The 144,179-nt window shown below is 31.9% G+C and overlaps 2 protein-coding genes across 2 annotated transcripts; both read right to left on the reverse strand.

The window, feature by feature from the left end:
- Positions 1–51,601: 51,601 nt before the first annotated feature.
- On the reverse strand, positions 51,602–91,143 carry LOC127710119 (delphilin-like). Its single transcript, XM_052215863.1, has 26 exons — positions 91,058–91,143; positions 89,294–89,427; positions 87,483–87,553; positions 85,890–86,038; positions 85,259–85,351; positions 83,752–83,914; positions 82,688–82,833; positions 82,251–82,361; positions 80,881–80,927; positions 79,517–79,640; positions 78,929–79,048; positions 77,933–78,421; positions 77,207–77,337; positions 74,345–74,423; positions 72,958–72,987; positions 71,808–71,867; positions 70,971–71,098; positions 70,316–70,384; positions 69,403–69,489; positions 66,292–66,360; positions 62,350–62,436; positions 60,188–60,317; positions 58,572–58,624; positions 57,074–57,154; positions 56,091–56,255; positions 51,602–54,798 (listed from the first exon to the last, which is right to left on the reverse strand). Exons 1-26 carry the CDS (start codon positions 91,080–91,082, stop codon positions 54,760–54,762), a joined length of 2,880 nt encoding a protein of 959 aa, XP_052071823.1. The 5' UTR covers positions 91,083–91,143; the 3' UTR covers positions 51,602–54,759.
- A 6,387-nt stretch (positions 91,144–97,530) lies between these two features.
- LOC127709515 (rhophilin-1-like) lies at positions 97,531–106,551 on the reverse strand. Its single transcript, XM_052215119.1, has 3 exons — positions 106,407–106,551; positions 99,043–99,162; positions 97,531–97,696 (listed from the first exon to the last, which is right to left on the reverse strand). Exons 1-3 carry the CDS (start codon positions 106,523–106,525, stop codon positions 97,531–97,533), a joined length of 405 nt encoding a protein of 134 aa, XP_052071079.1. The 5' UTR covers positions 106,526–106,551.
- Between the last annotated feature and the right edge of the window lie 37,628 nt (positions 106,552–144,179).

Consider the following 144,179-nt stretch of genomic DNA (forward strand, 5'->3'; position numbering starts at 1 on the left):
AATCCACCATTTTCTACATAAAGAAATGCCTTTACCAAGTCAGGAATATGACCGTTGTTTTCCATTCGTTTGGTGTGTTTGATCTTTCAAGCTTGCCATTTGAAAAGGGACTTTCCGTTTTGAATTTTCTTGGAGTTCGGTATTTTTGTTTTTTTCTACCATTACAAATGTAGGTAGATACTGCTTTTTTTGGAGTATGGGTTTCCAAAGATATCACTTGCTGCTCAGGGGTATTTAATTTGATTTTCTGTTTTATTCAGCACTTTTAGCTCCTAACCATTTCATATTTTCTATTTCTAATTTTTTTGGACTAGAGCGCTTACCCTTGGAATGAGGAATACTTGTGTAAAGTTAAAAGAGGCCAAATGTTTCTTTACTTTTGGAAAAAAGAAGTATTGTATATCAATTACCTGTTTGTAGCCGTTTGTAAGTATCCTCATCTGATTCACAGTTCCCTAAAGTAGTTAGTTTTACAGAAACAGTCATTTGCCAGATAAATAATTTTACGTAGTTTGTTCGGACACTTAAATAATTTGTGTATCCAGTTGAGTGAACGAAGATCGAGTTCTTCATCTTTAATTCTTTGGCATTCTCATGGAACATTAAGCAAACTTATTTTTATTATGATTGTACGGAATTCAACATTTGTAAGTGTCAAGAAAGTATATACTGAGATTCCAAATAACTCATCAATTACTTATCCCCTCACTAAACAGTTTATAATTATGTGATTTATACAAAAATACATTACTGTTTTTGGTCAATGTCTTCAGGGACAAGAACATATTTGAATTTACTGCTTTTAAGCTAGAAGTAGCAAGAGTTCTCATAGCCCAATCAAGTTTTGTAATTCTGATGAACGACCACACAGTCTTAACTAATTCTGAAAGAGCACCCACGTCTTCGTTTTTCCCGCTTTGTTAATCATCTGACATAATCTAATTGTAATATATCAGACGTGCATCTAGACAATTTATATTCCTTTTAAATGATACATCAGGCAAACATATTTGAAGATCAAAAACCTAATAAAAACGTTCACACGTTGTTTTGTAATGGGTAATTGTTATTCTAGATTAAATTCCGTATACGAGTGAAATTATATTCATCCATGCACGTGATGTTAAACTTTAAACTATAGTAATAAACTAGCATGCGTACTAAAATATTCTGGCTTCGAATATGCATATGCGTTCACACGTATGTTTATTCTAGAATCTGTTCAGATTCAATGATAGTTGAAATCAGATGCCAAACTACCTACCTCAACTGGTTTGTCTCCTGATTCAAAAATACGCATTTAATCCTGAATATGCGTGAACGCAAACCAATACTGGTGTGTCTTGTGACCTTCTTTCTTGAATGCATTACTTAAGCTCAAAACCGAAATCTGCAAGAGGATGTTACACCTTCATTAATTTAAATAAATGTTGACTCGGACTTCTTTTGAACTGAGTTTTACTGTGCGTATTCCTATGTGTGTCTTTATTATACATTGGCTAGAGGTTTAGGGGGAGGGTTGAGATCTCACAAAACATGTTTAACCCCGCCGCATTATTGCACCTGTCCCGAGGCATGAGCCTCTGGCCTTTGTTAGTCTTGTATGTTTTTTAATTTTAGTTCATTTATATGTTTTGGAGTTTAGTGTGACGTCCATTTTCACTGAACTAGTACACTATATTATTTAGGGGCCAGCTGAGGACCACCTCCGGGTGCGGGATTTTCTCGCTGCGTTGAAGACCCATTGGTGGCCTTCGGCTGTTGTCTGTTCTTTGGTCGGGTTGTTGTCTCTTTGACATATTCCCCATTTCCATTCTCAATTTCATACTACTGACCTATCAATCAGTCATAAACAATTTTGTTTTACCTTTAAGGCTTACAGAAATGAACTGTCAGCAGGCCGAGGTATTATTTGACAATACTGATATAGAAGCTATGACTTTAAAGGTATTAAAAGTATTATACATAAAGATGGTACAACTTAAATCCGTTTGAACAGAAAAGCAAATGGTTGAAAAATCTTAAGTTGGCTAATTTTGTCATTATTCTGATTTAAAAGCATTATAAACGTATCAGTGAAATTAATGTATGGCTTTCTGTCATACTGCTAGCTAATGCATGTATGTACTGACGTCGGATGATTCTTTATTGTAAATTATAACTTGATTTAAAACTTTCAAAAGAAATTCGAATTACGATGATACCGGAGTTCCTTTTATTATTGTCCAGTAGCAACACTCGTTTTATTATAAACTAATATATCTTATATTTTAGTTCATTCTTGTATTGGGTTGTACTTCTTGTTTGAGGAACTGAATTTCCAACTTTGTCAATATTTTAAAGATAAGGATATAAGTTTAAAAAATATAATTCAAAACATTGGAGAATCAGCTTTTTTTAAAAACTTAAAATAACATTTGCTGTCTAAGCTTTTGAACGAGTATGGCTTTCCTAGTATTTTTATTAGTAACATTGAATAATGTTTCCAACACAATATTGAAAAACAAAAACTGTAGGATATTGTAAAATATGATTGTTCTTTAATGTTCAACAGAGGAAAACCATGTTACTCACTATAGTATCATAATTTTACCCGACTGTATACCATAAAGTATCGTTATCTTTCTTTACTGTTAGTAAAGTAAAGTAAAGTTTACATTACCACCAATAGTCATTAGTGACACAGGCATATGTGTAAATACAATTGTTTACTATTATGTATCATCCATTAAGAGAAATTATAATATACATTACAGCAGTTCCGTGTTCCAATATTCTTACAATGGCTGTTCCAAAAAGAGGGACAAAGGATTACTTTCGTTATAAATACAAGGAAGATCCAAGACCACCTACCAATTGGAGTCATTTCACGTGTGATAAAACAATTAAGGACTGGAATTTAATGCAGGGGAACAATTATTCTAAGCTCGTTCAATCAGACCAAAAAGTTTCAAACGACATCGAACATCTATTCCTGAGCATAATTCAACTTGACGGTGCTGAAGTAGTCTCTGTTATGAGGAATGAAAGTTTAAAACTATATGAGGAAAACTTTCAAGAGTGTCAAAGACTGTATATTAGAGCAATTGCAACTGGCCCATGTAAATCCTTAGCCAACACATCGGGATCTCGGGGACCATCTCTGACAATGCAGTATGCCAACCGACAAATTGCAAACCTATTAGACTCGGATTTTAACGAGGTATAACTTTTCCATGGAACAAAGAAGGATAGAGTAGACGTTCTTCTACACAATGGTTTCGATCTAAGACTGGCTGCTTTGAATTTTAAATCTCTCTGGCTTGGAGCTGGTGTTTACGCAGCGGAAGAGGCTAACTTATCTGCCCAGTATACAGGTATTAAACTGTTGAATATTTCTTAAAAACAGAGAGGGAAGATACCATAGTGACAATCAAAACTCGACAAGAGACCGACAAAACGATGAAAAAAAACGAAAAACAATATAAACGACAATCTGAAAAACACCATATAGAAAACTAAAGACTGAGTGACACGAACCAAATAAAAATACGGGGTGATCGCAGGTGCTTTATAAGGGGAATCCTATCCTGCTCTACATAATGCATCCGTAGAGTTGCTTATGGTAAGTTAAAATTCTCATTCAGTGCTGTCACAATCTGGGAAAATATGACGGGATGGTTGCGACAATTGGAACTTAGCCTTGGTCGTTTGTGACACAGATTTAATTTAGCATTCTACATGTAACAACACATAATGGCGGTCGTAAAACATCAAAGAAGTGAGATCAACTTTACCACTAGAAACCTTTGGGTTCAATAGCTTCCTTGAAGCAGCAACCTTCTGTCAAGGAAAACGAGATTTCCAAACTGACTGTATTCTACTTATAAATTTTACGACATCCTTGCTGAAACTTACACTGTAATTTACTCCCTTACATGTTAATGTTATTGTCTGAATCTGACAATCTCAGTGTTTTCTAAGTTTTTCTTTCCTTCCGGCTGTGTAAAATCTATGATTATTTGATAAATTAATTTACAACTCGTCTCGACGCAATGCGATTTTGGAGAATGTCAAATGGTTTAGAAACGTAACTTTTATTGACCACTGTACATTAACATTTGGTCTATTCAATTATTGATTAGCTGTCTCATGAAGTATACTTTACATCTCCTTTATATTCATGTATATATTGGCTTTTAACTAGCTGTCAGTAACTGCGAGTACTTTCTAATCGTACTTCTTGTTTCTGACCTGTTGATACTAATTGTAATGCTTTTTTGTTATTTAATGTTATTCAGGGTTATATCTGGTCTATATACCAGCTTTGATAAGTGTTTGGTATTACTATAAATTTTCACTTCTTCGTACTATGAACATCAAAATTGTTTATTTTGATAAAATATTTCCTTTCTCTATCTGAACTGTACACGTATACCTAACAACAAAATTATATGGAAGTTTTTAACGACCTTGACTGGCTATAAAGCCCTTGCACGGTCGTAAACTAAAGCTCCGACGCCGGAAATCGAACCCGGGCCGTATGGGTGAAAACCAGAAATCCTCTTATTAATATTATTTACATTAGTGAAATACATATCTTATAAATTTAAACATTGAATAGAAGTATAGTTCTATTAAATGATTTTCAAAATATAATTATATTTTTTGTCCTAGGTCTTCAAAATCATTAAATTACCATTCTTTTATGATTCTTTGTTCAATTTGTATTTAATTTATATTCTTTAACCAATTAACATTATTTTAAGTAGGGGAACTTAAAACAGGATTAAACAGGGGAAGTAACCCGAAATTTCTTTGAAGTGTTTTCAAATATACAAAGCTTGAGGTATAAGTCGTTAATGATCGTTAATTAGTATTATGTTTGACACCCAAGCTGTCATGAGAAGCCATTTAATTTCACATGGACTGATTTACATGTAAAAAATACCCTCATCCGGGACACAAAAACGTTATTAATGTTGACTGGTCAATATATTCAACTTTATACTTGTTTGGTTTTCTAAACTTTTGATCTGAGCGTCACTAATGAGTCTTATGTAGACGAAACGCGCGTCTGGCGTATCAAATTATAAGCCTGGTACCTTGGATAACTATTTATACCACTGGGTCGATGTCACTGCTGGTGGACGTTTTGTCCCCGAAGGTATCACCAGCCTAGTAGTCAGCACTTCGGTGTTGACATGAATATCTATTATATGGTCATTTTTATAAATTAACTGTTTGCAAAAGTATGAATTATTCGAAATACTAAGGATTTTCTGATCCCAGGCATAGATGACCTTAGCCGTATTTTGCACAACTTTTTGAAATTTTTGATCCTCAATGCTCTTCAACTTTATACTTGTTTCGCTTTCAAACTATTTGATCTGAGCGTCACTGATGAGTCTTATGTAGACGAAACGCTCGTCTGGCGTATCAAATTACAAGCCTGGTACCTTTGATTACTATAGTAAATACTCGTAGCAAAAGACAATTCCCGCCTAAAATATCAATCTTAACATTCTTTAAATGAAGTCTTGTTCAGTTGTTGTTGTTTGTTGATGTGGTTCATAAGTGTTTCTCGTTTTTTATATAGATCAGACCGTTGGTTTTCCCGTTTGAATGGTTTTACACTAGTAATTTTTGGGGCCCTTTATAGCTTGCTGTTCGGTGTCAGCCAAGGCTCCGTGTTGAAGACCGTACTTTGACGTATATTGGTTTACTTTTATAAATTTTGACTTGGATGGAGAGTTGTTTCATTGGCACTCATACCACATCTTCTTATATCTAATTAAAACTGCACTAGAATTTGCACTCTCTTCTAACAATTATTTCTGCTCACATTTAATAGATTCTAAAGTCAGACAAGTTTTTTGGAAAGATATGCCTTATAGAATTTACTTTCGACTATAGCATAATAGTTCTAAACTTGATTAAATTAATATCAAACTATAGAACGTATCTTTGCATGTTTCATGTACAATTAAACTTGTCTAAAATCAGGCATGTCTGTATATATCCTGACTTTGAAAAGCTTGGTTCTGAAAAAGTTTACTTGAGGAAAGCGATTCCATTGTAGCTAATACTGTAGATTTGTTTAAAAAAAAATGATTCACGAAGTTGTATAAAGTTTTACGTTCATATCAAAGTTCAAACCATTGTATTTCCTCATTTACTTCCTCAATACATATGTCTTCAGTTAGATAACACAGACAGTTATGTTACGCATATATACGTCTGATAAAAAAAGTCTAAAGGTCAGTTTTTATAATTATTTTTCTCTTGGGAAATATTACTTTGTGATCAATCTCCGGCGCAGAGTTCATATCCGTTCCTTACATGCTCAGCAATACTACACTTAATATATTGAGTGTAGGGAAAACGGTACTATTTATTCTGCCATAGCCGACAATACTAACATTTTCAAAATTTACCACTTTTTATAATAAAAACCTGGATAAAACAGTTATGTGTGGTGTTAGTACTTTTTTATTCTGTTTTAAAAATTGAAGCCAAATAGTATCATGACCAACTTCCAACGGAGCTTGTTTATGTTATCCATGCCCACCGTCCTTTTACGCCAAATTTATGAAATTTTGGAAGTCTTTTCGAATAATTCTCTAGAAAATATTTCAATAGGTTTCACAATTTATATTGTAAATATACATACTGCAGTTATTCATAGATAAATAAAAAAAATATATTGTACCCTTACATCCAATCACAGCGCTCCCAAGTTGACTTCCTTCACCTGCCTTGGGTACACAAAAGGCCAACCTAATGCTGAGAAAATGTAATAGTACCGTTTTCCCTATACTGTGACATAAAGATATAAAGAATTCTTATGACACCATTAATGCAATACTGGGTTATTGTGAAAACCTTGGCTATAATAAATACTTGTATGTCCCCTTACTTAAAGAAACATGGATCATTTTATGTCCCCACCCCTACATGCTGGTTTACCTCTTTCTCTGCTTCTTTCAGATAAGGCTTAATAAACAACCTGTATCAAATCATATCTTATCTTATTTAAAAAGAATAATAAACAGTTCCATTTAAACAGATAAAAATGACGGTTCCATTTAATTTGTATTCATTTTATCCAAAATTTACAACATAAGCACAAATTCAAGATTGTTCATACTAATCGCCATTCCATGCTTTAGTATATGCCATATGGTGGTTCAAAATTTCAGAGCTTGTTATAAAATCCATTATTCTGTCTTGAGATGATAAAACAAAGATATTAGACACTTAAAACATTAAATATGCAAAATACTCAGCTGTGAAGTTGCGTTTGTTGCCTGTATTAATCTATGAAAAAGCTGAATTATGTCCCTTGGGAGTATTAATTTCCCACAAAAGTCCTTTCAAACAGTAGAAAATGAAAGATTATATATGCCTGATATAATAAAAGATAGAAACTACAAAATGAAGCACTATTGAAATATTTGCTGCATGAATTGCCAAGATTGTGAACAATTCTTTACACAGGAGAGTATAAATTCTATCTAAATTTAGCCTCAAGTGGGCCTCTTTTTTTTCTTAGATGGACAATTATAACACTGAAAATGCTTCTAGTATGACCAAATATTGTCTTACTCCATAAACAGTACAAACTTAACCAGACAATTTCCCATTTTAATAGATTATGTCTAGAGAAATACCCAAGTGATACATTTAGGGAATTACACAGCAAAAAAAGGCAAATATTTCAGTTAAAAATATTTGTCGCGACTTGAATTCTGGTGTTTCCAATTGAATTAATCATTGCAAAAGGTGAAAACAAATACAAAAGAACTATAGTTTGGTGCATTTTATACAATATAGTTAATATTGAAATCCTAGAATAAAGTTTTATATCAGTACCCATCAATTTGACTTATTATGATGACTCAGCACTTTTCTCAACACAGTATTGTTCTCAGGGAAAAATTTCTATTCTTTGTGATAAAAATCAAATGTTCTAATCAAAAGCTTCAAAATAGTATAATATAACTGAAATCTGATTGATTTTGAATTCCCTTGCTATCTTCAGTATAGGGAAAATGGTACTATTTATTCTGCCATAGCCGACAATACTAACATTTTCAAAATTTACCACTTTTTATAATAAAAACCTGGATAAAACAGTTATGTGTGGTGTTAGTACTTTTTTATTCTGTTTTAAAAATTGAAGCCAAATAGTATCATGACCAACTTCCAACGGAGCTTGTTTATGTTATCCATGCCCACCGTCCTTTTACGCCAAATTTATGAAATTTTGGAAGTCTTTTCGAATAATTCTCTAGAAAATATTTCAATAGGTTTCACAATTTATATTGTAAATATACATACTGCAGTTATTCATAGATAAATAAAAAAAATATATTGTACCCTTACATCCAATCACAGCGCTCCCAAGTTGACTTCCTTCACCTGCCTTGGGTACACAAAAGGCCAACCTAATGCTGAGAAAATGTAATAGTACCGTTTTCCCTATACTGTGACATAAAGATATAAAGAATTCTTATGACACCATTAATGCAATACTGGGTTATTGTGAAAACCTTGGCTATAATAAATACTTGTATGTCCCCATTACTTAAAGAAACATGGATCATTTTATGTCCCCACCCCTACATGCTGGTTTACCTCTTTCTCTGCTTCTTTCAGATAAGGCTTAATAAACAACCTGTATCAAATCATATCTTATCTTATTTAAAAAGAATAATAAACAGTTCCATTTAAACAGATAAAAATGACGGTTCCATTTAATTTGTATTCATTTTATCCAAAATTTACAACATAAGCACAAATTCAAGATTGTTCATACTAATCGCCATTCCATGCTTTAGTATATGCCATATGGTGGTTCAAAATTTCAGAGCTTGTTATAAAATCCATTATTCTGTCTTGAGATGATAAAACAAAGATATTAGACACTTAAAACATTAAATATGCAAAATACTCAGCTGTGAAGTTGCGTTTGTTGCCTGTATTAATCTATGAAAAAGCTGAATTATGTCCCTTGGGAGTATTAATTTCCCACAAAAGTCCTTTCAAACAGTAGAAAATGAAAGATTATATATGCCTGATATAATAAAAGATAGAAACTACAAAATGAAGCACTATTGAAATATTTGCTGCATGAATTGCCAAGATTGTGAACAATTCTTTACACAGGAGAGTATAAATTCTATCTAAATTTAGCCTCAAGTGGGCCTCTTTTTTTTCTTAGATGGACAATTATAACACTGAAAATGCTTCTAGTATGACCAAATATTGTCTTACTCCATAAACAGTACAAACTTAACCAGACAATTTCCCATTTTAATAGATTATGTCTAGAGAAATACCCAAGTGATACATTTAGGGAATTACACAGCAAAAAAAGGCAAATATTTCAGTTAAAAATATTTGTCGCGACTTGAATTCTGGTGTTTCCAATTGAATTAATCATTGCAAAAGGTGAAAACAAATACAAAAGAACTATAGTTTGGTGCATTTTATACAATATAGTTAATATTGAAATCCTAGAATAAAGCTTAAGTTTTATATCAGTACCCATCAATTTGACTTATTATGATGACTCAGCACTTTTCTCAACACAGTATTGTTCTCAGGGAAAAATTTCTATTCTTTGTGATAAAAATCAAATGTTCTAATCAAAAGCTTCAAAATAGTATAATATAACTGAAATCTGATTGATTTTGAATTCCCTTGCTATCTTCAGTATAGGGAAAACGGTACTATTTATTCTGCCATAGCCGACAATACTAACATTTTCAAAATTTACCACTTTTTATAATAAAAACCTGGATAAAACAGTTATGTGTGGTGTTAGTACTTTTTTATTCTGTTTTAAAAATTGAAGCCAAATAGTATCATGACCAACTTCCAACGGAGCTTGTTTATGTTATCCATGCCCACCGTCCTTTTACGCCAAATTTATGAAATTTTGGAAGTCTTTTCGAATAATTCTCTAGAAAATATTTCAATAGGTTTCACAATTTATATTGTAAATATACATACTGCAGTTATTCATAGATAAATAAAAAAATATATTGTACCCTTACATCCAATCACAGCGCTCCCAAGTTGACTTCCTTCACCTGCCTTGGGTACACAAAAGGCCAACCTAATGCTGAGAAAATGTAATAGTACCGTTTTCCCTATACTGTGACATAAAGATATAAAGAATTCTTATGACACCATTAATGCAATACTGGGTTATTGTGAAAACCTTGGCTATAATAAATACTTGTATGTCCCCATTACTTAAAGAAACATGGATCATTTTATGTCCCCACCCCTACATGCTGGTTTACCTCTTTCTCTGCTTCTTTCAGATAAGGCTTAATAAACAACCTGTATCAAATCATATCTTATCTTATTTAAAAAGAATAATAAACAGTTCCATTTAAACAGATAAAAATGACGGTTCCATTTAATTTGTATTCATTTTATCCAAAATTTACAACATAAGCACAAATTCAAGATTGTTCATACTAATCGCCATTCCATGCTTTAGTATATGCCATATGGTGGTTCAAAATTTCAGAGCTTGTTATAAAATCCATTATTCTGTCTTGAGATGATAAAACAAAGATATTAGACACTTAAAACATTAAATATGCAAAATACTCAGCTGTGAAGTTGCGTTTGTTGCCTGTATTAATCTATGAAAAAGCTGAATTATGTCCCTTGGGAGTATTAATTTCCCACAAAAGTCCTTTCAAACAGTAGAAAATGAAAGATTATATATGCCTGATATAATAAAAGATAGAAACTACAAAATGAAGCACTATTGAAATATTTGCTGCATGAATTGCCAAGATTGTGAACAATTCTTTACACAGGAGAGTATAAATTCTATCTAAATTTAGCCTCAAGTGGGCCTCTTTTTTTTCTTAGATGGACAATTATAACACTGAAAATGCTTCTAGTATGACCAAATATTGTCTTACTCCATAAACAGTACAAACTTAACCAGACAATTTCCCATTTTAATAGATTATGTCTAGAGAAATACCCAAGTGATACATTTAGGGAATTACACAGCAAAAAAAGGCAAATATTTCAGTTAAAAATATTTGTCGCGACTTGAATTCTGGTGTTTCCAATTGAATTAATCATTGCAAAAGGTGAAAACAAATACAAAAGAACTATAGTTTGGTGCATTTTATACAATATAGTTAATATTGAAATCCTAGAATAAAGTTTTATATCAGTACCCATCAATTTGACTTATTATGATGACTCAGCACTTTTCTCAACACAGTATTGTTCTCAGGGAAAAATTTCTATTCTTTGTGATAAAAATCAAATGTTCTAATCAAAAGCTTCAAAATAGTATAATATAACTGAAATCTGATTGATTTTGAATTCCCTTGCTATCTTCAGTATACTGTGACATAAAGATATAAAGAATTCTTATGACACCATTAATGCAATACTGGGTTATTGTGAAAACCTTGGCTATAATAAATACTTGTATGTCCCCATTACTTAAAGAAACATGGATCATTTTATGTCCCCACCCCTACATGCTGGTTTACCTCTTTCTCTGCTTCTTTCAGATAAGGCTTAATAAACAACCTGTATCAAATCATATCTTATCTTATTTAAAAAGAATAATAAACAGTTCCATTTAAACAGATAAAAATGACGGTTCCATTTAATTTGTATTCATTTTATCCAAAATTTACAACATAAGCACAAATTCAAAATTGTTCATACTAATCGCCATTCCATGCTTTAGTATATGCCATATGGTGGTTCAAAATTTCAGAGCTTGTTATAAAATCCATTATTCTGTCTTGAGATGATAAAACAAAGATATTAGACACTTAAAACATTAAATATGCAAAATACTCAGCTGTGAAGTTGCGTTTGTTGCCTGTATTAATCTATGAAAAAGCTGAATTATGTCCCTTGGGAGTATTAATTTCCCACAAAAGTCCTTTCAAACAGTAGAAAATGAAAGATTATATATGCCTGATATAATAAAAGATAGAAACTACAAAATGAAGCACTATTGAAATATTTGCTGCATGAATTGCCAAGATTGTGAACAATTCTTTACACAGGAGAGTATAAATTCTATCTAAATTTAGCCTCAAGTGGGCCTCTTTTTTTTCTTAGATGGACAATTATAACACTGAAAATGCTTCTAGTATGACCAAATATTGTCTTACTCCATAAACAGTACAAACTTAACCAGACAATTTCCCATTTTAATAGATTATGTCTAGAGAAATACCCAAGTGATACATTTAGGGAATTACACAGCAAAAAAAGGCAAATATTTCAGTTAAAAATATTTGTCGCGACTTGAATTCTGGTGTTTCCAATTGAATTAATCATTGCAAAAGGTGAAAACAAATACAAAAGAACTATAGTTTGGTGCATTTTATACAATATAGTTAATATTGAAATCCTAGAATAAAGTTTTATATCAGTACCCATCAATTTGACTTATTATGATGACTCAGCACTTTTCTCAACACAGTATTGTTCTCAGGGAAAAATTTCTATTCTTTGTGATAAAAATCAAATGTTCTAATCAAAAGCTTCAAAATAGTATAATATAACTGAAATCTGATTGATTTTGAATTCCCTTGCTATCTTCAGTATAGGGAAAACGGTACTATTTATTCTGCCATAGCCGACAATACTAACATTTTCAAAATTTACCACTTTTTATAATAAAAACCTGGATAAAACAGTTATGTGTGGTGTTAGTACTTTTTTATTCTGTTTTAAAAATTGAAGCCAAATAGTATCATGACCAACTTCCAACGGAGCTTGTTTATGTTATCCATGCCCACCGTCCTTTTACGCCAAATTTATGAAATTTTGGAAGTCTTTTCGAATAATTCTCTAGAAAATATTTCAATAGGTTTCACAATTTATATTGTAAATATACATACTGCAGTTATTCATAGATAAATAAAAAAAATATATTGTACCCTTACATCCAATCACAGCGCTCCCAAGTTGACTTCCTTCACCTGCCTTGGGTACACAAAAGGCCAACCTAATGCTGAGAAAATGTAATAGTACCGTTTTCCCTATACTGTGACATAAAGATATAAAGAATTCTTATGACACCATTAATGCAATACTGGGTTATTGTGAAAACCTTGGCTATAATAAATACTTGTATGTCCCCATTACTTAAAGAAACATGGATCATTTTATGTCCCCACCCCTACATGCTGGTTTACCTCTTTCTCTGCTTCTTTCAGATAAGGCTTAATAAACAACCTGTATCAAATCATATCTTATCTTATTTAAAAAGAATAATAAACAGTTCCATTTAAACAGATAAAAATGACGGTTCCATTTAATTTGTATTCATTTTATCCAAAATTTACAACATAAGCACAAATTCAAGATTGTTCATACTAATCGCCATTCCATGCTTTAGTATATGCCATATGGTGGTTCAAAATTTCAGAGCTTGTTATAAAATCCATTATTCTGTCTTGAGATGATAAAACAAAGATATTAGACACTTAAAACATTAAATATGCAAAATACTCAGCTGTGAAGTTGCGTTTGTTGCCTGTATTAATCTATGAAAAAGCTGAATTATGTCCCTTGGGAGTATTAATTTCCCACAAAAGTCCTTTCAAACAGTAGAAAATGAAAGATTATATATGCCTGATATAATAAAAGATAGAAACTACAAAATGAAGCACTATTGAAATATTTGCTGCATGAATTGCCAAGATTGTGAACAATTCTTTACACAGGAGAGTATAAATTCTATCTAAATTTAGCCTCAAGTGGGCCTCTTTTTTTTCTTAGATGGACAATTATAACACTGAAAATGCTTCTAGTATGACCAAATATTGTCTTACTCCATAAACAGTACAAACTTAACCAGACAATTTCCCATTTTAATAGATTATGTCTAGAGAAATACCCAAGTGATACATTTAGGGAATTACACAGCAAAAAAAGGCAAATATTTCAGTTAAAAATATTTGTCGCGACTTGAATTCTGGTGTTTCCAATTGAATTAATCATTGCAAAAGGTGAAAACAAATACAAAAGAACTATAGTTTGGTGCATTTTATACAATATAGTTAATATTGAAATCCTAGAATAAAGTTTTATATCAGTACCCATCAATTTGACTTATTATGATGACTCAGCACTTTTCTCAACACAGTATTGTTCTCAGGGAAAAATTTCTATTCTTTGTGATAAAAATCAAATGTTCTAATCAAAAGCTTCAAAATAGTATAATATAACTGAAATCTGATTGATTTTGAATTCCCTTGCTATCTTCAGTATAGGGAAAACGGTACTATTTATTCTGCCATAGCCGACAATACTAACATTTTCAAAATTTACCACTTTTTATAATAAAAACCTGGATAAAACAGTTATGTGTGGTGTTAGTACTTTTTTATTCTGTTTTAAAAATTGAAGCCAAATAGTATCATGACCAACTTCCAACGGAGCTTGTTTATGTTATCCATGCCCACCGTCCTTTTACGCCAAATTTATGAAATTTTGGAAGTCTTTTCGAATAATTCTCTAGAAAATATTTCAATAGGTTTCACAATTTATATTGTAAATATACATACTGCAGTTATTCATAGATAAATAAAAAAAATATATTGTACCCTTACATCCAATCACAGCGCTCCCAAGTTGACTTCCTTCACCTGCCTTGGGTACACAAAAGGCCAACCTAATGCTGAGAAAATGTAATAGTACCGTTTTCCCTATACTGTGACATAAAGATATAAAGAATTCTTATGACACCATTAATGCAATACTGGGTTATTGTGAAAACCTTGGCTATAATAAATACTTGTATGTCCCCATTACTTAAAGAAACATGGATCATTTTATGTCCCCACCCCTACATGCTGGTTTACCTCTTTCTCTGCTTCTTTCAGATAAGGCTTAATAAACAACCTGTATCAAATCATATCTTATCTTATTTAAAAAGAATAATAAACAGTTCCATTTAAACAGATAAAAATGACAGTTCCATTTAATTTGTATTCATTTTATCCAAAATTTACAACATAAGCACAAATTCAAGATTGTTCATACTAATCGCCATTCCATGCTTTAGTATATGCCATATGGTGGTTCAAAATTTCAGAGCTTGTTATAAAATCCATTATTCTGTCTTGAGATGATAAAACAAAGATATTAGACACTTAAAACATTAAATATGCAAAATACTCAGCTGTGAAGTTGCGTTTGTTGCCTGTATTAATCTATGAAAAAGCTGAATTATGTCCCTTGGGAGTATTAATTTCCCACAAAAGTCCTTTCAAACAGTAGAAAATGAAAGATTATATATGCCTGATATAATAAAAGATAGAAACTACAAAATGAAGCACTATTGAAATATTTGCTGCATGAATTGCCAAGATTGTGAACAATTCTTTACACAGGAGAGTATAAATTCTATCTAAATTTAGCCTCAAGTGGGCCTCTTTTTTTTCTTAGATGGACAATTATAACACTGAAAATGCTTCTAGTATGACCAAATATTGTCTTACTCCATAAACAGTACAAACTTAACCAGACAATTTCCCATTTTAATAGATTATGTCTAGAGAAATACCCAAGTGATACATTTAGGGAATTACACAGCAAAAAAAGGCAAATATTTCAGTTAAAAATATTTGTCGCGACTTGAATTCTGGTGTTTCCAATTGAATTAATCATTGCAAAAGGTGAAAACAAATACAAAAGAACTATAGTTTGGTGCATTTTATACAATATAGTTAATATTGAAATCCTAGAATAAAGTTTTATATCAGTACCCATCAATTTGACTTATTATGATGACTCAGCACTTTTCTCAACACAGTATTGTTCTCAGGGAAAAATTTCTATTCTTTGTGATAAAAATCAAATGTTCTAATCAAAAGCTTCAAAATAGTATAATATAACTGAAATCTGATTGATTTTGAATTCCCTTGCTATCTTCAGTATAGGGAAAACGGTACTATTTATTCTGCCATAGCCGACAATACTAACATTTTCAAAATTTACCACTTTTTATAATAAAAACCTGGATAAAACAGTTATGTGTGGTGTTAGTACTTTTTTATTCTGTTTTAAAAATTGAAGCCAAATAGTATCATGACCAACTTCCAACGGAGCTTGTTTATGTTATCCATGCCCACCGTCCTTTTACGCCAAATTTATGAAATTTTGGAAGTCTTTTCGAATAATTCTCTAGAAAATATTTCAATAGGTTTCACAATTTATATTGTAAATATACATACTGCAGTTATTCATAGATAAATAAAAAAAATATATTGTACCCTTACATCCAATCACAGCGCTCCCAAGTTGACTTCCTTCACCTGCCTTGGGTACACAAAAGGCCAACCTAATGCTGAGAAAATGTAATAGTACCGTTTTCCCTATACTGTGACATAAAGATATAAAGAATTCTTATGACACCATTAATGCAATACTGGGTTATTGTGAAAACCTTGGCTATAATAAATACTTGTATGTCCCCATTACTTAAAGAAACATGGATCATTTTATGTCCCCACCCCTACATGCTGGTTTACCTCTTTCTCTGCTTCTTTCAGATAAGGCTTAATAAACAACCTGTATCAAATCATATCTTATCTTATTTAAAAAGAATAATAAACAGTTCCATTTAAACAGATAAAAATGACGGTTCCATTTAATTTGTATTCATTTTATCCAAAATTTACAACATAAGCACAAATTCAAGATTGTTCATACTAATCGCCATTCCATGCTTTAGTATATGCCATATGGTGGTTCAAAATTTCAGAGCTTGTTATAAAATCCATTATTCTGTCTTGAGATGATAAAACAAAGATATTAGACACTTAAAACATTAAATATGCAAAATACTCAGCTGTGAAGTTGCGTTTGTTGCCTGTATTAATCTATGAAAAAGCTGAATTATGTCCCTTGGGAGTATTAATTTCCCACAAAAGTCCTTTCAAACAGTAGAAAATGAAAGATTATATATGCCTGATATAATAAAAGATAGAAACTACAAAATGAAGCACTATTGAAATATTTGCTGCATGAATTGCCAAGATTGTGAACAATTCTTTACACAGGAGAGTATAAATTCTATCTAAATTTAGCCTCAAGTGGGCCTCTTTTTTTTCTTAGATGGACAATTATAACACTGAAAATGCTTCTAGTATGACCAAATATTGTCTTACTCCATAAACAGTACAAACTTAACCAGACAATTTCCCATTTTAATAGATTATGTCTAGAGAAATACCCAAGTGATACATTTAGGGAATTACACAGCAAAAAAAGGCAAATATTTCAGTTAAAAATATTTGTCGCGACTTGAATTCTGGTGTTTCCAATTGAATTAATCATTGCAAAAGGTGAAAACAAATACAAAAGAACTATAGTTTGGTGCATTTTATACAATATAGTTAATATTGAAATCCTAGAATAAAGTTTTATATCAGTACCCATCAATTTGACTTATTATGATGACTCAGCACTTTTCTCAACACAGTATTGTTCTCAGGGAAAAATTTCTATTCTTTGTGATAAAAATCAAATGTTCTAATCAAAAGCTTCAAAATAGTATAATATAACTGAAATCTGATTGATTTTGAATTCCCTTGCTATCTTCAGTATAGGGAAAACGGTACTATTTATTCTGCCATAGCCGACAATACTAACATTTTCAAAATTTACCACTTTTTATAATAAAAACCTGGATAAAACAGTTATGTGTGGTGTTAGTACTTTTTTATTCTGTTTTAAAAATTGAAGCCAAATAGTATCATGACCAACTTCCAACGGAGCTTGTTTATGTTATCCATGCCCACCGTCCTTTTACGCCAAATTTATGAAATTTTGGAAGTCTTTTCGAATAATTCTCTAGAAAATATTTCAATAGGTTTCACAATTTATATTGTAAATATACATACTGCAGTTATTCATAGATAAATAAAAAAAATATATTGTACCCTTACATCCAATCACAGCGCTCCCAAGTTGACTTCCTTCACCTGCCTTGGGTACACAAAAGGCCAACCTAATGCTGAGAAAATGTAATAGTACCGTTTTCCCTATACTGTGACATAAAGATATAAGGAATTCTTATGACACCATTAATGCAATACTGGGTTATTGTGAAAACCTTGGCTATAATAAATACTTGTATGTCCCCATTACTTAAAGAAACATGGATCATTTTATGTCCCCACCCCTACATGCTGGTTTACCTCTTTCTCTGCTTCTTTCAGATAAGGCTTAATAAACAACCTGTATCAAATCATATCTTATCTTATTTAAAAAGAATAATAAACAGTTCCATTTAAACAGATAAAAATGACGGTTCCATTTAATTTGTATTCATTTTATCCAAAATTTACAACATAAGCACAAATTCAAGATTGTTCATACTAATCGCCATTCCATGCTTTAGTATATGCCATATGGTGGTTCAAAATTTCAGAGCTTGTTATAAAATCCATTATTCTGTCTTGAGATGATAAAACAAAGATATTAGACACTTAAAACATTAAATATGCAAAATACTCAGCTGTGAAGTTGCGTTTGTTGCCTGTATTAATCTATGAAAAAGCTGAATTATGTCCCTTGGGAGTATTAATTTCCCACAAAAGTCCTTTCAAACAGTAGAAAATGAAAGATTATATATGCCTGATATAATAAAAGATAGAAACTACAAAATGAAGCACTATTGAAATATTTGCTGCATGAATTGCCAAGATTGTGAACAATTCTTTACACAGGAGAGTATAAATTCTATCTAAATTTAGCCTCAAGTGGGCCTCTTTTTTTTCTTAGATGGACAATTATAACACTGAAAATGCTTCTAGTATGACCAAATATTGTCTTACTCCATAAACAGTACAAACTTAACCAGACAATTTCCCATTTTAATAGATTATGTCTAGAGAAATACCCAAGTGATACATTTAGGGAATTACACAGCAAAAAAAGGCAAATATTTCAGTTAAAAATATTTGTCGCGACTTGAATTCTGGTGTTTCCAATTGAATTAATCATTGCAAAAGGTGAAAACAAATACAAAAGAACTATAGTTTGGTGCATTTTATACAATATAGTTAATATTGAAATCCTAGAATAAAGTTTTATATCAGTACCCATCAATTTGACTTATTATGATGACTCAGCACTTTTCTCAACACAGTATTGTTCTCAGGGAAAAATTTCTATTCTTTGTGATAAAAATCAAATGTTCTAATCAAAAGCTTCAAAATAGTATAATATAACTGAAATCTGATTGATTTTGAATTCCCTTGCTATCTTCAGTATAGGGAAAACGGTACTATTTATTCTGCCATAGCCGACAATACTAACATTTTCAAAATTTACCACTTTTTATAATAAAAACCTGGATAAAACAGTTATGTGTGGTGTTAGTACTTTTTTATTCTGTTTTAAAAATTGAAGCCAAATAGTATCATGACCAACTTCCAACGGAGCTTGTTTATGTTATCCATGCCCACCGTCCTTTTACGCCAAATTTATGAAATTTTGGAAGTCTTTTCGAATAATTCTCTAGAAAATATTTCAATAGGTTTCACAATTTATATTGTAAATATACATACTGCAGTTATTCATAGATAAATAAAAAAAATATATTGTACCCTTACATCCAATCACAGCGCTCCCAAGTTGACTTCCTTCACCTGCCTTGGGTACACAAAAGGCCAACCTAATGCTGAGAAAATGTAATAGTACCGTTTTCCCTATACTGTGACATAAAGATATAAAGAATTCTTATGACACCATTAATGCAATACTGGGTTATTGTGAAAACCTTGGCTATAATAAATACTTGTATGTCCCCATTACTTAAAGAAACATGGATCATTTTATGTCCCCACCCCTACATGCTGGTTTACCTCTTTCTCTGCTTCTTTCAGATAAGGCTTAATAAACAACCTGTATCAAATCATATCTTATCTTATTTAAAAAGAATAATAAACAGTTCCATTTAAACAGATAAAAATGACGGTTCCATTTAATTTGTATTCATTTTATCCAAAATTTACAACATAAGCACAAATTCAAGATTGTTCATACTAATCGCCATTCCATGCTTTAGTATATGCCATATGGTGGTTCAAAATTTCAGAGCTTGTTATAAAATCCATTATTCTGTCTTGAGATGATAAAACAAAGATATTAGACACTTAAAACATTAAATATGCAAAATACTCAGCTGTGAAGTTGCGTTTGTTGCCTGTATTAATCTATGAAAAAGCTGAATTATGTCCCTTGGGAGTATTAATTTCCCACAAAAGTCCTTTCAAACAGTAGAAAATGAAAGATTATATATGCCTGATATAATAAAAGATAGAAACTACAAAATGAAGCACTATTGAAATATTTGCTGCATGAATTGCCAAGATTGTGAACAATTCTTTACACAGGAGAGTATAAATTCTATCTAAATTTAGCCTCAAGTGGGCCTCTTTTTTTTCTTAGATGGACAATTATAACACTGAAAATGCTTCTAGTATGACCAAATATTGTCTTACTCCATAAACAGTACAAACTTAACCAGACAATTTCCCATTTTAATAGATTATGTCTAGAGAAATACCCAAGTGATACATTTAGGGAATTACACAGCAAAAAAAGGCAAATATTTCAGTTAAAAATATTTGTCGCGACTTGAATTCTGGTGTTTCCAATTGAATTAATCATTGCAAAAGGTGAAAACAAATACAAAAGAACTATAGTTTGGTGCATTTTATACAATATAGTTAATATTGAAATCCTAGAATAAAGTTTTATATCAGTACCCATCAATTTGACTTATTATGATGACTCAGCACTTTTCTCAACACAGTATTGTTCTCAGGGAAAAATTTCTATTCTTTGTGATAAAAATCAAATGTTCTAATCAAAAGCTTCAAAATAGTATAATATAACTGAAATCTGATTGATTTTGAATTCCCTTGCTATCTTCAGTATAGGGAAAACGGTACTATTTATTCTGCCATAGCCGACAATACTAACATTTTCAAAATTTACCACTTTTTATAATAAAAACCTGGATAAAACAGTTATGTGTGGTGTTAGTACTTTTTTATTCTGTTTTAAAAATTGAAGCCAAATAGTATCATGACCAACTTCCAACGGAGCTTGTTTATGTTATCCATGCCCACCGTCCTTTTACGCCAAATTTATGAAATTTTGGAAGTCTTTTCGAATAATTCTCTAGAAAATATTTCAATAGGTTTCACAATTTATATTGTAAATATACATACTGCAGTTATTCATAGATAAATAAAAAAAATATATTGTACCCTTACATCCAATCACAGCGCTCCCAAGTTGACTTCCTTCACCTGCCTTGGGTACACAAAAGGCCAACCTAATGCTGAGAAAATGTAATAGTACCGTTTTCCCTATACTGTGACATAAAGATATAAAGAATTCTTATGACACCATTAATGCAATACTGGGTTATTGTGAAAACCTTGGCTATAATAAATACTTGTATGTCCCCATTACTTAAAGAAACATGGATCATTTTATGTCCCCACCCCTACATGCTGGTTTACCTCTTTCTCTGCTTCTTTCAGATAAGGCTTAATAAACAACCTGTATCAAATCATATCTTATCTTATTTAAAAAGAATAATAAACAGTTCCATTTAAACAGATAAAAATGACGGTTCCATTTAATTTGTATTCATTTTATCCAAAATTTACAACATAAGCACAAATTCAAGATTGTTCATACTAATCGCCATTCCATGCTTTAGTATATGCCATATGGTGGTTCAAAATTTCAGAGCTTGTTATAAAATCCATTATTCTGTCTTGAGATGATAAAACAAAGATATTAGACACTTAAAACATTAAATATGCAAAATACTCAGCTGTGAAGTTGCGTTTGTTGCCTGTATTAATCTATGAAAAAGCTGAATTATGTCCCTTGGGAGTATTAATTTCCCACAAAAGTCCTTTCAAACAGTAGAAAATGAAAGATTATATATGCCTGATATAATAAAAGATAGAAACTACAAAATGAAGCACTATTGAAATATTTGCTGCATGAATTGCCAAGATTGTGAACAATTCTTTACACAGGAGAGTATAAATTCTATCTAAATTTAGCCTCAAGTGGGCCTCTTTTTTTTCTTAGATGGACAATTATAACACTGAAAATGCTTCTAGTATGACCAAATATTGTCTTACTCCATAAACAGTACAAACTTAACCAGACAATTTCCCATTTTAATAGATTATGTCTAGAGAAATACCCAAGTGATACATTTAGGGAATTACACAGCAAAAAAAGGCAAATATTTCAGTTAAAAATATTTGTCGCGACTTGAATTCTGGTGTTTCCAATTGAATTAATCATTGCAAAAGGTGAAAACAAATACAAAAGAACTATAGTTTGGTGCATTTTATACAATATAGTTAATATTGAAATCCTAGAATAAAGTTTTATATCAGTACCCATCAATTTGACTTATTATGATGACTCAGCACTTTTCTCAACACAGTATTGTTCTCAGGGAAAAATTTCTATTCTTTGTGATAAAAATCAAATGTTCTAATCAAAAGCTTCAAAATAGTATAATATAACTGAAATCTGATTGATTTTGAATTCCCTTGCTATCTTCAGTATACTGTGACATAAAGATATAAAGAATTCTTATGACACCATTAATGCAATACTGGGTTATTGTGAAAACCTTGGCTATAATAAATACTTGTATGTCCCCATTACTTAAAGAAACATGGATCATTTTATGTCCCCACCCCTACATGCTGGTTTACCTCTTTCTCTGCTTCTTTCAGATAAGGCTTAATAAACAACCTGTATCAAATCATATCTTATCTTATTTAAAAAGAATAATAAACAGTTCCATTTAAACAGATAAAAATGACGGTTCCATTTAATTTGTATTCATTTTATCCAAAATTTACAACATAAGCACAAATTCAAGATTGTTCATACTAATCGCCATTCCATGCTTTAGTATATGCCATATGGTGGTTCAAAATTTCAGAGCTTGTTATAAAATCCATTATTCTGTCTTGAGATGATAAAACAAAGATATTAGACACTTAAAACATTAAATATGCAAAATACTCAGCTGTGAAGTTGCGTTTGTTGCCTGTATTAATCTATGAAAAAGCTGAATTATGTCCCTTGGGAGTATTAATTTCCCACAAAAGTCCTTTCAAACAGTAGAAAATGAAAGATTATATATGCCTGATATAATAAAAGATAGAAACTACAAAATGAAGCACTATTGAAATATTTGCTGCATGAATTGCCAAGATTGTGAACAATTCTTTACACAGGAGAGTATAAATTCTATCTAAATTTAGCCTCAAGTGGGCCTCTTTTTTTTCTTAGATGGACAATTATAACACTGAAAATGCTTCTAGTATGACCAAATATTGTCTTACTCCATAAACAGTACAAACTTAACCAGACAATTTCCCATTTTAATAGATTATGTCTAGAGAAATACCCAAGTGATACATTTAGGGAATTACACAGCAAAAAAAGGCAAATATTTCAGTTAAAAATATTTGTCGCGACTTGAATTCTGGTGTTTCCAATTGAATTAATCATTGCAAAAGGTGAAAACAAATACAAAAGAACTATAGTTTGGTGCATTTTATACAATATAGTTAATATTGAAATCCTAGAATAAAGTTTTATATCAGTACCCATCAATTTGACTTATTATGATGACTCAGCACTTTTCTCAACACAGTATTGTTCTCAGGGAAAAATTTCTATTCTTTGTGATAAAAATCAAATGTTCTAATCAAAAGCTTCAAAATAGTATAATATAACTGAAATCTGATTGATTTTGAATTCCCTTGCTATCTTCAGTATACTGTGACATAAAGATATAAAGAATTCTTATGACACCATTAATGCAATACTGGGTTATTGTGAAAACCTTGGCTATAATAAATACTTGTATGTCCCCATTACTTAAAGAAACATGGATCATTTTATGTCCCCACCCCTACATGCTGGTTTACCTCTTTCTCTGCTTCTTTCAGATAAGGCTTAATAAACAACCTGTATCAAATCATATCTTATCTTATTTAAAAAGAATAATAAACAGTTCCATTTAAACAGATAAAAATGACGGTTCCATTTAATTTGTATTCATTTTATCCAAAATTTACAACATAAGCACAAATTCAAGATTGTTCATACTAATCGCCATTCCATGCTTTAGTATATGCCATATGGTGGTTCAAAATTTCAGAGCTTGTTATAAAATCCATTATTCTGTCTTGAGATGATAAAACAAAGATATTAGACACTTAAAACATTAAATATGCAAAATACTCAGCTGTGAAGTTGCGTTTGTTGCCTGTATTAATCTATGAAAAAGCTGAATTATGTCCCTTGGGAGTATTAATTTCCCACAAAAGTCCTTTCAAACAGTAGAAAATGAAAGATTATATATGCCTGATATAATAAAAGATAGAAACTACAAAATGAAGCACTATTGAAATATTTGCTGCATGAATTGCCAAGATTGTGAACAATTCTTTACACAGGAGAGTATAAATTCTATCTAAATTTAGCCTCAAGTGGGCCTCTTTTTTTTCTTAGATGGACAATTATAACACTGAAAATGCTTCTAGTATGACCAAATATTGTCTTACTCCATAAACAGTACAAACTTAACCAGACAATTTCCCATTTTAATAGATTATGTCTAGAGAAATACCCAAGTGATACATTTAGGGAATTACACAGCAAAAAAAGGCAAATATTTCAGTTAAAAATATTTGTCGCGACTTGAATTCTGGTGTTTCCAATTGAATTAATCATTGCAAAAGGTGAAAACAAATACAAAAGAACTATAGTTTGGTGCATTTTATACAATATAGTTAATATTGAAATCCTAGAATAAAGTTTTATATCAGTACCCATCAATTTGACTTATTATGATGACTCAGCACTTTTCTCAACACAGTATTGTTCTCAGGGAAAAATTTCTATTCTTTGTGATAAAAATCAAATGTTCTAATCAAAAGCTTCAAAATAGTATAATATAACTGAAATCTGATTGATTTTGAATTCCCTTGCTATCTTCAGTATACTGTGACATAAAGATATAAAGAATTCTTATGACACCATTAATGCAATACTGGGTTATTGTGAAAACCTTGGCTATAATAAATACTTGTATGTCCCCATTACTTAAAGAAACATGGATCATTTTATGTCCCCACCCCTACATGCTGGTTTACCTCTTTCTCTGCTTCTTTCAGATAAGGCTTAATAAACAACCTGTATCAAATCATATCTTATCTTATTTAAAAAGAATAATAAACAGTTCCATTTAAACAGATAAAAATGACGGTTCCATTTAATTTGTATTCATTTTATCCAAAATTTACAACATAAGCACAAATTCAAGATTGTTCATACTAATCGCCATTCCATGCTTTAGTATATGCCATATGGTGGTTCAAAATTTCAGAGCTTGTTATAAAATCCATTATTCTGTCTTGAGATGATAAAACAAAGATATTAGACACTTAAAACATTAAATATGCAAAATACTCAGCTATGAAGTTGCGTTTGTTGCCTGTATTAATCTATGAAAAAGCTGAATTATGTCCCTTGGGAGTATTAATTTCCCACAAAAGTCCTTTCAAACAGTAGAAAATGAAAGATTATATATGCCTGATATAATAAAAGATAGAAACTACAAAATGAAGCACTATTGAAATATTTGCTGCATGAATTGCCAAGATTGTGAACAATTCTTTACACAGGAGAGTATAAATTCTATCTAAATTTAGCCTCAAGTGGGCCTCTTTTTTTTCTTAGATGGACAATTATAACACTGAAAATGCTTCTAGTATGACCAAATATTGTCTTACTCCATAAACAGTACAAACTTAACCAGACAATTTCCCATTTTAATAGATTATGTCTAGAGAAATACCCAAGTGATACATTTAGGGAATTACACAGCAAAAAAAGGCAAATATTTCAGTTAAAAATATTTGTCGCGACTTGAATTCTGGTGTTTCCAATTGAATTAATCATTGCAAAAGGTGAAAACAAATACAAAAGAACTATAGTTTGGTGCATTTTATACAATATAGTTAATATTGAAATCCTAGAATAAAGTTTTATATCAGTACCCATCAATTTGACTTATTATGATGACTCAGCACTTTTCTCAACACAGTATTGTTCTCAGGGAAAAATTTCTATTCTTTGTGATAAAAATCAAATGTTCTAATCAAAAGCTTCAAAATAGTATAATATAACTGAAATCTGATTGATTTTGAATTCCCTTGCTATCTTCAGTATAGGGAAAACGGTACTATTTATTCTGCCATAGCCGACAATACTAACATTTTCAAAATTTACCACTTTTTATAATAAAAACCTGGATAAAACAGTTATGTGTGGTGTTAGTACTTTTTTATTCTGTTTTAAAAATTGAAGCCAAATAGTATCATGACCAACTTCCAACGGAGCTTGTTTATGTTATCCATGCCCACCGTCCTTTTACGCCAAATTTATGAAATTTTGGAAGTCTTTTCGAATAATTCTCTAGAAAATATTTCAATAGGTTTCACAATTTATATTGTAAATATACATACTGCAGTTATTCATAGATAAATAAAAAAATATATTGTACCCTTACATCCAATCACAGCGCTCCCAAGTTGACTTCCTTCACCTGCCTTGGGTACACAAAAGGCCAACCTAATGCTGAGAAAATGTAATAGTACCGTTTTCCCTATACTGTGACATAAAGATATAAAGAATTCTTATGACACCATTAATGCAATACTGGGTTATTGTGAAAACCTTGGCTATAATAAATACTTGTATGTCCCCATTACTTAAAGAAACATGGATCATTTTATGTCCCCACCCCTACATGCTGGTTTACCTCTTTCTCTGCTTCTTTCAGATAAGGCTTAATAAACAACCTGTATCAAATCATATCTTATCTTATTTAAAAAGAATAATAAACAGTTCCATTTAAACAGATAAAAATGACGGTTCCATTTAATTTGTATTCATTTTATCCAAAATTTACAACATAAGCACAAATTCAAGATTGTTCATACTAATCGCCATTCCATGCTTTAGTATATGCCATATGGTGGTTCAAAATTTCAGAGCTTGTTATAAAATCCATTATTCTGTCTTGAGATGATAAAACAAAGATATTAGACACTTAAAACATTAAATATGCAAAATACTCAGCTGTGAAGTTGCGTTTGTTGCCTGTATTAATCTATGAAAAAGCTGAATTATGTCCCTTGGGAGTATTAATTTCCCACAAAAGTCCTTTCAAACAGTAGAAAATGAAAGATTATATATGCCTGATATAATAAAAGATAGAAACTACAAAATGAAGCACTATTGAAATATTTGCTGCATGAATTGCCAAGATTGTGAACAATTCTTTACACAGGAGAGTATAAATTCTATCTAAATTTAGCCTCAAGTGGGCCTCTTTTTTTTCTTAGATGGACAATTATAACACTGAAAATGCTTCTAGTATGACCAAATATTGTCTTACTCCATAAACAGTACAAACTTAACCAGACAATTTCCCATTTTAATAGATTATGTCTAGAGAAATACCCAAGTGATACATTTAGGGAATTACACAGCAAAAAAAGGCAAATATTTCAGTTAAAAATATTTGTCGCGACTTGAATTCTGGTGTTTCCAATTGAATTAATCATTGCAAAAGGTGAAAACAAATACAAAAGAACTATAGTTTGGTGCATTTTATACAATATAGTTAATATTGAAATCCTAGAATAAAGTTTTATATCAGTACCCATCAATTTGACTTATTATGATGACTCAGCACTTTTCTCAACACAGTATTGTTCTCAGGGAAAAATTTCTATTCTTTGTGATAAAAATCAAATGTTCTAATCAAAAGCTTCAAAATAGTATAATATAACTGAAATCTGATTGATTTTGAATTCCCTTGCTATCTTCAGTATACTGTGACATAAAGATATAAAGAATTCTTATGACACCATTAATGCAATACTGGGTTATTGTGAAAACCTTGGCTATAATAAATACTTGTATGTCCCCATTACTTAAAGAAACATGGATCATTTTATGTCCCCACCCCTACATGCTGGTTTACCTCTTTCTCTGCTTCTTTCAGATAAGGCTTAATAAACAACCTGTATCAAATCATATCTTATCTTATTTAAAAAGAATAATAAACAGTTCCATTTAAACAGATAAAAATGACGGTTCCATTTAATTTGTATTCATTTTATCCAAAATTTACAACATAAGCACAAATTCAAGATTGTTCATACTAATCGCCATTCCATGCTTTAGTATATGCCATATGGTGGTTCAAAATTTCAGAGCTTGTTATAAAATCCATTATTCTGTCTTGAGATGATAAAACAAAGATATTAGACACTTAAAACATTAAATATGCAAAATACTCAGCTGTGAAGTTGCGTTTGTTGCCTGTATTAATCTATGAAAAAGCTGAATTATGTCCCTTGGGAGTATTAATTTCCCACAAAAGTCCTTTCAAACAGTAGAAAATGAAAGATTATATATGCCTGATATAATAAAAGATAGAAACTACAAAATGAAGCACTATTGAAATATTTGCTGCATGAATTGCCAAGATTGTGAACAATTCTTTACACAGGAGAGTATAAATTCTATCTAAATTTAGCCTCAAGTGGGCCTCTTTTTTTTCTTAGATGGACAATTATAACACTGAAAATGCTTCTAGTATGACCAAATATTGTCTTACTCCATAAACAGTACAAACTTAACCAGACAATTTCCCATTTTAATAGATTATGTCTAGAGAAATACCCAAGTGATACATTTAGGGAATTACACAGCAAAAAAAGGCAAATATTTCAGTTAAAAATATTTGTCGCGACTTGAATTCTGGTGTTTCCAATTGAATTAATCATTGCAAAAGGTGAAAACAAATACAAAAGAACTATAGTTTGGTGCATTTTATACAATATAGTTAATATTGAAATCCTAGAATAAAGTTTTATATCAGTACCCATCAATTTGACTTATTATGATGACTCAGCACTTTTCTCAACACAGTATTGTTCTCAGGGAAAAATTTCTATTCTTTGTGATAAAAATCAAATGTTCTAATCAAAAGCTTCAAAATAGTATAATATAACTGAAATCTGATTGATTTTGAATTCCCTTGCTATCTTCAGTATACTGTGACATAAAGATATAAAGAATTCTTATGACACCATTAATGCAATACTGGGTTATTGTGAAAACCTTGGCTATAATAAATACTTGTATGTCCCCATTACTTAAAGAAACATGGATCATTTTATGTCCCCACCCCTACATGCTGGTTTACCTCTTTCTCTGCTTCTTTCAGATAAGGCTTAATAAACAACCTGTATCAAATCATATCTTATCTTATTTAAAAAGAATAATAAACAGTTCCATTTAAACAGATAAAAATGACGGTTCCATTTAATTTGTATTCATTTTATCCAAAATTTACAACATAAGCACAAATTCAAGATTGTTCATACTAATCGCCATTCCATGCTTTAGTATATGCCATATGGTGGTTCAAAATTTCAGAGCTTGTTATAAAATCCATTATTCTGTCTTGAGATGATAAAACAAAGATATTAGACACTTAAAACATTAAATATGCAAAATACTCAGCTGTGAAGTTGCGTTTGTTGCCTGTATTAATCTATGAAAAAGCTGAATTATGTCCCTTGGGAGTATTAATTTCCCACAAAAGTCCTTTCAAACAGTAGAAAATGAAAGATTATATATGCCTGATATAATAAAAGATAGAAACTACAAAATGAAGCACTATTGAAATATTTGCTGCATGAATTGCCAAGATTGTGAACAATTCTTTACACAGGAGAGTATAAATTCTATCTAAATTTAGCCTCAAGTGGGCCTCTTTTTTTTCTTAGATGGACAATTATAACACTGAAAATGCTTCTAGTATGACCAAATATTGTCTTACTCCATAAACAGTACAAACTTAACCAGACAATTTCCCATTTTAATAGATTATGTCTAGAGAAATACCCAAGTGATACATTTAGGGAATTACACAGCAAAAAAAGGCAAATATTTCAGTTAAAAATATTTGTCGCGACTTGAATTCTGGTGTTTCCAATTGAATTAATCATTGCAAAAGGTGAAAACAAATACAAAAGAACTATAGTTTGGTGCATTTTATACAATATAGTTAATATTGAAATCCTAGAATAAAGTTTTATATCAGTACCCATCAATTTGACTTATTATGATGACTCAGCACTTTTCTCAACACAGTATTGTTCTCAGGGAAAAATTTCTATTCTTTGTGATAAAAATCAAATGTTCTAATCAAAAGCTTCAAAATAGTATAATATAACTGAAATCTGATTGATTTTGAATTCCCTTGCTATCTTCAGTATATATACTGTGACATAAAGATATAAAGAATTCTTATGACACCATTAATGCAATACTGGGTTATTGTGAAAACCTTGGCTATAATAAATACTTGTATGTCCCCATTACTTAAAGAAACATGGATCATTTTATGTCCCCACCCCTACATGCTGGTTTACCTCTTTCTCTGCTTCTTTCAGATAAGGCTTAATAAACAACCTGTATCAAATCATATCTTATCTTATTTAAAAAGAATAATAAACAGTTCCATTTAAACAGATAAAAATGACGGTTCCATTTAATTTGTATTCATTTTATCCAAAATTTACAACATAAGCACAAATTCAAGATTGTTCATACTAATCGCCATTCCATGCTTTAGTATATGCCATATGGTGGTTCAAAATTTCAGAGCTTGTTATAAAATCCATTATTCTGTCTTGAGATGATAAAACAAAGATATTAGACACTTAAAACATTAAATATGCAAAATACTCAGCTGTGAAGTTGCGTTTGTTGCCTGTATTAATCTATGAAAAAGCTGAATTATGTCCCTTGGGAGTATTAATTTCCCACAAAAGTCCTTTCAAACAGTAGAAAATGAAAGATTATATATGCCTGATATAATAAAAGATAGAAACTACAAAATGAAGCACTATTGAAATATTTGCTGCATGAATTGCCAAGATTGTGAACAATTCTTTACACAGGAGAGTATAAATTCTATCTAAATTTAGCCTCAAGTGGGCCTCTTTTTTTTCTTAGATGGACAATTATAACACTGAAAATGCTTCTAGTATGACCAAATATTGTCTTACTCCATAAACAGTACAAACTTAACCAGACAATTTCCCATTTTAATAGATTATGTCTAGAGAAATACCCAAGTGATACATTTAGGGAATTACACAGCAAAAAAAGGCAAATATTTCAGTTAAAAATATTTGTCGCGACTTGAATTCTGGTGTTTCCAATTGAATTAATCATTGCAAAAGGTGAAAACAAATACAAAAGAACTATAGTTTGGTGCATTTTATACAATATAGTTAATATTGAAATCCTAGAATAAAGTTTTATATCAGTACCCATCAATTTGACTTATTATGATGACTCAGCACTTTTCTCAACACAGTATTGTTCTCAGGGAAAAATTTCTATTCTTTGTGATAAAAATCAAATGTTCTAATCAAAAGCTTCAAAATAGTATAATATAACTGAAATCTGATTGATTTTGAATTCCCTTGCTATCTTCAGTATATATAGGGAAAACGGTACTATTTATTCTGCCATAGCCGACAATACTAACATTTTCAAAATTTACCACTTTTTATAATAAAAACCTGGATAAAACAGTTATGTGTGGTGTTAGTACTTTTTTATTCTGTTTTAAAAATTGAAGCCAAATAGTATCATGACCAACTTCCAACGGAGCTTGTTTATGTTATCCATGCCCACCGTCCTTTTACGCCAAATTTATGAAATTTTGGAAGTCTTTTCGAATAATTCTCTAGAAAATATTTCAATAGGTTTCACAATTTATATTGTAAATATACATACTGCAGTTATTCATAGATAAATAAAAAAATATATTGTACCCTTACATCCAATCACAGCGCTCCCAAGTTGACTTCCTTCACCTGCCTTGGGTACACAAAAGGCCAACCTAATGCTGAGAAAATGTAATAGTACCGTTTTCCCTATACTGTGACATAAAGATATAAAGAATTCTTATGACACCATTAATGCAATACTGGGTTATTGTGAAAACCTTGGCTATAATAAATACTTGTATGTCCCCATTACTTAAAGAAACATGGATCATTTTATGTCCCCACCCCTACATGCTGGTTTACCTCTTTCTCTGCTTCTTTCAGATAAGGCTTAATAAACAACCTGTATCAAATCATATCTTATCTTATTTAAAAAGAATAATAAACAGTTCCATTTAAACAGATAAAAATGACGGTTCCATTTAATTTGTATTCATTTTATCCAAAATTTACAACATAAGCACAAATTCAAGATTGTTCATACTAATCGCCATTCCATGCTTTAGTATATGCCATATGGTGGTTCAAAATTTCAGAGCTTGTTATAAAATCCATTATTCTGTCTTGAGATGATAAAACAAAGATATTAGACACTTAAAACATTAAATATGCAAAATACTCAGCTGTGAAGTTGCGTTTGTTGCCTGTATTAATCTATGAAAAAGCTGAATTATGTCCCTTGGGAGTATTAATTTCCCACAAAAGTCCTTTCAAACAGTAGAAAATGAAAGATTATATATGCCTGATATAATAAAAGATAGAAACTACAAAATGAAGCACTATTGAAATATTTGCTGCATGAATTGCCAAGATTGTGAACAATTCTTTACACAGGAGAGTATAAATTCTATCTAAATTTAGCCTCAAGTGGGCCTCTTTTTTTTCTTAGATGGACAATTATAACACTGAAAATGCTTCTAGTATGACCAAATATTGTCTTACTCCATAAACAGTACAAACTTAACCAGACAATTTCCCATTTTAATAGATTATGTCTAGAGAAATACCCAAGTGATACATTTAGGGAATTACACAGCAAAAAAAGGCAAATATTTCAGTTAAAAATATTTGTCGCGACTTGAATTCTGGTGTTTCCAATTGAATTAATCATTGCAAAAGGTGAAAACAAATACAAAAGAACTATAGTTTGGTGCATTTTATACAATATAGTTAATATTGAAATCCTAGAATAAAGTTTTATATCAGTACCCATCAATTTGACTTATTATGATGACTCAGCACTTTTCTCAACACAGTATTGTTCTCAGGGAAAAATTTCTATTCTTTGTGATAAAAATCAAATGTTCTAATCAAAAGCTTCAAAATAGTATAATATAACTGAAATCTGATTGATTTTGAATTCCCTTGCTATCTTCAGTATATATAGGGAAAACGGTACTATTTATTCTGCCATAGCCGACAATACTAACATTTTCAAAATTTACCACTTTTTATAATAAAAACCTGGATAAAACAGTTATGTGTGGTGTTAGTACTTTTTTATTCTGTTTTAAAAATTGAAGCCAAATAGTATCATGACCAACTTCCAACGGAGCTTGTTTATGTTATCCATGCCCACCGTCCTTTTACGCCAAATTTATGAAATTTTGGAAGTCTTTTCGAATAATTCTCTAGAAAATATTTCAATAGGTTTCACAATTTATATTGTAAATATACATACTGCAGTTATTCATAGATAAATAAAAAAATATATTGTACCCTTACATCCAATCACAGCGCTCCCAAGTTGACTTCCTTCACCTGCCTTGGGTACACAAAAGGCCAACCTAATGCTGAGAAAATGTAATAGTACCGTTTTCCCTATACTGTGACATAAAGATATAAAGAATTCTTATGACACCATTAATGCAATACTGGGTTATTGTGAAAACCTTGGCTATAATAAATACTTGTATGTCCCCATTACTTAAAGAAACATGGATCATTTTATGTCCCCACCCCTACATGCTGGTTTACCTCTTTCTCTGCTTCTTTCAGATAAGGCTTAATAAACAACCTGTATCAAATCATATCTTATCTTATTTAAAAAGAATAATAAACAGTTCCATTTAAACAGATAAAAATGACGGTTCCATTTAATTTGTATTCATTTTATCCAAAATTTACAACATAAGCACAAATTCAAGATTGTTCATACTAATCGCCATTCCATGCTTTAGTATATGCCATATGGTGGTTCAAAATTTCAGAGCTTGTTATAAAATCCATTATTCTGTCTTGAGATGATAAAACAAAGATATTAGACACTTAAAACATTAAATATGCAAAATACTCAGCTGTGAAGTTGCGTTTGTTGCCTGTATTAATCTATGAAAAAGCTGAATTATGTCCCTTGGGAGTATTAATTTCCCACAAAAGTCCTTTCAAACAGTAGAAAATGAAAGATTATATATGCCTGATATAATAAAAGATAGAAACTACAAAATGAAGCACTATTGAAATATTTGCTGCATGAATTGCCAAGATTGTGAACAATTCTTTACACAGGAGAGTATAAATTCTATCTAAATTTAGCCTCAAGTGGGCCTCTTTTTTTTCTTAGATGGACAATTATAACACTGAAAATGCTTCTAGTATGACCAAATATTGTCTTACTCCATAAACAGTACAAACTTAACCAGACAATTTCCCATTTTAATAGATTATGTCTAGAGAAATACCCAAGTGATACATTTAGGGAATTACACAGCAAAAAAAGGCAAATATTTCAGTTAAAAATATTTGTCGCGACTTGAATTCTGGTGTTTCCAATTGAATTAATCATTGCAAAAGGTGAAAACAAATACAAAAGAACTATAGTTTGGTGCATTTTATACAATATAGTTAATATTGAAATCCTAGAATAAAGTTTTATATCAGTACCCATCAATTTGACTTATTATGATGACTCAGCACTTTTCTCAACACAGTATTGTTCTCAGGGAAAAATTTCTATTCTTTGTGATAAAAATCAAATGTTCTAATCAAAAGCTTCAAAATAGTATAATATAACTGAAATCTGATTGATTTTGAATTCCCTTGCTATCTTCAGTATACTGTGACATAAAGATATAAAGAATTCTTATGACACCATTAATGCAATACTGGGTTATTGTGAAAACCTTGGCTATAATAAATACTTGTATGTCCCCATTACTTAAAGAAACATGGATCATTTTATGTCCCCACCCCTACATGCTGGTTTACCTCTTTCTCTGCTTCTTTCAGATAAGGCTTAATAAACAACCTGTATCAAATCATATCTTATCTTATTTAAAAAGAATAATAAACAGTTCCATTTAAACAGATAAAAATGACGGTTCCATTTAATTTGTATTCATTTTATCCAAAATTTACAACATAAGCACAAATTCAAGATTGTTCATACTAATCGCCATTCCATGCTTTAGTATATGCCATATGGTGGTTCAAAATTTCAGAGCTTGTTATAAAATCCATTATTCTGTCTTGAGATGATAAAACAAAGATATTAGACACTTAAAACATTAAATATGCAAAATACTCAGCTGTGAAGTTGCGTTTGTTGCCTGTATTAATCTATGAAAAAGCTGAATTATGTCCCTTGGGAGTATTAATTTCCCACAAAAGTCCTTTCAAACAGTAGAAAATGAAAGATTATATATGCCTGATATAATAAAAGATAGAAACTACAAAATGAAGCACTATTGAAATATTTGCTGCATGAATTGCCAAGATTGTGAACAATTCTTTACACAGGAGAGTATAAATTCTATCTAAATTTAGCCTCAAGTGGGCCTCTTTTTTTTCTTAGATGGACAATTATAACACTGAAAATGCTTCTAGTATGACCAAATATTGTCTTACTCCATAAACAGTACAAACTTAACCAGACAATTTCCCATTTTAATAGATTATGTCTAGAGAAATACCCAAGTGATACATTTAGGGAATTACACAGCAAAAAAAGGCAAATATTTCAGTTAAAAATATTTGTCGCGACTTGAATTCTGGTGTTTCCAATTGAATTAATCATTGCAAAAGGTGAAAACAAATACAAAAGAACTATAGTTTGGTGCATTTTATACAATATAGTTAATATTGAAATCCTAGAATAAAGTTTTATATCAGTACCCATCAATTTGACTTATTATGATGACTCAGCACTTTTCTCAACACAGTATTGTTCTCAGGGAAAAATTTCTATTCTTTGTGATAAAAATCAAATGTTCTAATCAAAAGCTTCAAAATAGTATAATATAACTGAAATCTGATTGATTTTGAATTCCCTTGCTATCTTCAGTATACTGTGACATAAAGATATAAAGAATTCTTATGACACCATTAATGCAATACTGGGTTATTGTGAAAACCTTGGCTATAATAAATACTTGTATGTCCCCATTACTTAAAGAAACATGGATCATTTTATGTCCCCACCCCTACATGCTGGTTTACCTCTTTCTCTGCTTCTTTCAGATAAGGCTTAATAAACAACCTGTATCAAATCATATCTTATCTTATTTAAAAAGAATAATAAACAGTTCCATTTAAACAGATAAAAATGACGGTTCCATTTAATTTGTATTCATTTTATCCAAAATTTACAACATAAGCACAAATTCAAGATTGTTCATACTAATCGCCATTCCATGCTTTAGTATATGCCATATGGTGGTTCAAAATTTCAGAGCTTGTTATAAAATCCATTATTCTGTCTTGAGATGATAAAACAAAGATATTAGACACTTAAAACATTAAATATGCAAAATACTCAGCTGTGAAGTTGCGTTTGTTGCCTGTATTAATCTATGAAAAAGCTGAATTATGTCCCTTGGGAGTATTAATTTCCCACAAAAGTCCTTTCAAACAGTAGAAAATGAAAGATTATATATGCCTGATATAATAAAAGATAGAAACTACAAAATGAAGCACTATTGAAATATTTGCTGCATGAATTGCCAAGATTGTGAACAATTCTTTACACAGGAGAGTATAAATTCTATCTAAATTTAGCCTCAAGTGGGCCTCTTTTTTTTCTTAGATGGACAATTATAACACTGAAAATGCTTCTAGTATGACCAAATATTGTCTTACTCCATAAACAGTACAAACTTAACCAGACAATTTCCCATTTTAATAGATTATGTCTAGAGAAATACCCAAGTGATACATTTAGGGAATTACACAGCAAAAAAAGGCAAATATTTCAGTTAAAAATATTTGTCGCGACTTGAATTCTGGTGTTTCCAATTGAATTAATCATTGCAAAAGGTGAAAACAAATACAAAAGAACTATAGTTTGGTGCATTTTATACAATATAGTTAATATTGAAATCCTAGAATAAAGTTTTATATCAGTACCCATCAATTTGACTTATTATGATGACTCAGCACTTTTCTCAACACAGTATTGTTCTCAGGGAAAAATTTCTATTCTTTGTGATAAAAATCAAATGTTCTAATCAAAAGCTTCAAAATAGTATAATATAACTGAAATCTGATTGATTTTGAATTCCCTTGCTATCTTCAGTATACTGTGACATAAAGATATAAAGAATTCTTATGACACCATTAATGCAATACTGGGTTATTGTGAAAACCTTGGCTATAATAAATACTTGTATGTCCCCATTACTTAAAGAAACATGGATCATTTTATGTCCCCACCCCTACATGCTGGTTTACCTCTTTCTCTGCTTCTTTCAGATAAGGCTTAATAAACAACCTGTATCAAATCATATCTTATCTTATTTAAAAAGAATAATAAACAGTTCCATTTAAACAGATAAAAATGACGGTTCCATTTAATTTGTATTCATTTTATCCAAAATTTACAACATAAGCACAAATTCAAGATTGTTCATACTAATCGCCATTCCATGCTTTAGTATATGCCATATGGTGGTTCAAAATTTCAGAGCTTGTTATAAAATCCATTATTCTGTCTTGAGATGATAAAACAAAGATATTAGACACTTAAAACATTAAATATGCAAAATACTCAGCTGTGAAGTTGCGTTTGTTGCCTGTATTAATCTATGAAAAAGCTGAATTATGTCCCTTGGGAGTATTAATTTCCCACAAAAGTCCTTTCAAACAGTAGAAAATGAAAGATTATATATGCCTGATATAATAAAAGATAGAAACTACAAAATGAAGCACTATTGAAATATTTGCTGCATGAATTGCCAAGATTGTGAACAATTCTTTACACAGGAGAGTATAAATTCTATCTAAATTTAGCCTCAAGTGGGCCTCTTTTTTTTCTTAGATGGACAATTATAACACTGAAAATGCTTCTAGTATGACCAAATATTGTCTTACTCCATAAACAGTACAAACTTAACCAGACAATTTCCCATTTTAATAGATTATGTCTAGAGAAATACCCAAGTGATACATTTAGGGAATTACACAGCAAAAAAAGGCAAATATTTCAGTTAAAAATATTTGTCGCGACTTGAATTCTGGTGTTTCCAATTGAATTAATCATTGCAAAAGGTGAAAACAAATACAAAAGAACTATAGTTTGGTGCATTTTATACAATATAGTTAATATTGAAATCCTAGAATAAAGTTTTATATCAGTACCCATCAATTTGACTTATTATGATGACTCAGCACTTTTCTCAACACAGTATTGTTCTCAGGGAAAAATTTCTATTCTTTGTGATAAAAATCAAATGTTCTAATCAAAAGCTTCAAAATAGTATAATATAACTGAAATCTGATTGATTTTGAATTCCCTTGCTATCTTCAGTATAGGGAAAACGGTACTATTTATTCTGCCATAGCCGACAATACTAACATTTTCAAAATTTACCACTTTTTATAATAAAAACCTGGATAAAACAGTTATGTGTGGTGTTAGTACTTTTTTATTCTGTTTTAAAAATTGAAGCCAAATAGTATCATGACCAACTTCCAACGGAGCTTGTTTATGTTATCCATGCCCACCGTCCTTTTACGCCAAATTTATGAAATTTTGGAAGTCTTTTCGAATAATTCTCTAGAAAATATTTCAATAGGTTTCACAATTTATATTGTAAATATACATACTGCAGTTATTCATAGATAAATAAAAAAATATATTGTACCCTTACATCCAATCACAGCGCTCCCAAGTTGACTTCCTTCACCTGCCTTGGGTACACAAAAGGCCAACCTAATGCTGAGAAAATGTAATAGTACCGTTTTCCCTGTAGTGTTACGTAGTATTGAACGGAACGGATATGATCTCTGCGCCGGAGATTGCTTTGGGGTCTCCATTCTTTCTTTGAGATTTTTCTTTATGTCAGGATTCCCATCAGTCCTGTGTTTTGCGTTATGACATGTCTGATTCATAACGAAACAGTGTATAGATAACATTTTTGTTTTCTCAAATAGAATAGATCTGCAATTATCTACTTAAAAAACAAAAATATTTATGAAATAATAGAATAATATTGATCATGATTACTCATGTCACAGTGAACCGGACACACACCAAATTATCGTGATGGCTAATATCAGACAGTGACTTTGATTCCACGTTTATTGACTGCAAATACATATTTATTTCAACATATACAAATCTTTCAACAAATTCGGAAAACAATTACATTCATTCATAACCTAAATATAAAACCACAAACTAAATAGAGACAAGAACTGACGGACAAATGAATTCAACAAAACACTTCAAAATTACGCCATGAATTAATACTGCAAATAAGACAATTTATAGCTGCAATTCAGTAATTTTGAACTTACTATAAAACTATGTAAAAAGTACGGAAAAGCCGTATAGTATCTTATTGTAGATTTTTATGATAAAACTATCATAATATTTCCATATAACTTTTAATGAATGAAATTCTATCGAGAAACTGTATATAAAACTTTTCAAATAACAAAATTAACTAACCTGCAAATATTGCTTTAGCATTTAAGCATCCACACAGAAAGGCAGTTATTCAGTTAATGAAATACTAAATATCTATATATATAAGGCGTACATTTATTTTCCCGCGTGCGTGCAACTATATTTTATTCTATTTAAATCGTTCAGGTGTGTAGTGACGTGTATATGAAATTGTGCAGTGACGTGTATTAGAAATGTCGTCAGTCTCAGTCAAACGTCATAATGAGTATGATGAAACAGAAAATGGAATGAATGAAATAAATGAACTGATGAATGACAAATCAACATTTAATTATACACATAAATACGACGGTGACATATTCCCCCACCAAAAAAAAAATTCATCCCTGAATTATCGCAGAATGTATATCGGCAAATACCCTATACAGAATATTTATAAATTCCGCTCATTTTTATCCATCGTGGCTTCCATATGACGTGCCCATGAGGCACTCAATGCCTGAGTAGGATGTACTCCATCAACTAACATTGAATAAATATAACGAATTTTACTTTTACACCTCTTATGAACAAAAGCGTGTAAGAAAGGGGTTACAACACCATTTTCTAAGTTCTTCTGTACAATATATGTATTCACTGAGTGTAAAATTATATTTAATTGTTCCTGCATTCTCTCGTAATCAGACTCATATTTCAGGCGGACAGTTTTACCAATGAATTTCCTGTGAGTGTTCCATTTCTGGAAACTCATTGTTGTTATAGTTGCGAAAACAACTTTACATCCTATATTTTTCATCCGTTTCTCAACATCTGACATAGCTTCTTGTATAAGTGCAACATGATCCTTCTCTAAATAAAGATATGATTCTTCTTATTTTTCGTTCTTGATACGCACCAAAGAACATATATCTGGAATCCCGGCAACAAAATATACTATCTTAGGATGAACGATATTATGAAGTCGCTGTTCAGCCAGACTACACAACCTATCATAAGTACCACCAGGAATAATGTTAACCTGCTTACAATCTACCTGACTCATGCTACTACCACGACTTTACGCAAAAATGTAAGAACTACTATACATACCTGGAATGTAAAACAATACTATGTACTAACACTGTTAAAATATCAAACTTTCCGATCGACCTCTCAATATGCTCAGGTGGCCACCGCCTCTCTGTGCAAACCAAGATTATCGAGCAAAAAATTTCAAAGAAAACAGCAATATACAAGGAAATTTTAAAAACAAAAATAAACAAAACTAAGTACTTTGAATTTCCCTAAAAATACAAATAATCACCATAGCGATCTGGCTTCCTAGACTGTCTAGATGTGCGACGTAAAACCGGTTCATTGAACTGTTCCACAGGTACATGTGTACTTTCTGGAACGCTACTTACCTCGTTGGAAATATCTGAATTCGGAGTAATTAATGAGGATTGCTCATGCGTTAATCTACTACTAGTATTAAGTGTCTCATCAATATGTCGACTCGAGAGACCCGTATGTGTTCCATATGTAGAACTTGCATTACCTGTTCCATTACTCAAATTTTGAATATCTGAGTCATGAGTTTGATTCCTTTGGGATCCCGAAGCTATTGGACTCAATGGACTAAACTCTTCAGCCGAGGGATTTAGAGAACTACTTGGTATAGCCTTGTACTGACCTGGTTGTACAAAAGGCAATGAAGCATAATCAGAATCGGACTCATCTGAATACTCATGAATACTTCCTGTACATTCCGTATCTTTTACAGATTCTACAATCTGTGACTCATCGTCGACTCTATTGGATTCACTTGTGCACTTACTATTTCTTTCTTTCTTACTATGATGTACCAACTCTTCGGTTGGCAAAGAATAAATGGGTAACAGTAGATTCCTATGCACTGTCTTAGTCTTCGACTTACTTTTTCCATACTCAGGTTTTATCACATAAACGGGGATATTTGTATCAGGTTGAGATACTACAATGAAAGGCTCTCTATTCCAACGGTTTGCTAGCTTTTGTCTACCTTTTATATGTATGTTCTTGAGAAGAACTCTATCTCCCTTCTTCAAAACTGAATTTCTCACCTTTAAATCATACCTGGTTTTATGTCTCCTGCTAGCTTTCTCTGCAACTTTTGCCGCTGTCTTGTAAGCATACTGCAATCTCTTTTCTAACTGACTAGCATACGATTCATGACTCTTACCTTGAGATACGTCTCTATCAACGCCTAAGAAAAGCGTCGATCGGGAGACGAGGATGCCACCCGAACATTAAAAAATGAGGGCTGTATCCCGTACTCTCGTGCTTTGTAGCATTATAGGCATGTACTAAAGGTGGGACGTAACTCTTCCAATCTGACTTTTGTTCGTCGTTCAAGGTTCCAAGCATGCTTAAAAGTGTGGAGTTAAACCTTTCGCACTGACCGTTTCCACTTGGGTGAGCTGGGGTTGTCCTTGATTTCTTTATACCGGCAATTTTACATAGCTCACTAATGACTCTGGACTCAAAGTTTCTGCCTTGGTCGCTATGTATACGTGCGGGAAAGGAATAATGTTGAATGAAGAACTCCCAAAGGCATCTAGCCGTAGTCTGGGCTGTCTGATTCCGTGTAGGAATTGCCTGGGCATACCTTGTAAAATGATCAGTTATCACGAGTATATTTTCATAACCTCCCTTTGATTGTTCTAAACAGAGAAAATCTATACAAATCATCTCCAATGGTTGACTTGTCTCTATACTTACTAGTTCAGCAAATCTACTACTCTTAGTTTTCCTTAGTATGCAGTTGGGACAAGTCGCCACCTTACCTTCTACGTCCTTATTCATTCCAGGCCAATAAAATCTGGAATTGACAAGATATAGAGTACGATCTCTGCCTTGGTGACCAGCATCGTCATGTAAACCTCTCAAAGCAATATCCCTGTAAGCAGCTGGTAAAATAAGCTGATATATAGTCTCATTGTTAAGTTTACTTACCCTATAGAGGACTTCTTTCTTAATTACTAATTTATCCCAGTCGTAAAGTAACTTGCGTGTACCTAAAGGTTGCTTACCAATTTCTCTCTTCGTAGGTTTATGTCCTGCTCTTTTTAATTCAAGTGCCCTCGCTATATCTTCGTCTTTCTTCTGCTCTACAATCCAAGAAATGTCTGAAAAGGTATCTAGCTCGGGGTCATCCTTATCGACTATACCTTCTATAGTTTGAGACATACAAATGCTCTCAGCGGGTGGACAGCTGGACGAAACTAAAATAGCCTCGCATATAGCTTTAACAGCATCGCTAAATAATTCCTGATGGTCATAATCAATCCTTGACAAACTGTCGGCGTCAACGTTCGACTTACCACTCCTATATACCAAACTAAAATCATAATCTGCTAACTCTGCTATCCATCTCTGTGATGTAGCGTCTAATTTGGCTTTACCCAAGACATAAGTAAGCGGATTATTATCCGTGCGGACTTCAAACTTATTTCCATAAAGATAGTCTCGAAATTTATCAGTAACCGCCCATTTCAAAGTGAGAAACTCTCGTTTATGGGCCGGATACAACTTCTCCGCAGCACGCAGCGCTCTACTAGCATATGCTATTACCCTTTCGATACCATTCTGGCGTTGATAAAGTATGGTGCCTAATCCATCACCACTGGCGTCTATATTCAAAATAAATGGTAGACTATAATCGGCAAAAGCCAGAATAGGTGGACTAGTCAATACCTCTATCAGCTTTTCTCTGGCAGCTTGCTGTTCATCGCCCCATTTCCACTTCGTTGGCTTGGGTTTATTCTTCTTCTTAGATTTCTGTTTCTTGTTTGTTTGGTGTCCTACCAGAAGATCATTTAGTGGTCTTACTATTTTAGCATAATCTCGTACGAACTTCCTGTAATAGGATGTGAATCCTAAAAATCGTCTGAGACCTCTGACATTCTTTATTTCTGGCCAGTTTCGTACCGCTTTTACCTTTTCTTGGTCTGTTTTAATTCCCTCTTCAGAGACAATAAATCCCAGGAATTTAATTTCTCTCCTAAAGAACTCGCACTTACTTCCTTTTAGTTTTAGGCCATGCTTCTTTGATCTACTGAATACAGACTCTAGTCTTTTCATATGCTCTTCAGCTGTCTAAGAAAAAATCACTATATCATCCAGATATATTAGGCATTCTCTCAGGTGTAACTCACCCATGCATCTCTCCATGAGACGCTGAAATGTCGCACAAGCATTGGTTAACCCAAAAGCTAGCCTGTTACACTCATAAAAACCTAGAGGACCGAGACTAAATGCAGTCTTATAACGATCAGACTCTTTAAGGTTACACTGCCAATAGGCCGACCTAAGGTCAATTTTACTAAAATACTTACTTCCGGTCAGACAATCTAGTGTCTCATCTATGCGTGGAAGACTTTGGGCATCACGAATAGTCTTCTTGTTCAATTTCCTAAAATCAAGACAGAATCGAAGACTTCCATCTGGTTTCCTCACAACATTGGAAGAGTAGGGACTAGAAGATTCTCTTATGGCCCCTGCTTCCAACATTTCCTTCAAATGTTCACGGACCTCTTCATACAATGACGGTGGTATGCGTCGATATTGTTCCTTAAAAGGAATGTTGTCTGTTAATTTAATCTCATGTTCCACTAATGTAGTGAACCCTAGATCCGTTGGTCCTGTAGAAAAGATCGACTTCCACTTAGTTAACAAACCTTTTAATTGTACTTTTGTACTGTCAGGCAAGTCCTCTCTGACGTTAATACCAAGTTCTTCAAGACTCTCCTTACCTCCATTAATTGTCTCACTATCTGACAATGTATGTTCATCAAAACCATCACGTACAACAGTAACTCCACTTAACTCACAAAGGACTGTTTTAGGTTTGATAACAACAGGCTTTGCTGTTATATTACAAATCCTAACAGGTACCCTCTGTTTACCGCTACCTTTGACTGATACTACTCTGGGACAGACAACCACCTGATCTGAAAACTCACTCAAAAAAGAGCGGTTCTCGGTTACTAAAGTCTCAGTATTTGCGTCACTTTTTAGCTTCACTATTCCAGATATGGTCATTACTGATGAAGGAAACAGTTTAAACGGGCGTTTATTGGAAGAACGCACCACTCCTGAACTGTTATCCTGTATAGACGAAAAGGCAACATCCCACTGTTTTGGTATCGAAATATCATCATCAAGACAGTGTACTAACTCCATACCTAACCGTAAAATGTTTGTACCAACTATAACCGGTACTTTATCTGTATAATCAGACCTAGGTACAACCAACATAGGAACATAGAAAGACTCGCCTTGAAGAAAAGGTATCTGGACCTCGACCTCAACATAACCAATATACGGCAGTTTCGAACCACCAGCAACACTGACTGATAACTCAAATTCATCCAAATCTTTAACTACGGGGACAGGTTTCATCAACTTCAAAACATGATCAGAAACTGTTGAAATCATCGAACCACTATCTATCAAAGCTTTACATTTCATCGAATTAGCCTGTATAATTGAATGATTCTCAATACCTACCATTCTATCCAACAAAGATTTAGTCTTACTTAAGTCTGATTTAAAAATAGGGCTATACTTACTTTCTAAGTCTCTAGTCTGCCCTGCGACAGAGACTAGCCGAAGTTTAAATTCTGATTTTGATTCTGAAATTTGTTATCTGTTCCTGACTGTCCTCTGTTACCTCCTCTATAATTATTACGGCCCCTTCCATTACCTCTATAATTATTATTATATCTACCTCTCTGTGTACCTCTATTATTCCAATAATTACCTGAACCTTGTGGTTTATTGTTTTGTCTATTCTGTTGATCATTACCTTGAGAATCTTTAACTTTCTTCAACTCACCTTCGAAATTATCTAGCCTTTTATTAAATGCATCTAATTTCTGTATAAGTACATTCATATCTGATGCAGCAGTAACTGGTTGATGTGTGACAGTAGCTGTAGGCTTAGAAGCAACCGAAATTTGAAGCTCTAGTTCAATTGCTCTTACCTCTTTTCTTAATTCATCAAAGTTCTTGATAGTGTCATATTTGTATCTAGTAGCATTTTTCAATGCAGAATCCCTGATACCTGACCAAAACTTTGTTCTCAACATATCATCTCTAACTTCTGAAGTTAATTTACCTTTGTCATATGCTTTCTGTAATATACCCTCTAATTTCATACCGTAATCGGCCACTGATTGACCCTCTTCCTGCTTCTCAGTATAAAATGACTGTAAAAGTGTCTCATTTGAATAGACATTTCCGTAAATACCTTCTAATTTTTCTAGAATATTATGTGGAGTAGCAGACTCGGGAAGAGTAAGCAGGGTATTACGGGCTTGATTTTTCAAAGAATTTCTCATACACTGTACTATGATTAACTCAGGGTACAAGTTTTCTCGGAGCAAACATTTAACTTCAAATTTCCACACGTCAAATGAAGCTTCACTCTTTGCATCCCCAGAGAAAATCGGTAACCGTGGTCTTTGGTACGTTGGTGTATTACCAGTAACGTCATGGGTGTGATTTCCCAAATTAAAACTAACTTTCGGTTTCACCTGATCATTTAGACCTGAAAAATCGTGATAGTATTTTCTGAAAGGGGGAGGGGGTGGTGGTCTTGACGGAAGCTTATCAGTAGGTGGCTTCGGAGTACTAGTAGTATACCCTGTCGGTATGCTTCCTTCTTTCTTAATCAACGGTTTACCATAAGATATTAAGTCATACTCCTCATTAGTAAGCACTTTATATTTACCATGTTTAGACAAAAACGCTATCATTTTTGCAATATCAGTCTCTGTCATATTAGGTTCATGACCTTTAATGTTACCCTCGGGTTCGGTAACAGATGTGTTTCCATCAGCCATAATCAAAGCAGAATACTCAATGTATAAAACGGAACACAATACAAAACGTAAACAGACACATATGATAGACAAGACAAATAATGAAAATGATGATGATGAAAATGTCAACTTACCGTCAAATGATCTAACGTGCATGTGAAATCTGATAGTGCAAGGACCAGGTGTTCATGCAACAATGCACACACAAATGCAAACTGAAAAATATAAGTAATAAGATAAACTATGACATCTTAAAAATATATATATATGTAATACTCAACAAGATAAAGAATATATAATACTTGTAATCAAATATTTCTAGTAATTAATGTTAACTATTATGATTGTTATTTTTAAACTATTTAAATATCAATTCCAATTTAATAAAATACTGTCTGAGTTCAATACACTATTGTTTACTTCGTTGATATCAAAACCAGTCGAATCCACCGCGGAATGTGTAATGAAATTGACATCTGTGATGATTATAAACACACAACGAAAATATGTACTATGTAGCTACTCAACTGGAACGTTATCGACACAACACAATAAATAAATGAATGAATCTATTTCCTTTTGTTATCGGTGTAAAATTAAACATTCACCAAATTAATACAATTCGTTGGTTTGCGCAAAATATGAATATTTTCTTAACATTCATTACCAATATGCCTTTACATGTTTTCAATCCAACTCCGGGAATTGTTTACAACTTTTTCACTATATACCTCAACAGCGCTGTATACTTTTGGATTATCGTGCCGCCGAGTAGATATCTAGATGAACTGTTATCCAAATAAATTCAAGTACGGACAGATTCTCCGACAACTCTAAACTAATAAAAACCGTGGCACCAAAACTAGGTCATCTCTCTCTCTGAAGGCTCCATTTGTCACAGTGAACCGGACATACACCAAATTATCGTGATGGCTAATATCAGACAGTGACTTTGATTCCACGTTTATTAACTGCAAATACATATTTATTTCAACATAATTTTTATACAAATCTTTCAACAAATTCGGAAAACAATTACATTCATTCATAACCTAAATATAAAACCACAAACTAAATAGAGACAAGAACTGACGGACAAATGAATTCAACAAAACACTTCAAAATTACGCCATGAATTAATACTGCAAATAAGACAATTTATAGCTGCAATTCAGTAATTTTGAACTTACAATAAAACTATGTAAAAAGTACGGAAAAGCCGTATAGTATCTTATTGTAGATTTTTATGATAAAACTATCATAATATTTCCATATAACTTTTAATGAATGAAATTCTATCGAGAAACTGTAAATAAAACTTTTCAAATAACAAAATTAACTAACCTGCAAATATTGCTTTAGCATTTAAGCATCCACACAGAAAGGCAGTTATTCAGTTAATGAAATACTAAATATCTATATATATAAGGCGTACATTTATTTTCCCGCGTGCGTGCAACTATATTTTATTCTATTTAAATCGTTCAGGTGTGTAGTGACGTGTATATGAAATTGTGCAGTGACGTGTATTAGAAATGTCGTCAGTCTCAGTCAAACGTCATAATGAGTATGATGAAACAGAAAATGGAATGAATGAAATAAATGAACTGATGAATGACAAATCAACATTAAATTATACACATAAATACGACGGTGACACTCATGTAATATAAGTTCTCCTGTAGACTACTTTTAACGTATTTGCAAAATTAAGCGCTTCTTGATTGTTGATACATTGCAATATTAGAACCGATTTCAGGGCGTATCTCTTTCAACTTAAAACTCTAGGTTGATTCCGTTAGGTGCCGATTTAAAACGTTCAAGAATTCGCATAAATAAACACTTGTTGTGTAAATGGGATCCATGAAATATTTTTGTCTCTTTTCTCTTAGTAATGGCGTTGTTTGTTATTCCTTTTTTATTTGTTATTGGTCTCTAGGTAACGTCTTATTTTTCTTAAGACTGACTAAAACATTTCAATAAATATTTGTTACTTTAATCTTTTCTGTAATAGGCAAAATTATAATCTTCATGAAAAATTTCTGGTCTGTTGGTTAGACCAAACGGCATCTTGATGTACTCAAAGAATCCCAACGGACCGACAGTGAAGGCTGTTTGTTCTGTGTGTGGTTCGTTGATCTCGATCTGATGGTAATCTGGCTACATGTCTACAACGGAATAAAAGGTTCGTCTATTCGGGGAAGAGAATAGCTGTCTTCTTTGTTGCCTTGTTAAGTTTTCTGTTATCCACACACAGGCGTTGGCTTGAGTTTTCTCCCTTATTATACCACATTATAGGCAAAAGGACTTTGTGTCAGCCAGATTATCCCTGTATCTAATAGTTTTCTTAAATGTGCGATGTTTTCAGCATATGCTGTTGGTGGTATGTGAAGTATCTCATATGGTTCTTCTAGAAGGTCGATCCTGTGTTGTTCTGTGTCAGTGTGACCCGTATCTTCACCCCTCTTGGAAAAGATGTCCATATAAGAACGGACAGGTGCACGTCCGTCGTCAAACTGTTCATTAGTAAGATCAATCTGAGTGAATTCCAATTTATCCATTACAGTTTGTGTTTCCTCATCAGAAGTTGTCGGCTGTGGTGATTATATGGTGACTGGTTGAATTTCACAAACAATTGCTCTTGGTGGTATCCTATGGTTCACGTTGGAAATTCTGATATTCACTGTTCAATTGTTTCTGTGTTTCTAGCTGATAAGTGTCGGTTCCATATCTAAATCGCTGAATTTTTTAGTTACAAGAAGTGATGACTGTACTATAGCTAGTGAACCATTGTATGGTATTTCTTTTTCTAAGTACCCGGTTACTATGACATATGAGTTTGGCGGTACAGTAATTGACTTGATCTCTCCACTTCGAATTACTTCTAGACGGTTGCTGTTTTCTCTGAGTATAATATATCTGAGTACTAGGTACCATGGAGTGGTCAAGCTGCATTCCTGTAGAAATCTACATCCAATACAATTCTTTAGTGTTTCTATAATGGTGGAAAATGTGTTTGTTCCCAATAGCAGTGGTATCTGTTGGTTGGATCTACTGTCTGGTTTCAAGCAGTACACATGGGTTTTCTTGATGCTGACTTGGTATCTGTATGTAAGTCTTGGTGTTACCAAGGTGTGGTAATTGCTGCCCAATTGCAAACTTAAGATCAATCAAGGTTTCGATTTCCCATTTTGTCTTGTAGTGTTCATCTGACCTTGACCTCATTTTCATGGTTCATTGTTGAGTTGTGTGGTTATGTCAGTTTCTTAGATAAATAAGTTATATAAAGAAAGGTCAACTATATTCGATGCATGGAATGATTGTATGATGCATTTTCACCTGGCAGGGTTCATTTGACCTTGGCCTCATTTTTATTGTTAATTGGTCAACGCTTAGTTTTCGTAGTTATATGTGTTTCACAGATACCATATTTATATATAAGCAATAGGTTAAAATATTCAATGTATGGAATGATTATAAGGTGAACATGTCTTATAAAAGGACCCAATTCAACCAAGTTAACATTAAATTGATAACAGATCCATGAAAAAATGCCAAGGTCAAGTAAACCATCAACTGCCTGATAGACATGTATACCTTGCAATGATTCTATCTACTAAATAAAGTAGTTCTATTTTTCATAAAAAGTGAGATCATATAATAAAAATAACAAGACTATCGTAATCCTTTTAACCAGCTGCTGAACATTGAAAACGAGGTCAAGGACCACAGATATATGCCAGATGGAAATTTTCAGAACATAAACTTTATAAAAGATGTGAAGTATCTAGGTCTTCTACCTACTAAATTATGAGAGTTATACAAATAGTTTACAAAGTAACTGCTTCCCAATTAGCATCCCAGATAATTAACTTTTTGACACTCTTACATTTTTTCTTGTGCATGTTCGAAGTCAGGAACCTCCTCGGTGTGAATAATTGGGAGATTTGGGATATACAATGTACATCAATTAGACAACAACCGAACCACATAGGTGTCATCTGTTTCAAACCAAAATGATACATTGTAATTTGGAAAAGTTTGTTGATGACAGTTCTTTGATAGTCTCTGTTTAATTAGACCCTAATTTTGTAGACCCAGACTCATTAAGGGCTTTACATAATGTATTTACTCTAGTCTCTTGTTAAAAACTTGATATTGACCTTAGTATGTATTATGTCTGGTTGGAGTAATCCTTTCATAACTTTATTCATATGTGAAATGTAATATGTTTTTTTTTCCTAAGGATTGAAGTTGTTAAACCTATTCTTTTTTTGTCAAAAACAATCTCTGCGAAACATTGTAACTGTGTTCACATGTAAACTGTGTGACATCATGAGTCCGCTCCCGTTGTCAAACATTAACATCACATGTTTTCCAGTTTTTTGTTCAAAATAAAATCAAACTTGACATTAGGAATTTTTTCAGGTGTAACATGCAAGTTTTTTGTATATTATTGAAGAAATCACAAATCTCTGTTGCCAAGGGGGAAAGGTTGTCCATTGTGTTCTTGAAAGTCATCATTGCCCTTCTGAGTAGACAATGGAAATGTCTCAATTTCATACCACTTGCAGGATAGGCCAACCAATTTAATCATTTTTTGTATCACTTATTTATATCACACTTCATATAGTGTGTTACCAGAAACATCACTTTAAGTAGGAAATTATAGATAACAGGCCACAACCATAAGGGAATGTCATATGGATAGATACAAAGAATAAGGAAACAAAATAGAATAACTATGCATCGAATTATTGCAATAGTTCCTTTCCATTCAAATAAGACTGAAATACCAAGTTGGACAAACTTATTTCTATAGATAGCTATGAACAACCAAATCTTAAGCAATCTAACCTTAATAATCATTTTTTTTTCTAAAAATAGTGTGCACACAAGGGAAAACAGTAATACAATTTAAATCAAATAAAGAATGACTTGACATATTTATTTTTATCACATTTATAACTATAACAAAACACAAAAATCAAACATGGTGGTAAATATAGAGACATTAAAACAAACATGATTGTAAATATAGCGATTTGTACAAAATACTATATTACTACATTTATCACATATGATAGCTTATGTTATTGCACTTTTAAATGACTAGAAATTGAAACAATGTTGAGTAGAATCATTATAATAACTGTAATTCTATAACAACTGTTTTTTTTTATAACAACTGTATTTCAATAACACATTTTTAATACACTAAAACCTTTTTACAAATTCTCTAATAAAAACGCAACATAGCCTAAAAAACTAGGTGGCACTAGTGCAGCATGACCTGCTTACCCTTCTATGGCACCTGATTTAACCCCTGGTTTTTGTTTGTGATCGTGTTGCTAGGCCTTCAGTTTTCTGTGTAGTGTTTTATTATTGTTGTCTGCGTTTTCATTGATTTTCTGTTTAACCATGATTGTTGTCTGTTTATATTGGACTAATGAGGGGCGGTAGGAGGGGGTGTCATCCTGAATTCCCGAAAAAAATAAAGTATTCTTTCCTAGATCCTATAAAATTAATCATTATTTCCAAAGTCCCTACAGGTGTAAATCCTGACTTCCTGCGAAATAAAGGCCCGATCCGGAATTCCCGCAAAAATAAAGGCCCAATCCTGACGCCCCTCACTAATGATTTTTGATGCCTCTTTGGTATCTTCTTCATCTTTCACCCCATCAAAACTTTCACAGATGTTAATTTTCTTGGAATTAATCAACACAAATGAGCTTAAAATATAGCTATTTAAACACTATTTAGTAATGAAATCAAGGGAAAATTACATTTATGGACATTAGGGGATATACATATTTTTGAATAGTGATCAAGATTTTATTAAAGTATTTGTACATATTCAATTTAATTATAACACAGGTAACACAACAATAATGCATGATAAGTATGTAAAAAACTTTCAAAAAAACGAACAAAATGCAAATAATGTTCAATTTTTTTCGTATTTGAAGTTACAAGTCTAGATTAAATAAATCCCAATCATTAGACCAATTACATAAGCAATGTATAATGCATTCATTAGTGTATTTTCATATATAAGAATAAAATGCTGTGGATTTGACTGTTGCTTGAGGTGGTGGCAGAAAATTTAGAAACTTGGACTGAGCTCTGAATATTAAAACAGGGAGTCAAAATATCAGCAGAGGTCAGATGCATTACAAATACCAACAGTCCTTGATCATTTATAACTAAGAGGTTGTAACGCACCAGTAGCTACATTAAGAAATAAGAGAAAGAAATGGGGGAAAATAAGGCAAGGGAAATTTTTAAAATGTAACTTCATATATATTTTGATGTACAAATGTATTACAACCTTTTTTTTGGTACTTAATATATAAAACATAACAATGAATTTATCAAAATTATGCAAATACCTTTTACTATCATACTTTATACATTAAATTAAGAAATATGTTTTTACAGCAATGTTTTATATAAATCTAACTACAGGAATGCAGAATTTAAGGATCACAAGTAATGACAAAAATCTATGAAAAGGAACAAAAAAGTGAGATCAAAGTCCATTTATAACATTAAATTTCAGAGTTATGATAAGTAAGGGTGTTATCTCAATGAAATACTTCACTGTTGTTAGCATTTTGCATTTGATAATATTTCTAAATTTTAAGCATTTTGAATTGCATTCAAATAAAAATCTAACATATTACTTTTTTTAACAATTTTACAACTGTATATAAAAATAAGAAGGTGTGGTATGATTGCCAATGAGACAACTATCCAGCAGAAAGTTGAATTCCTTGCACCAAACGTGTTTTGAAATATTTACGATTTTCAGCAATAACTTAGTTTTTACCCCAAATTGGAACAGCATATTATAAACATATAGCAATTTTTATTGAAATCCTAGCACAAAAAGATGTCTCATAAAACTTGAGTTTTTTCCTGGTCAAAATTAAAAAATAAACAAAAACAATAGAGATCTTCCTTGTATAGGTATAAACACTATGCATAACAATTATGGAAATTGGTTATGCAATCTTAACTTATGGTACAATATAGAAGTGATGTTGGACAGACAAACAGACAGAGTGATTACTATAGAGCACCCTAATAAAATGGCCTAAAGCTAAATGTCTATTAAGCATGGCCTAAACTACCAAAGGTTTATGGACTAATTGATCATTACAAATGGATGTAGTTAAATTTATGTAGTTTGTAGATTAAAAAATAAGTAAAAAACACAGTAAATGAATTGTAATTTCCTGATGTAAAATTACATAGTTAGTAAGTTACCAAACAAATAAACAAAAGTATATCTAATTTAATCAAAAAGAGATCATTGCTGTCTCATTCTCAAATGGACAAAAAAATATCATCAATAATAACAATAATATAGGCATATCAACTAAGGGAAATAACTCAAAAATTCTTGGTAAAAAGATAATGGTGTAAGTTTTATGAAAATTGTTTCTTCAGTATGAGGTGATATTGAAAAGAATGTTATGTGCAATGATAAGGTAAGGTAAAATGTTAACTAGACCTGTATTCATTATTAAAACAAAAATAGTGAAAAGTATAATCAGTTTTAAATTGTGAATTATCTCCCTTTGGTAACAAATTTGGATTGTAATACAAAATTTAGGCTTGAATAATTTGACATTTTCTTGTGTACCAAAAAACTGAAAGTTTAACATAACTTTATTGATGAAGAAAGCTATTGAAATATACCAAAACTAGCAATTATTAGAAAATTTGAATATTTAGTTGATGTGCCTACATTCTATACACAAATACATGTGAGGAATGAATGTGATTTTCATGTAGTGTACTCTTAATGAAATAAAGGTACATTTTAACTGTTAAATATCTTATGTACAATATATCAAATACAATTTTTTATGATCTTTATTAACTAAATCAAGTAAAAATCAAATCATTATCACCAAAGAGCAAGTAACTGTGGATAATCATACAGAAGTCAAATTCTTGTTTCTAAGATTTTTTGTTATCTTATTAAACCATAGTAAAAAATTTGGTAGTTCATTTTAAATTGTTTTCTTCTGCTTCCATCATTTATTGGAGATGCTGCCTTTAAATACCCAAGTATTTTCTGTCAATGTCTTTTGTACATCAAATTATATCTATGTGCTTTCTGGAAGAAAATAAATATTACGCCATTATTTATTTCTACATTTGGGAAGGGGGATTTTTTTTTACAATTATTTAAAGAACCTTAGTGAGCGCGCTCACATACCCCACGTCCCCACATTGTCACTGGAGAAATAAAATAACTGTAAGAAAAAAAATTGAATCATAATTTCCTGTCGATATGCACATCTACATAGTATGTCCTTATTATCTACAAAGTTTCATGAAATTCTGTTGTGTGGTTTCAGGGGAGTTGCGATGACAAACTGTTGCAAAGGTATATTGAAGCAAATAAGTTCAAAGGGGCGTAACTCCTAGAAAAAAAATTGAATCATAATTTCCTGTCGATATGCACATCTACCTAGTATGTCCTTATTATCTACAAAGTTTCATGAATTTCTGTTGTGTGGTTTCAGAGGAGTTGCGATGACAAACTGTTGCAGAGGTATATTGAAGCAAATAAGTTCAAAGGGGCGTAACTCCTAGAAAAAAAATTGAATCGTAATTTCCTGTCGATATGCACATCTATGTAGTATGTCCTTATTATCTGAAAAGGTTTCATGAAATTCTGTTGTGTGGTTTGAGAGGAGTTGTGATGACAAAAGGTTGCAGTAGTATATTAGGCAAATAAGTTCAAAGGGGCGTAACTCCTGGAAAAAAAATTGAATCGTAATTTTCTGTCGATATGCACATCTACGTAGTATGTCCTAATTATCTACAAAGTTTCATGAAATTTTGTTGTGTGGTTTCAGAGGAGTTGAGATGACAAACTGTTGCAGTAGTACATTAAAGTAAATAAGTTCAAAGGGGCGTATCTCCTAGAAAAAAAATTGAATCGTAATTTCCTGTCAATATGCACAACTACATAGTAAGTCCTTATTATCTAAAAAGGTTTCGTGAAATTCTGTTGTGTGGTTTGAGAGGAGTTGTGATGACAAGACACAGGACTGACGGACTGACGGACTAATGGACTGACGGACGGACAGACGGATGGACGGGTCAAAAACATTATAACCTCTGCAACTCTTTGCGTGGGGTATAATAAGTTTGAATGACACTGAGAGAATGATATAAATTTGCTAGATTGCAGTTCCAATATTGTTGGGCTAAATTTAAAAAAAGTATATAGTTGAATGCCCTATATTTATTATAAAAGATATTGAATCTTTATTTGAATAAGAGCATTAACAAACTTTTTGAATGAAATGTTGAAATGTGATTATGATATTACATCAAAAGTCTATTGAATCTAAATAATTCAGCATTCTCTTTTTATATAAACTATAAAAAACTTACCTCAAATTTTATTATAAAATCTGCAAAAATACCAAAGAATTCTGTTGTAGTAATATTCTTGGGATCTTCCCCAAAGTATTGAACAACATGGTGGAAATCTTCCATTGCATTAGCCTGAAGTCTGAACAGAGCTTGGACCTCATCTGATGCTTCTGATATAAAATGCTGGAACCTGAGTCAAGGAAATTATTATATGTTTTATGGTAAAAAGATAAACAAGGGGGGCCCAGGTTACTTATTTTAGGCTAAGCCCTACATTTGAACTGAAAATGTTCATAGCGCTTATTCTAATCTTTCATATTTTACCAGGTTGGGCCTCTAAATGGAAAATGTTCATCATTTTACCTTGTTTGAATTGCTAAGCCATGTGAATCAAGAAATGTCTTAAACTGGGTCTAATAATTTCTGTATAATGTGAAGAATTTTTTTGAAGAAAATTATATTTTTAACAATAATACATAAATTTTATATAAAACGTGAGAGTCTATCTAATCTGTGATGAATCATTTTGCCCTATTTTTCTGTACTCATAATTTGTTCATTGCATTTTTCTTAATTCTTAAATTTTGGGTTTTATTATTACCTTTAAGTAATTATTTGGGGTCATTATTCTCTTGTTTATAAATTTATAGCAATAAAACCCCAATCAAAACCAATCTTACATGGTTCATCCTGAACCTGAAGTTAAACATGAGGTTTTTACTCATATCTATTAGCAGTAGAACAACAATATGTAAATCAAATAAGTAAATAAAAATATAAGAAGATGTGGCATGATTGCCAATGAGACAACTCTCCACCAGAGACCAAATGATGCTATAAAAAAAAAAATGTTGAGGGATTTAGCCCTTTTTGCATTATTTTCTGTGATGATTATCTCATACAAATCTTTTCAGAATTTCTCTTTTATATAGATGTGATCTAAGTCACAATACAGGACAATATAAATCCAAGCTCAATAACAATACTATAATAAAGGATACACCCATTACATCCTGGAATCTGTCATTTACACCAATTCTTGTCTTTTGAGAACCATACTTCTCCAATGTATTGGATATTTCCTGTAGATAAAGGTATTGAGTAAAAAAGAAAAATACTAACTAATTTATCTCTTATAGGTCAAATTGAAGTAAATAAAGCTAGTTTTTACACCCGATGATAGCTAGAAGTAAGTTAAGGGCATACGATACAGTTTTGATCCCATAATGAAAATTTGATGAAAATTTGCAAATAGGCTATTTTTTACCTGATTAAATCAAATATGTAATAAAAAATGTACCTTCATGTGCTACTTTTTGAGTAAAATGAGTTCGAAATTTCTGATATTTGCTCAAAATTCGGATTTGTGGACGTATTTTTCCTTCCGACAGAAATGCATAACTTTTTTGTTTTTAAAGATAAACACAAGCTGTTTTTTGTTAAATTATTTGTAATTTCTGTTTTATATAAGTATCCTATAAAGTTAAGAAATCTTTTGTTTAGAAATAACTCAAATTCATCAAATGTTCATGAATGTAGAAAAAAAGCGTCAGTTTTTGCTGTATATTTATCAAATTTTAAAAAATTGCATTATTGACTTTTTCATGAAAATTGGTACAAAAAATCTTCATACGTAATCAAACCGAATGTCATTTTAAAAAAGAGGGGTCCATGAACTCGTTTTCAAGTTAAATCAGTTTGAATGATAAAAATCAGTCGAAAAATACATCTTTTCCCGATATGTCACAGTTTGACGTCGCCAAAATAACATTTTACGTTAGCAACGTCATTACCTCCCCTGTAACTGTATCGTATGCCCTTAATTTTTTGCTGCCCTGTTAATTGGAAAAGAAAATTAAAATAGTGAGAAATGAATGTTGGCTATTGCTGTAGAAATAGCGAGAAATTAGCGAGGAAACGGTTTGTGATGAGCAAAATTTTATGTGCAAAACTAAGCAAGGAGTGTTCTTCATTCATTCTACTTCAAAAATTCTGGAACCATAGAGTACCCTTAAAAAATGCCATTTTTCTATAAAAAAGTTATAACACCATATATATTTTGCTGATTTCTTCACACCCAAAGGTGTTGAAAATTCAGATTTTGACATATTGTCCCAATGGAATGTTTATAATGAAAACCCAGAACCCAAAAATGCTACCATTGTCGCTGATGCAAATCATTACTTCATTATAAACTAAAACCACAATGGAAGACATATCTATACCACTAAAGCTTTTTTATGGAGCGACTAATTATTTATGAAAACTTGAATTATCCACAAAAAAAATGTATGCAACATAAATCAGAAAATGTGTGTTAAAGCAACTGTGTGATAAGAGATTAATTTTCAACTTGATGAAAAAAGATATAGCATGAAAATTTCTCAGTGCAAAGTCAACATCAATACATGTTGCATATTCCCTCCCCCCTAAAAAACAAATTGTGCACCTATATTTTATGGCATACATTCGTCTGATCTACAAAACTGTTTTACTAACCTGTAACACTTTTCTTAGTTCTTGGATTTCCTGATTTACCATTATATCAGATACTACAATGAACATAACAAAAACAGGGAATTTTTATTTGAAAGCTATTATTATACAAATTTGCATATTGTCACATTTTCTGAAAGACAGAGGCACAGCACTTTTTACATAACTTTCGTAATTTTTCTTCCTTTTTTCATCTTACTAATTTGGTTTTTTTTATAACTAGATTGCTTCATAAATGAAGTTTTTTAGAATTTGTATGTTTGTGGATTTTTTTTTAGTAGGAGGGGGGATAGTAAACATATATACCAATACCAACTAATCACTCATCTAACTTTCGTATTTCCTGCTTTTGAAATATTTTAATAAAAATAGATTTTTTTCTTACCTGAAGCATACAAATTAGTAGTTGTCTCATTGGCAAACATACCACATCTCCTTATTTTCATAAGTATCATTACCTAATAATTTTACCAATAATCGTTTGATATTCAATAAGTAGAAATCAGATATTTGGTAAGAAAACCTTATTATCCATATAAATTTCATCTTGTAATATTGAATATCTTTTAAAAAAATGCCAGTTTTGACAGAATCTCTATGAAAAAGGTGATAGCCAAAAATAATAATCAGCTGCGCCATGAGCGCATGATACGCCCGTCGTCTTGTGTGAATTTTTATGCAATAAGCATAAATAGTTTCTGACATACCGCGTGACATGCGAAAACCCCTCCTTTTTTTTTACAAAAAACTCAATATCTGTAAAATAAAATTTTGAATCAAAACCAAAAAGTATACAGATCTTTAGATTAATATAACTAAGAAGTGTGTAAAATTTTAAGCAATAATCATAAATCGTTTTTGAGATACGGCGCGACATGTGAAAACCCCCTTTTAAAAAAAAAAAATCAATATCTCAAAAATAAAATTTTGAATCAAAACCAAAAAGTATACAGATCTTTAGATTAAAATAACTAAGAAGTGTGTAAAATTTTAAGCAATAATCATAAATCGTTTTTGAGATACGGCGCGACATGTGAAAAATCCCTCCCCCTTTTTTTACAAAATACTCAATAACTCAAAAATAAAATTTTGAATCATCACCAAAAAGTATACAGATCTTAAAGTTAATATAACTAAGAAGTGTGTCAAGTTTTAAGCAATAATCATAAATAGTTTTTGAGATACGGCGCGACATGTGAAAAACCCCTCCCCCTTTTTTAACAAAATACTCAATATCTCTAAAATAAAATTTTGAATCATCACCAAAAAGTATACAGATCTTAAGATTAATATAACTAAGAAGTGTGTAAAGTTTTAAGCAATAATCATAAATAGAGATACGGCGCGACATGTGAAAAAAAACACACACCTGTTTTAGTTACTAAGTCCCGTAACTCAAAAAGTTTTAATCTTATTTTCACCAAAAAGTATACAGATCGTTCGACCATCATAAGAAACAACTATCTTAAGTTTCATGAAATTTGGATAAGTCATTCTCAAGTTACGGTGCGACATGTTTACGCCGGACAGACAGACAGACAGACAGACAGACAGAGGGACAGACAGACGGACGGACATAAAAAATTTGACGGGCGTATAAAAACCATTTAAAACCTTACCTTTAGCAGCTTCAGGTATACTACTCAGTTCTTCTCCAACAGCTAAAACTTCAGGAAACTTTACATACACAGCATTAGCAAGGACATGTAAAAATGTTGTCTTATTATCACTTGTCTTGGTTACTTCTAACTGTAAAATATAAAGTGTCTATATACATAACAGTTCATTGTGCTTTTATAAGTCAACTTTTCTAAAGGAACTTATTAACATGTACTGTAAATTCAGAAAGTTTTGCAAGGTTTTTATTAATGCAAATAATGCGGCTGAGTGAGTATCGGAATACTAAGAACTCACATTTTTATATCTGATACATATATCTGTATCCAGATTTTCCTGGAATTGCAATAATTAATCTCACAATTTAGTCCATTCTTCAAACATCTCGATAATAAATGGACGCAATAATGACTGAATTTACAGTATATAGAAATTATCAAAGGCTTTTAATATCAGATATACAGACTTATCATGAAAGTAGAGCATTTTTCTGAGACCATGAAAAGAAGGATAAACAAAAAAAATTATTTCAACAGTTCACTCAGTATAATGTTAATATCCTGTTGCAAACGATTCTTCTTTTAAAACAACAGATTCATGTGAGGTAAATAACAGAATCAAAGATATCAGTAGATTCATAAAGCATTAATGTATTAAGACAAAAGACATTTACTGAAAGCATAATTAGTTTATTTAACTTTAGGAATCATCATCAAAGTTTAGGGAGTTTTTATTTACCACATCTATATATTTCAAAAATGGAATATACATGGATATAAATAAAACTTTTCAATAACTCTGATGAGTAACAATTATTCATCGAATCCATAACCTGAAAACTGAAATATAGTCAGTATGAACTAGAGGCTCTCAAGAGCATGTGTCGCTCACCTGTATCTACTGTGGTTTTGGAAATCATGTAAAATAAGGTTAAAATCATAATAAATAGTATTAGATACCCTAATAATGATTGAGACCAAGTATGGTTTAATTTGGCCCAGTAGTTAAATTTAAAGCAGGTCATCCCATTGTTATCTTACAATAGTTAATTAGCTTTCAAGTTGTGACCATTTGAAAATGAAATTGTTTTTTTAACAATTTTCCCATAGACTTCTATAGTAAACCCCTATGTTCTATTTTTAGCCATGGTGGCCATGTTGGTTGGATGACAGGGTAATCGGATACATTTTTTAAAACTAGATACCATAAGGATGATTTAGGCTAAGTTTGGTTTAATTTGGCCAAGTAGTTTCAGAGGAGAAGATTTTTGTAAAAAATTACAAAAATTTACGAAAAAATTGTGAAAAATTGACTTTAAAGGGCAATAACTCCTTATGGGGTCAATTGACAATTTTGGTCATGTTGACTTATTTGTAGGTCTTACTTTGCTGAACAATTTTGTTGTTTACAGTTTATCTCTATCTATTATAATATTCAAGATAATAACCAAAAACTGCAAAATTTCCTTTAAATTACCAATTCAGGGGCAGCAACCCAACAACAGGTTGTCTGATGCGTCTGAAAATTTGAGGGCAGATAGATCTTGACCTAATGAACATTTTACCCCAATGTCAGATTTGCTCTTAATGCTTTAGTTTTAGAGATATAAGCCAAAAAGTGCTTTTTACCCCCATGTTCTATTTTTAGTCATGGCAGCCATCTTTGTTGATGGGCAGGGTCATCAGATACATTAAGGATGATTTAGGCCAAGTTTGGTTTTATTTGGCCCAGTAGTTTCAGAGGAGAAGATTTTTGAAAAAGTTAACGGATGACGACGATGACAGACGATGGATGCCAAGTAATGAGAAAAGCTCACTTGGCCCTTTTGGGCCAGGAGAGCTAAAAAGCATGGATATCATATATTCCTACAAACAAGTGATTGCAGTAATATACTTATCTCCCCCTGAATACCAAACATTTGTCTAAATTATCTCCCCTTGCAAAATCATGGATTTTTTTGTTGATATAAATCTGCAAATCTGATGTATTTCTTAAAATACCTTTTTAGAAATTGCAAACTCGGATAATATTCATGAATTCTTTGTTTGACAAAACAACATTTGATAAACACAAATAAAGTAAGTAAAATATCCAAGATGGCCATATTTCCAACAATACTCAGTTTACCAGTGTCTATTTACCTGAAATAATATTTTTGACTAACCTGAGATATAAATGAGATCTTGAATCCTGCAGCTTCACCAACTCGTTGATTTCCTTTGTTCATATAATTACCCATGGCAAGTATCATCTAGAAATTAAAGCATAATTACCATACTCAATGATGAGCAAATAATTTTTATAAAAAAAAATCAGAAAACTATTTGATCCTTTCTAAAATATCATACATTAAATTTACATGTCTGATAATTATCATTCCAAAGTAGTGTTAATGTTTCTTTTCTCTCTGAATTCCCAAGAGAAAATGAAAACGGGATCTATCGGGATCCCAGTCAAATCCCGGTAAAATTAGCGGGATAAGCCGGGATGGGCCTCAGAAGTCGGGATTCCATTCGGGATAAATATCTGAAACTGGGATCCCATTCGGGATATATGTCTGAAACTGGGATCCCATTGGGATATCTGTCTCAAGCTGGGATCCAATCCCAGTTGAAGCAAGATAAATATACGAAACTGGGATCCCATTGGGATAACTGTCTGAAACCGGGATCCCATCTTACTTTAAACAGGGAAACATAAACCAGAATTTTGTGTGGAATTTAAAAAAAATTATCCTGGAAATGTAAAATATATCCTGGTTATAGATTTCTGTGAAAAACCTAAATTTTGTAAATTTTCCTTTTTAAATCAATATATTTTGAATGACCCCACTTAAAACTGGTGCTTTGAAAATTTGGATGCCCTTTTTTAAATGCCTCTCCCCCACTAATTGCTTCTAAAAATAAAAGTTGTCCTCTTTCAATGAAAATTTGAATTATTATTTGAATGCACTTGATAGATCAATTAATGGAAGTAAAGATGAAAAAAATAATTTTCAAAATATTTATATTTGAAGTGTTTTCAGGTTAAAAATAATTAAAAGTAATATTCTGATATGCATTTGCATTCAATTTGTTTTATTTTTTTTTTTTTAGAAAAAAAACCAATAAATTTAAGGAATATATTGTGAAAAGGTGATAAAAAAGGGGAAGTAACTGAAACATTTTTGAAATACACAAATTATTTATGACATAAAGCAAAGGTTATTTGTGTTAATTAACAATGTGTTTGACACCAAAGCTGTCAGGTGAAGCCCTGCACTTAATGGGTCACTTAATTTGACAGTTTACACAGCTAGCTGAACTTCTGTTGATGGAAGAATTACAAATTTTAGTTTGACAGTATTTCAAAGTCAGAAAAATGCCGAGATTTTCGCGATAAAAACGAAAGGGCGCCCGAGAAACGCCAACGGCTGTTTTGCCAGACAAGCTGGATCGTTTCTGATTTTCTACCTGTTGTCCGGCATTTAAATAACATAGAAAAATTATCAGATCAACGATAGGCCAACGATCGACATCGTAAAACCTTGGTTCTCAACTTATGTAAACAAGTCATGACCACGTGGTTTTTAGTAATTGTACTGAACAGTCCGACCCTAGAAAATACCGTCCTAGATAATGCGGCCACTAGTTCATCCGCATGCACCCTGTGCCGATTAAATTAAAGGTTTTTTTTTCCTATTTTTAAAAACTGGCCAGTAATAAATACTTTTATACGACACCCTTGATTTATTTTTATAATACCGTTACGGGGACGGATCAACTTCTGGCCGATATAATATGGGGCGAGATTGTCACCTCGACGTTAGAGTACTCAATAAAAACGTCATCAAAATGTGATTACGCTGTAGCAAAATAGAAGATTCCATGTGATGGTGAAGATGTTTTCAGATAAGTGCATTAAAAATTTAATTTAACATGTGTATATAATGAGATTATAAAATATAATTTATTGAGGAACTATGATTTTTTTATGGTTTTTTTTTTAGCAAATCAACATCAGAAAATCTGAAAGCATAAACCTGGGAACATGCAGATATATCTAATATATATATGTTCCTGCATAAACTGAAAAATATATTTATTTTTAACAACATTGAATAATCTTGTTGTCACATAACAGGCATAACTGGTAGATATGTAAAAATTTAATTGAATTGTGTGAATGGTTATTTGGTGAAAATAATAAGTCGCTAGTTTTTTATCTTCAGGGGATAAAAAAAGAGGGAGGGTAATTAATTTGATTCCAACTGGCTTCCAATGTATACTGTATAAACATGCAATAATATTTCTATTGAATTTATTGCTTCAAAATGTCTAGAACAATTGATTCTTTGTGGATTTTTTTGATACTTTTAGGGGATTAAATGATTAAATGGAGCTGCCAATTTTGAAAGTAAACGGATTGCATGCAGATTCCAGTTACCTTTACTCAGCAATACTAGTTGGAAGTACAGAGACAGCAAATTTAATTACAGAAAGGAGGAGAGGAGAACTTCACATGTATCCTTTATATCTGACACACATTTTTAATATTATAATATTTGAAACTGAACAGCGAGCATCATTAAGCCATGGTGAAAACTGCGTATCTAAATACAATTAAGACAATGAAATGCTTGAAGGTGTTAGTGAACATGGGGAGGAGGGGTGGGGTGAGTACCATATTTAATTAATGGGTAATTTAACAATATAAGCAGCCATTAAAAATGGCAAACAAGTTTGCTAGTAGTACTAGTATCTATAATTTTGATGGAAGTTTAAGGATCTCAGGACATTAAATACAAGTACATTTTTTTTGAATGGGAACTTGACAGCCATTGAAATAAGATATTAAACATGGCCAATACAATGTAATTCATGCCGCAATGTTTATATATACGTGACAGATTTGATACAAGGGCAATATTCATCTACCTTATAATGAGTAATAAATGTGTATATTCCCTCAGAAAATGCAAAATCGTAGCATTTCGGGAATCCCGCCAAAAGTCCGGGATTCCCGATGTAAATCCCAGTGGAAATATACTGGGATCCCAGTATATTTCCACTGGGATAAAATTTCGGGAATCCCGCCAAAAGTCCGGGATTCCCGATGTACGGGATTCCCGCTAAAAGAGCGGGATCCCAATCAGAATCCCAGTATATTCCAATCAAAATCCCACAATATCCCAGTGGGATCCCAGTATATTTCAACCGGGATTTACATCGGAATTCCCGGACTTTTGGCGGGATTCCCGAAATTTTATCCCGGTGGAATTAGGTGGGATCCCACTTGGAATCCCATCAAAATTCCAGCTGGGATTTCAGTGGGATTCCAGATTTATTTTCTCTTGGGAAATATATAAGACTTCAGATCTATGACACTAAAGATACTTTTTCTGAAGGATATGGGAATTAATGTATTTAATAGTCTATAAGGTTTAATGAAGTTGAGGAAAAAATAAGTTGCCCTTTTCAGAATTTGTCATATCTTAAAATGTAATGTTCTCTTTATCCATGCTTGATAAACAGAGGTCAATGGTACTGACATGAGTAGAAGGGGGAAAGTTCTATAAGTAATTTCACACTTACAATTTAGAAAGGAAAAAGAGACTCTTTATTTCATAAAATACTTAATAGATTCTACATGTAAAGTTATTTCCATTGCATGTTATAGTTTGTTCTTTGATAAGATCTATGCCACTTGACTTTGACATTTGTTATTTGTTTCTTTGATGGAATTTAATGCAACTTTCTATTTTTTTATGGTGGCTATTTTCATAGAAACATGATAGAACATGGAACATGGAATAATCAAAAGGAAAACTACCAAACTTTGACATATAGTCTTTCAATCACTATAGATCAATAGATCAATAGCCATTATTCACTAATTCTGATGTCAGATCTCAGTTGCTGTGTTATAGTGTCATCTATATAATTGTAGATTACAACTACATAAACCACTTAAACAGAAAGCCTTGCATGTTTCATTATTAGAGATTTTGAGAAGATAATCTTAGAATTTGTTTTAAAAATCATGTCTTCCTATATGAATAGGAATTATAAATGTATTAAATTTCAAGCTATATTGTATAACCTCTTTCCTTTTTTTAAGTATTTACCTCTAATATTTTAGTCAATCTTTTACTGTTTCTCAGCTGTAATGATGCTTTCCTTATACAAAGTAAACTCTGAAATGTAAGAAATATATTAGAACCATAAACATTCTGTGAAGTTTTCTTTTACAAACAAATATTGTTTACTGCTAATAAATGATTAAAATAGCAGTATAAACATTTAGAATTGTAAACTTTAATAGACTCTGAATGATTTAGAGGTTGACATATTGTTTTGACACTTGTCTATTGTTGAAGGCTGTATGATGTTATCCTCTAGCTACTGTGGATTCATTTATTTTTGTGGGTACCAATTATCGTGGATTGAGGAAAACTTGCATTTTCGTGGATATTTGATTTTGTGGTATTGCGAAAATGAGCAGAGATTTCTATAGAAAATTTACAATTCGTTGAACATTTAAATTCGTGGTTCCCCTGTACCCACGAAATCCACAAAAAATGGTTTCCAACGTAAAATAATGAATCCACAGTATCAATTGGACAGTTTTTTGTTGGATCGCTGTCACATTGACATATACACAAGATCTTCTATTTTAATCAATAGCATAAATAAGAAGGTAAGGTATGATTGCCAATAAGACAACTATCCACAAGAGACCAACAGATGTGGATGTAAACCACTATATGGCACTACATGGCCTTCAACAATGAACACACCCACAGTATAATATTAAAGGCCCAGGTAAGTCAAAATGTGAAACAAATCAAAAGAATAAACCAAGGGCAAGTAGGTTTGTCAAGTTGATACACTGTATAACATATTTTATTTCAGTCATTTTGAACTAATCTGAGCAAACATTTAAGTCTCAAATGAATTAACTCAATTGTTAGAACCCTGTACCATGTCAAGCATGCAGTATCAATAATTATTGTTGTTGGAAATTCATTGGAAAAATAGTTACATGTTTCCTTGTAACATCTTAGTGTGGAAAAGATAGGATTGTAAGAGGTCATATAGGAATATCAGGATAAATCAGGAATCACCAAAATACTAGACATTACAGAAAAAATATAAATATACATCTAATATTTTATAGTTCTATTTAGTAATACATGCTTTTAAATCTACCTAAGAAAGAAAGTAAAAATTCTACATTGCAAAATGAATATATAGGAACAAATCAAGCAAGATAAAAATGAGCTTTCAGTTAGTATATAACCTACTATACAGTTCACCTCTATTAAGCATCTGGTTTTTCTTTACAAATTTTGCAGTCTCTTAATTTGTCAGTTACTGGTATAACCAAAACCATACATGTGTCAACAAATTTCCTTCCTTGCAAATTGTAAATTCTTTTTTTGAATTTTATCAAGAGTAATTATTCAAAATATCAAGTGTCAACACTGAGGTTGTACATTCAAATCCTTTCTAGATTGAATAGGATTGCAAGTAGTCCTGCTAAAGGATGGTGGTTCTCTCCAGTTTCCTCCACCAATAAAAAATATATAGTCAAGAGTGCCGAAAGGTGTGTTTTAAAAAAAAATCAATCAATCAAAATATCAGGCACTGAAACCATCTTTCATCAAATGGAATCGATGTCAATCGAGAGAACAAATGGTCAATCATATGAAGCAAGCTGTTCAACATCAGAAATCAAGATTTCAAAATAAAACAAGTTATTCAATTAATTAACACTGAAAAAAAATAAAACTGAACTAACCAGTTTCAAGAAAATTGCTAAACATGCATCATTTTGGTTATAATAGAAACATATGTAATATGCTATTACCTGTCTGTATTGAAAAAAATACAGCTCAGTATCTTTTTAATACTTTATTTGTCATAATGCAATTTTGTTTCTCATCCCAAGTAAATATATTTTTAAAATAAAACATCCCACATCACTCTTCTACAACACCTATGTTAGTTTGGTTTGAAGAAGTTATACATACCCTTTGAACCTTTTTGGATATTTAATGAAAATGATAACATAAAATGGAACAAGATTGCTTATATCAGATGTCAAGGAGATATGATTAACTACACAAATTCACAAATTGAACATAAAAAATCCACTAAGTTTTATAAAGTATACAGGCATTCAAAGAGATCCTTGGTTAACACATCCAACACTTTGGTTATGTTTAATATTTTTGTTGATCTTATTTTTCACTTTACAGTTAAATCTTAGCTTTTATAGTGTTCAAGATAATAGCAAAAATAAAAGAAGAATGTGTCTGAGGACACAAACCCCCGCTCAAGCTTTGCAATTGTGTCCAAGTGAAAAAGGGGCATAACTCTAGAACAGTAAATGACTCATAACCCAAAATCGAAATCTGTCTGCATGTTGTAGTTTTTAGCATTGTGTAGGAGTTTCATAAAATTTGGATGAGACAAACTTAAGTTAGAGAGTTGAAACGAAAACAATTGATATTTTTCAAGTTATAAAGGAACATGACTCTAGAAGGGTTGATGACTCACTGCCCTAATTCAAACTCTGTCTGTTAGTTTTAGTTCTTACCATTGTGTATGAGTTTCATAAAATTCGCATGAGGCAAACTTAAGTTAGAGTGTTGACATGAAAATGGGACAGACAGAAAGACTGAAGGACGGAAGGATAGAAATACAGATGGTCAAGGGTAACACTTAATGCCCCCGTTGCCTACAGCGGGGGCATTAAAATGAAAAAAAAAAAAGAAGGTAAAATCATCATTTATTTAAGGGCAATAACCCCATAGGGGATCAACAGACAATATCTAAAATACAGAAACATTGATAGCTAGACGATTGCATTTTGATGTTTTTGATGTGACAGTTTTTACTCTATCTCTTACAATTTTCAAGATGTAAACCTGGGAACATATGATGACCACTCTGTTCTTTTTTAAGAAACAGTGTCCATTGGAGTTGATGGACCTAGTAGTTCAAGAGGAAAATATTTTTTATAAAGTTAATGGCATAATGCTGGACTACATAACAGTGATTAATGGACACTATTAAAGTGATCGTCCAGGGGACATCAAAAGAAATTTGTACTTGACAATTGAGCAAATATTTCTACAGACATATCATATGCTTTTGCAGTATATATAGAGAGGGCTTATAACCAAATCCTACATAATGAACTCTCAAATTTAAGTATATTTGAATATTACCTCTTTCATGTCATCTATTTTCTCCTGGAAATTTGCTTTAAATAAAATGGATTTCAACCTTTGTTCATAGCCAGGAACACGACTCATCTGAAAAGAGATCAAGAAAAGCAGCAGTTGAGAATAAGTTCATTCTATTGTTGTTTTACTTCTATCCCAAATATTTCAATCCAAAAAAGAATTGAAAAAGTACATAGATGTATAACCTCACTCAATCAATCAGGTCAGTTATTTATTACTATCTAAAAAGTATGATCTGGCCAAAATTTTTGTTATCTTCTTTTTTTCTGAATCTGAATGCAAAACTTGTCAAAATGTAAGTCAATGTCACACATTTTGTATGGACATTTTACTTTTAAAAGATGTTTAACATGCTGGTTACATGCTTACACTGTCCACTGGCAGACATGTCATCCTAGATGATCAGTGCTAAGAGGATGATTGACCAAGTGCTGGTTGCTTTATATCCAGTGGTAAATATTTCATGCATATTTCAGGATCAAGCTAAGTTAACAAATCAATGCATCAATAATAAGAATTGATAAGGAATGGACCTGTAAAAGTGGCAGACATTTAAAACTGCAACTGGATAACATTAGGCCTCGTTTGAAAGGGTCATTGCTTAAAACTGATCATCTAGTGATCTAAAGATATGCTGTTGAGGTTCTCCTTTTTTTGGGGCAGCAATCATAGAATCTCCCAAATGAATATCTAAGAACATCCAATAGAAGAGTGTTAGACTTTTAAATTTTATGCATCGAAAGCACTTTTCTGAAAAAACCTCCATCAGTAATGCTCAAATGCAAACATTGGAAAGAGAGGAATGTATAAGTACATAGAAATGCTAGGGGCTAAATGACTAAAAAGGAACATAAAAAGAAGGGCCAAATTCAGCAAAGGCCGTCTATAACAGTACCTCATAAGCAAATCTATCTGGTAAACTTAATTCCTCAATATCGCCATTGAAAGTATCATATTTCTCCATCTATAAATAGAAATAAATCAAATAAATTAGAGTTAGCAATGATAATTCTATAGGTTGGTTAACTGCTTGAATGATTATTACAGGTTTGAGAAAATTATGAAAATATGTAAACATATGATTACGATATGATAGCTATTCCTTGGGAGTTTGGCATTAAAGGCAAAAACTACTTTTTAAAAATAGCAGGTGTAGTGCTTCATGTCTTATAGAAATATTTTTGCAAGTTTGTTTGAATTCTGCTGAGCAATTTACTAGGAGTTGCAGATTAACATAAAGTGTAACCTTAACAACGCAAGATCTAAGAATTTATCCCTATGTGTTGCTACAGCTTTTCTGTCAGGCAAAAAAATATCAAACATTAATCTGTTGACTCAATAATTGGTGGCAGTTAATAAATAATAAAGAGTTTGCCAACCCATAATATAAATTTTATTATGCAGATGATTCAAGATATAGTTCCTTCAAACTTTTTTTTAGCATTGTAAACTCAAATGGTATCCAGAAGTTAGTCTTATGTGAAGCTGTGAGTATCTATTCACAAATCAAGGGTAAAGATTGAGTAAATCTTTGAGTAAAGTTTTCTTACCTCTTGTTTATTTGGAGTAAAAGTGAGTAACTGTTTGAGTAAATCTGGAGTAAGAATTTCCTCATCCATCAGATATAAAGCTTGTTTCATCTGATCTATTGACATCCGTAGATGTCCTAATAATATTGCTACAAAATATTGCATACATTAATAAAAACTTCGGGGATTTTGTTTGTTTACTGTGGATTCATTATTATTTGTTGGATTCCAATTTTCGTGGATTTTGTTGGTACAGGTGAACCATGAATTTAAATGTTCAACGAATTGCTAATTTTATATAGGGTTGTATGCAGACTTTGGCAAAAAAAAAAAACGAAATCATATATCCACGAAAATGCAGGTTTTACTCAATCCACGAAAATTGGTACCCACGAAATAAATGAATCCACAGTAGGTGAACTACAAATCTAAATGTTCAACAAAGTATAAATTTTCTATTGGTTTTTATGCAGACTTTGTCGAAACCAAGAAATCAAAAATCAATGAAATTACAAATTTCCCTTTAATACCAAAAATTGGTGTCCAAAAAAATAAATAAACCACAGTAATCATTATATTTTTTTCTAAAATAGGTTGATTGCAAATATAATATCTATATAAAAAGTGTTTCTAAATTCTTCCATATATTCATGTCAGGGACCTTTTAATTGTTTGTCATTGTATCTTATGTATCAGTTTTGTCTACTAAACATTTCAGTGTTTATAGCAGAGTTTTAGTGGTAAATAAACCATCATATCTTGTGCTTCCATAATAGTTCTGACAATAGTAAGTCTATATACAAATATGCATAATTAGTAAACATTATTTCCCAAAAAAAAAGATTATGGTAAACTCACAGATGTTATAAGCCTTCTTAGGACTAAGAATGTAAATTTCATTTTTCTTCTCTGTAAACACTGAAAAAAGAACAAAATTAATGTGCTAGTTTATGTTAAATTACTGTATCTTTCATTTTTTCTGTCTTATAATCTAACTGTGAAAGAAGGAGACAAGCCAATGTTCTAGGTCATAAAACTTAACTAAGTACTCAGAGTACAAAATTTGTGCTCGAAACACCAAATCCAGTGTTCTGATTGGTTGATATCTGAGTCTGAGTAAGATAATCATGCTCTAAGTTTTTATGACTGCAAGGTCAGGTCTAATTTTGAATTAATCATAAGTTTTAAGAGATTTCCAATATCATATAACTATTATAAAGGATGTGTGCATTCGAACAGAGAAAAGCTTTATTAATCAACAACATAAGAAAATTCCATAGTGAAAAAACCATGATGAAAAACACAGAAAAAAAATCCAGCAACAGTGCTGGTGAATAAGCATCCTTGTAAAACATTAAAATTACAATACTTCGAATCATGTATGTATTTATTATAGGATTATAAGGATTTTATCTTGAAGTTGTTGATGTGTAACAGGGCTAAATAACTCACAAACTGAACAAAGTCCAAGTGTAAAGTTAGTGAATCAGGCCCAGTTTACAAATTAATAAACCCTAGAAAAAATGTTTATAATCCTAATAGTTCTCAATCCAAAAATTTGTACTTTTTGCCTTCAATTTGAACTTAACTGAATCCCAGGATTCCATTCATGGTTTTACACTAGTCATTTATTGGGCCCTTTATAGCTTGCTGTTTGGCGTGAGCCAAGGCTCTGTATTGAAGGCTGTACTTTGACCTATAATGCTTTACTTTTTACAAATTGTGACTTGGATGGAGAGTTGTCTCATTGGCACTCATACCACATCTTCTTATATCTATATATGTATTGCATGCATGGATATATTACAGTGAAATCAACATAGTGTTAAAATGGTTACGAAAGTATTTTTGGCAACATGGTCTCTTGAAGTAAAACCAAGGGGAAAATTTTAAAGGACCAATCACATTCATGTATTTGTAGATATGCAAATTATATAAGATTATTATTATAAAATATTTGTGTTTTATCATTCCAGACCTATAAATAAGAAGATTAATTATCATATACCTGACATTCTCCTCTGGTTCCTTTGTGAAGCTGAAAATTAATAATAAAGTTAATAATGAATGTCATACAAAAGAAGATTTGGTCATGAAATTTTTATTTGTGATAAATTTTTTCTTTAAATCAGAACAGAAAATATTATGCATATGAAGCAACAGACCTTATCACTATTTCGGAATAACACTTGACCAAGATTTTGTGACACTTGAACTATTGACTTCATTGGTGCATCAGACATTTTCTCTCATGACGGCAACATTTTATGGGAACCTCTGTGATGGCTAGTAATGGTGAACAATATTTGAAATATGAAGTGTGAATAAATATGGTAATTTTGGAGTAGTTGGGTGATCTTTAACATCTGGTCATAACAAAAGTCCGAAATGTCAAAGAATGATCCAGGCTTGCAGAAATATAACCACTAAATGTGTTAATAATGATCACAACTTCTGAATAAGAAATTTCAACTTTAGGCCCTGTGTTGCCTAAATTTGAAAAATCTGGTCTGATCTTTTTGGAATACAATATAATTGAGAATGGAAACAAGGACTGAGTCAAAGAGACAACAACCCGACCAAAGAGCAGAAAACAGCCCAAGGCCACCAATGGGACTTCAACACAGCAAAAAATCCTGCACCCGGACTTCAGCTGGCCCCTAAACAATAACATATACTAGTTCAGCTAATGGACGTCATACTAAACTCCGAAATATACAAATGAACCAAAATTTCAAAAAAATACAAGACTAACAAAGGCCAGAGGTTGCTAACTTGAGACAGGCGCAAAAATGCGGCAGGGTTTAACATGTTTAGTGAGATCTCAACCCTCCCCCTATACCTCTAGCCAATGTTGAATAAACAAACACAGCAATATGCACAGTAAAACTCAGTTCAAAAGAAGTCTGAGTCCGATGTTAAAATAGGTAACAGAAGAAACTATGCATAATGACAACAATCAACATAAATTAACAAAGGACTACTGACATGCCAGCTCCAGACCTCAATAAACTGATCAAAAGATTATGTCGTCATCACATGAAAATCAAGCACAATCCCTCCCGTTAGGGGCTTAATCTTATTCGAATACAATAGACCTTATTGCAATTTGAGAATCTGTGACACTTGAACTTTTTCAATGTCATTCCAAAATCAGTTTCGCTTAGATGGGTCAGACTTTTCTTTCCTGATGTTAAATTTTACTGGGAATGTATGTAAAGTCCAGTAAAGGCTGACAATGAGCTATGAGGTGTATTCTTCAGCATATATTGAAGTCTATTAAAATATATAAAAAAATATATGAAAATGTCACAATTCAATCAAGTTTAATTAGAAGATTGTCATTTTTTTCTGATCAAAAAGGAAAAGCTAGACATAACATGAAATACACCTACGTTTGACAGGATTGGTACTAAAATGTTGTTCAAGCTCAAGATACTTCAGCACATCATCAAGATCTTCCTCATCTCCCAGCTAAAATATAATAATTTTTATATTAATATAACATAAATCAGAATAGCTGAAAGCTAATCTCAAATCCACAGGATAAACATATAAAGCATTCATGTTTTTAATGGAAGTGTTTAAGCAAATTCTTTTTTTCTAAAGGGGCATAACTCCAGGAAATGACATCTTTGTAATAGTAGGCAACAACTTCACAAAATAAAAAAAAATCTAACTCTTTGTGCCAGGAAAACCTACTGTTCTAGATGAGGGGGAGGGTTGAGAGCTCACAAACATGTTTAACCCTACCACATTCGTAATGTGCCTGTCCCAAGACAGGGGCCTGTAATTCAGTGGTTGTTGTTGGTTCATGTCTGTCATATTTGATTTTCATAAATTACATTGTTATATATAAATTAGGCCATTAGTTTTCTCTTTTGAATTGCTTCACTTTTTTCATGACAGGGCCTTTTATAGCTGACTGTATGGGTTTTTCTCATTGTTGAAGGCTGTCCAGTGACCTATAATTGCTTATATCCACATCATTTGAACTTGTGGATAGTTGTCTCATTGGCAATCATACCACATCTTCTTGTTTTATATCAGATAAGTATTGTATTTTGATAGTCTTTGTTACAATCCAATTCATCAAATGCATTTTTACCTCTAATGCAGGGCTTCCAAAACGGTCATATATTCCGGACTTGTCCGAAACTTTCATAAAAAGACCGGCTGCTCTCAGCCTCAAACGGTCAAATAGAATTGGTGTGCCACATTTTGTTATTCAAGGCATTTTCATGAAACGGTCATTTCAATTTTTACCAACTATCGATCGATAAAAATGTCCGTTTGGGGCTTTGGGCATGTCCGTTTGGGCATTTTAGTTTATAATTGTGGCAATCTATTTCACAAAGATATTTCGGTCATAATTGGGTTTAATAAAACAGAAGCAGCATATTTCAGATACTTTGAAGTGTCTCAGTTAGTCTAATCCTCTGGGTACATAAATGTACGGCTTGGTCTTTAGCTTGTGTACATCAATAAAAAGTAGAAAAAACACGTTTTCTTTTATTTAAATAACAACAAGCTGTCAAACAATTATCCCTTCAATAAGTTATATTGAAGCCATAAATCATTCACTGATTACAGGTTTGTTACCTTTGATGAGGTGTCCTTAGCTTATCTTTATCAATAGAATTAATGATGCATAACAATGTACATAAAGGTAATCCGGTAAACGAGGTCAAACATGTAAGCATGTATGGAACAACATCCTATTTAATTACGCTTTATAGATATTATTTTAAATGAGCATTCAGTTTTAAAAGTATCCTGATATTTAAAAGTTATTCTTCAAATAAGGATATTTATAAATGAATAAGTATGATATATATTATTTTATTTAACACTGTACATCGTGTTAAATACTGGGGTACTCTCAAGGGGAAAATTTACTAAAATATATAGGAAAAACCAATGGACAAATTTCAGTCAATAAATGATTTAACTAAGTTAAATGGTGCCGTGATCACTTCTAAATTATATCAAGAGAACAATGCCTGCTCCGAATTTATTCAGACAATTTCCGATGTTATAGAGAAAGAGGTGATGTCCGACGTAAAGTTAAGTCCCGCCGTGGGAATTATGATCGACTAAGGTGTAGTCTAGGTATTGACGCTTTAGATCAACTTATGAGGATAAGCTTAGTAGGTGTAGATGTTAAAGACTTTGACCCTGTTCCTGCTATCCGCAAATGGCAATCCGTTCGTAACAGCCATGTTTATCAGAACAATGCATTTAGCAAGCTCATGAATGTAAAATCTTTAATTAGACTAAATGAACTCTAATCTTGTGCTGTGATCTGTGCTTCTTTTCAATGTGCTCATTGTAATATTTATTGCGTGTGTTTGTCAGCATTGTGCTCTTCTGACATTTTATTGTTGTTATATGCTTACATAAAATATCATGTTGTTATTCATTAAATTATTTATCAACTGAGTATGTTTTTATTTATTCCTTATTTTCTAAATCAGGTTGGGAAATTGTACAAAGAAAAATGTTATCACTGTTCAGTAGATTTTACACGGTTTAAAACAATATCCTTCATCGGGCCTCCTCAATGTTATCTATAAATACCGCATCAGTTGTAAAAGTCACGTGGTCAGGTAATCAATACACAAAAAGAAAAGTATTACGTGTATTGATGATCAAGTTGTACTGCAATTAAAGCCAACATCAACAGTTTCAAATAAGATGGCCTTAATTTACAAAGTGTTAAGTACTCACAGAGAGAAGATAGATTATATAAACAGAAACAAAAACATGAGAACAGTCAGGTACTGAAGCTGATTGATGCAATGATGGTTACTGTATTACGATACACAGAAAAATGACACAATACCGAGGATAATATTTTATTTATTTTTAGAATGAAGAAAACAAAACAGTTATAAATAATTTTATTGCATATAACACTACTAATTATTTAGACACATATATCAATTTATGCATCCTCTCAGTTACATTTAAGTATCCAGCTGATCATTGACCGTCAAAAATATTTTTTTGAAAAATGTCCGGCTGTCGTCAGGAAATTTTGGAAGCCCTGCTCTAATGAGTCAATTTTCTACTGTTTATGCTTTATCAGAAAATTTCGAAAGAAAATTTTAACAATAAGTGGTGAATTTCTGTTCAATACATTAAGCATACATATATAATGCAAAATATATTACTCCAACAGTACACCAAAATATTTATAATATAAATTTCAATATTTACAATAGCATGTCAATAATCTGTCAAGACCAACATACCTGTCCCCAGACTGTATTTCCTACTTTTTGAGCATCAATTTTCTCCCAGTTAATTCTTTTAACATTCATCTTTCCTTTAGGTTCATTGACATCCTCTGCAGTAGTTGGAAGTGGAGGAGGAGGGGGAGGGGCTATATAATATAAATAAAATGGCTGTAAATAATAGTTCTGAACCAGTCTAAAGATCTATTACTGTGGATCAATCATTAAATGTGGGATACCAGTATGGATTTCATGGGTATGGGTGAATCACAAATTGTTCTGCAAAGTTAAAATTTCATGTAGGTTTGAGCGCAAAATCTATCAAAACATGTTAACAAGAATCAACACTTTTTTCCTGCAATCCATGAATAATGGTTTCCACAAAAATAAATGAAACCATAGTATGTCAAAAATAAAATTGAGCCATTTTATGTTCCTTTTCATGATTTTTCATAAAATATTATAAGAAATGATAAGGAAGCATATGATTTCTCTCAAATTTGATACTTAAGGAGTATACTATTTCCTGCAAATTTGTATATTTGATTACCAAAAGTATAATGATAAATTAAACAAACATGCACCAAAAACTTAGAGATCGCATCAGGAAGCACCTCCTCCATATTAAGTAATAGTATGTTTAGTTGCATAAGTAAAACACCTGTAACTTTTATAAGAACTGAATTTTCTTTCCTTCAAAATCTCATTTTCACAACATTCTCTATTCTACGAAGTATAACTTACGAGGAGGTGGTGGAGGAGAATGCACCATAACTTCCTCTGTAAATGATATGGATTTAGGTCTCAAACGTGGAGAAGATTTTGGACTTAATGTTGCATTGCTGGGACCTCTATGACTGATTTCTAGTCCAATGGAACCAGCATCCAAATCTGAAACCTCAGCAGCCATCACAGCATCTAATTCCTTCAAAGCTGTTAAAGCTCGTTGGTTAAAAGAATCGCCAGCTCTCAGTGTAAAGTTATTACAAATATTGTCACGATCACTTTCACTTTCAGATTCCGATTCAGTTATCACAATTTCCGGAGGTGAAATTAGGCCTGACATTGTCCTTGTTAATCCGCCATTTTGTTTATGATATGGAATAGGATTTTTTAAACTACTTTTCAGTCGGAGGCTACTAGAAGGAGATTTATCTTTCTCTTCTTGTTCGCCAAAACCTACAGGTATCACAGTTACATATTTGTTAGCAGGATTGTCATCAGAATCTGATTCTGTAAAGAAAAGGTATAATTACAGGGGATTCATTATTATTTGAGGATTGCCTATGTTTTTGGATTTTGTGAGTAAACATTAACCACGAAATTAAATGTGCAGCAAAGTTCAACTGTTCTATAGGCATATACATGTATGCAGAATTTGGCAAGACCATGAAAATACTATTTTTCCTCAATCTACAAAATTGGTACCCATGAAAAAATAAAGGAATCTATAGTAAGAACTATCATCCTTTTTTATGCGCTGACAGCAGTTAAGCAAACAACAATCTATCTATCAATCAATACTATATTGATTATTGCATCAATTTTTGTTATTATATAATTGTTTTTGTTAAAGTTAGTGCTATTTTTTTATACTCTTTGTTTTTTGTAATTTGATAACATCTGAAAACGGCAAGAGAAAAATCCAATAAACAAAAAATGATATTTTTGTTGGTCAGCAGTATATTTACGAGTCCTTGTAAAGTTTTCTCAGTTTAAAATTAAAAATCTGATGCCTACCATTTGACTCATGGTTTTCCCCTCTGTTGGCCCCTAAGAACATCCTTTTTGCCTCTTGCACTGCTCTTCTTGTTTGTTCCAATTCTTTCAGCAGAGCAATGTCAAATCCTTTAGTTCCATCTATAAAATATGTAAAAATGTTTGTATTAAAAAAAAGAAGAAGAAATAAATCTACTAGGATGTCATAGAAAACACATCACTATACACAACAGACCTTCTTTTTTTATGTATCTAATGGTAAAATGTCAAAACTCATTCAAACTTTATCAGGAGAATTGATATTGAGTACATTTTATAACTTGAAACTGCAATCGCATGAAATACTGTGAAATAAGCATGTATCAAAGAATATCAATCTTATATCTGATAGCCTGCACAACAAAAGCTTACAGATCAACCTCAGGGCAAAGGACCAATGCAAGAAGTAAGAATCATATCATTGATATAAGCAGATCTCTAAAATGTTTTCAAATAAAATAACTAAAAATTTTCAAAAACACAATTTTTTCTTCCTCTCTTCCATCATAGTTTTGTCTCTCTATTGTTATAAGTACACAAAAACTATCATAAGATTATCATATAAACTACCTCTAGCATCCATATCGTCATAGGAATACATGAACCCAGGATGCATTGTTTTCCATAGTCGACCTCTTGATCTTCGTACTCCTGCTTTCAGAGTTCTGTATTGGGCATCATCTTCTGAAGAAGACTGTAAAATAAAAGTTCAAGAATGTAAATATAAAAATATATTAGTTTGTTCTTCAAAAATAGCAAATCAAAGCTGACTTCATTCTAAGCCTGTATATTACGAAATGGGCTAATCCTTTGGTCTCTGGTGGTTAGTTGACTCAATTGACAATCATACTGCATCTCCTTATTTTTATATTTCTTGAAGCATCTTATTTATATTAGTAAACCTATTATTACAATTTGTACTGAAACGAATTTGCCAAGCATTAAAATAAAAGACAATTGAAAATAGTTATACAAAGATGAGCTGCTTTTGTTTATCTTATACATTGTCCTTGTAATTTGTTTTTAGGCCACATCTTATTTATTTCTTGTTCATCCACAGGATTTTCTTTAAAAATTATATTTCGTTACTATAAACATTTCTGTTTTAACAATAAGAAAATATAAGGGGGTCACTGTTTTCCTTTTAGCTGTAAAACTCATTTAGTTTGAGTGATAAAATATGAAATAACATTATCAGTATTTTGTCCCCTTTTCCACGCTTCTTATCCAAACTTATTGATTTCAACTGAAAAAAAAAAGAAATACAGTGACCCCAAATATTTTCATATCATTAAATGAGAAATGATCCCAGCAATGACATATCATATCTTATCAAAATTTGTTTGGTGGATTTTTGGGAAAGTTCAATTCAAAGTGAAAATAAAGCATATTTTTCAGTGCTATTTTATGTACATTTTAAACATTTATTAATCTATTTCACAAATTCTTAATTGACTGTATCTATGCAAATATCAAAACTACAAATACCTTTTTTTTTTTTTTAAATTCAGATGCACTTCAAGAGTTCTAAATACATACAAAATTTCATTAAAATCCAAAATATCGCTCAATTGCGTGTATTTTACCTCCATTTTTGTTAGAAAGAATTCAAACAAGATGGTTTGTTCACTATACCCCCACCCCCTCTTTACGTCAAAAACTTCTGACTTGTAAGTGCTGAGAAAAATGTGATGCATTATCAAATACGTGCAAATAAGAATTTGAACATCAATGGATCTGAAAAAAATCAAAAAGCTTTAACTTGTTCTTACTGAGAAAAACATGACAGAAAGACGTAACGGATAGACAGATGCATGGACAGACACAGAGGTAATCCTATTTAACCCTCACTTAGAGCAGGAGGATTAAAACACATGTACAAGGCAAATTCACATGGCCTTAATCTTATGACAAAATTACAAATCAAGTCATACCAAATTTTCATGGCTTCTTCTCCAATCATCTAATCTGTTTTGACTTCCTGAAATAAAAATACACTGAGTGAATAAGATGAGCACACTATTGTATGATACCTTGTCAGAAATTTTAACTTTTTTTTTTATCTAAACATGAGTGATGCCAGAACTGTATACCCTTCCTGAGCACCTTAGCTCACCCCTGGTTTTTGAATGTGTTTAATCTTTAGTTGTCTTTGAACTGTTGTAATTTCATTCCTTACCTTTTTTTGACATGGCGATCATGTGATGGACTGATTTGGTTTTCTTCAACTTAAAACTTTTTATTAACCACTTTGTAGCTTCTTACATGTTTAGAAATAATAAATGCATAAGCAATTTATTATTGGAAGTAGCAAATTGTGTTGATATATATCTTAAAATAAGAACCAAATTTTCATTATATAATGTAGTACAAAGATAACAAAAAAAATGCAATTAAAGAAGTTTGCATATTTAATCTTGTCCTCCAAGGCCAAAGCTGAAAATTGAGCTATTTTTAAAAACATTAATTACATGTAAAACATTTATGTTCTTTTTTCTAATTTGATTGATACAATAAAATTAAGTTAACTTGCCATCCTTGGAAATAATACTGTAAATTCAGAAATTATTGCAAAGTTTTTATTAATGCGAAAAATGCCACTGGGTGTGTATTGCAATAATAAGAATTTGTATTCTGATATCTTTTTGCAGATTGTCCTGAAATCACAATCAACTATCCACATATTTGTCCATTTTTGCAAAATTGCAATAATATTAAAATGAACACACAATAATCTCTGAATTTATAATCTTGGAATATTATGTGTGTTAACAAATAATTAGAGAATAAATTCCTCATGAATATAACAAATTATTAAGTTAAGGCATAAATTAATTGTTGTTTTTATAACTTCTGTTCTATTGTAAAGGTAAACTGCTTCGCCGAGCACAGCTGGATACGACCGCAGAGGTCCAACCCTGAACAGTTGGGGCAAAAATGGACACAATATTCAAGCTTGATACAGATCTGAATTTGGATTGTAATTAAATATTTGACACATTATAGGTTTCTGACACAGAATAAATGTAGTCAAAGAACTTGAAATTGGTTATATGATTTGAATTTATATTCAATTGAAGATTTCTTGCTTTTGCTTTTGTGCAATACACTGTGCTGTTGCACAATACTTAGTAAATCTGTTTTCAGACTATATACAAAGAATTAGCAAAATAAATTGTGACCCCCAAATTTTCTTTGGAAAATTGACAATTTCTTAAATCTTGAGGAAAAAATATTCTATAATCCATGAAAAATAAATGAATCCAAAGTACTAGAACATAACATAATTGAATAGTTTGCTTACTTAGTCTTAAACCATTAAGACCATCTTGAAGTAGGTTTTTTCTTGGCATTCTAGGACTTGGTTCTGTTGATGATAGGAAGTCTGTTATATGAACACTGGATTGATCTGAAGCTGGAATAAGAAAAATCAGAGTTATCTCCACTTGAAACTAAAATTTTACATACTTTCACTAAAATCAGATTTTGGGATTTTGTTTAATGTTTGAAAAATATATAATATCAATTTCATTACTTAATTTAAATTTTATCTACAGTTTTACCATACTATATTTAAAGTTGAATATGTCTTATGAAAACAATAATTTATGACCTTCCATGCTACTTTCTTAAGTTTATCACGAGACAGTTTTTAACCTTAACAATAGAGCAAAAAGATCAAAGAATCAAAAGTTCACATTTTTGTATTACTAATAACTGTTTTTATAGTTTTATCATTACCTTTAGAAGATGGAGTGAGATTTAATTTTTTTATGGTATATTCTTGATGAGCAGATGACAATAACTGAACTATATAATTCCATAAACTTTCTTTAGATGGTGTGTCTAATATCACATTCATATCTAATATCAGGTTGTCTATTTTCCTAAAAAGTATAAAAAGTATAATAAAAATTAAATAAATAGAGAATGTGCCCATGGGAAACAGATGATGCCCCCGCTTACATATAACGTTATAAAGGGACATATCTCAAGAACAGTAATAGTGACGCCACCAAAATTTGAACTTGATTTAAATTTTGTGGTAATAAGCATTGTATATAAGTTTCATAACATTTGGTTCAAGCAAACTTAAGTTAGAGAAGGGAAACGAAAAATTCAGCAATTCTTCCATTTGTGAAGGAGTAAAACTCTAGAATGGTAAAAGTGACGCCTACCAAATTCAAATTTGATCTGTGGTTTGTAATAATAAGCATTGTAATAAACATTTGGTTGAGTCAAATCAAAGTTGGAGAACAGAAACCAATTTTGGGACATACGTACGAAGGACGTAGATGGACAAGGGTAACAATTAATGCCCCCTCCCCTGTGGCAAGGGGCATAAAAAGTATTAAAGTATAAGGAAAGATTATGGAGAATTCAGTGTATCAATCTTATGTGTGTGCAGAATTTATTTCATGTGTGTGCAGAAGTTATCTTATGTGTGCGGAAGTTATCTTAGCAGGTGTGTGCAGGAGATATTTTACGAGTGTGCAAAAATTAACTAAAATATCAGCAAAAACCATGAAGAATTTAGTGGTACATAATGTTACATAAAATGGAATGGTTGAAAATTTAGAAATTAGTGCAGTGAGTATCCTATCTTTAAAAAGTTGTAATAATATTTTACAACAATCTGCTATGTAAAAAACTTTGTACATACTTATCAATGAGACAGAAACCCAAACTAAACAAGAAAAAAAATTAGACATCAAGGTCAAGATACTGTTTTCAATGGAGAAGTACAGAACATTAACAGTACAAGTAAACAAAGAAACTGAAATAAAACTTTTTAATATATCAACCTGTTTTTAGAGTATATCTGTAAAGCTTTCTTCAGCTGCATTCTTTCTCTCGATGTTAACAAAAACTCCATTTGTTTTTTAAAAGATGAAAAATGAGGTCCATTTGTTGGTGTTGATGGTGATGAGAAATCTGTGTCATGGTTTACTAGTGTACTGCTACTGGCTATAAAAATAACAGACAATAAATTAAAAGTGAAATGCTAAAACTTATTTGTTTAGAAATGTGAATGTATTATAAGAAATTGGCACATATAATTTCTGGGATTGAAAGGTTTAGCAGGAAGATCTAAGAGATTCCAAGAAGATTTCTGTGTCAAAATTCAACCAAAGGCTCAAAAGACCCTGTTACACTCAATTAGCTTTTGGCCATGTTTGCTTATTTGAAGATCATGTAATGCTGATCATTTTTGCTATTTAAAGTTTCTATATATTTATTATGGAAGATGATAGGCAAAAATACCCCAAAAAATTGGTAAATATCGTCATTAAAGGGCCATTCCTTCAATTAGGAGTTGACTGACCATTTCAGCAATTTGAATTATTTGTATATCCTTCAGACATTATCTCTTAATGTGTAACAAACTTTAACTGCAGACTCTATCTATTTGTTAAAAGTAAAAAAAAGTCCATTTATCAGTTAAATACGGAAAATGAAAATAAATATTTTACAAATTTGGCTCTGAATACTGTATTTTGGTCATAAACAAGCTTCTGTCTAAATTTCTTAAAATTCCTTGAAGGTTTGAACAATTTATCAATGCCTGAAAAACTTTAACCTCAGACTAAATCTGAATGTAATCTGTAAAAGAAAATAAGTCCATTTATCAGTAAAATACGAAAAAATGAAAATAAATATTTTCAAAATTCTGCTCTGGATACAGTATTTTGGTCATTAACAATGCAAGCTTATGTCCAAATTTCATAAAATTTCATGAAGGTTTGACAAAGTTATTGATGTCTTAAAAAACTGTTACCACAGACTGAACCTAAATGTTGACACCACAGATGCCAAAGACATAATCTAGGATCGCTATGTATTGCTTTCCCAACATAAATGTAGCAGGCTCGACAAAAAAAGTTCTCTGATATATCAATATCTTTGAAAACAGAGTGTAAGGTAAAAAGATATACAGGACTTAAAAGTTTTCACAGAATTTAAATTTATGACTCCAAAAATATTGCATATAATATTTTGTCTAATTTCAACCACTTTTTAAAAAGTTATATGATTAGAAATTTAAGTACATATATTTTCATTCAAAACACCAGTATAATACTAATACATTAAAACAGTCATGAAATGTTTGAGTGATGCATTATGTGACACATTAGGTCCTCTTGTGCTTAAAATCCCCCAATGGAGATTTTGAGAAGATGGCCGGTATGTAGCCCAAGAGGTCAAGATAGAAATCTTCAATCTGCCATTTTGTAAGTTTTTTAGGTTGAGTGATTGTTGTTTAATAAATGTTGAGTGGGAAAAATTTCATGATAAAGTTTTAAGTTATACCTTTAGATGACCATGTACTATGTCGTAAGTCAAAACTGGAATTGGAATTTTTATCATGATTCTTCCTTCCGTTTGTACCTCTACGTTTCAATTCTGTAAAACAAAAAAATACACACAAAAATTGAAGAGCCATTATCAAAATGTCAAATGCTATGAAATATTATAATCAATATACATAGAGAATAGCTAAAAGTATGAACAGTACTGCAAAATTAAGAACTTGCCAGATCTTCTCTTTTTGCCATAAGTTGTGAACATTTCAGAAATGAAAGTCTGTAGTATGTATCAGGCATTTACAACAGAGCAACATTGTCTTATTTTTTAATTTTATAGTACAAAAGGGTTTAATGTACAAGTAAATGATACTTCATTGCAAATATGCCAGTTTTAAGTTGTTTTTCTCTGCTGGATTATTCACATTTTGCATTCTTGAGGCCTTTCACAGCTGACTATATTGTATGGATTTTTTGCACTCATTGTTGAAAGCTGTCAAGATGACCTGTAGTTGTCCCTTGGTCTTTAGTGGTTAGTTGTCTCATTTGGAATCATATCACATCTTCTTATTCTCTAATGGTAAATAAACAGTGTAGACAGACATGCTTTTATTGTTGCTCTTCATCTGGTAAGTTACCTTGTATAATACTCCTAGGTAGACCTCCTTTGCTGACACAATAATCCATGTGTTCAGTTGGTAGTATAGGTAATATATATCTCCATAAAGTCTTCTTAGAATGTGTGTCTAAAATCTGGGTTAATCTCTTGTGAAGGTCAACAACATTCCTAAAATGAAATGAAAATTTATAAGTTTTTATTTGAACTGAACCCCTATTAAGACAGATTGTTGAAGTTTCAATATAAGTGTAAGAGTATAAATAAAAGATGCAATTATAGATGATGAATTTAAGATCGCATGCAAGTATAATTAATTACTCACATGACAAAATGAACATCCTTTTCCAAATGATTTTTTATAGTTTGTTTTTACTTTGTGCTTTTAAGACAGACTGAAGGGTTGAGTGTTCACACATATTTAGCCCAAACACTTTATTTACATATATGTGCCCATCCATGTCAGGATCCATCTAATTTAGTGTTTATTGTTGGTTGCTTTCTGCCTTATTTGTTTTTTTTTTGCATAAATCAGGCTGTAAGTTTTCTCTTTTGAATTGTTTCACATTTTGTTAGTGATACATAGATTTTTTCTTGCATAGAAATCTAAACTGTCACTATATTTTGACATCTTTTATACTAGGGCTTCCAAAAACAATATGAGCCAGCTGGACATTTTTGATCTTATCCTGATTTTAATCCCTTAAGACTAAGAAACAAAAGGCATTTATGGTAATCAGTTGGGCATATAAACAATGATTGACAAAAATAATAGATTAAAAAACTTCAATTTTTTTTCTGAATATATTAAAATGGCAAATCAACCTTATATGTCTGGTTCAGGCTCAACACAACAAGTCAAAAATATAATTTACCGGTCAAGTCCGGACAATACAACCATTTTGGAAGCTCTGTTTTAGACATATACCCACTCTTATAAACTGATATATATTTAGTTCTTTAAAAGATTGTTACTCAGTATTCAATGACCAGCTTAATGAAGCCATTTCAATTGATATTTTATAGTGTGTCTTTCTATGTTGTGATGTTACACTATTGTTTCAGATAAGGGTGAAGGTTTGGTACCATTAAAACGTTTAAACCCGCTGCAATTGTTTGCACCTGTCCCAAGTCAGGAATCTGATGTTCAGAAGTTGTCATTTGTTGATGTGGTTCATAAGTGTTTCTCGTTTTTTATACAGATTAGACCGTTGGTTTTCCTGTTTGAATGGTTTTACACTAGTAGTTTTTGGGGCCCTTTATAGCTTGCTGTACGGTGTGAGACAAGGCTCTGTGTTGAAGACCGTACTTTGACCTATAATGGTTTACTTTTATAAATTTTGACTTGGATGGAGAAGTGCCTCATTGGCACTCATACCACATCTTCTTATATCTATTTAAGAAAATCCATGACATGCCTATTGTTGGTAGATGAAAGTCCTTATCCACATTTGAATTTATGTTGCATTTAAAAATTGAGTGAGGTCACACAGGTACAAGTAGAACAAGGCATATTCACAAAAAAAACTAATTAATAAAAGTATGAAAATAGACAAATGATAATATTATTCTCAAATTAAATTGGATAAAAATGTAAAATCTATGATATACAAACTTTCTACTGTCATATTCCAACATAGCTTTCTTCAGCTGAGATCTTTCTTTTGAGGTCAGTAAGTAATAGGCCTGAAAGAGAAGATACCATAGATTGATTTGATGAAAAAAAATTTGTATGGGTTCTGCGAAACCCAGTGTCTCGCCTACTTTTGCTGTTAGTCGCAGGCTCAACAAAAATGGGGAAAAAATTGTTAAAAATTTTCCTCTAGATACTATCTTTTGATTGTAAGAAGCTTCTATCCATGTTTGGTAAAAATCCAGGATGGTTTATGAATCTAATAAATGTTTTAAAAACTTTAACTGCAGACTGTATGTAATGTTAACTGGAAGAAAAACTAAGTTGATTTATAAGTAATATACGGAAAAACAGGTAATAAATTTTTACAAAATTCCTTCTAGATACTAGCTTTTGATCATAAACAAGCTTCTGTCCAAGTTTGGTACAAATCCAGGATAGCTTAAGAAAGTTATTAAAATTTTAAAAACTTTAATCACAGAGTGAATGTAATGTTAACTGGCAGAAAAACTAAGTCCATTTGTAAGTAAAATACGGATAAACAGGATTTTTTTTACCAAATTAACTTCTGGATACTATCTTATGATCATAAACAAGCTTCTGTCCAAGTTTGGGAGAAATCCAGGATAGTTAAAGAAAGTTATTAAAATTTTAAAAAACTTTAACCACAGAGTGAATGTAATGTTAACTGGCTGAAAAACTAAGTCCATTTATAAGTAAAATACGGATAAACAGGATTTTTTTTTTTACAAAATTTACTTCTGGATACTATCTTATGATCATAAACAAGCTTCTGTCCAAGTTTGGAAGAAAACCAGAGTAGTTTAAGAAAGTTATTAAAATTTCAAAAACTTTAACCACAGAGTGAATATTTGTGGACGCCACCGCCGCCGACGGAATGTAGGATCGCTATGTCTGACTTGCTTTTGCAACAAAAGTCACAGGTTCAACAAAAACCAACATTTATAAATAAGTTCTAAGAAATGCGGGAAAAAAAACCCACATTTAATACTCCTGTCCATTCTGTGAAAATACTTAAAAGTTTATATGGACAGTTATTCAAAGATATGAATAAAGAAATGATGAAATTAACATTAATTGACAATCCTGTCCCTTCAATGAAAATATTTAAAAGTTTATATAGTCAATTATTTAGAAATATGAATATGAAGGTACATGATTAATATTGATTGCTTTTTATGTTTGCTGTTAACTTTCTATCTTTAAGAAATTTACCCACAATCTGAACACTCCTTTTATACATATTCATAATATATATATAAGTTCCGTCTATAAACTCAAATAGAGGCTAAGGTCGGTAAGTGGAACAAAAGGGACGCCGAAAAGACTAGTAAAGGGCACGACAAGCACTGTTGTGTGCCATTGTGCAATGGCAACGGTCAGCGACATCTAGAATTGTCGTTCCACAATTTCCCAAACTGACCAAAGAAGGAACCTGTGGATCCAAGCAATAAGATCCAGGGCCCATGTTTAACGTAATCATTTCCCCATTCGGTGAACAATTTGCATGGTGATGTACATAAATCACGATTTAGTTTAGTTAAAGGATAATGATTGTATCTACTAAATTCACCACTGTACATTTTAATTCAGTTAATAATATTATGGTGATTGGAGAATACCAGAAGTTGTTTTATACATATTTAGTGCTACATAAGATTGTTACCAAATATTATCAATATATTCCCTGTCTAAGTTTATTGGGGGAGAGAAAAAAAATGGGAAACTTTAATCATTTTGAGAATATCTAATGAAATACAATGTAAACTTACACTTTGTTTAAATGTTTTGCCATCTTTCTGTACCTCTGTAGATTGCCAGTCTGAAGAGGCATGACTTGTTGTTGTAGATGCTAAAGACAAGGTGGATGGTGTTCGTGTATGCATACTACCATTCAATCTGACACCTAAAATGTATACAAATGAAGATTTGGTTATTATATGATTGCCAATGAGACAACTCTCCACAAGAAACCAAATGACACAGAAATTAACAACTATAGGTCACCGTACGCTCTTCAACAACGAGTAAACCCATACTGCATAGTCAGCTATAAATGGCCCCGAAAAGACAAGTGTAAAACAATTCAAATGAGAAAACTAACATCCTGATTCATGTTTAAAATTATGAACGAAAATCAAATATGATATACAGCAACAAACGACAACCACTGAATTACAGGCTCCTGATTTGGAACAAGCTTTGACCTATAATGGTTTACTTTTATAAATTTTGACTTGGATGGAGAGTTGTCTCATTGGCACTCATACCACATCTTCTTATATCTACATACAGAATGTATTATGTTAATATACATCATAATCTTACCTGTTTATTATATACAAAGTATGCAGATCATTAACCCATAAGGCAAAATCATTAATTAAACATGTTCCTTAAATTTACTGCAATGATTAAATTGTTTTAGTTTTAACTTGCACATTTTTGCAAGTTCATTTTTTCAAAATACACGTATAACATAAAATTAAGAAAAATTCATTGCACATAAATTTTATATTTATGGTAGAGAAAAGTCTGAAAAGGAATTATTTGAATCTGGAATAATTTTGAATTCTGGAAAATTGATAAGAAAAGTATGATGAAAAGTAACCCAACTAAATAGGGTTAGCCATGCGTGCATGGCTAAGGTTAATTCTACTTTCACTGATATTTCAGTATGAACTAACTAATTCCCCTTAGCCATGTGCGCATGGCTAACCCTATTTAGTTGGGTTAGTTTTCATCATACATTTCTCATCAATTTTCCAGAATTCAAAATTATTCCAGATTCAAATAATTCCTTGTTTGAACAAGAAAAACACAAAAAATAAAACCTTGTGAACGGGTCTGACTTTGATGTTTTGGCTGCCTTATATAATTTAAATAGGGAAAACCAAGGACCATTAGACCAATTCTAATCCAACTTGGTTAAGTTTCAAAAAAGATATCAAAATGTCCCTTTTAATCAGGGCTCATGCATCTAGCTAGGATAATAAGCTGGAATGTTGGATACAATTCTGAAATCCCAATTTTATTTTAACTTTGTTCCAATTTGCAAAATTGTTGTAGGGAGTTGATACAAATGTGAAAAGTTTAAAGTCAGACCATAGAAATAAAAAACAAAACAATAGAACATATGTCAAGTGCTAGCAAAAGAATGGACTCATACTATATTTTGATAAAAAATGAAAACAACACGTTATAAATTTAATACGTCAGAAGCGCTTTTCTGGATTTACCTTCATCAGAAACGCTCAAAGCCGAATATTTGAAAGCCAACTTGATCATGAGCTACAGGGTAGTAATAGGGTACCCTACAAGACAAATGAAGGCAAAATATTTAAAATAACATTAATGATAAACATTTTACTTCATTTGATACTAACGGTAGCCACAGAATGAGATTAGATGAATGATGATAAAAAATGATGGCTTATTTGACGCTAACAGTAGCAAAATAGGGACATTTGACGCTTGACGATAAAGGGCATTCTTACTCTCATATAAGAAGGAGAGATGAAAATTATATAACTTACTTCCAGTATCATTGCCTGTCCTCATAACTTCTACTTGTGGAGCAGAATCACTATTCTGTAATAACTGTACTAAATGGGCATGGCTATAGTTTCTGTTAAAAAAAGAAATTAGACTTATTACTGTAAAACACTATAGGTATAATTCTGATGAATATATGTCATTTAAAGAAAGCTATATTGAACTTTCAATGGCTGTCATATAAAATGATTTTAATCCTACCATTTTTCATTAAACAAGAGTGCACATGCTGAAATGTCTCACCGCTGTACTGACCATGATTAATTTAATGTTGAAAGACTTAACAATAAAGCTTTTACTGCAAGTATCACATAAGCTTAACATTATCAATGATCGATGACAATAATGTTAAGGTCAGAGAAACCCTGGCAGACATACATGTACACTTTAAAATGAATCCATACACCAAATATAAGGTGACCTTTTGCTTACAGTATCAAAAACAACAAACAACACTGTGAAACCTTAACATTGACCAATGGACCCTGAAAATGAGGTTAAAGTCAGATGATGCATGACAGACATACATATGAAGGCTTCAATCATTGAATACACCAAACATACTGAGTTGACCTATTACTTATAGTATCTGAGAAGAAAAACAAACAAAAGAAACTAAACATTGACCAATGAACCATGAAAATGAGGTTATTTAAAAGGAGAAATGGCAATAGCCAGACAGCTGGCATGAACACATTACAATCATTCCAAACACCAAATATAGTAAACCTATTGCTTATCGTAATTGAAAAACAGACCAAAACACAAAAATTCAATATTGACCAATGTACCATGAAAATGAGGTCAAGGTCAAAAGAAACCTGCCAGACTGACATGTATCCATTACAATCATTCCATACACCACAAATAGTTTACCTACTGCTTATAGTATCTGAGAAACAGATCATGTAACTTTAACCTTGATCCCTGATCCAAGATTAATGAGGTCGAGGTCAGGTGAAACCTGTCTGACGGATATGAAGATGTTGCAAGGAACTTATATACCAAATACAATTAACATTACAATAAAAGAAGAATGTGTTTGAGGACACGAATGCCCCCTCTCAAGCTTTGCAATTTTCCAAGTTAAAAAGGGGCATAACTCTAGAACTGTAAATGACTCACTGCAAAAATTTGAACTCTGTCTGAGACTATTGGTTATTAGCATTGTGTATGAGTTTCATAAAATTTGGATGAGTAAAACTTAAGTTAGAGTGTGCAGAAATGTAATTGGATGGACAGAAGGATGTACGGATGTACGGAAGGACAGACGGAAGGATGGACGGTTAAGGACAACACTTAATGCCCTATTTGCCTATATATTGCAGGGGCATAAAAAAAGTTATAAATTTTTTTCGAGTGGTTGCTGAACAACATGAAAATGAGATGTAGGACCATGGACATATGACAGACAGAAACTTCGTACATATGGTATCTGCATACAAGGTATGAAGCATCCAGGTCTTTTACCTTATGATATATAAAACTTTATACAAATAGCTTACATCGCTGCCAGATAGTAATCCCTATGTCCTGCATTCAGCAACTTTTTGTTGCAGGTGAGACAAAAAGCATTCAAATGCAATGTTTATGTAATAAATTCTTTCATTGGCTAAAATTGCAGTTCAAGAAGAAGAAATATTGCATTATTGATTTCAAAATGTTGTCGTTTCACAATTTTTTGTCAATGTGATGGCTTCAACAGCTTTTTGAATGACAGTTATTTGGTCATCATGAAATTTTCTAAGATGATGTGATATCTAATAATTTAAAGTGTGTTTTTTCTGTTGTTGTTTATTACCATATCAAAGAAAATATCTGGTATTTACATCTCACTTAAATCCTTTGCAATTTCTATCTACTTCTTAACACATTTACACCAAACATCTGCTGTTAACCAAGTGCTGACATAAAAGTGCTCCGCTATAATTCATGTAGGTGTCAGAAGAGAGGAAACAAATATCTTTACTTCATTTTATAGCAGAGATCTAATACATACCATTCTGCAGCAAAATAATTAATAATTTAATTATCACTTACTATTAATTATTTTCGTAAGTAATACTTAGTTCAAATTTACTGTTAAAATTCTATGTCAATCTGTTACCTCATGTGAACAGAAAATTATTTCAGGCACCATTTTAAAAATCAATTTTGTGCAATGAGTTTCATTTACATTTAGTGTTAAGGTCAAGGTATGATAAATCGCAATATCACAGATTTTGGTAAAAAATTTTATACAACTTTAGCCTGTTGGAACTTTAACTAAAATTGGGGAAGACAAGAATGTGTCCATAGTACACGGATGCCCCACTTGCACCATCATTTTCAATGTTAAGTGGACCGTGAAATTGGGTTCAAAACTCTAATTTGGCATTAAAATTAGAAAGATCATATCATAGGGAACATGTGTACTAAGTTTCAAGTTGATTGGACTTCTACTTCATCAAAAACCACCTTGACCAAAAACTTTAACCTGAAACAGGACAGATGGACGACGAACGAACAAACGGACGCACAGACTGAATAACATCATGCCCCTCTACTATAGTAGGTGGGGCATAACAAATACATGTATGATTTAACACTTTTATTTTTAGTAGTATTATTGAATAAATTCTTTCAAAATGGTCTTGATCTCATGTACGTTTGTATAATTCACACATAAGATTGGCCAAACATGTTTTTAAATTTGTCTCAAAAATGTTAAATCTCCAATTACCACGCATAGATTTTTCTTAAAATATGATATGTTTTTGTACCATAAATTTCCATAATTATGTTGCAAATAATAATTCTCTTAATTGATTAGGATTGTCACTTATCCTGTTGAAAAAAGGTGGTTCTGTCAAGTCCTGACCAATAAAAAATGGCCACCATGAATTAGCCAAGAGTGCTGAAAGTGGCGTTCAACACCATCAATCAACTTTATTCATATCTGTACTACAATGTACTTATCATTATAGATAATATGTATTGGCAGCATTTAAAACTTAAAATATTTACAATAATCCTATACATGTAATTTGGTTATATTGTTCTTTAAACCTTTTTTCTATTTTTCACAAAATTTTTATTTTTTATTTTCAAAGTACTGTGGATTCATTATTATTCGTTGGATACCAATTTTTGTGGATTTCGTGGGTACAGGTGAACGACGAAATTAAATGTTCAACGAATAAGAAATTTTCTATAGGCTTGTATACAGACTTCGGAAAAAACCACGAAATTAAATATCCACGAACATGTAAGTTTTCCTTAATCCACGAAAATTGGTACCCATGAAAATAAATGAATCCATATTAACCTTTTTTACCGCTGTCATACCACTTCTTATTCACAGTAAATGTTAACGAAGTCTAAAAAGTGACATATAACATCAGTTGTACAACAGTTGCTTTGATAAAAGTGTTGCATTAATGAAGATTTGTAACTCATTTTCCTTTTGAAAAACTCATTAAGTTTGAAAATGTTATTCTATGTTGTTAAGAAAATCAGTAGTTTTTAATTACGGGTGGTAAATTAATCAACATGAAGTTATCCAACGAACCAAAAGTACACATCCATCATTTGTCATAAAAACTGATTTCTGTATGTTTTTAAAATCATTTATCATCGCAAATAATCATCATCTTATTGTTAAAAAACTTTAAAATTATGGTTACAAAATACTTTTTCTTGATTTTGTTTACTAGCTATAGTTCAATCATCAGTTTCTTTATATTGTTTACAATTTCTGTCTAAAACAGTTGGTAAATCAATTCAGTTTTTCATATTACACAATACCAATCAAGTAGTTTATTGAGTAAAATAATCTATGTAACTTTTACCTCTGCACCTTGTATTTTATAAATTCGCCTCTAATTTTATTACTACAGACATGATAGAAAGTTGAATGATTTTGCATTGCTGATGTAATTTCTTGTAATGAAGGTATTCAAAAACACTTTAAGATCCAGTAAAATGCATGTTAATTTTGTTATTACTTTCTGAGGAGTTTTTCAGCCATTTAAAGAATTTGATCAAAGAATAAAACAAAGAAAAATAGGAAAAGATAAATCACTTTAATTGAGCAATATAAATGAAATCAGAATGGAACGCTATGCAAATATAGTTTTGCATAAATGAATAACAATTACACAGCCTTGATGGAGTTTAAAAATGTCAAACCAAATTAAATTTGCATTACAAAACCTAGCTTTGTGCATCAAAATCAATTTCTTTAATCTTGTTTCCTTTTGAAGTATTTGTGCTTTTGAATATATTTCTAAATATTTCCTATAAGATCCAATGTAATTTTAAGCACCAAACTGGCTGTCATGGTTTGTTGATCCCCACCAAAGTCACAGCTGTTATATAATAAACTTTTGACACAGAGATATGTCTTGTCGGCATAAAATTAAGAAAAGGCAATCTGATGGACAGCAACATTGCTTATTAATTCAGTTGCTGGACCATGATCTAGTCACGGCATGCCCTGAAAATGGTCGACAGACTGAGACATAAAGACAGTAACGTAACTTAATAGAAAATACTGTTGTTTATTGTAAGTAGTTCCTATCAATCTAACTTAAGCAGAAAACTTAACATTAAAATTGCTAATTAATTCAAAGTCACTAGACCATGTCCTAGAAGGCAGGGCCTCAAAATAGTTGTCAAACTGATATGTACTGATAGTTATGCAACTTTTTACAAAATATCACTGATCTATCACAAGTAGTTCTTATCAAACTTATGTAAAAACCAAACCATGAACCAATTTATCAATAATTCTTTTCATCAATTTTCAACACCTTACATTAGGGCTATATTTGTTCATTTTGTCATGTCAACACATATGTAACCAAATCAAAATCAGTCAACTGCAAAACATTTCAGTTTTGTTTGTTTTCATTTAATTCAGCACTTTATCAATTGACACCAAGAGAAAGCACCCTGTCAGTTCATTAATACTACAGTCTGGCTCATTTATGATTAAGCTAATTGTCATCAAGGTTATAACACTCACTAACACAACAGGATCCTTTCTGTAATAAATGCAATCGATCAAGTGGTTTACAAAAAATATTTTTATAAATTTCATATAGACATAGATATAATGGAGAAAATTTTGAGTACCCATTTGGCAGCCATATTGGAATCAAAGTTATGAACACTTAATAATTACCTCAAAAGATGCCACATTGTTACATTTGCATTCAATTAGTCATGATGATCTTTCTACAAACTCTTTTTTTATTAAACACATTTAACTTAGTTTGGTCTCAATTACTTCAGCATTTCAAAAGAAAAAGTGTTCAAGTGTATACTTAGACTGGTATTGTCCTCATGCAATATGCATGTGATAAAAAAGATTTTTTTTTTTAGTAATAAAAACTGTGGTGGACAAAGAATCTGATACTCAGTGGTAGTAAATATCATTGTAAAATATTATTCCTAGACAAAAAATGAAAGTTAAATGATACAATAATCATGATAATCTGGAAGTTTTGTGCTCATTAGGATAGGGACTGACTGAAAAGAACCAAAATGATGACATTTTTTTTTATCTAGGGAATCCTTTTTTAATTTTGTTATTATTTTAACTCAGTTTTAATTCTTGAGATTCCTCATAAGAAACCAGTCTTTGAAGGTGTTATACCACCATTGATTTTCCCCTATTAGTCTTTGTTAAATTTGCACTTTTCAAAAAATCTTTGTTTCAAATAAAGAAATACTTGGCATGAGTAAAGTTTTATCCTGTCCAGTACTATAGAAAAAATTTCACATAACATTTCATTGCATATAAGAAAATAACCATCACTGGAAGTTAACCAATCAAATTTTCCCCCTTTTTTAACCTGTGTACAAGCTTTAGTAACCATGTTACCTCAAGTTTCCAAAATATTCTATAGAAACCCCAAATAAAAAAATAATGGTGCTTTGAAATACCCAAGATATATGTTTATGACCCAGAAATGTTTTACTGTAATGAAATGTAGGATCAATTACCAACAACTGTCAAATTCAAGGGAATATTTTTTTTCGACCTATTTTCGTATGCAACTGGATGTGAGTACTATGATTTGGTTGTATATCACCTTGAAATTACATGTCATTTGACAGCTTTTCAATATCAATTTATAAAAAGAAGCAATCTAAGGTCAAACCTTATAGCTAAATTTTAAGTGCCTGTATATATAGTCCATTACTTATATTTCAATTACTGTGGATTCATTATCATTCCCAGGATACCAATTTTTGTGGATTTCATAGGTAAAAGTGAACAGCAAATTTAAATGTTCAGCGAAATACAAATTTTCTATTACCAATTAGGCTTGTGTGCAGACTTTTGCAAAACCACAAAATCATTTATCTTTGAAAATACAATTTTTCCTCAATCAACAAAAATTGGTACCCACGAAAAAAAATGAATCTACACTAGTCTATAAATAATTTTTGATATTGTACTAGATCAATTATACCTGACATCTATTTTGTTAACATTGACAATACAATCTCCTGCTAACAGCCCCGCCCTATCAGCCGGACCACCTGGTTCTACTGATTCTATAAATACTGGATTATTTCCTGCTAATACAAATCCAAAACTTCCATCTTCTCTATGTACTATTGCTGTTCTGGAAGAGTAAAACAAAATTAGAAAAGAAACAAAAGACATACTAATTTTTTACTTTACAAATATAAGTCATATTTCATCCGTTTAAAAACCGCAAGCACTTATTGATAACAACTAATTAGTTCAAACTAACCATTACCTATTAAAATTATTATATAATCCAAACTTTTCTACTTCAAAATTCATATTGGCAGTTAGTGGTGTGACTAATACGTACTGATTATCAGGTTGTGTGCATATTGATATAGTAAAAAATCAGCTGTGAGGTCACAGTATGAAACTTTTTATCGAGTGAGCACAGCAAATGAGTTCAAAAAGGCTTCATATTGTGTCCATCAGCTGACATTTTACGATATAAATATATATCCAGTGTAATCGATTTATCGGATTGTATATGGTATAAAAAAAGTGTTCTTTGTTTCACCATCAAACCGGAAGATGACTTGATAAGTTTGGGTCAAACTTATCAACGTTGACATCACAAAATCGTGATATGCAATTTTATGATGAGCTGAGCAGAGTGATACAGACAGTGGGAGCACCAATAAAGTACTACAAAAAGATATAAAAGAAATAATGATTGTTTAATGTTTGTTTAAACCAAATTTTTTCTTGACAAATCAGAGGGCACACTAATTTTTTCTTATTCTTGAATCATGTCAATTATTTGCCTTATTGATATTTTTTAATGCAAGTATATTAATAAATCAAGCATTTACTGATAAATATCAAACTCTAATGCTTCAATAAAAATTTCTTCTTTCCTTTCGAAATTTTCCATATAGATGTATAAAGTCAGGAAATTTACATTAGTTATATGTTTTTAATTGTGTTTAAGAAAGCAATCATGGGTCTTTTCTTTTAGTTTAAAGTCCTTCAATTATTAAGGTGTTCAAAAATTGAACACAATTTTACTTTTAAAATCATATTCATATCTTATACATGTATCTAAAATTACAGGATCAGCACACTTGCAGCAACTTTTTTGCAAGTTACATGTTAAAATGTAGGATTAACCCAAACAATAATCAAACCAAATAAAAAAAATAACAAACTGTTATTTGTTGCATTGATTGATTGATTGTTGGTTCCCTAATGTCAATTGTTTGTTGCATGACATCACACAAAAATATATTGAGTCAGTGCTAACATGATCATTTTGTTCTATATTCAAGTTTTTCAAATTTTCTTCAGTTATGTTATGTTTTTACTGTAAGAAGTTGTATACTTGTTTCATTTATCAAAAATATTCACAACTTGTTTTAGACTAGACTAGCTCATCCACCGCTAAAACCCTGTTTTACATTTTGTGGCAATTTTGTGGTAGGCAAGAGAAAAAATACTAACATTTTTACACCATTTCTCAGACCTCCTGGTGATACATCATCTTCATGATTATTATGGAGTACTTCATTCTCCTTGATAAAATCGTCAAATCTGTGTCTTTGTCGAGGTGGGATGAATGGTCTGAAAATTATTAAATATCTATCTTTATACCCTTGCTTAACATCATTGAACAGTTCTTAATTAAGGAAACATTAACTTGAACCGGAGCTTCGCTCATCATCACTGAAGGACAGATATTTGTGAAAGGCTTTTGTATATTAAGACAGTAATGCATCATTTACAATAGAATGAATACACTTCATGGTATCATTTTGGTAATGATCATAAACATTAAATAATAGAACATAAGGTTAAGGCCAAATTACACTTGTTTAAATGTCATGATGACATTACAATATGTTGTTTTGGGGTTTACTGAAGAATTTTTTCTAAAAAATTGCATTAATGCTAAGGGTTGCCAAAACATTATTTTTTATAATTAAAAAACTATGAGTGATTTCATGCTTTCTGATATAGTTTAATACAAAACTTTTTATTAAAACTAGAGGCTCTAAAGAGCCTGTGTGGCTCACCTTGGTCTATGTGCATATTCAACAAATGACACTCTCCAACATGTAGGCAAGAATAGAATTCATATAAAAAATCTCTGTTTTGTTGATCTTGTATTGCTGATCATTTAGTCTGTTTAGTTTCTCTCTATCTTCTTTAGTTTTTGCTCAAAACACAAAAGAGGGTAAAAAAAAAATCCTAAATTTAGGGCAATCACTCCTATAAAGAGTGACAGTCTACTAACTATAAAATTTGACTTGTTAGTAGATCTTGTCTTGCTAGTCAATTTTGCTTATTTAACTTTCTATCTATAGCTATCTATTATAATTTTTATCATATAAGGCACAATGCAAAAAAAATGGTAAAAATCGTCGTTAAAGGGCAATAACTCCAATAAGGAGTCATCGGACGATTTCCACCATATGGTATTAATTGTAGATCTTGCCTTGCTGATCATTTTTGCCTCTTTAAGTTTCTATCTATCTATTATAATATTTTAAGATATAAGGCAAAACGCAAAAATTTGGTAAAAATTTGTCATCAAAGGGCCATAACTCTAATAAGGAATCAACCGACGATTTCAACCATTAGATTTAATTATAGAACATGTCTAGATGATGATTTTTGCATGTTAAAGTTTTTCTCTATCTATTATAGATTTCAAGATAAAAGGCAAAAAACGAAAAAAAGGATTTAAAAAAAATTGTAAAAAAAATGACTTTTAAGGGCAATAACCCCCTAAGAGGTCAATTAACAATTTTGGTGATGTGACTTGTTTGTAGCTCTTACTTTACTGAACATTCTTTCTGTTTACAGTTTATCTTTATCTATTATAATATTCAAGATAACAACCAAAAACTGCAAAATTTCCTTAAAATTACCAATTCAGCGGCAGCAACCCAACAACAGGTTGTCTAATTCGTCTGAAAATTTCAAGCCAGATAGATCTTGACCTGATGAACATTTTTACTCGTGTTAGATTTGCTGTAAATGCTTTTGTTTCAGAGATATAAGCCAAAAACTGCATTTTACCCCTATGTTTTCTTTTTTTAGCCATGGTGGCCATCTTGGTAGGTGGATGCGTTCATGGGATAAATTTTTTAAACTAGATACCCTAAGGATGATTTAGGCCAAGTTTGGTTTAACTTGGCCCAGTAGTTTCAGTCAGGAGAAGATTTTTGTAAATGATTACAAAAATTTATGAAAAATTGTGAAAAATTTACTTAAAAGGGCAATAACTCCTTAAGGGGTCAATTGACCATTTTGGCCATTTGACTTATTTGTAGGTCTTACTTTGCTGAACATTTTTGCTGAGTACAGTTTATCTCTTATCTATTATAATATTCAAGATAACAACCAAAAACTGCAAAATTTCCTTAAAATTACCAATTCGGGGGCAGCAACCCAACAAGGGGTTGACAATTTCAGGGCAGATAGATTTTTACCTGATGAACATTTTTACTCCATGTCAGATTTGCTCTAAATGCTTTAGTTTCAGAGATATAAGCCAAAAACTGCATTTTACCCCCATGATTTATTTTTAGCCATGGTGGCCATCTTGGTTGGTGGGCGTAATTATTGGATACATTTTTTAAACTAGATAACCTAAGGATGATTTAGGCCAAGTTTGGTTTAATTTGGCCCAGTAGTTTCAGAGAAGATTTTTGTAAGAGATTGCAAAAATTAACAAAAAATTCTGAAAAATTTAATTTAAAGGGCAATAACTCCTTAAAGGGTCAATTGACAATTTTGATCATATTGACTTATTTGTAGATCTTACTTTACTGAACATTCTTGCTGTTTACACATTATCTCTATCTATAATAATATTCAAGATAATAACCAAAAAATGCTAAATTTTCTTAAAATTACCAATTCAGGGGCAGCAACCAAACAATGGGTTGTCTGATTTGTATGAAAATTTCAAGCCAGGTAAATCTTGACCTGATAAACAATTTTACCCTGTCAGATTTGCTCTTAATGCTTTAGTTTCAGAGATATAAGCCAAAATCTACATTTTACCCCTATCATCATGCCCCTATGTTCTATTTTTAGCCATGGTGGCCATCTTAGTTGGTGGCCGGAGTCTTCGGATACATCTTTATAAACTAGATACCCTAAGGATGATTTAGGCCAAGTTTGGTTCAATTTGGCCCAGTAGTTTCAGAGGAGAAGATTTTTGTAAAAGTTAACAGACAACAACGGACGACGGACGCCAATTGATGAGAAAAGCTCACTTGACCCTTTTGGTCAGGTGAGCTAAAAAGTGGAGATTTTATTAGAACCTGGAATTTCATTTATCTTTAATGTCCAGTACAAAATCAAGAATAAAAGAGATATACAGTATAACTAAGAATGAATGTCACTTTAGGTTACAAGGAAGTAATTATTTACATAGGCGACAATGGTAGCCTTTTTTTGGTCCTGCGTTTTCCCTATCAAAGATCCATTGAAAAAAATGTCGCAATCTGAATTATCAACACCTTTGGGTGTAATTGAAACTGCAAAACACATATGGTGCCGCAGCTTTTTTGATAGAAAAATGGCATTTTTTAAGGGTACTCAACGGTTCCGGAATTTTGGAAATAGCATAAATGAAGAACACCCCTTGCTAAATTTGGCACAGAAAATGTTTCTCGTCACAGAGAGTTTTTTCTCTAAATTTCTCGCTATTTCTAAACCAATGGCCAACACTCATTTCTCACTATTTCAATTTTGATTTCTAATTACTAGGGCAGCAGAAAATAAATTTACTTCTACCTATTATCTTGGATGTGAAATCTAGGTGGCGCCAATCATCTTTATTTACTTCCTTTTAACCTGGTATGATTTTGTGTGAAATGAATCTTTTATTTCATTGACCTAATGCTACCTTATGTCATAGAATGTTTGCATATGAAATTGAATGAAACGAAAATATGTGTCCATAGAAGACATATATACAAGAGTGCACATGCTGAAATGTCTTGCCTTCTTTACTAACCATTGATTTTATGTTGATAGTCCTAAATACAAAGCTTTACTACAAGTAACACATAAACTTAACAAGATCCAAGAAAATGAGGTCAAGGTCAGATAAACCAAACGAGAAATACATGTAAACCTTACAATCATTCAATAAACCAAACATAGTTGACCTATTCATTGCTATTGCTTATTGTTTCTAAGAAACAGTCTTAAACAAGAAAACTTAACATTGACCAATGAACCATGAAAATGAGGTCAAGGTCAGATGATACCTGCCAGACAGACATATACACCTTACAATCCTTCCATACATCAAATATAGTTGATCTATTGCTTATAGTTGAAGAAAAACAGACCAAAACACAAAAACTTAACACTGAGAAATGAACCGTGAAAATGAGGTCAAGGTCAAATAAAACCTGTGAGACTGACATGTACATCATAAAATATTTCCATACACCATTTATAGTTGACCTATTGCATATAGTATTAGAAAAAAAGACCAAAACTCAAAAACTTAACTTTGACCACTGAACCATGAAAATGAGGTCAAGGTCAGATGACACCTACCAGTTGGACATATACACCTTACAATCATTTCATATACCAAATATAGTAGACCTACTGCATATAGTATCTGAGATATGGACTTGACCACCAAAACTTAACCTTGTTCACTGATCCATGAAATGAGGTCGAGGTCAAGTAAAAACTGTCTGATGGGCATGAGGACCTTGCAAGGTACGCACATACCAAATATAGTTATCCTATTACTTATAATAAGAGAGAATTTAACATTACAAAAAATCTTAACTTTTTTTTCAAGTAGTCACTGAACCATGAAAATGAGGTCAAGGACATTGGACATGTGAATGTCGGAAACTTCGTAACATGAGGCATCCATATACAAAGTATGAAGCATCCAGATCTTCCACCTTCTAAAATATAAAGCTTTTAAGAAGTTAGCTAACGCCGCTGCCGCCGGATCACTATCCCTATGTCGAGCTTTCTGCGACAAAAGTCGCAGGCTCGACAAAAAATCAGGACATGCCCTGCACAGTCACATTTCCTTGCTCAGTATAAACAGCAAAATCTGGATTCTCAACCCTAAAATAAGTATTCTCGATGGTTTATGGACCTTTAAAGCCTAGTTAGACTGACAGTTCTCTCTCAATTATTATGTTACCACTATGAGTAATATGGCAGCCAATAAACCAATAACAGTTGTTAGGATTTATTTTTTTGAATTGCTATGGTCATTTATCGTATTGCATCTGGGCAACCTTTTATTTGTGTGGGACAACATCTTGTTTGTAAAAAAGGATCGGTTTAGTCATTAAAAAAATATATGTCTTAAGTATATAATTCTAGTGAAATATATGTAAATGTAAAAAAATTCCGTAGTTATAAAATATTCGAACTGGAATATTAAAATGTGCCATGAGAACTAGCTTAATAGTATTAATGCTGCATTGACGACAGAATGCATTGCTGTATAATTTACAACATTGATATGTTAGAAATAAATGCTTAGATAAAGAAGACAATTTGAGCTCCTAATGAATGAAAACTCATCTTGTTAATTACTTCATCAAATGTACATTACAAATACATTTCTGACATAACTGTAACAGAGTAACCTTCTGTCATCACAATGTTTCCTAGTGCTAGACATTTACAGACTATAATCTTTAATTACATCATTCAGTTTCTCATAGGGGAGCCCATGTATTTAGTCTTTGAATCTTTGGCAGGTCTGAAACAGTGTTGTTAACTAGGATTATCAGGGTTTTTCAGGCAGGTTATTAGTCTGCAGTTATAGATCGTTATAGAATCTGATGACATGTTAAAAAAATCATTAAAGATAGCAGGCTTATAATTTTGTACGCCAGATGGGTGTTTCATCTACAAAAGACTCATCAGTGATGCTCAAGTAAAAAAAAGTTAAAAGGTCAAATCAAGTACAAAGTTGAAGAGTTAAATGGTAGATTGATTTGATAGAGGGAAACAATTAATGGAATTATGAACTATGTTCATTAGACTGCAGGAATACTGATCCTGTAAATTTTCCAAAATGTTGCATTGAGTAGAACCTCTCACTTGAAAAACAGTTCTATCATTTGTTTTGGAGAACAAAATAAAACCACATTTATAAAATATCACAAAATATAAAAAAACAAGAATGTGTCCATAGTACACGGATGCCCCACTGGCACTATCATTTTCTATGTTCAGTGGACTGTGAAATTGGGGTAAAAACTCTAATTTGGCATTAAAATTAGAAAGATCATATCATAGGGAACATGTGTACTAAGTTTCAAGTTGATTGGACTTCAACTTCATCAAAAACTACCTTGACCAAAAACTTTAACCTGAAGTGGGACATACGGACAGACAAACTGACGTGCAGACTGAAAAACATAATGCCCCTAGGTGGGGCATAAAAAAAAAGAAAAGTTTTTTACTGTTCTGTACAGAGTCTATTTTGAAAGCTTTATTGTTCAGTTTGATTTAACATAGTAGTCATGAGAAATGTATCAAAGTGGCTAGTTTTGTGTAAAATCAGTTTAAACCATCAGTATGGCAAGAATTGGTGTGAAACACACTTCTGAATGGAAGCAGCTAGTTAAACCTGGTTTTATGGTCTGTCAAATCTCTCTTGTATGACAAAGAATAGTGCAATATCAGTATTTGTACTCAATTTGACTTCAAAATACAATTCTTTTCTAAATTCAGTCATTAGACATATGCTAGAAAGACAAATTTCTTGATTCTAACTGATAATATAAGTTCATCCAAAACAAAAAATGGGTGCTATTTTGAATTTATTAGTACTCTAGGTCTTAAATGTTGAAAATTGAAGGTCCATGACTCCCATAATCAAACCTAGTTTTTACTTTTTTGTGGTAAAAATTATTATATTGGTCACGATATATGTAATAAATTGACTATTTCTGGTTAAATCACTGTAATTACCATCCTAACAGCAATAACTGGGGTAAGTTCTAACTTAGTATATGCACGTCTGAATGGAAGCCGTGAGTTAAACTTAGTTTTATGGTCTCAAATCTCCTGAAAACCATTTCTATAAAAAGATTTTATAATAAATTCTTTATTTCAAGATCCATCAAATGCAAAAGTTATAAAATTAATTGAAAGGGATAAATAACCCCCCCCCCCCTCCCCCCCAAAAAAAAATCAAAAGACATCTTAAGGTCAAACAACCTTCTTCAACAACACTTTTCATCACTTTTAGTATCAATTAAAGGATTTTTTACATCATAGGCCCAGTGATTAGGGAGGGGGGGATTTATATGTTACTGTATGTAATTTCCCTTAAAGTGGTATGTAAAACCATTGGTAGTGACCGCTTTGAAATGTTCATATCATCTTATATATACAAATTTAAAGAAATTGGTATCTGTATTTTTAATAAAAATTCAACAAAACACGTTCATCATTGAGTTAAGCTAATCTATAACAAAACATTGAAATATGTCACGAAAAACAATAGTAAAACTACACATATTGTTATAAAAATAAGGAGATGAGGTATGATTGCCAATGAGACAACTATCCACCAAAGTTCAAATAAAGTGGATGTAAGCAATTATAGGCAACCGTACAGCCTTCAACAATGAGAAAAACCCATACTGTATAGTCGGTTAAAAAAGGCCCCAACATGAAAAATATGAAACAATTCAATTGAGAAAACCAAGGGCCTAATTTATAACAAAACAATTTATGAAAAACAAATATGACAGACATTGAAATTGTTGAAGAGCATAAACTTTAAATGTTAATAAACATGGGATAAAAACATATATAATAATTTATCTTTCTCTTACCTTATCTGTTTCATTATTTTCTTTTGTTGAGGAGTTTTGAGGATAGCCTTTAATGCCCGTCCTAACATATCAATGTCTCGGTCCTCGGCATACTGTTTAAGTACACTCACGGTTGCCATTTTCTTCTCGTAATCTGTCCCAAGAATTTCATTCATCTGCGAAAATTGTATACACAAAAAATCAAAATGCTCGCTATATATTGGTAAATATATATCCTTTTGTATAAATGGCAGAAGTGCCATTGCAGGATTCACAAAACAAAAATTAATTACTTTCATCAATTTATGTTAATTTATTACCAAAAAAAAGGCAAAAAATCTGGCAGTTTTTCAAGCTTTCACTGATTTTCAATAAAATTAATTGAAAATAGTGCTACTCTATGTATATTCCATAATTCACTCAAACATGCATAAACAGGTGAAATTAACCACAGTGCATGCTTTCACAATCATATCTAAATCCAATTTCAAAATAGAGAAATTCTACACATTGGAAAACTGTATAATCCCTTTTCCTAGCATCAAACTGCATCCAATTCAATACCTTTCTGAACAAATCCACTTAGATGATTAACTTCTTTTGTGCACTATTTCTGCCTAAGTTCTCCAGAGAAATTAATTACCAAGTGTAAAAAATACAAATATTTGTATTAAAAAGATGAATGATTCTGGAAATTATCTATAATATCTAAATTTTATTTACAACCGATGATCAACAGGTATTTAAACAGGTATTTAAATAATCAAATTTAAATAACCAAATTTAAATTGTTTTGGCACTTTGCATTTTCAATATAACTAAATTAATGTGGCAAATCTATTAAATAAGATAGCAATAAATACCTTTTCTGCATTCAAAAGGTAAATAATCTACCTTAGGAAATTGCTTACTTTGAAAGTAATTAAATAAATAACCAATAATTATACTAAGCACTTTTGGTTTCATTTAATCTATTTATGCAGACATGCAAGCATGCATGTTTGTTGCAAAACATCAAACCTAATATTAAGATTTCAATTAGACAAAGGCGTTTGAAGAAAATTGTGTGGGAGAAGAATTTATTTGTTTTATTAGTAATACTTTGAACTGATTCATGGCAATAAAATTATGTTTTTTTTTCAAAATCATATTTGTACACCAAAACAGTCAACATATGAACAAACCCAAAGCAAATTCCTTCACTCACCCACATCAGAAGTATTTATCTTCTAAAATGGTGTTTATACAAAGTGGTTTATTGTACTTCTCGTAAAAGAAACTTCATAGTGAAGATTAGTTTGACTTCAAATTATCTGAAGCATAAATTAACCGAGGGTCAGTTTTCAGATAACAATCCAAATACAAATGGTCTATCAAAAACACAGCAGTGAATAAAACTAGAGGCTCTAAAGAGCCTGTGTTGCTCACCTAGGTCTATGTGCATATTTAACAAAGGACCACTATAGACAAGAATAGAATTCATGACAAAAATTTCTTTTTTGTTGATCTTATATTGCTGATCATTTTGTCTGTTTAGTTTCTCTCTATCTTTTTTTTAGTTTTTGTTCAAAACACAAAAGAGGGTAAAAAAATTATCTTTTAAGGGCAATCATTCCTATGAAGAGTGGCAGTCTACTAACTATATCGGCAACATTTGACTTGTTTGTAGATCTTGCCTTGCTGATCATTTTTGTTATCTAAAGTTTCTATTTATCTTTTACAATTTTTATCTGTAAGGCAAAACGCAAAAAAAAAATTTAGTAAAAATCCTCATTAAAGGGCAATAACTTCAATAAGGAGTCATCGGACAATCTCCTCCATTTCGACTTAACTGAAGATCTTGTCTTGCTGATTGTTTTTGCTAATTTAAGTTTCTAACTTTCTATTCTAATTTTTTTAAAATATAAGGCTAAAATTGGCAAAAGTCATCAAAGTGCAATAACTCTAATAAGGAGTTGACTGATGGTTTCGACCATTACATTTGTTTGTAGATCTTGTCTTGCTGATCAATTATACAACTTAAAAACGAAAACTTTGGGTAGTTTATATTTTGGCGGATTCTTAAATACCGATTTAATATTTTGGGGGATACAGAAATGGTTGTAATTAAAAAGTTGCAAAAATTGACAAGCAAGTTAAAATGTTATTTTGTCTGCATGACATCTTATTTATTGATTATATATTGATACAGTTAATCAATGGAATACCGGTAGCTTAGATGTACAAATTTCTTGTAAATGATACGGTTGATTAGTAACGAAATTGACCGGACCTTGTACTAATTAGGTTATCAAATAATCAAGACTGACTTGTAACTCTTATATAATTTGACACTAATGAAAAAGGGTAAATATCTGACAGAGTACCTTACACTTATATTATTTGATACTTATAAACTAATTAACACCTGACAGCCATTTTATAGAATATATATAATACTATGATGTTGTTAAAACTAACATAAACCTTTATTGACCCACTGACCAGAAAAAGTACATTGTTTGTTAAACGCTTCAGCTATTAAAAAATATTGAACGCATACATAAATTTTCATGGAATTTATTTTTTGCGATTTTCCTTTATCCGCCAAAATAAGCAAAATAAAGACCCCGCTAAAAATAACCCGCTTTACGGTATCATGATGTCAATTTAACAGTATACCTTGCTATACTTAGTCCATCAGAAGCTGACATATCATGATGTCGATGTAACAGTATACCTACTATTAATAGTCCATCAGAAACTGACATATCATGATGTCTATATAACAGTATACCTACTATCAATAGTCCATCAGAAACTGACATATCATGATGTCTATATAACAGTATACCTTGCTATCATTAGTCCATCAGAAACTGACATATCATGATGTCAATGTAACAGTATACCTACTATCAATAGTCCATCAGAAACTGACATATCATGATGTCTATGTAACAGTATACCTTGCTATCATTAGTCCATCAGAAACTGACATATCATGATGTCAATGTAACAGTATACCTACTATCAATAGTCTATCAGAAACTGACATATCATGATGTCTATATAACAGTATACCTACTATCAATAGTCCATCAGAAACTGACATATCATGATGCCTATGTAACAGTATACCTACTATCAATAGTCTATCAGAAACTGACATCTCATGATGTCTATATAACAGTATACCTACTATCAATAGTCCATCAGAAACTGACATATCATGATGTCTATGTAACAGTATACCTACTATCAATAGTCCATCAGAATCTGACATCTCATGATGTCTATATAACAGTATACCTACTATCATTAGTCCATCAGAAACTGACATATCATGATGTCAATGTAACAGTATACCTACTATCAATAGTCCATCAGAAACTGACATATCATGATGTCTATGTAACAGTATACCTACTATCAATAGTCCATCAGAAACTGACATATCATGATGCCTATGTAACAGTATACCTACTATTAATAGTCCATCAGAAACTGACATATCATGATGTCTATATAACAGTATACCTTGCTATCATTAGTCCATCAGAAACTGACATATCATGATGCCTATATAACAGTATACCTACTATCAATAGTCCATCAGAAACTGACATATCATGACGGGTATGTAACAGTATACCTACTATCAATAGTCCATCAGAAACTGACATATCATGATGCCTATGTAACAGTATACCTACTATTAATAGTCCATCAGAAACTGACATATCATGATGTCTATATAACAGTATACCTTGCTATCATTAGTCCAGCAGAAACTGACATATCATGATGTCTATATAACAGTATACCTACTATCAATAGTCCATCAGAAACTGACATATCATGATGTCTATGTAACAGTATACCTACTATCAATAGTCTATCAGAAACTGACATATCATGATGTCTATGTAACAGTATACCTACTTTCAATAGTTCATCAGAAACTGACATATCATGATGTCAATGTAACAGTATACCTACTATCAATAGTCCATCAGAAACTGACATATCATGATGTCTATGTAACAGTATACCTACTATCAATAGTCCATCAGAAACTGACATATCATGACGGGTATGTAACAGTATACCTACTATCAATAGTCCATCAGAAACTGACATATCATGATGTCAATGTAACAGTATACCTACTATCAATAGTCCATCAGAAACTGACATATCATGATGTCTATATAACAGTATACCTACTATCAATAGTCCATCAGAAACTGACATATCATGATGTCTATGTAACAGTATACCTACTTTCAATAGTTCATCAGAAACTGACATATCATGATGTCAATGTAACAGTATACCTACTATCAATAGTCCATCAGAAACTGACATATCATGATGTCTATGTAACAGTATACCTACTATCAATAGTCCATCAGAAACTGACATATCATGACGGGTATGTAACAGTATACCTACTATCAATAGTCCATCAGAAACTGACATATCATGAGGGTTATGTAACAGTATACCTACTATTAATAGTCCATCAGAAACTGACATATCATGATGTCAATTTAACAGTATACCTACTATCAATAGTCCATCAGAAACTGACATATCATGATGTCAATGTAACAGTATACCTACTATCAATAGTCCATCAGAAACTGACATATCATGATGTCTATATAACAGTATACCTACTATCAATAGTCCATCAGAAACTGACATATCATGATGTCAATGTAACAGTATACCTACTATCAATAGTCCATCAGAAACTGACATATCATGATGTCTATATAACAGTATACCTTGCTATCATTAGTCCATCATAAACTGACATATCATGATGTCTATGTAACAGTATACCTACTATCAATAGTCCATCAGAAGCTGACATATCATGATGTCAATGTAACAGTATACCTACTATCAATAGTCTATCAGAAACTGACATATCATGATGTCTATATAACAGTATACCTTGCTATCATTAGTCCATCAGAAACTGGTATATCATGATGTCTATGTAACAGTATACCTTGCTATCATTAGTCCATCAGAAACTGACATATCATGATGTCTATGTAACAGTATATCTTGCTATCATTAGTCCATCAGAAACTGACATATCATGATGTCAATGTAACAGTATACCTTGCTATCATTAGTCCATCAGAAACTGACATATCATGATGTCTATATAACAGTATACCTACTATCAATAGTCCATCAGAAACTGACATATCATGATGTCTATATAACAGTATACCTACTATCAATAGTCCATCAGAAACTGACATATCATGATGTCTATGTAACAGTATACCTTGCTATCATTAGTCCATCAGAAACTGACATATCATGATGTCTATATAACAGTATACCTTGGTATCATTAGTCCATCAGAAACTGACATATCATGATGCCTATGTAACAGTATACCTACTTTCAATAGTCCATCAGAAACTGACATATCATGATGTCTATATAACAGTATACCTTGCTATCATTAGTCCATCAGAAACTGACATATCATGATGTCTATGTAACAGTATACCTACTTTCAATAGTCCATCAGAAACTGACACATCATGATGTCTATATAACAGTATACCTACTATCAATAGTCCATCAGAAACTGACATATCATGATGTCTATATAACAGTATACCTACTATCAATAGTCCATCAGAAACTGACATATCATGATGTCTATGTAACAGTACACCTACTATCAATAGTCCATCAGAAACTGACATATCATGATGTCTATGTAACAGTATACCTACTATTAATAGTCCATCAGAAGCTGACATATCATGATGTCTATGTAACAGTATACCTACTATCATTAGTCCATCAGAAACTGACATATCATGATGTCTATGTAACAGTATACCTACTATCATTAGTCCATCAGAAACTGACATATCATGATGTCTATATAACAGTATACCTTGCTATCATTAGTCCATCAGAAACTGACATATCATGATGTCTATATAACAGTATACTTACTTTCAATAGTCCATCAGAAACTGACATATCATGATGTCTATATAACAGTATACTTACTTTCAATAGTCCATCAGAAACTGACATATCATGATGTCTATGTAACAGTATACTTACTTTCAATAGTCCATCAGAAACTGACATATCATGATGTCTATATAACAGTATACTTACTTTCAATAGTCCATCAGAAACTGACATATCATGATGTCTATGTAACAGTATACTTACTTTCAATAGTCCATCAGAAACTGACACATCATGATGTCTATGTAACAGTATACTTACTTTCAATAGTCCATCAGAAACTGACATATCATGATGTCTATATAACAGTATACTTACTTTCAATAGTCCATCAGAAACTGACATATCATGATGCCTATGTAACAGTATACCTACTATCAATAGTCCATCAGAAACTGACATATCATGATGTCTATGTAACAGTACACCTACTATCAATAGTCCATCAGAAACTGACATATCATGATGTCTATGTAACAGTATACCTACTATCAATAGTCCATCAGAAGCTGACATATCATGATGTCTATATAACAGTATACCTACTATCAATAGTCCATCAGAAACTGACATATCATGATGTCTATATAACAGTATACCTTGCTATCATTAGTCCATCATAAACTGACATATCATGATGTCTATGTAACAGTATACCTTCTTTCAATAGTCCATCAGAAACTGACATATCATGATGTCAATTCAACCGTATACCTACTCTCAATAGTCTATCAGAAACTGACATATCATGATGTCTATATAACTGTATACCTTCTATCAATAGTCCATCAGAAGCTGACATATCATGATGTCAATGTAACAGTATACCTACTATCAATAGTCTATCAGAAACTGACATATCATGATGCCTATGTAACAGTATACCTACTATCAATAGTCTATCAGAAACTGACATATAATGATGTCTATATAACAGTATACCTTGCTATCATTAGTCCATCAGAAGCTGACATATCATGATGTCTATGTAACAGTATACCTACTATCAATAGTCCATCAGAAACTGACATATCATGATGTCTATGTAACAGTATACCTTGCTATCATTAGTCCATCAGAAACTGACATATCATGATGCCTATGTAACAGTATACCTACTATCAATAGTCTATCAGAAACTGACATATCATGATGTCTATGTAACAGTATACCTTGCTATCATTAGTCCATCAGAAACTGACATTTCATGATGTCTATGTAACAGTATACCTACTATCAATAGTCCATCAGAAACTGACATATCATGATGTCTATGTAACAGTATACCTACTTTCAATAGTCCATCAGAAACTGACATATCATGATGTCTATATAACAGTATACCTACTATCAATAGTCCATCAGAAACTGACATATCATGATGCCTATGTAACAGTATACCTACTATCAATAGTAAAAAGACCAAAAAAGTGAAAAAGTATATTTTAACAAAACGCTTTGACTAGCAGGTCGAACAACGGATATACCCTGCTGACTGCCATTGGCGATTGCCAAATAAACAGATCACCAGATGTAACAAAATGGATCTTAACTATTAATTTAATACCAAACAGAAAACAATAAACTTGCGGAAAAGATGGTATACCGAAAACAAAAGGTATAAAAATTAGTACACCATATCCGGATTTCGACAATAAATGTCTCTTCAGTGATGATAGGAATCAAAATGGTATTTGGAAGGCCATATAATTTAACTCAATTTAGAATAGACTTTTGAATTTTGAAGAGTCGAAATAGGATGAACAGATCATATAAACCCGAAGGCAAATATAATACAAGCCCAAACGAAAAAATAAAAACAAGTCTGAATTGAAAACAACATTCAAACCTATGAATGAGTTGGATAAAAATTGCAATTTTTATACATGTGCATGCAAAACAATATATATATATATATATATATATATATATATATACTCACAAAAGGCACATTGGCTGTACGGTGGTACAAACGTAGATAAAGTGGACTTTTTAAAATCTCAATTTTTTTATTGTGTAGACTAGATAGGCAATCCATATTAAGTATTTTTCAGTATATTTATTCTAAGAATTGAATAGAAGATTTTATTTTTTAAATTATTTATTTTTGGGAGAGATAGGTTTCTGAATCCTTATTTGGTATTGTCAAAAAGCCACCTTAACTTTGACCTAAATTTAGAAAGCCACTTTACTAGAATTCATTCTTGAACCTACAAATGGGATATAAGGTGGATTGTTGTCACGTGATCAGAGAGGTACAATAGTAGATAAGGTGTACAGAGATATACAGATTATGTGACGTCATTGAAATATATTGGTAGATAAAGTGGACATCGTGGTTACAACGGGAGTTAAAGTGGCTGATATTCGAAAATATATATACAATCGTGGAAATTCCAATACGTCACAAAGCAATATGGCGATTGTTTACATCAATGAGATGACATGTTTAAACATGAAAAGGAAAATTTTTAATAACATTCTAATGTGAATAAACTGCAGGTAACCGTAAGTGAAACTATATATCAAATATGTTACTTACATATGTAGCATAGAATGATAAGTATTCTAAGAGGCTTACCTATCCTTTACAAAAAAGTCTTTGAAATTGAAATGGAATAAACTTAAATTCGGCAATTTATCAAATAGTTTGAGGGACAGTATATCAAAGCTAATGTATTTTAACGTACAATGAAAAAGAATATTAATTGTGGTAAATGTAACTAATATGTGTTGCATGAATTTAAATATTTGAAACTTTAATATTTTCACAACCGTAAAAAATGTTGGGATTTTTCTTTAAAATATTTGGAATTGTATTTTAGAACCAGAATTTGCGTAATAATATTCGTATTCTTGAACAGGTAAAAGAAATAAAAAAAAAAATCGTACAGTACAAAGGACAAAATAATCCAACATCAACACCCAACTCCTCGAAATTTTTCAGGACAATTTTAACTTCATTAAGTATCACAATAAGCAGGTTTGCCACTGGTGTATTTGGTTAAAATACTATAATATATATACCGACAAAAGATGTAGTTCTGATTCCTGCCTTCGCTACCTTCTCAATATTGTGATGCCTACCCTAACAAATGTTATGAGCCTTTTTAGTCAAATACTGTTTAAGTCCATATATTTTTGGTGAAGCAGTGTAAAACTCAAAACTTGTTACTTCATAAATAAAAATTTAAATAATAAAGTAGTATAATGTATTTGTGCTGTATTAATTAAAAACTCTTCAATTTGTTAAACGATTTTTTACTAGATAGAATTGTGTATTAGCATTGAAAATTGTGCATTAATATTTCCCTTTTAAAAAAATGTAAAGGTCACAACAAAAAGACTTAAGGGTGTTCAGATTGAACCGTAGGAACTACAGAAAGGTCCTGGGGAATTGCACACCTCAATGTTTGGATTGTTATAAGGTTAGGACAACTTGTAAAACAATGGGTGCTTTTTAGCTGGAATCATTATTTTATATGATTACAATGTGTGTACTCAGTGTAAATAAAAGAAAACCAAACAAGTCTTAGAAATAAAAATTATAACAAAATGAACACATCTTCCTATACCTATAGGAACTATACATAATTCTGCATTTTCAACCCTTTTTTTAATTCTCCCAATAAAGCCTTATATTATGGTAGTATAATATCTGTACATTTGTATCGACATAGAAATTCAAAGTATCGGGTACATTCGCACTCATAACACGTTCGAACGCTATACATTTGCAATCCACACAAACGCGCCCTATTTTTGCAAATATAGGTTACATTGTTAGATGCTTTTAAGATGTATTTATCAAAATATTTCTATTATCATAAAAAAAAATGTTTAAATGATTTTTTTTTTATAATTAGATAATTAATAATTAAATGTTTATTATTTTAGATAATTAATAATTATATGTTTATTATTTATGATCACTGTTAATTGGTCATGTTGGTATTTGCAAAACTAATTTTGTATCTGTGTTATGTGTTTGAAAAACATGATTCAAGTTATAACTAACTTTGGTTTACATATCTTAAAAATTCTAGAGATCTTTTTGATTTGGAAAGGACCGTGCATGATTTTAATGATTATGACAATTTGTATCATCATGACACTATTCATTATTCATTTCGTAAAAATAATAATAATAAAAAAACACTTAACTACTCTAAACTGGGACTATTACACATAATGTACAAATACTAGTTTTAACACAGTAAAAAAAAACATTATCTTTATTATTTAGCAATACAATAACTTAAACATAATTAAAAAAATTATTCAATACAAAACCTTTAAAAGGATGCAAACGTGAAAGAGGTTGAACATGAATGGGAGCAAACGTGATTTTGGGTGAAAAGATCCGGTTTTGAAATTCAAACATATTGTTGCGCTGCCAAAAGCAAAGTGATGGAAGCTGACAGAGGAAAAGTTTTATTTGTAACAAACTGCTATAGCTGACTATGCTGTATGGGCTTTACTCATTGTTGAAGGCCATACGGTTACCTAAAGCAGTTAATTTCTGTGTCATTTGGTCTCTTGTGAAGAGTTGTCTCATTGGCAGTCATACCACATCTTCTTTTTTATATGCAACGATTTATCAAGATTTTCCTGCCTTAATACCTTTAATGTATAGCCATACTTTATGAACATTAAAAGAATAAAATAAAAAAAATAAATGCGATAAAAATTTATTAACTTTATTAAAAGACACAGTATATGGAACAGACAAATAAAAAACTACCTTGGATCCATGAACTACTATACCAGTACAAAAAATAAAAACAAATTAAATATAAAATCATAAAAAAATATATAAATTTGTCAAAAAAAATGGTTTAGGCATGAAATTACCCTCTTTGCCATGTCATTATCAATTTGTTTTTGACTTATGAATTTGAATATCCCATTGATGTCTTTTGCCTAAATTAGCCTAAAATTGTTATCGTCATTTGCAAAATTTCATTCTTGCCCTACAATTAGCTTAAACCGTATGTCAATCGTCAACTAATTACAACATAAATCAAACTATTATTCTTCAAATTATTTACCGTAGACTTTAAATCTTTAAAATGTATATCGTTGTAATTCACCTTATTCATGTAGTTTCTGAATTCAATTAATCACAATATTTCTTGTTTTTTTTTATTGGGGGACTAACATTTGATATCCTAGTTAAGCGGGGAATTTTTCTGGATCGGTCATTTATTTTCATATGTTGCTATGCATGGTTATATTTTTGTGCGGCTGTGCTGCATAAAAATTTACTTCACTTTTGTACGCATTTGATTCCAGCTTTACTAAATCCTAACATATGCACTATAAATTTATAGTTTAAGACAGATATATTCTATTTTTGGTTAACTCCTCTACAGCTGATATCAACTGACTTAATTACTCCCTTTCTTTTTGTTTTTGTTTTAATTAACTTTATTTATATCTTCTAATTTTTTATATATTTTAATTTTTTTTAACTTTTTAAACATATGATATAAACATCCCTCTGTCTCAAAGAAACTCAAATGTTATTTTTAATCCTAAATCTTAACCTAGGTAGATCTATAAATGATGCAAACAAATCATAATTTTAAATACTTTTTTTAAATCCACAGTTATCACATGTATATAAAACTTTTAAACTTAAACACCCCACCACACTATGTAAATATCTTTGAAAATATCTTTTAAGTGTTAAACCTATATCCTAAGTGAGGGTGCTCCGATATATAACGGAGGAAAATACCTTCACAGAACAGTTGAGAGCTGGTACCTTTCAACACAAAGACTCGAGTGCATAGTTGAATTTGCCCAGTCTGGTTACCAGATCTATTTTCTGGTTTCTGGTTCTAGTACATGTCTGCGTCGCCAGGCAATCCAGGCTAGTTCCTTCACTTGAACGGGACCAGCTTATTTCATAAACGACAAACAAAGTAAATGCAATATATTATTTGTAAGTATTGTAGAAAATCCAGACAATTTTCAATAAGCCAGAGCACATCAACATGTACTTGCATTTGGGTGTTTGTGCTACGAAAAAAACAACAAAAGTATTGTGAGTTCGCAAAATCACTGATGTCAAAAGACCAAATATTAAAATTGGCAACTACAATACACCAGTGACCTTATCGCTATTCCCGGCTGACCCGAGAATCTGTCCCGCTTGAACTTTTGACGTCATACAACAATCACTTTTCCATTGTGGCGTCAGATATTTTGTATTGTGACGTCAAAATTTTACGGGAACCTGTGTGATGTCCAGTAATGGCGGACAAATAGCGATAAGGTGTATGTATACTGTACTTACTGGATGGCTTTAATACTGTGTGATATAACACAAGAACGTAAAACACCTCAAATTCTTTTTCCCAAACTAGCATGTAGACTCCTGTAGTCCTTATGTAGTACAAAGGTACACATGTAGGAATCGAGGATGCTTCAAATATCAAGAACAATTTGTTCTAAGGCACTAATATTTGGGTCTACGGTTACATTGCATTATTGTTACATTAAAGACTGCAATGTATGATAGATTTATTAAACTTAAACCTTCTATAGTTATGTTGCTTAATTCTTCGACATGTACCATGTGTACTAGATAATATTAATAATAATAATAATATTATTCAGCGAATAAGTATTGATTGTTTTGGTGTTGTTAAAAATCATGACTACTACAGTTTAGTTCAATATTACTCTTGATGAATACTTAATGAACTGTTCAATAGAGCATGTACTGTCACGACTGATAAGATCACAAAATATCTGGACTCTGAAAATGAAAACACTGTTTCCACCAATTTCAATCTGTCGGCAAATGTCAACATTAATTGCTTTCACAATTGACTTGTATTTAAAAAACCTAACATGCTTCCAAAAAAAAGTATTGGACGAAAATGTAAACATCGCAAGAGTAACAAAATATTTTTCACCTGAAGCATGGCATTCAGACATTGAAAGTTTCTTAAACTTCATAAAGGGAAAATGCAGAATGTAATTGTACGGTATGCAATATAGAGCGTACACATTGCCGTATCACTGGTTTGTGATGGCTGCTTAGAGTGGTTTCACCGAAATGCGTCGGACTAAAACATGCCCCAAAAACAACATACTGGATTTGTAGAAACTGTCATTGTAAATAAAAAATCAAAATATTGTATGCAATATTGTAAACATCAAATAAAAGTTTTCAAGTTTTATTTTAAAACATATTTATTACTATTCCCATCATACATTGCAGTGCGTTAATGTAACAATAACGCAATGTAACCGTAGACCCAAATATTATTGTTACATTCGTAATTAATCGGTTCCTTACCAAACCCTGCATTCCGGCAATTAGTCTCCAATGTAACAATAATTTTTATATTATTGTTACATTTCCATGTAACTGTAGCCAGTGCCTTGTTCTAAATCAGACCCCATTCATAGTCCAAATTACTGCAACAGGAAGGTGTCAAAGCAAAAAATTGAAAAAGCCTTTCAAGACGTCATAATTTGGGTCGCACGATATTCCGACACCCCACTATTCCTACGCCCCATTGGTCCGACACCCCATTAGTCCGACGCCCCATTGGTCCAACACTCCATTAGTCCAACACCCCATTGGTTTGACACCCAATTAGTCTGACACCCCAATAGTCCAATAATGGAAGGTACATTACTGCCGTAATAGAAAAATTATTTCATAGAATCGTTTTTGGCGTGGTATTTGAACTACTCTTTCTTATAAGTATGTCAAAGAAACAGAAACAGATAATACCATATCTCCCATCTGGTATTAAAGAAATACCATTACAATATGCATATAAAGTAATCGAGAACCTTGCAAGTTTTGGTTAACAGTGTGATCTATGGGAAAAACACTCCATTAAAAAGAAAATGTAAAGAACAGTCCTCAGTATAGTGCAGTCTCTCATCGTTCACATAATTTAGTCTCGGAAACTGTCAATACCGAAAAAGTATCATTTGACCATGGGAAGCGAATATTGTTTTTCAAGGAAAATGATTTCTGTTCATCTACACTGTCATGACTATACACTAACTTATAGATCGAAATCTTTTAAAACTGAAAGTTGTCCAGTTGTTAATTGATAATACATGTAATATAATCGAAAATTAGTGAGTTTAAAAGTTTGTTCGAAACATCTATAGTAAAATTGTTCAATCACTATATATGAAGACTGTATTGAGGTTGAAACTTCGATAAAACGGATGAAATTTGCTGTCAGAATGAACTTGTATTATAAATACATGAAACATTTGCCACTGGACATTAAAAAAAAGAATCATGTACAAATAGCCATGGGAATGTACATTTAATACCAGCAATTAGATTTGTAATTGCATATTCATAAAACAAACTCTTTTTATGTACATTGTTATTTCCATTCGAGTTTAATTTTTCCTCTTTAAATAAAAACTAATCGGTTGTCTTTTCTTTCCGCTTTACAAATGATCGATCACCGGTCGAAATTTAAATCGATTGCACAGCAAAAGCAAACACGTTGTGTGAAAATAACTCGAGCAACCCACAAAACTTCTCTGACATTGAGACAGGAATGCAATGAGAGTTAGGATGCAAGAACCCCTCAAGAATAACAACTTTTAATAAAAAACAAGACTTTACATGTTCCAATCTATTATGTATCTTTTTATAAAAAGGAGGGAAAACATGAAACCTCCTTGCCCGCCTATACCACAAGATTATTATGTCTCCATGCTTTGCTTTATCAAAAAGTAAAATCTAAAAACACTTTGACCAGCGTATAAGGAAAATTTTGTTTAATTTCTTGACAAAAAGATTGTGTCTCTGTCAGAGCTGTATGGGTCAATTCCTATACAAATCACTTCAAATTATATTCTTGATATTGTTTTATATATATGTTTTTAAAACAGGCCTGTTAATTAAATTTATTTTTCATTTTTTTTTTCCAAAAATGTCTATTAACAGTTATTATCCATATTATCATTTAGTTGATATAGGTGTTTTTCTGAATTTGAAGCTGACTTAATTTCTTACCGATTCTCTCCAAATAATCACAGTTTTTTTTAGGATTGATATTCAGTTAAACTATTTTCCTGTTTGAATTGTTTTACACTAGTCATTTTGGAGCCCTTTATACATGTAGCTTGCTGTTCAGTGTGAGCCAAGGCTCTGTGTTGAAGGCCTTACTTTGACCTATAATTGTTAACTTTTTATACATTGATTGTGACTTGGATGGAGAGTTGTCTCATTTGCACTCATACCACATCTTCTTATTTATATAAAAGAAAATATGAGATTTTTTAGTGGCGGTTTAACGTCAAACATCAAATATTTCACTAATATTCAGGGCAACAACATATTGACACGAAGACACCAATTTGAGATTGGCCTGACCTGGGACATAATATAGTATACTATTCCAAGGTCTGACGGCCCAACAAATTCTTAAAAGGCCGTCAGATGTCAGAACAATATGGGACTAGAAGATATATCCTACGTTATACAGACCGACATGCTGAGTGAGATATTTAGGTGCATTTTCTTTGCTTCGTATCATTTTTTTTTTAGCCTGCGACTTTTGTCCAAAAGCCAGGGGTTCAAATTAGCGGTGGTCCGAGGTCTGTGACCTTCCACTATTGCAATCGGACTTTCATTTTTGTTACTAGCTACGCACGACGGACCTTCGATTTGAAAGAAAATAAAAAAAAACTTTGCCAACCCTTTTAACAATCAGTATCGTCATTTCAAAGCCATATTACTATTGACATGGTATACCCCTCAAGAGCGTACTTCAAACCATTTTAAATGTCGGCAAAATAAGTTTGTTAACCCATTAGAAGTGATGAAAGTTGCCTTAAGTAAATTTGTAATTCATTCAGTGCATTAAATACGTCATATTCCTTCCAAAATGCATTTCAGACATCGCTTAATTTTGTAAATTTTCTCGTCCGTCATTGAAATATTTGTACAAACTACTGGTCGTATTCGGGAAAGGACCAGCTATGAATGAAATCCGGATTCTAAGGATAATGACTACAGACCCATAAATGGCACATCTGACAGAAGAATATTGACCCCAAAGCGAAAAATTAAGCATTTCACGCTTTATTTTCATTTTTGATGTAAACAAAGTTCTTTCTTTATTAGTGCTAGATATTTAGTTAGTAGTTTCTGACAAGAGAGGAACTAATATAATTGTGTAACATATGATGAACTTACACAGCCAGGGGCGGGTCCAGGTGAGGGCGTAATGGGCGTACTCACCCCCCCCCCCCCCCCCTTTAAAAAAAAAAACCTATCGTAATCTGCTAATCTTGTTACATTAGTGCACTTCACAATTATTTTATGTTTTTTAGCAAAAAAAGGTACAAAAAGATTTGATTCTACGCCCCCTCTTTATAATATCATAGAAACGCCCCTGACCACTATGAATTTGAACTGTTACTTTAATTGTATACTCGGTTATGACTTGAACAGTATAAAAAAAGATACATATAGCCCTTTATAGAAGTCACTTCTCCCTATGATCTGAAGTAGTGTAAGCCCTGAGATAATGGTATAATTACCAATAATTGAGACAACACACCCACTCACAGTGACACCCTCCCCAATACCAAAAAAAAAAGATTATTTGAGTTCATAATATACTTGTAAGACAAGTTTATTATTATACATGTTATACCACAGTGACACTGACAGTTTAGTGCTACATTTATATGGTTGCCTGGCAATAAATTTGTAAACTGAACAAAATATTGCATGCAGTTTAAATATAATTAAACAAGCTAACCTAAGACCAAAAATTTTGTATCTTACTGAGTTATGAAAAATTTCAAATAAAGTAGGACCTGGGATTTAGGTTGTGGACCTTTCAGTTTGGAGTGTCAAAGGTCCTGGACCTTCCAGTACCAAATGTTAATTTGAACCCCTGAAAGCCAGACATAGCGATCCTACATTGCTTCGGCGTCGGTGGTGTCCACAAATATTCACTCTGTCATGTCTGTGGTTAAAGTTTTTGAAATTTTAATAACTTTCTTAAACTATCCTGGATTTCTACCAAACTTAAACAGAAACTTGTTTATGATCATAAGATAGTATCCAGAAGTAAATTTTGTAAAAAAATAAATCCTGTTTATCCGTATTTTACTTATAAATGGACTTAGTTTTTCTGCCAGTTAACATTACATTCACTCTGTGGTTTAAGTTTTTAAAATTATAATAACTTTCTTAAAATATCCTGGATTTCTACCAAACTTGGACAGAAGCTTGTTTATGATCATAAGATAGTAACCAGAAGTTAATTTTGTAAAAAAAAAATCCTGTTTATCTGTATTTTACTTATAAATTGACTTAGTTTTTCTGCCAGTTAACATTACACTCACTCTGTAGTTAAAGTTTTAAAATTTTTAATTACTTTCTTAAAATATCCTGGATTTGTACCAAACTTGGACAGAAGCTTATTTATGATAAAAAGCTAGTATCTAGAAGGAAATTTTGTAAAAATTTATTTCCTGTTTTTCCGTATATTACTTATAAATGGACTTAGTTTTTCTTCCAGTTAACATTACATACAGTCTGCAGTTAAAATTTTTAAAACATTTATTAGATTCATAAACCATCCCGGATTTTTACCAAACTTGGACAGAAGCTTCTTACAATCAAAAGATAGTATCTAGAGGAAAATTTTTAATAATTTTTTCCCCATTTTTGTTGAGCCTGCGACTTTTGTCGCAAAAGCTAGACATAGCGATCCTACATTCCGTCGTCATCTGAATTAAGGGATAAATCATCAAGCAATGTAAAAATTTTCTTCTTTATCATTTGTTCATTCAATAAAGTTATGTTTCAACTCTTTTATAAATCTATAGATTTGATTGTATACTGTATTCATTTTTTACAAGCATAACTTTTTTCATACATTTCAAACGTTTTATTTCATTAACTGTAAATCTATTATGTGCATTCCCCTATCACACTGAAAACATGGACAACAGCAAAAGTAGGCGAGACACTGGGTTCCGAGAAACCCTTACGAATTTTTTTATAATAAGAATAGAATAATACAGTTATTTACATTTTGTACTTGTCTCAACTTGGCAGGAAATAATGTATGATTGATTGATTACGTCACTATGTACATGGTTTATATTCGTGATATTCGGGAGTATCAGGACGGCAACAGAATATGTCCATTATGATTATGCAAAATAGGTCTTCAAATATAAATAGCTTATTTAAACAGAGGACTGTGACAAAGATAGGGCAAAAAAGGTGAGAGAGCGAAGTAGTGCTAGTACATGTAATACAGGAAGTGTAACAGGTTGTTATGACATAGCTAAAAATACTAAATAAAATTGAGAATGGAAATGGGAATGTGTCAAAGAGACAACAACCCGACCATAGATCAGACAACAGCCGAAGGCCACCAATGGGTCTTCAATGCAGCGAGAAACTCCCGCACCCGGGGTTGTCCTTCAGCTGGCCCCTAAACAAATATGTATACTAGTTCAGTGATAATGGACGCCATACTAAACTCCAAATTATACACAAGAAACTAAAATTAAAAATGATACAAGACTAACAAAGGCCAAAGTATACATCTCGTGCATGAGACATGTGAGAAAACAGTTTATGGACTCCACATTCTTGACATAGCACTCGCGACAAAATTTGTTAATATCATTAAAATAATATATTTATGTGGCATAGAAGTATAAAAGGGGATAGATAATATGTATGGACCTTGTAAATGCAGGCTAAACAAAATCTGGTAGAAATTTGTTGTTACATGTATGAGTAAGCATGGTAAGAGCAAGCTTAAGGACAGGTTTGATACAAATCAGAATAATGTATATTACCTAGTGCTCCATATGATGTCTTTTAGTGAGATTTTACATGTACCTTGTGAGCTTGCAAGTTGCAGAAGGTAGAACTGATTTTAATTGTGTGGAATCAAGTATTGTTTACTTGTGGCTGCTAAAATGGCTAAGATAAAAATCTGGTACATCATATCAGTCTTGTTCTATACAAGCATTTATAGTATCACTATGGGTAGTACCAGGACAACTACTTAATATTCTGGTTGATAATTTTGGCATGATTATCTATTTTGATCAAGTTGTATGAACAATAATTTACGTTATCTTTTTTTATAACACATATTAATTTTATTGCACCTTTAATCAGTTAATATAAAAATAAGGAGATGTGGTATGATTGCCATTGAGACAACTATCCGTCAAAGTTTAAATGAAGTGAATGTAAGCATTAACAAGTTTGAGCTTTTTAAAAAGCTGTGGACTGCTTCGCTTTACCCTAATTTAAGGTAATATGTGTGCATGTGGTTGTTGAATTAGTATTCTGGAGGTGTGCCTATATTGGCAGAAGTTATAAAATACAGATAATGCATTTTTGTAAACATTGTATAGGAACATTGTTTAGCAAAACAAATCGTGCATATTGCAGATTAACAAAGCAAATAAACACGTATTAATAATTGATATTTCAATATTGAATTTCAGTGTGCAATTTATGCATAATAAAACGAACATGAACTAATGACAGTTGATCGGAATACACATAGTTAATTTTCCGGCATTTGATGTCTTATCCTGAGACAAGAAAAGTCTGTAATTCTTTATCTCATTTAAGCCAATAGCTGTTGCTGTATCTCAGCCGCATCATAAAGCAACCAATCAGAATTTATATGTGATTAGTAATTATTTCAAGATGGCTTGTTTATCGACTGAAACTAATAGCTCCGCACTGTGCGAAACAATTATAGGCACTTGTATGGCCTTCAACAACAGAAAAACACATACTGTATAGTAATGTCTATAAAAGCATATTTACTGTTAACAATTTACCTATTCTATTTATATAGCTTCAATTAAGTATGCATATACATATGAGTTTTTGAATATTTCGGGAAACTATTCAATAAGGTAGACAAATTTAGATACATTGATCAATGTTGATATTGTAAATTCAGAAATTATTGAGAGGTTTTTATTATGAATAATGCGACTACGTGAGAAATATAGAATAAAGGACTTTTTGTTTTTGATACTGACTTTATCATGGTAAAATATATTTTACAGTGATAAAGTCAGTATCTTAAACATGTTAAACAAAAAGTCCTTTATTTTTTTTATCTATAATTATGAAAAAATGAAAAATACTATAATAAAAAGAGAAAAGAACAAACAAACTACAGTACTTTATTGCGTTGAATCACAGCGAATCACACTTGAAGTCACAGGTTGCATTACATCATTTGAAGTTTGTCACAGTCATGACAGTGCAGAAAACATGTTGTTCTCTTTCACAAAGTATTGAAAGTGAATAATTAATGCATGTGTTCCATTGTTTCTGCTTTAAACATGCCTTAAACAATGCAGAATGTCATGAATGTATTGCAAACATACCGATAAGTCAAATTTCTTTTTAGCTCACCTGGCCCAAAAGGGCCAAGTGAGCTTTTCTCATCACTTGGTCGTCCATCGTCTGTAGTCATCCGTTAACTTTTACAAAAATCTTCTCCTCTGAAACTGCTGGGCCAAATACAACCAAACTTGGCCTAAATCATCCTGAGGGTATCTAGTTTAAAAAAAGTATCCAATGACTCTGGCCATCAACCAAAATGGCTGCCATGGCTAAAAATAGAACATGGGGGTAAAATGCAGTGTTTGGCTTATATCTCTGAAAGTAAAGCATTTAGAGCAAATCTGATGTGGGTAAAATGTTCATAAGGTCAAGACCTATCTGCCCTGAAATTTTAAGACTCATCAGACAACCCGTTGTTGGGTTGCTGCCTATGAATTGGTAATTTTAAGGAAATTTTGCAGTTTTTGGTTATTATCTTGAATATTATAATAGATAGAGATAAACTGTAAACAGCAAAATTGTTCAGCAAAGTAAGATTTACAAATAAGTCAAACATGTCAAAAATTGTCAATTGACCCCATAAAGAGTAATCGCCCTTTAAAGTCAATTTTTTTCACAATTTTTTCTTAATTTTTGTAATCTTTTACAAAGATCTTCTCCTCTGAAACTACATGGCCAAATCAAACCATAGTTGGCCTAAATCATCCTTAGGGTATTTAGGTAAAAAAGTGTATCCGATGACCCCACCCATCAAGCGAGATAGCCGCCTTGGCTAAAAATAGAACATGGTGGTAAAATGCATTTTTTGGCTTATATCTCTGAAACTAAAGCATTAAGAACAAATCTGACATGCGGTAAAATGTTCATCAGGTCAAGATCTATCTGCACTGAAATTATCAGATGCATCAGACAACCCCTTGTTGGGTTGCTGCCCCTGAAGTGGTAATTTTAAGGAAATTTTGCAGTTTTTGGTTATTATCTTGAATATTATAATAGATAGAGATAAAATGTAAACAGCAAAATTGTTCAGCAAAGTAAGATTTACAAATAAGTCAAACATATCAAAAATTGTCAATTGACCCCATAAAGAGTTATCGCCCTTTAAAGTCAATTTTTTTACACAATTTTTTCTTAATTTTTGTAATCTTTTACAAAGATCTTCTCCTCTGAAACTACTTGGCCAAATCAAACCATAGTTGGCCTAAATCATCCTTAGGGTATTTAGGTTAAAAAGTGTATCCGATGACCCCACCCATCAAGCAAGATAGCCGCCTTGGCTAAAAATAGAACATGGTGGTAAAATGCATTTTTTGGCTTATATCTCTGAAACTAAAGCATTAAGAGCAAATCTGACATGCGGTAAAAATGATCATCAGGTCAAGATCTATCTGCACTGAAATTATCAGATGCATCAGACAACCCCTTGTTGGGTTGCTGCCCCTGAATTGGTAATTTTAAGGAAATTTTGCAGTTTTTTGTCGAGCCTGCGACTTTTGTCGCAGAAAGCTCGACATAGGGATAGTGATCCGGCGGCGGCTACGGCGGCGGTGGCGTTAGCTAACTTCTTAAAAGCTTTATATTTTAGAAGCTAGAAGACCTGGATGCTTCATACTTTGTATATAGATGCCTTATGTTACGAAGTTTCCGTCTGTCATATGTCCAATGTCCTTGACCTCATTTTCATGGTTCAGTGACTACTTGAAAAAAAAGTCAACATTTTTTGTAATGTTAATTTCTTTCTTATTATGAGTAATAGGATAAATATATTTAGTATGTGCGTACCTTGCAAGGTCCTCATGCCCGTCAGACAATTTTCATTTGACCTCGACCTCATTTCATGGATCAGTGAACCAGGTTAAATTTTCGTGGTCAAGTCCATATATCAGATACTATAAGCAGTAGGTCTACTATATTTGGTATATGGAATGATTGTAAGGTGTACATGTCCAACTGGTAGGTGTCATCTGACCTTGACCTCATTTTCATGGTTCAGTGGTCAAAGTTAAGTTTTTGAGTTTTGGTCTTTTTTTCTAATACTGTATGCAATAGGTCAACTATAAATGGTGTATGGAATGATTGTAAGGTGTACATGTCTAGCTGGCAGGTGTCATCTGACCTTGACCTCATTTTCATGGTTCAGTGGTCAAAAAAGTTAAGTTTTTGAGTTTTGGTCTTTTTTTCTAATACTATATGTAATAGTTCAACTATATTTGGTGTATGGAAATATTTTATGATCTATATGTCAGTCACGCAGGTTTTATTTGACCTTGACCTCATTTTCAAGGTTCATTGCTCAGTGTTAAGTTTTTGTGTTTTGGTCTGTTTTTCTTATACTGTATGCAATAGGTCTACTATATTTGATGTATGGAATGATTGTAAGGTGTACATGTCTAGCTGGCAGGTGTCATCTGACCTTGACCTCATTTTCATAGATCAGTGGTGAAAGTTAAGTTTTTGAGTTTTGGTCTTTTTTTCTAATACTATATGCAATAGTTCAACTATATTTGGTGTATGGAAATATACTATGATCTATATGTCAGTCAGGCAGGTTTTATTTGACCTTGACCTCATTTTCAAGGTTCATTGCTCAGTGTTAAGTTTTTTTGTTGTGGTCTGTTTTTCTTAAACTATAAACAATAGGTCAACTATATTTGTTGTATGGAAGAATTGTTAGCTGTACATGCCTGCCTAGCATGGTTCATCTGACCTTGACCTCATTTTCATGGTTCATTGGTCAATGTTTAGTTTACTTGGTTAATGTTAAGTTTATGTGACAGTTGTAATAAAGCTTTATATTTAGGACTATCAACTTAATATAAATGATTAGTAAAGAAGGCGAGACATTTCAGTGTGTGCACTCTTGTGGTTATTATCTTGAATATTATAATAGATAGAGATAAAATGTAAACAGCAAAATTGTTCAGTAAAGTTAGATCTACAAACAAGTCACCATCACCAAAACTGAGAATTTTGTCATTAATTCTTTTCTTGTCTTTAATGTTGTAGAGTGTCCTTTGTTCAATATGCACTGCAGCACATAGACCAAGGTGAATGACACAGGCTCTTTAGAGCCTCTAGTTTTACATAGCAAAGAAGCATACGATTTGAATCATTGTTTTAGAAGTTCAGGTAAAATCTGTTATTTACTTGTAAATTATCAGATGGATAATTTCCTTTAAAATCACATTTATCTTATCCTTATACGCTTGGCGTTCAGCCAGAAGACGATCGCACTCATTCATGAATTTAGGAAAGCACTCTGAAAGCAGACAATTATTTTTTCAGGTGTGGGTAGCATGTTTGTAGATTATCTGAAAGCTCATGTCTTGTTAACCTCATAACTATTTCAAATATTTCAATGAATGTAACTCGAGCTCAACTTTGGTCTAATTTTTAGTTTTCATGTTTTTTTTTCAAGTCATGTCATTTATTTTTCAACCTGGACCGTTGAAATATTGAAGGCCCTACCGTAACCTGTAATTTGTTCACTTATTTGTTTTTCAGTCTATGAATCATCATAAATAACTGTCGATGCATTTGCAATAAAATCACATCTCCTTGTCCCATAAAAAAAAGATAAAAAAATGTGTATATTTTATTTTTTTGATTTTAGGGTCCATCCTGTGATTGCGGTACCTTTTTGGTCACCATTTATGTGTTGCGTCTAAATATGAATTGTAACACTTTATAGTGACTGAACAGGTTGAAAAAATCATCCTCAAGAAACAGAAAAAGAAGACACATTGGAACAGCACCATACTATTTAACATGCAAGCTAAGCTGCTTATAGATAGATCTATAGGGATAGTAAGGTAAGCTATCAATAGATTAAATAATAATAGGGATATATAACGAACTTTTTCTGTTCAAATTTTTAACGCAATTTAGACAAAACTGTTAAAAAAAGCTAAACAAACTTTATTGAAACAATGACAAGTATTAATCACCCAAAAAATCGTGCGTTTCTGCGAAAAAAATTACGTGTGATTTTTGTGAATGAAAGGAAAAGTAGATCCTTACGCGGTGCACTCGCACATGTCAAATGTGAACTGACCCAATAATTTTTTTATCATAACCAGTCCAAGGATACTGACATTATCAAAGAGTACACATCAAAGGAAAAATGTACAAAATTACCAATAATCACAATTATAAGAACTCACATTTTGTTATATGTTCATGTGTATGCAGATTTTCCTAAAATCGCAACAATAAATGAATGCAATAATTTCTGAATTTACAGTACATAAAAACAGATTTAAAAATGTTTGCACTTATACAGTAGGTTTCTTCACCTATATTGTATGTATAGTTTTATTAAAACTTCACTGAACAATGAAATTGATATTGATCTTTTGGTAGCTCGATTCTAAATTCACACATGTTTTATCCTTAAGTGTAAACAACAGTCTAAATTGATGAGGTAAGCATTTTCATTTTAGATCTAGTATAAAAATACATGTGGTCTACACATTATGTATGTGATTCAGGTACATCATGCTGTCAAATTTACTTGATTGTCTGATTATTATAATTATATATTTGTGTAATGAAAAGGTAGCAAATATTAACCATGATTATTCTAATAGAGATGATGCAGTGTAGCTGTAATAAATTGTAAAAGAATCCCACATTAAATTGCAGGTGTCAGAAAATAGGACAAAATGTACAGAAATGTATTAACATGATTAATACACAGTCACATAAAATTGAAAATGACCGTATACTGCATAGTATAACTCACGTATTGACACTAAAGAGATTTTAAAAATATATCTATGTTCATAAGGTTATTCTTCTGTTTCTTTGTTTTTTTTCTGATTTTATTTATCATTTTTATGGTAATTATGTCCCAGATTTAAATTTTATATGACCACAAACTTTTTGTTGGCGTCGGCCAAAGTCATTTGGTTTCCAGACAGTAACTTGAGAATAAGTGTATGGACCTCTATGAAATTGTACCACAAGGTTCCATATAGCAAAAAAGGAAGGTTGGAATTGATTTTTTGGGGATTCCTAGCCGTTTAGGAAAAGGGTGCTTAAAACAATACTTTTCTAATACTTTGTATACATTGCTTATTTCTTGATCAATTTCAATGTGGTTTAATTCAATTTCTTGAATTCTTGGGTTCTTTAATATGCTGAATCTAACCTGGTATTTAGATTTTCGATTTTGGCCCTGTTTTTGAATTGTTCCGCATTGAGGTCCAAAGGGTCCAAAAATAAACTTTGTGTGATTTAAAAAAAAATGAACTCTTGGGGTTCTTTGATATGCTGAATCTTACCATGTATTTAGACTTTTGATTATTGGACCGGCCTTCAATAATGTCCAAAGGGGTTCTCTTATATGTTGAATCTAAACTTATATTTAGATTTTTGATTTTGGACCTATTTTTCAAGTTGGTCCAAATCTGGGTCAAAAATTAAACTTTGTTTGATTTCAACAAAAATTGAATATATGGGATTCTTAATCTTTGATATGCTGAATCTAACCATGTATTTACATTTTGAATTTTGGGCCCCTTATCAAATTGGTCCACATTGAGGTCTATAGGGTCCAAAATTTGAAATTGTTTGATCTGTTGATTTCATCAAACATTTAATTTTTGTGGTTCTTTGATATGCTGATTCTTACCATGTATTTAGATTTTGGATATTGGACCATTAAAGGTAAAAGTCCAATTTAAAATTTTTCTGTTCTTTGACCACGTTCATTCTGTGTCAGAAACCTACATGTATGCTGTGTCAAATATTTAAACACAATTCAAATTCAAAGCTGTATCAAGCTTGAATGTAGTGCCTATAATTGCCCCAACTGTTCAAGTTCGACCCCTGCAGTCGTTTCAAGCTGCGCCCGTGGAGCATTTTATTGAAAATTTTTAAAGATATCAATGAACTTTTCTTTTCTTGTCAGACATACAATTTAAAGCTTATATTTATACTCTATAGGCTTAAGCTTTGCTACTAAAGAATTTTACTCTATGTAGAAGCCCAAGTATTGAAAGCTTTGTATTTTTTCTTGTGAATATATCAAACGGTTATTTTTATTCAAGTTTCATGTTACATTTTGGCATAAATTAAATGTATAGTTCTTTCCGCTGTTAGACATGTTAGAAATTGATTCCCTATTACCTAGTTTCTTAATGAAGGCTTTGTATGCAATACACATAAAAAATACAATTTTTATGCCTCAAATTGCTAAATTTTGTACAATATTGCATCTTCAGATACCTTATTAAGATTTCAACATTAAAAAACAGAAACAAGAGGTACAATGTATAGTTTTTAAAATTTAACCAGAAATTGAGGTAGAAATGAGATTTTACACTTTTACTTGGCACTTTTCTTTAAATCAGTTTTTGTCGCTTTTCAGTGTAAACTTCTAACCTTCATAAAATATTTATTACTCAACCAATTTTCAAAAATAAAAGGCCATTTTACTCGTATTAGCTAACAGAATGTTCACAGAAAATAACTGAAAATGGAGAATTTGAAAAAAAATAATTACTATTAAAGTGTTAAGGTAAAAATACACAGTTAGGAGTGTGGTTTCGCATTTTGGCCCTCGTGGATTTTTCAAATATGAAAGTTATTGTACAATAAAATTCATGTTTAGACAGCTTATGACTAATTTAGCCTTCAAAATGGGTTTATATATAAGAACATCAAGATTATTGTCTACATGTTTTATGGGCTATTTTCTGATAGATTGTACATATTTTCATAGCTAGAATGACCATAGGTCCAGAAATTATTGTAATGTTTACAAACACTATTTTTTCAAACGAACTTTTATACGCAATTTTACAAAAAAATGAAACGAACGACATATGTTTTTAATTGGATCCCTTGATAGATATATTTAAACAGTTTCAGAAAAGGTATCACTCCAAGGGAATGAAATTCTAATTTTTGCCTAGTTTTGGTCAAATATGTGACATCTATATCCCCTTTTTGCAATATTTTATTGCAAATTTTATAAATGCAGATTGTTGCCATGGATACATCAAAAAAGAAGTTATATTTAACCATTTTAACTCCTTGATATCAAATCTATGGAAGATACTGATTATATACATATGCACATATATGACACAAACAGTAAGCTTAATTTGTAACAAAGCAAGGAAAAGGGGATGGTAAAATTTATGAGGTTAAATTTAAATATTTTTTCCTAACTGTATATATTGATACCTAAGGGGCCAGCTGAAGCGCGCCTCCAGGATGCAGGATTTTTTCGCTGTGTTGAAGACCCTTTGGTGGCCAAATTCTTGATTGTAATACATTTATATTCATTATATTTGGGTGTATGTAGATTGAATTGGTCTGTACTTGAGGTGCAGTAATTGTGGATGTGTACCTCAAGTAGACATATTTTTGTTCGAGCATATTGTTTTTCTTAAATTGTTTAACATTTCATACCGATATAACATGCTACTTTTATTATTCTTCCCTTAGTTTATTTATTTTGTATTTACATTGTAGCATAGGTCAAATTTATTTGTTCAGTGCATGTTCACTGGTGTTAATATGTCCTTTGCTTGAGTTAAGCTATTTCAGTTGATATTCTATAGTGTGTCTTTCTATGTTGTGATGTTACACTATTGTTTCAGAAAAAAGAGTGAAGGTTTGGTACAATTAAAACGTTTAAACCCGCTGCATTTGTTTGCACCTGTCCTAAGTCAGGAATCTGATGTTCAGTAGTTGTCGTTTGTTGACGTGGTTCTCGTTTCTCGTTTTTTATATAGATTAGACCGTTGGTTTTTCACGTTTGAATGGTTTTACACTAGTAATTTGTGGGGCCCTTTATAGCTTACTGTTCGGTGTGAACCAAGGCTCCGTGTTGAAGACCGTACTTTGACTTATAATGGTTTACTTTTGTAAATTTTGACTTGGATGGAGAGTTGTCTCATTGGCACTCATACCACATCTTCTTATATCTATATAAAGCCTGTAGAAAGTTTAAATGGTAACACACATAAGTATTCATCAGGGTGGGTTGTATGTATTCGTAGATACAATCGGTCTGTACTTGAGGTAGAGTTGATGTGTACGTCGAGCAGAAAGAACAAGAATATCATTGTAAGATGACCAGGGGGAGCATAGTCAATATCTGTGAAAGGTAATCAGAGGTAACCGACGTCAATGGATGTGTAAGATGACCAGAGGTAACCAACGTCAAAATATGTGTAATGAAAAAAAACATCATTGTAAGTTTACCACAAGGTACCATAGTCAATATCTGTGCAAGGTGACCAGAGGTAACCAAAGTCAATATAACTAGAGGTAACCAACGTCAATATATGTGTTAGGTGAGGTAACCAAATTGAACAATTGTGTAATGTGACCAGAGTATAATTGAAAGGTGACGAGAGGTAAAAATAGTCAATCTCCTTTCAAGGTTACCAGAAGTAACCAAATTAATCATTTGTGTAAGGTGACCAGAACATCAGTGTAAGATTTCCAGAGGTAACAAAAGTCAAGATATGTGTAAGGTGACCAGAGTTATACAGAGTGAATTTCTGTGTAAGGTGACCGGATGACAAAAGTGAAGATATGTGTTAGGTGACCAGAGGTAAAAAATAAAATATTTGTGTAATGTGACAAGAACATCATTGTAAGGTTATCAGAGGTAACCATAGATAGTATCTTAACAAGGTGACCAGAGGTAACCAAGTTCAATATATGTGTAAGGTGACAAGTGTTATCCAAAGCGGATATTTGCGTAAGGTGACCAGAGGTAACCAAAGTGAATATCAGTGTAATATGACCAAATTAAGCATATATGTAAGGTGACCAGAGCATTAGTGTAAGGTAACCTGAGGTAACAATAATCAATATCTGTGTAAGGTGAGTAGAGGTAGTTAAACATAATCTCTGTTAGGCGAGCATGGGTAACCAAAGTCAACATATGTCAAATTATGGTGAAGAGAGGTAACCAAAGTCAATATCTGTGTCAATTGAGTAGATGTAACCAAAGTCATTATATCTACAAGGTGATCAGAAGTTACCATATTAAACATTTGTGTAAGGTGACCAGAACAGCAGTATAAGGTAACCATAGGTAACAAAAGTCAATACCTGTGCCAATTGAGTAGATGTAACCAAAGTCATTATATCTACAAGGTGATCAGAAGTTACCATATTAAACATTTGTGTAAGGTGACCAGAACAGCAGTGTAAGGTATCCAGAGGTAACAATAGTCAATATCTGTGTAAGGTGAGCAGAAGTAACAAAAACGCTATCTCTGTTGGGCTAGCATTGGTACACAAAGTCAACATATGTGTAATTATGGTGAACAGAGGTATCTAAAGTCAATATCTGTCTAAAGAGAACAACGAGAACCAATGTCAATATTTGCCTAAAGAGAATAAAGGGAACCAAATCTGTGTTCCGTGACCAGAGGTTATCAAAGTCAATATCTGCGTCAATTGAGTAGATGTAATCAAAGGCATTATGAGTGTTAGGTGATCAGAGGTAACCACGTTAGTTATATGTGTAAAGTTAACATAACATAAGGATACGGTGACCAGAGATAACCATAGTCAATATCTGTGTATTGTGATCAGAGGTAAATAAATCGATATCTGTGATAGGATATATTGTGTAACAAAATTTTACAATCTGTGTAAGGTGATTTGAGATTACCACATTCATATCTGTCTAAAACAACAAGATTATCATTGTAAGATGATCAGGGAGAGGCATAATCGATATCTGCGCAAGGTGACTTGAGGTACAGTTGATGTGTACGTCGAGTAGAAAAGCCTGTCGAATGTTTTGATTGTAGTACACATTATTGATCATTAGGTCTTGGTTTATGTAAACGTAGTTGGTCTGTACTTGAGGTTCAGTTGATGTGTACCTCAAGAAGACAAAGCCTTTCGAAAGTTTTAATTCTTACACACATTAGTATTTATAAGGGTTAGTTGTACGTAGATTCATTCGGTCTGTACTTGAAGTACAGTTGATGTGTACCTAAAGTAAACAAAGCCTTTCAAAAGTTTTAATGGTAACACACATTAGTATTCAACAAGGTTGGTTGTATATTTTCGTAGATACAATCGGTCTGTACTTGAGGTACAGTTGATGTGTACGTCGAGCAGAAAGAACAAGAATATTATTGTAAGATGACCAGGGGGGAGCCTAATCAATATCTGTGAAAGGTAATCAGAGGTAACCAAAGTCAATATATGTGTTAGGTGACCAGAGGTAACCAACGTCAAAATATGTGTTAGGTGACCAGAAGTAAACAAATCAAATATATGTGTAATTTGACAAGAACATCATTGTAAGGTAACCACAAGGTACCATAGTCAACATGTGTGCAAGTTTACCAAAGGTCACCAAAGTCAATATATGTGTAAGGTGACCAGAGGTAACCAAATTGAATAATTGTGTAATGTGACCAGAGTATTATTGTAAGGTGACGAGAGGTAAACATAGTCAATATCCTTTCAAGGTTACCGGAGTTTACCAAATTAATAATATGAGTAAGGTGACCAGAACACCAATGTTAGGTAACCAAAGGTAACCAAAGTCAATATATGTGTAAGTTGACCAGAGTTATCCAAAGTGAATTTCTGTGTAGGGTGACAAGAGGTAATCAGATTTAATATTTGTGTAATGTGAACAGAACATCAGGATGCGGTGATCAGAGATAACCAAAGTCAAAATGTGTGTATTGTGATCAGAGGTAAAGAAATCGATATCTGTGATAAGGTAACCAAATTGAATAATTGTGTAATCTGACTAGAGTATAATTGTAAGGTGACCAGACGTAAACATAGTCAATATCCTTTCAAGGTGACCAGAGGTAACCAAATTAAATATGTGTGTAATGTGAACAGAACAATAGGATACGGTGACCAGAGATAACCAAAGTCAAAATTTGTGTATTGTGATCAAAGGTAAAGAAATCGATATCTGTGATAGGTGATATTGTGTAATTAAAGTTAACATCTGTGTAAGTAAGATGACCAGATATTACCACAGTCATATCTGTCTAAAAAGAACCAGATTATCGTTGTTAGATGACCAGGGGGAAACATAGCCAATATCTGTGCAAGGTGACTTGAGGTACAGTTGACGTGTACGTCGAGTAGACAATGGCTGTAGAAACTTGTGATGGTTATACACATCAATATTCATCAGAGTTAGGAGTATGCAGATTGAATTGGTCTGTACTTGAGGTGCAGTTGATGTGTACCTCAAGTAGACAAAGCCTTTCAAAAGTTTTAATGGCACATTAGTTTTCATCGGGATTGGTTGTATGTAGATTCAATTGGTATGTTCTTGAGGTACAGTTGATGTGTACTGCATGTAGACAAAGCCTGTCCAAAGTTTTGATGGTGATATACATTAATATTTATTATATTTGGGTGTATATAGATAGAATTGGTCTGTACTTGAGGTTTAGTTGATGTGTATCTCAAGTACACAAATCCTTTCGAATGTTTCAGTGCTAAAACACATTAGTATTCATCAGGGTTAGTTGTATGTGGATTCAATCGGTCTGTACTTGAGGTGCAGTTGATGTGTACCTCAAGTAGACAAAGCCTTTCAAAAGTTTTAATGGCACATTAGTATTCATCGGGATTGGTTGTAAGTAAGGTGACCAGAGATTACTACAGCCATATTTGTCTAAAAAGAACCAGATTATTATTGTAAGATGACCAGGGAGGAGCATAACCAATATCTGTGCAATATGACTTGAGTTACAGTTGATATGTACGTCGAGTAGACAATTCCTGTAGAAACTTTTGATGGTAATACACATCAATATTCATCAGAGTTGGGTGTATGTAGATTGATATGGTCTGTACTTGAGGGGCAGTTGATGTGTATCTCAAGTAGACAAAGCCTTTCGAAAGTTTTAATGATAACACACATGAGTATTCATCAAGGTTTGGTTGTACGAAGATACAATTTGTCTGTACTTGAGGTACTGTTGATGTGTACGTCAAGTAGACAAAGCCTGTCGAATCTTTTCATTGTAACACACATTAATATTCCATAGGATTTGGTTTATGTAAACGTAGTTGGTCTGTACTTGAGATTCAGTTGATTGGTACGTCAAGTAGAAAAAAACCTGTCAAAATTGATGTTGGTAATAGACATTCCTGTTCATTAGGTTCGAGTGTATGAAAATTGAATTGGTCTATACTTGAGGTACAAATGATGTGTACTGCATGTAGACAACGCCTGTCTAAAGTTTTGATGGTAATAAACATTAATATTTATTATATTTGGGTGTATGTAGATTGAATTGGTCTGTATTTGAAATTCAGTTGATGTGTATCACAAGTACACAAATCCTTTCGAATGTTTCCATGCTAACACACATTTGTATTCATTGGGATTGGTTGTATGTAGATTCAATCGGTCTGTACTTGAGGTGCAGTTGATGTGTACCTCAAGTAGATAAAGCCTTTCAAAAGTTTTAATGGCACATTAGTATTCATCGGGATTGGTTGTATGTAGATTCAATTGGTCTGTACTTGAGGTACAGTTGATGTGTAAGTCGAGCAGAAGAACAAGAATATCACTGTAAGCTGACCAGAGTGAAGCATAGTCAATCTCTGTGAAAGGTTATCACATTACACAAATATTTAATTTGGTTACCTCTGGTCAGAGATAACAAAAGTCAAAATTTGTGTATTGTGATCAAAGGTAAAGAAATCGATATCTGTGATAGGTGATATTGTGTAACTAAAGTTAGCATCTGTGTAAGTGAGGTGACCAGAGATTACAATAGTCATATCTGTCTAAAAAGAACCAGATTATCATTGTAAGATGACCAGTGAGAAGGATAGCCAATATTTTTGCAAGGTGACTTGAGGTTCAGTTGATGTGTAATTCGAGTAGACAATGCCTGTAGAAACTTTTGATGGTAATACACATCAATATTCATCAGAGTTGGGTGTATGCAGATTGAATTGGTCTGTACTTGAGGGGCAGTTGATGTGTATCTCAAGTAGGCAAAGCCTTTCGAAAGTTTCAATGTTAACACACATTAGTATTCATCAAGGTTTGGTTGTACGAAGATACAATTTGTCTGTACTTGAGGTACTGTTGATGTGTACGTCAAGTAGACAAAGCCTGTCGAATCTTTTCATTGTAACACACATTAATATTCCATAGGATTTGGTTTATGTAAACGTAGTTGGTCTGTACTTGAGATTCAGTTGATTTGTACGTCAAGTAGAAAAAAAACCTGTCAAAATTGATGTTGGTAATAGACATTCCTGTTCATTAGGTTCGAGTGTATGAAAATTGAATTGGTCTATACTTGAGGTACAAATGATGTGTACTGCATGTAGACAACGCCTGTCTAAAGTTTTGATGGTAATAAACATTAATATTTATTATATTTGGGTGTATGTAGATTGAATTGGTCTGTATTTGAAATTCAGTTGATGTGTATCACAAGTACACAAATCCTTTCGAATGTTTCCATGCTAACACACATTTGTATTCATTGGGATTGGTTGTATGTAGATTCAATCGGTCTGTACTTGAAGTGCAGTTGATGTGTACCTCAAGTAGATAAAGCCTTTCAAAAGTTTTAATGGCACATTAGTATTCATCGGGATTGGTTGTATGTAGATTCAATTGGTCTGTACTTGAGGTACAGTTGATGTGTAAGTCGAGCAGAAGAACAAGAATATCACTGTAAGCTGACCAGAGTGAAGCATAGTCAATCTCTGTGAAAGGTTATCACATTACACAAATATTTAATTTGGTTACCTCTGGTCAGAGATAACAAAAGTCAAAATTTGTGTATTGTGATCAAAGGTAAAGAAATCGATATCTGTGATAGGTGATATTGTGTAACTAAAGTTAGCATCTGTGTAAGTGAGGTGACCAGAGATTACAATAGTCATATCTGTCTAAAAAGAACCAGATTATCATTGTAAGATGACCAGTGAGAAGGATAGCCAATATTTTTGCAAGGTGACTTGAGGTTCAGTTGATGTGTAATTCGAGTAGACAATGCCTGTAGAAACTTTTGATGGTAATACACATCAATATTCATCAGAGTTGGGTGTATGCAGATTGAATTGGTCTGTACTTGAGGGGCAGTTGATGTGTATCTCAAGTAGGAAAAGCCTTTCGAAAGTTTCAATGTTAACACACATTAGTATTCATCAAGGTTTGGTTGTACGAAGATACAATCTGTCTGTACTTGAGGTACAGTTAATGTGTACGTCGAGTAGACAAAGCCTGTCGAATCTTTTCATTGTAATACACATTAATGATACATAGGTTTTGGTTTATGTAAACGTAGTTGGTCTGTACTAGAGATTCAGTTGATTTGTACGTCAAGTAGAAAAAAACCAGTCACAATTGTTGTTGGTATTAGACATTCCTGTTCATTAGGTTTGAGTGTATGAAAATTGAATTGGTCTGTACTTGAGATACAAATGATGTGTACTGCATGTAGACAAAGCCTGTCCAAAGTTTTGATGGTAATATACATTAATATTTATTATATTTGGGTGTATGTAGATAGAATTGGTCTGTACTTGAGGTTCAGTTGATGTGTATCCCAAGTACACAAATCCTTTCGAATGTTTCCATGCTAACACACATTAGCATTCATCGGGATTGGTTGTATGTAGATTCAATCGGTCTGTACTTGAGGTGCTGTTGATGTGTACCTCAAGTAGATAAAGCCTTTCAAAAGTTTTAATGGCACATTAGTATTCATCGGGATTGGTTGTATGTAGATTCAATCGGTCTGTATTTGAGGTACAGTTGATGTGTACGTCAATCAGAAAGAACAAGAATATCATTGTAAGATGACCAGGGTGAAGCCTAGTCAATTTCTGTGAAAGGTAATCAGAGGTAACCAAAGTCAATATATGTGTAAGGTGTTCAGAGGTAACCAACGTCAAAATATGTGTTAGGAGACCAAAGGGTAACCAAATCAAATATCTGTGTAATGTGAAAAGAACATCATTGTTAGGTAACCACAAGATACCATAGTCAATATCAGTGCAAGGTGACCAGAGGTAACCAACGTCAATATGACTAGAGGTAACCAACGTCAAAATTTGTGTATTGTGATCAGAGGTAAAGAAATCGATATCTGTGATAAGTGATATTGTGTAACTAAAGTTAACATCTGTGTAAGTAAGGTGACCAGAGATAACCACAGCCATATTTGTCTAAAAAAAACCAGATTATCATTGTAAGATGACCAGGGGGGAGCATAACCATTATCTGTGCAATGTGACTTGAGTTACAGTTGTAATATATGTCGAGTAGACAATTCCTGTAGAAACTTTTGATGGTAATACACATCAATATTCATCAGAGTTGGGTGTATGTAGATTGATTACAATAGTCATATCTGTCTAAAAAGAACCAGATTATCATTGTAAGATGACCAGTGAGAAGGATAGCCAATATTTTTGCAAGGTGACTTGAGGTTCAGTTGATGTGTAATTCGAGTAGACAATGCCTGTAGAAACTTTTGATGGTAATACACATCAATATTCATCAGAGTTGGGTGTATGCAGATTGAATTGGTCTGTACTTGAGGGGCAGTTGATGTGTATCTCAAGTAGGCAAAGCCTTTCGAAAGTTTCAATGTTAACACACATTAGTATTCATCAAGGTTTGGTTGTACGAAGATACAATTTGTCTGTACTTGAGGTACTGTTGATGTGTACGTCAAGTAGACAAAGCCTGTCGAATCTTTTCATTGTAACACACATTAATATTCCATAGGATTTGGTTTATGTAAACGTAGTTGGTCTGTACTTGAGATTCAGTTGATTTGTACGTCAAGTAGAAAAAAAACCTGTCAAAATTGATGTTGGTAATAGACATTCCTGTTCATTAGGTTCGAGTGTATGAAAATTGAATTGGTCTATACTTGAGGTACAAATGATGTGTACTGCATGTAGACAACGCCTGTCTAAAGTTTTGATGGTAATAAACATTAATATTTATTATATTTGGGTGTATGTAGATAGAATTGGTCTGTACTTGAGGTTCAGTTGATGTGTATCCCAAGTACACAAATCCTTTCGAATGTTTCCATGCTAACACACATTAGCATTCATCGGGATTGGTTGTATGTAGATTCAATCGGTCTGTACTTGAGGTGCTGTTGATGTGTACCTCAAGTAGATAAAGCCTTTCAAAAGTTTTAATGGCACATTAGTATTCATCGGGATTGGTTGTATGTAGATTCAATCGGTCTGTATTTGAGGTACAGTTGATGTGTACGTCAATCAGAAAGAACAAGAATATCATTGTAAGATGACCAGGGTGAAGCCTAGTCAATTTCTGTGAAAGGTAATCAGAGGTAACCAAAGTCAATATATGTGTAAGGTGTTCAGAGGTAACCAACGTCAAAATATGTGTTAGGAGACCAAAGGGTAACCAAATCAAATATCTGTGTAATGTGAAAAGAACATCATTGTTAGGTAACCACAAGATACCATAGTCAATATCAGTGCAAGGTGACCAGAGGTAACCAACGTCAATATGACTAGAGGTAACCAACGTCAAAATTTGTGTATTGTGATCAGAGGTAAAGAAATCGATATCTGTGATAAGTGATATTGTGTAACTAAAGTTAACATCTGTGTAAGTAAGGTGACCAGAGATAACCACAGCCATATTTGTCTAAAAAAAACCAGATTATCATTGTAAGATGACCAGGGGGGAGCATAACCATTATCTGTGCAATGTGACTTGAGTTACAGTTGTAATATATGTCGAGTAGACAATTCCTGTAGAAACTTTTGATGGTAATACACATCAATATTCATCAGAGTTGGGTGTATGTAGATTGAATTGGTCTGTACTTGAGGGGCAGTTGATGTGTATCTCAAGTAGACAAAGCCTTTCGAAAGTTTTAATGATAACACACATGAGCATTCATCAAGGTTTGGTTGTACGAAGATACAATCTGTCTATACTTGAGGTACAGTTGTTGTGTACGTCGAGCAGACAAAACCTGTCGAATCTTTTCATTGTAATACACATTATTATTCCTTAGGTTTTGGTTTATGTAATCGTAGTTGGTCTGTACTTGAGATTCAGTTGATTTGTACGTCAAGTAGAAAAAAAAACCCGTCAAAATTGTTGTTGGTAATAGACATTCCTGTTCATTAGGTTCGAGTGTATGAAAATTGAATTTGTCTGTACTTGAGATACAAGTGATGTGTACTGCATGTAGACAAAGCCTATCCAAAGATTTGATGGTAAAATACATTAATATTTATTATATTTGGGTGTATGTAGATTTAATTGGTCTGTACTTGAGGTGCAGTTGATGTGTACCTCAGGTAGACGAAGCCTTTCAAAAGTTTTAATGGCAGGGGGAAACATAGACAATATCTGTACAAGGTGACTTGAGGTACAGTTGATGTGTACGTGGAGTAGACAATGC

Source organism: Mytilus californianus, unplaced genomic scaffold (assembly GCF_021869535.1).
Source record: "Mytilus californianus isolate M0D057914Y unplaced genomic scaffold, xbMytCali1.0.p SCAF_7, whole genome shotgun sequence".
Lineage (NCBI taxonomy): Eukaryota > Metazoa > Mollusca > Bivalvia > Mytilida > Mytilidae > Mytilus > Mytilus californianus.

Excerpts from the sequence above, each read along its gene's own strand:
- LOC127710119 (XM_052215863.1), bottom strand. The coding sequence starts at position 91,082 with ATGAGGACAGGCAATGATACTGGAA. Across the intron at positions 87,554-89,293 it reads GCAAAACATTTAAACAAAGT|GCCTATTACTTACTGACCTC; the intron begins GTAAGTTTACAT and ends CTTCTCTTTCAG. Across the intron at positions 70,385-70,970 it reads TTACTCCAAATAAACAAGAG|ATGGAGAAATATGATACTTT; the intron begins GTAAGAAAACTT and ends TTCTATTTATAG.
- LOC127709515 (XM_052215119.1), bottom strand. The coding sequence starts at position 106,525 with ATGGCAACCGTGAGTGTACTTAAACAGTATGCCGAGGACCGAGACATT. Across the intron at positions 99,163-106,406 it reads AAAATAATGAAACAGATAAG|ACCATTCATCCCACCTCGAC; the intron begins GTAAGAGAAAGA and ends AATAATTTTCAG. Across the intron at positions 97,697-99,042 it reads CTGAGAAATGGTGTAAAAAT|AACAGCAATAGTACATAGAG; the intron begins GTTAGTATTTTT and ends TTACTCTTCCAG.